This window comes from Perca fluviatilis, chromosome 7 (assembly GCF_010015445.1).
Source record: "Perca fluviatilis chromosome 7, GENO_Pfluv_1.0, whole genome shotgun sequence".
NCBI lineage: Eukaryota > Metazoa > Chordata > Actinopteri > Perciformes > Percidae > Perca > Perca fluviatilis.
Window position 1 is genome coordinate 37,483,925 of NC_053118.1, and position 144,179 is coordinate 37,628,103.

Genomic DNA, 144,179 nt, shown 5'->3' on the forward strand with positions numbered 1-144,179 from the left:
CGAGAAATAAATACTTTTAAATCCAAAAACATTGTTCTTGTGACTTGACAATACCTCTGAAGTGACTTGTAAGATGTCTTGCAGATACTAGGCTATACTGAGTACAGTATATATATCTATGGCTTCTGGATACAGAAGCGTCACCGTGTCAAACGTTCAAAGAAAGAAATCGATCTAACTTTAGTTCCGCAAAGTTGAGAGAAAATGGAGGAAAAACTTATTTTAGTGGTGTCTCTCGGCACCCGATCTGTGCTGCCTGCATGATCCGTAGTGCGCATGCTCAGATGATAATCCTGTTTTACGAGGATTTACGGCACTGCACAATCTGTTCCTCGCTTCCGGTTGTAGTTGTAGCGGTCTGCCGTTAGCCTCCACTGGGAAGCTAACGTTAGTTTAGCTAACAGCTATTTCGGCTAACCGCTAGCTGACAGCTTGATTCATTTTCAGGTTTTATTTTGAGGGTCTTTTAAAGTTATTATATGCTGTCTCTGCTAGCGGTTAGCCAAATTAGCTGTTAGCTAAACTAACGTTAGTTTCCAGGTGGAAGCTAACGACAAAGCCGCTACAACTATGACCGGATGCGTGGAACAGATTGTGCAGTGTTGTAAATCCTTGTAAAACAGGATTATCATCTTCACATGCTCGAACATCTTGCGCATGCACATGAAGGTTTGTGCAGGCAGCACAGATCGGGTACCGACAGTGTCCACATTCCCGGTGCTTGACTATCTAACCTTAGATTCGTACGGAGAAATTTCTGTTTACCTTTGCCAAGCAACCAGGAGTAGGCTAGGCACGCCCAGGAATGCCCATCAAGGGAGTGCATGTTGCGGACTTTTGTATCTAATGTGACTGTAGGGTTAGCTTTTAAAACAAAACGTAGCAGTGTAGATGTACCCTTACTATCATTCTCCTTTTCGGCCATGAGTAGGAGGCAGTTGGCCAACACAACCACTAAGCTTTATGCTAATGATACACAATTACGTCTAGAAATCTAGCGACTCTCAGCAACTTTTGGAGCTAGTGCTAGCTACTTTCATTGGAAAAGAGTTGGCAACACTGAACAGAAGAGCTCATTTATCTTGGTTCATCATGGCTGTAGTTGCATCGTGACAGTTGGCTCGGGGGAGGCTGTAGGTTTCTCCTCCAGCTGCCACAAAGTCCGACACTCTCTTTTCCCCGTTAAAATCTCTAGATTGTCCCGTTGCCTGAGAGAAAACACAAAGAGAGGAGGATTAAGAACACATTGAGTCTGTCCCATGTTGTTTATATGTACAGAAAACAATTTGTTAATTGTCTTTGTTTTTGAAACACTGGACAGATGGTCATCTATTGCAGAACAAAAGACTGTCCTGCCCCGAAAAACGCCCCTATAGGTTGTTTGTTCCAGAATCAATTCTGACCTATATTAGGTTTCTAGTGGCAGCGCTCTCTAGTGGCCGTAGTAGTTCTGACGGGAGAAAAGCAGTAAGTAAGGTGACGAAGTATAGGAGCGCCAAATGTTCTGGTAAAACGTGGGGTATACTCGCCGCAGCCGACCTGTCGAGCGCCAGTGTGATGTCATGGGAGCGCCGTAACTATTTATACTCACGCGTGGTGGTCGCAACACTAGTTGCAGTCTTTTTCTGAACAGAGGTGGCGCAACTGAGGAAAGGCTACCGACTTTGCTATTTCTACGGACTAGAAGAAGAAGAAAAAGGAGAACTACGAACTCAGACAACGCAGAACTGGCAGCAGCATTGACGTCAATGCTTCAATTTGATTGGATGACCTACTTGGTGGGACAAGCCGTTCATTCACCATAAAAGAACTCATCTTAACCCAGTAAGTTTACTAAAGAGACTAACAGTCACTCTGAGAGTCCTGGCATCACGTTGTGGTGCATGCCCTCTGGTGGCGCACTCAAAATTCTAGTGCGGCAGCGAGATCTACGTCATTTTGATGTCACATTGGCGCGCGACAGCTCAAAGGAGGCAGGTTGGAGGGGGGGGGGGGGACTTTCACCCAGGAGACCGGGGTTCACGTCCCATTTGAAAAGAAAAGTAAACAGAGTTTGTTTTTAACTTTAGGGAACAAACGGAGCAATGTCATGTCCTGTGTCACGTGGTAACCTTCAGGAAGTGAAGCCACGTCTGATTTGAACCCAAACCTCCATCTTTTTATCAACTTAACTCAGTAGTTTTGGTGTCTAAAACCTAACCAAACTGGGACTGTTTCACAACGTTAACGACACGGCCGTTACCTTCTCTGGTTTAGATTTGAGGATGGAAAACACTCCTGTGAGGGGACTGATTGATTGCACGCGTCTAAAACTAAAAGGCTATCAATCGGCAACCATGGTGGCCTTTCCTTTGATAGGCAAAGAGGTCACTACAATACAAATCTCACATTTGTCAGAACTTTTGGAGGCATCGGCACAGACCTGTAAAGCCCAGTTCAGAACAAAGATTCGCGACGAGACGAGTTGAAATTTGCAACTTCCTGCGACGCGTCGGTCTGCAGCGTTCTGAAAGCTGCCAGTTCACATCAACGACAAGAGACGGTGTATAAACTCCATAGCAACGACTCTTTCTGTCCTAACTTCCGACTTCCAGGCTTTTTGTAGCTAAATATATCATTTGTTGTGTCTAAATATGAATGCGGATAATGTTGGTGATAGTGAGGTGCTTGCCACAGTTACATTTCTAGCGATGAATCAGCGAAAACAGGTTTTATTTCTCTGATTCACGGATTTGTCCAAGGCGCTCCATCTCTTCAGTCACTCTCTAGCTCACTCCACCGTGCGTGCTCGCGGGCGCACGTTGAGCCTCCGTTAACACTTTGTAACAGAAATAAAATGGATTATGGATCATTTTATTGTAGCTGACTTTACAAGCTGACTTCTCTATTGGCTGTTGAAACAGGAGACATCTCTTACGTTCTAAAACCAGCCTCTGGAGACTCAACCAGCTGAGTCACAGCGACACCATCAGCTGGTTGGAGTCGAGCTGAGACGGGTCGGTTCAGACCACTGAAACTTTTCTCTGCAACGTTCTAAAACAGTTTTGCCTCGTTGCGAATCTTTGGTCTGAACTGGGCTTAAAACAACTAGAACTGATTTCTGTCTCACCCTCCACTTTGGGCTCATGTTGTCAGCGCTGGTCACCACCGTCTGAGAGGAGATGCCATGGTTTCGTCCTTTATGGATGAGGTACTGACTGGACTCAGCGTCATCGAGCGTCAGTCTGAGAAACAAACAGCAGTTTGAAGATGCTTAAAATGTTTTATCTTAATTTTTTATATTGCACTGTAAAAACACCTGTAAAAAAACCCTAATATTCTGAAAGCTAGGGCGCCTGATAATACTGTAAACCAGGGGTCTTCAACGTTTTTTAAGCCAAGGACCCCTTAACTGATAGAGAAACGGATCAGGGACCCCCTACTACATATATTGTATAATATGGAAGTTGCATATTAATCTGGTCCTACAATAACTTTTAGGACAGCATTTATAGATACCTTTTTTTTTGCATTGAATACTAAGCTATATAAATAGCCTAATAATTGTTGGCATGATTTTATAAATCATGTTTTAATGTTAAACACACATGTGGAACAGTCAATCCTTTGGGATGAACTGTATCTATGGATGGCTATCTTAGTGACTACATTACCTATAGGCCAGTAAGCCTATCATCAGTGGGGATTTATATATGCTAATTATATGTTAGAATCATGTTAAGACTTTTTAATTTTTGAAAAAACTTTCAAAAATTAACAATAATTTGGAGGCCCCCTTGCAGTGATTCTGAAGACCCCATGTTGAAGATCCCTGCTGTAAACAATAATTTTCTTGGTCATATTTCAATATTAAAATATTTTTTAGCTTTAAGTTTACATGAAATTTTCATTTTCTTCATTCACAAATTTAAGAAATGTATTTAAAGTTTAATTTCATATTAGTAGCTTATAATATTGACGTGGAAATGTGTCATGTCAGCTCCGTCTGTCTGTCTCTGTCTGTCTGTCTGTGTGTGTGTGTGTGTTTTGTGTGTGTTTTGTGTGTTTTGTGTGTGTTTTTGTGTGTGTGTGTGTTGACCTGACTCCAGAGTGGCTGATTGGTCCTAATGTGAAAAGTGACAGTGGCCAGACCCCCAGTGGACGTTTCACGACCTCAGCTCTCTGAACCGGAGAGTTGAAGAGGTTCCTCAGGGACGAGCCCGACAGGTTGTCAGGGTAGTTGAAGTTGGTAGAGCCGCCTGTCACAGCAGATCACACTAATGTCAAAGAAAGCTGAAACAGTTTTATACTAGGGCTGCAATTAACGATTATTTTCATTTTCGAATAATCTGTGGATTATTTTCTCGGTTAATCTAGTCATTCAAAAATAGAGAAAAATGTCCATCCCAGTGTCTCAAAGTCCAAGGTGATGTCTTTAAAGGTCTTGTATTGACCAAAACCCCAAAGATATTCAGTTTGATATGGTATAAAACAGAAATAAATTCAATTTTTGAGTCTGAAACGAATACTCGAATATAAAAATAGTTTGTGATTATTTTCCTATCGTTGCAGCTCTAATTCAAACTATATTTTAGGTTACTAAGGAAGCCCCGATAAGAAGCAGTGCTCAGTTTTTATGCTCCACATATCTGGAACAAACTACCAGAAAACTGCAGGTCTGCTGCAACAAATACTTCATATAAATCAATACTGAACACTTCTCTGTTTGATGCTGCCTTTCTTTAAACCTACATTGTGTAATTTTCTTACACAGCACTGTAACTTTTATACTTATTTCATACCTGGCTTCTGTTTAGGCTGTTTTTATGCTCACCTTGATTGTTTGAACTGCTCTTTAACATTTTACGTTAAGCACTTTGAGTTGCCTTGTTGCTGAAAATGTAGAGCTGCAACGATTAGTCGACTATCGATTGAAAACTAATCGGCAACTATTTTGATAATCAAGCAATTGTTAAATTAATTTTTCATGCAAAAACAAATCCTGCGGAAATGCTGTTTTCAGCCTCTTAACTTGGAGGTTTCCTGCTCTTCTCTGTTTTATATCATGTCAACCTTCTGACGTCTAAGGGCATCTTCACACATCTTATATGTTACCTTATATTTACCTTTTTAAGGTATTTGCATATAACTGATCCCCGTGTGTTTCATATCAAAATGTTCACAACAAACTCAGCTTTCCAAATGTTCTCCAGATATGTAAAGAGATAATTTGGCGCTCAAGCAGAAACGTTGATGTGGCATTTTGAAAGTCCTCAAATCTCTTTAAGAAAAGAAAGTGATGTCTGTTTGTGTCTATGAGAGTGTGTGTGTGTGTGTGTGTTGTGTACGACTTTTACGGTGATTGAACTGAGATTGAAGACGTCACCTTGCACTTGCTCACTGAGAAACTGGGATGGACATTTTGCACCATTTTCTGGCCATTTTATAGAGAAAACTATTGATCGGCAGATTAAACAATAATGAAAATAATCTTTGGTTGAAGCCCTACTGACACTCAAAAATGGAGGTACAATTTTGTACTTACAGGTACACTTTTTTAACATGTTCCCTTTAGGGTACAGTAGTGTTTTTTTAAGAGGCCAGAACTGGACCTTATGACTAATTTGAGGGTGCAAAATAAAAGAGAAGGATACACAATTGTCTTTCAAAAGGGTTCCTCTCCTGTGACAAGCATTTGTACCCTTATAGTAGAGCTGGGCAATATATCAATATTATATCGATATCGTGATATGAGACTAGGTATTGTCTTAGATTTTGGATATCGTAATATGACATAAGTGTCTTTTCCTGGTTTTAAAGGCTGCATTACAGTAAAGTGATGTCATTTTCTGAACTTACCAGACTGTTCTAACTGTTCTATTATTTGCCTTTTCCCACTTCGTCATTATATCCACATTACTGATGATTATTTATCAAAAATCTCATTGTGTAAATATTTTGCGAAAGCACCGATAGTCAACCCTACAATATCGTTGCGGTATTAATATCGAGGTATTTGGTCAAAAATATCGTGATATTTGATTTTCTCCATATCGCCCAGCCCTACCTTTTAGATACACAACGTTACTTCTATTTTTGAGTGTTTACTTTTTTGTGCTATGTACACATTATGCTGCCTTAGCTAAACCAAAAGTACTTAAACCATAAAAAGGCGTTTTTCCATGACATGGTACCTGCTCAACTCACCTCGACTCGACTTTTTTGGTTTTCCATTATGAAAAAAGTCCCTGCTACCTGCCAACAGGTACTTTATTTAGTATCACCTCCTTTGAGGTTCCAAGCGAGATAGGGTTAGGGTTAGGCATCAGATTTACCACCACATTTTACAGCAAAATCCCCCCGAAAACCCAAAGTCCTTACCACTAATAGACCCGGACTGCACAGTAACAACCAGCAGAGTCAGAGTCAGAGCGAAGAGGAGCATTTTGAAGGAAAACATGTTGGATTTCGTCTTTGTTTCAGTCACAGTGAGACATTCAGGTGGGTTTAAAGAGTCCTGACGCACCTCCCTGTCTGGATACAGTTGGTCTGTTCCAGTAAAAATCTGTTTGCCACCTGGCAGGATGGTTGTTATTTCAAAACAGCCAGACAGTAAACACACCAGATTTCACCACATCAGCAGAAGGAAGCTCAAAGGTTCATTATCATAGGACTCTTCTGAGTACATTGCATAACATTGGTATTTTTTTGTGATTTGGCACCCCTAAAGTGAGTTTTTCACTTTTATACCACTGTTGAGTCATTGTCATTTTCTTGACATTTCATTGACAGGTGTATTCAAAACCATTAATGATGGCTGCATTCCACTTAGGAGAGGCCCTGGTATTAAACCATTACTGATGGCTGCATTCCACTTAGGAGAGACCCTGGTATTAAACCATTCATTATGGCTGCATTCCACTTAGGAGAGGTCCTGGTATTAAACCATTACTGATGGCTGCATTCCACTTAGGAGAGGCCCTGGTATTGTGCATGCTGACTCACTGAAATATCTTACTGGGACACTTGATGGAATTGAGCCATCGTTAAGGTTATCAGTTTCAGCTGTGCTTTTCCTACTATGACATGTCAATATGTCTGCTGTGAAAAAGGTCCATAGAAAACATACTTATTTACTCCTCTTCGTCCCCTATGAGACATAAGGCTTCAATGAGCACTCTCCATTGCATTGGGTCCCTGGAAGCATGTTGGGCCTCTCCCCATGACAGGTTCATCTGTTCCAGCTCTTGTGTCACAGTTCTGCGCCAGGTGGTTTTGGGCCTCCCAGGTGTTCTTTTGGCAGGTGGTGTCCATCTTCATGTGACTTTTGTGATGTGGTCCTGCTCCATCCTCAACACGTCTCCTAGCCATCTCAGGCGTCTGTGCGTAATCTCCTTGGGTATGCTCCGGCTTCCCGTTTTCTTGTACAGTTCATTGTGCAGCAGAACAGACTTTACTTTGCAGTTATATAGGAGCATCTTCGTTTTAAGGCTGTATTGTTTTGATCTCAGATGGGAGAAGGCACCCTGAGCTTTTCCCAGCCTTGCTTTAATGTCTTTAGATGCCCCCCTGTCATTACTGACAAGACTGCCCAGATCTTCCACAAACTCAAGTGGTTCCTCATTAACAAGGATGGGTGCTGTCGGGATGGAGTTGACACACATCACTTGTGTTTTGGAGGTGTTGATACTGAGCCCAACTTGTCTGGCAAAGTTGTTCAGCCTATCAGTTTTAGCCTGCATTTTGTACCGGTTGGTTGATAGGAGAACAAGATCATCAGCGAAGTCAAGATCTTCCAGCTGGGAGAACAGAGTCCCCTGGATGCCTCTGGGTCTGTCTGCTGTGGTGTTGGTTGTGGTCCAGTCTATGACGACCAGGAGGAGGATAGGGGAGATGATGCGCCCCTGTCTCACTGCACAGAAAACCACTCAGAGAGGTCATTTCCCATGATGACACTACACTCAAAATGTTCACAGAATGTGTTTTATGATTAGAATAGAACAGAAACCATAGACTGTTAATAGTATTCCTTGGACCTGGAAAACATTTAAATGCTGATGGAAAAACTTGGAAAAAGAAGGAAGAAAGGCAAGAATAGGTTGAAAATAGTCATAAAAACTTTGGGAAAAAACACAGTAGAAAGAAGGAAGGCAACACTAGGGCGACAAAAGCATAGACTGTAAATATTAATGGACAGAGCATGTGTGACGTTACCCATTGGTTGGTGGAGATCTGTTATGAGTCGTCGAGTTTGCCGTTACGGGCGCAGCCATCCTGGTTGCGAATGTGAGGATTTTAAACGAGAGTGAGGAGTGAGGGAGGAGCCACGTTAGGTTACACACTTTCACTGTCAATCACATCATTCTGTGTTGCAGAAGACTTAAAACTAGCGATTGAGACCATAAACACATTATGGAAATGTTTACTGAGGTAATAAATCAAGTGAGAAGTGGGTCACTTTCTCATAGACTTCTACAGAAACCAACCTCCTTTTGCAACCGCATGCGTCGCCCCCTGCAGGAATTAAGATATAAAGCAGGTTTAAGGAGTCTCCCCCTGCAGGAATTCAGATATAATGCAGGTTTAAGGAGTCTCCCCCTGCAGGAATTCAGATATAATGCAGGTTTAAGGAGTCTCCCCCTGCAGGAATTCAGATATAATGCAGGTTTAAGGAGTCTCCCCCTGCTGGAATTCATGGAAGTGTGTATAAATGTCAACACAATAAAAATGGACTTACATAACGAAGTTGGTTCACTGCTGGCTACAAGTTAGCAATCAAACACAACAAAGGCTGTCACTTGAATCGCGATTTGGTTTTGAGCTAACGTTAGCAATCAAAACAATCAAAGATAGCTGAAACGTTTTTGAAATGATTTCCATTTTCTGTTATTGTTTGTAATGAGAAACGTTTATTATTGTATGGATTTCACAATGCAGCCAGATCCGGATCCCTTGGCGTTATGCCGTAAACCGTTTAAATCTGAGCATGCGCAACTCACATCTGCACTCGACTCACATCGGGTAGTGACAGAAGCCATACAACATTTCTTTGGACCTGGTGAAATGACAATAAAGAGCATACTGTATGTCTTCATCCTAGAATATTTTAGGTCTTCTTCATTTGCGTGTCACCACAGAAACTGTAGGGGTTAGTTTAATGATTCCCATTTCAAAGAAGTGGAACTGGTTGATGTCAAACTCTTTGTCTCTTTGTTTGTTGACAGAGTTGAACTGAAGCCTGAAGCAGCTCAAAGCTCATGTTTACACGGGATTTCGTAATCCTAAAAATTAACACTTTTATCTCCGTTCATTGTTCAGTATTTGTTGCTCTTGTGAGCCCACAGAAAAACATTTTAGGATATAGAACATTTTAATGGCAAACAAAATGATTTAAAGAGCAACTTAAGAATTTTTCAAGCTGTCTAAGTGACTGATGGGAACAACAAATTTTAACTTGGTCCAGTATTAAGATGAACCGGGCTGTATTGTAACCCTACAGAACCAATGTTCAGCGTCAGTCAGCGTCCACTAGCGACTCAGATTATTATTCTAAGTGTCTGACAACATTATGGAAAATAAGTCTGTTGATCATAATAGTATGCTCAATGGAGTCAAAGGCAGATGAACCGTGTGTGCCCCAGACTCAGCTGACATCATAATGTCACTAGAGGTTGTCCAGGTTTTGTTTTTGTTGTTGTTGGCTCACTTTTACTCACGACATGCTAACGGCAACATAGGATTCCATTCACTATGCTAAGCTAAGCTAGCGGCGGCGCTGCCAGACTAAGACAATGCATGCACTGAGACAAAAATGCGTTTGCCCACCTATATAAATATAGAGGAGATGGTGATAACTCTATTTTAACAATCGTGGCGTATTCCTTTAAGCCTTTATTTATAGAGGACAGCTGAAGACATGAAAAGGGAGAGAGAGGGGGAATGACATGCAGCAAAGGGCCGCAGGTCATTGTCGAACCAGAGGCCACTGCGTTGAGGAGTAAACCTCTATACATGGGTGCCTGCTCTACCAACTGAGCTAACCAGGCACCCAACCTGACTGAAATTTGTCAAAAATGCCATGGTTCTCAAGGAAAGTGATAAGTTGCTCTGCTACAACCTTTTCTAAAAATGTTGACATAGGATCTTACTCTTTAACTAAAAGGTCTATCTCTGTAGGGATCCTTTCATAATGTTGTCAGACACTTAGAATAATAATCTGAGTCTGTCAGCAGCGAAAACTTTTAGTGGACGCTGACTGACTCTGAACATTTGTCCTGTAGGATTACATTACAGCCCGGTTCACAGCTGCCAGTTACAGCGTTCTCGCTCAATACTGGACCAATTTCAAAGATTGTTGTTCCCATTAGTCACTTAGACACAAACACAAAGGGAAATGAGGGGTCCACGTAGAAAAAAACCTGTGAAGTTACCCTTTAAAGTCTGTCTTCTTTTCATATCTAATAACATTTATGAAATTACAGGACCAGAATCCTCTGGCTCAGAACAGTCCCAGGTGAAGGTCACCGCTGCCGGCCGATTGGTTCAGCAGCAACGTGGGTCAGGTTAACAGGAAGTTGTCATCGCTGTGAGCAAAGGCGTCCCGGCCAGCGAACAGACTGGAGCTGCTGGCGCTGATGCCGCCCACGGCCGGCAGGTAGGCATGATGAAGGATTGGCAGCTGCATGGACACACGGCGCCGCACGCTGAGAGACAACACACCAAGGAAATCAAAATACAAACACTACAAATGAAATATATACAAACAGTACCTAGTTTATACAGTATATTAAAGACTGGGACTGCCTTAAAGTAATTAAGTAAAGGGTTGAGGCTAGCTGGGATACAGCTACAGCGACAACGACAACAGTTAAAGTCCCAGTATGTAACGTGTTTAGTTGTTCATTATCAAAATTGGTGTTGCCCGTTCACCAACTTGTCCTTTTTCATGAATATTGACCTCAACCATCAATTCCCAGTATTCCTATTCGCTTGGAATTTTACATTTGCTCCATATTCATGCTACATCTAGAAATACGTTAGCTGGTAAGGGACATACAGGACATACTGCTCTGCCTTTCGTGGTTTCTCTGTCACATGATAAACTCACAGGTGCTGCTAATGCTGCTAATGGTATCGTAGCTTTCCTGCCCCTAACCGCTAATTAGCTTATAACGCTAGTCGTCAGGGCAGAGGGTAAAGTAAAAAGAAATCTCTATTTCTACACCACTAACAAGGCTCAAAATATCACCACACTTCCATGGTAGCAAATGAAGCATTGAGAACTTTTTAAGTGTACAGACAGTTTATTAAAAACATAGTTTAGAAAGACAGTATCGTTCACGTATACAGGCAGGCGGAATCTTGGGAAAACAGTCACGACCAGTCGAACGACAAATAAAATTAATATAATAGTTGACAACTTGCAGCTCTACACTTACGTATGTTTTTAAGTAAGTATGTAAGGAGGGAAGAACAGAAGAAAGGAAGTACATAGGGAAGGAGGTAGGTAAGGAAAGAAGAAGAGGGGGTAAGGAAAGAAGGATGGACTAAAAGGGAGGACAAATGGAAGGAAAGTAAAGGAAGAATAAATAAATGTATCGAAATAGGAAGGAAGGAAAGAAGATGGAAGAAATGATGTATGCAAGGAAGGAGGAAGAGAAGGAAAGAAATGCAGAGAAGGAAGCTGCTGGCTAATGGAGTAAAAATCCGTTTCTCACCGTTCAGGAGAGTTGATGCTGTCTGGACTTGAAGGGTTGGTCCCTGAGTTTCTGTCAGAACAGACCTGAGCTGCATGAGTCCACCTCACAGATCTGACTCCACCTGCCGGGGGGCGGGGGGGGGAGGTTGGTTGGAATGAAAGAGAGACGCTGTGTTCACACACTCCAACATGTCCTCCATCACTGGAACACGCTGGAAAAATCCTGTTTTGCACGGCTGCATGTAAACAGATATTTTTTGTGGAATATTCTCTTTCATTAGCCGCGTAAACAGCTTAGAGGAATATTGTCTTTTTCAGAATAATGCTGCGTTCCAGACACCATTTTTAACCATGTCACAGAAGGGGGGGTGGTGGTTCCAATCAGGAGTTTATGCTGCGTTCCAGACAAAATTTTTCACACGTAAGTTAAAACTTTAAGTCACGACTCACGACTTTGTAGTGTTTCAGGGTTAGGCTACCTAACGCTGATGTTAGCTAGCGCTAGCTGATACTAGTGATTTCTAGTTGGCAACATACTTTGGGCTTCATTTAATAAACATAACCTGTAGTAGTACACAATTGTATGTGTATTGTTTTGAATTACAATTATTATACAATTATATATATATATATTTATATATATATATATATATATATATATATATTTATATATATATATATATATATATATAATATATTATTATTACTTTACGTTGCCTATTTATTTCTATTTCTCACCGTTAATCACAAGCGTCTGTACAGCATCAACAGGGGCCATTGTTGTTTATGTGTGTGTGACGTCAAAAACTGTAACTGGGAGTACAACCATCTGGTACCAGTTCACGGGGAGTAACTTACTGGTTTGACTGGTGTTCCAGGGCACTTTCACGGGCAGAAGGTGGTGAAAACACAGGTTACGGGTTGCCTGGAACGCAGCATACGTTTCCATCATAAAGAGAAGGGAAAGGTTGTTCTCTGTTTACAGCTCAGTAGATATTTGCACATTACTAGAAGGTGACATTTTTATGGTAAATATCATTGATTCAATTTAAATTCCTCTCCTGAATGCTCTGTTGACTGAGAAAGCTGCAGTTCCTCGCTGCAAAATCTGTTGTTCTTCCTGTATCCAGCACTGCCGTTTGACGTGACAAAGTTCAGACAAGAGCTGAAGATCTTTGCCCGAACCCGACGGGACCAGATGGGTTCGGTCTTAATTTCTATCATTTTACACAGGCTCGGGCTTGCGCTCCGGGTTGCGCAGCAAATTAGCACTGAGGAGGTGAAACGGAGGCTGGCCTCTGGAGGACTTATTTTATTTCTTTGTTCCTACTTTCAAGTGGCCTATAGCCTACATTAGTCATGAATAATAAAAAAATTATATTAAAGGTCCCATGGCATGAAAATGTTTGTGGCAGTTTGTGGCCTATATAAAGAGACTTCAGATACAGTATTAGGGGACCACTAAGGTCTATATAAAAGAGACTTCAGATACAGTATTAGGGGACCACTAAGGTCTATATAAAAGAGACTTCAGATACAGTATTAAGGGACCACTAAGGCCTATATAAAAGAGACTTCAGATACAGTATTAGGGGACCACTAAGGTCTATATAAAAGAGACTTCAGATACAGTATTAAGGGACCACTAAGGTCTATATAAAAGAGACTTCAGATACAGTATTAAGGGACCACTAAGGTCTATATAAAAGAGACTTCAGATACAGTATTAGGGGACCACTAAGGTCTATATAAAAGAGACTTCAGATACAGTATTAGGGGACCACTAAGGTCTATATAAAAGAGACTTCAGATACAGTATTAAGGGACCACTAAGGTCTATATAAAAGATACTTCAGATACAGTATTAGGGGACCACTAAGGTCTATATAAAAGAGACTTCAGAGACAGTATTAGGGGACCACTAAGGTCTATATAAAAGAGACTTCAGAGACAGTATTAGGGGACCACTAAGGCCTATATAAAAGAGACTTCAGATACAGTATTAGGGGACCACTAAGGTCTATATAAAAGAGACTTCAGAGACAGTATTAGGGGACCACTAAAGTCTATATAAAAGAGACTTCAGATACAGTATTAAGGGACCACTAAGGCCTATATAAAAGAGACTTCAGATACAGTATTAGGGGACCACTAAGGTCTATATAAAAGAGACTTCAGATACAGTATTAGGGGACCACTAAGGTCTATATAAAAGAGACTTCAGATACAGTATTAGGGGACCACTAAGGCCTATATAAAAGAGACTTCAGATACAGTATTAGGGGACCACTAAGGTCTATATAAAAGAGACTTCAGATACAGTATTAGGGGACCACTAAGGCCTATATAAAAGAGACTTCAGATACAGTATTAGGGGACCACTAAGGTCTATATAAAAGAGACTTCAGATACAGTATTAGGGGACCACTAAGGTCTATATAAAAGAGACTTCAGATACAGTATTAGGGGACCACTAAGGTCTATATAAAAGAGACTTCAGATACAGTATTAGGGGACCTCTAAGGTCTATATAAAATGTAGGCCTGTTTATATGAATAAACATGTATAAATGACTCATTCTTGACAAAAGGCAAAGAACTTTGTGCGTGCACATAATGAATAAATGTCGGGCTGTAAACGGGTTTGGGCTTTTAAAAAGCTGTCAATCAAAATGTACTTGTCAGGCTCAGGCCGAATTCTGTCGGGCTCGGGCCTTGTGGAGCCGAACTTTTAAGGCTCGATTACAGCTCTAGTTCAGACCAAAGATTCTGGACCAGACAAGTTGAAACTTGCAGATACTTGCAAACCCTCGCTGGTTTACTGAACAGTATGACTTGATGTTTTGGTTTTACCGTTGTTACTTCCTCTCGTCCTGTGAGGCTTCGGCTCCGGAGCAGCTGGATCAGACGCGTCACGGAGCTGCATGGTGATGGTTTCTATTTCTACATCCAGCTGTGGAGAACACAACAAATGGCATTGCGGTATGAATTCACTCAGACAGACAGACTAAAATAAAGTGATGCGTTCTATGTGCTCACCTGAGCAGTTCGACTCTTCAGCTGCTGGTTTAACCGTCTCAGCCGCTCCCTCTTTTCCTCTTCTCCGTCTGCAACTTCATCCTGCAGCTCGCTGCCGTTCGCACACACATACAAGAGCTGCAACCAAATACAAGCACAGCTAACATGTCTGAGAATGCTCCCAGAGAAGGTAGACTTTAGAGAGTCTCGAACATTACGGTCCAAAGAATCCACTAAGAGACTAAGGGCCCTATTTTAACGATCTAAGCACAGGTGTGCAGGTGTAGGTGTGTTTAGGGCGTGTCCAAAACACGGGCGCCTGGTTCAAAACGTTTGTACTTAGTGTCTTCATTAATCAGAGGTGTGTTTTGGGCGTAACATGCAATCAACCAATCAGAGATCATCTCCCATTCCCTTTAAAAGCCAGGCGCATTTGGACCTTGGAGCATTGCTGTTATGATGGAGGATTTGTACCGTAATATTTTTATTTGTAGTCTTCTGCATGTGTGTGTGCTGCTGTGCGTCCCTGTGTGTGTAACAAGCATAGTGTGCACGCGCTGTGCACGAGCCTAGGAGCATTTTACTAATGCTTTGTTAAAATAACAATGAAATGCTGAGTTATTGACTTCATACCAGGTTTTGGTTGGTCAATGGAGCGATCACTTCCCGCTGCCTCAAGATAGCAATACTCCCAGAATGCACCTGAACACACCTCCCTGTAAGACCAGCACGCCCAAAATGCACCTGAAATAAACCTCCCTGTAAGACCAGCACGCCCAGAATGCACCTGAACACACCTCCCTGTAAGACCAGCACGCCCAGAATGCACCTGAACCCACCTCCCTGTAAGACCAGCACGCCCAAAATGCACCTGAACCCACCTCCCTGTAAGACCAGCACGCCCAGAATGCACCTGAACCCACCTCCCTGTAAAACCAGCACGCCCATGGGCGCACAGATGGGCGCAGGTGCATTTGCTATTTAAACGACGCGGGCGCTGGACGGGAAACTGACAACTGCGTCGGGCTTTGCGCTAGCGTCAGCTGGTAGCTTAAAGGAATGACTGCTGATTTTAAACCAGCTCTCTGTTCTGCCGTACATGTAGATCAAAGGTGGCCGTACCAGGAGTTCCTTATTTACTCGCCGGTAAATCTTCGCTGGATGACTCGCTTCAGAAGGGTTGAAATCGGCGCCCAGTAAGTCTTTCGACAAACCCAGGGCAAACACTGAAAGCCTAAAAGAATTAGGAAAGGGCGAGCGGACTGACCTTCGGTCCGAACAGGCTGCCCAGGGTGAAGACGTCACAGCAGAGGATGAGCACGCTGGTCAGACAGAACTGAAGAGGAGGATTGTGGGACGTCAGCAGCGACGCCGCTGCTCCCGACACACTGAACGCCGTCACAGCGAACACACTCAGCGCCAGGTGTTTACCGCTGACGGCAGGATGACCCACCGGCACAGTCCGGGCGCTCCACGCCACGAAACACCCCAGGCCCTGAAATAAAAAATCATTCAATTTTTGTGTTGTTTTTACATAAAGCACAAAAAAAAACTGTGATTTAAAAGGGTTAAAAGTCTGAAGACAAATGCATATTTGGTAGTTATGATCAGGACTGAAGTTGGGTGAAATATTGAACTCACTGAAAGTGGAAAATATTAATAACCAGGGTTCATTAAACAGGGTTGCCCGGGGCAAGTTAAACGCCACTTTGGGCGAGTAAATATAAAACCCAGCGGCCCGTTCGGGAGAAATGAGTTAGTGCTCGATGCTTTTGACATTTGTTTACAATTTTGACGCTTTGACGTATTTTTTGATGCGTTGTGTCTGTGTGTATGCGGTTTGTGCATTGTGTGTGTGTGTCTGTGTGTCTGTCTTATGTGTGTTTTGTGTCTGTGTGTGTGTTTTGTGTGTGTTTGTCAGAGTGTGTGTAGACTGTGTGTATGCACACGTGTGTGTCTGTCTGTCTGTGTTGTGTGTTTTGTGTGTGTTGTGTGTGTTTTGTGTGTATCTGTGAGTTTGAGTGTGTGTGTGTGCTGTCCGGGGCAAGTTAAACGCCACCTTGGGTTTGTTTTACGTGTTTTTTTATGTGTTGTTGTGCTATGGAATATGAAAAGAAGATGTGTGGAAATGATTATCCCTATGGGACAATATTATAATATTATAATTATTTGATTTGAATGTGCTGTTGGACAATGACAATGAGATGACATGCTTTTACACTTTTGGTGCTTTCAACGTTTGACTTTTATTCTTTTTGTTTACATTTCTTTCTGTGTGTATGCTGTTTGTGCGTTGTGTGTTGCATGTGTGTGTGTTTTGTGTGTATATGTGTGTGTGTGTTTGTGAGTGTGTACTGTGTGTGCGCACGCGTGTATGTGTGTGTCTGTGCGTGTGTTGTGTATGTTTTGTGTATGTGCTGTGTGTTTGTGAGTGTGTGTGTGTGTGGGTTGTGTGTGTTTTGTGTGTTTGCGAGTGTGTGTACTGTGTGTGCGCACGCGTGTATGGGTGTGTCTGTGTGTGTGTGCGTGTGTTGTGTGTGTTTTGTGTGTGTGTGTGTGTGTCTATCTGTGTGTGTGTGTGCGTGTGTGCTGTGTGTGTGTGTTGTGAGTGTTTTGTGTGTGTGTTGTGTGTGTGTGTGTGCACGGGTGTGTGTCTGTCTGTGTGTGTCTGTCTGTGTGTGCGTGTGTGTGTTTTGTATGTGTTTGTGTATGTGTGTGTGTGTGTGTGTGTGTTCTGACCAGTAGAGCAGCTCTGTATCCGTAGACGGCGGTGAGCCACAGCTCCATGTTGGTGCAGCTGCAGAGCTCAGAGTACGGCCGGATGACGACGTCCTGATCAGCTGACTCACTCTGAGACAAACACAGGATGTTGTTAATAAACCAGCTGAGAAACAACTCGGGCTGGCTAGCTACAAAGTTTAGGCCCTGACCAAATTGCCTTCTTTGTATCGAGTATCGAAAAAAGTCTTGTATTCAATACCTTCGAAGTAAATCTCATCAGCGTCTGTGAGCCAATGAGCACGCAGCATGCTTCTATCAAGATCTAATAATGTCTGTGATTGGCTGTCTACATGTCATAGAAAGTCTATATTACGCAGAGACGTGTGTGTGTTGTTGTCAACAAGTCTTCCAAACCACACGAGGATATCTGTCGTTTGTTCCCCCCCCTCTAATCTGACCCACAGCAGAGTTCCCCGTCCTCATATCTAAACCAGAGAAGGTAACGGTCGCAGTTTTAATCCTTGTGTTGTCTTCCCGTTGACCGTTCACCTTTTTGTTTTTCTGGGTCAAAATGTAAACTTTTTTTTCAGTGTTTTGGTTGTCTTTTGGAAAACTTTTGTTTATAGCTACGTCTCATTCAGCGTCTCGTGCGTTACCAAAGTGACGTAACTTCTGATTTTAACCAGCCCCCAGGAAGTGCTCCGGGCATTGAAGCCAATTTGACATTGTGGCCCAAACATCAGCAGGTACATTCAGTGGCGGTTCTAGGATCAGAATGGAGCTCAGCACCTGAAGAGTGTCATTACAGTGCCGCAGAAGTGTATCACCCTATGTGCTAAATCTGTAATTGTTATTCACTGCCAAACCACATAACAAAATGTACAGACCGGCCAAATAGTTTGGACACACCTTCTCATTCAATGCGTTTTCTTTATTTTCATGACTATTTACATTGTAGATTCTCACGGAATGCATCAAAACTATGAATGAACACATATGGAATTATGTACTTAACAAAAAGTGAAATAACTGAAAACATGTCTTATATTCTAGTTTCTTCAAAGTAGCCACCCTTTGCTGTGATTACTGCTTTGCACACTCTTGGCATTCTCTTGATGAGCTTCAAGAGGTAGTCACCTGAAATGGTTTTCCAACAGTCTTGAAGGAGTTCCCAGAGATGCTTAGCACTTGTTGGCCCTTTTGCCTTCACTCTGCGGTCCAGCTAACCCCAAACCATCTCGATTGGGTTCAGGTCTGGTGACTGTGGAGGCCAGGTCGTCTGGCGCAGCACTCCATCACTCTCCTTCTTGGTCAAATAGCCCTTACACAGCCTGGAGGTGTGTTTGGGGTCATTGTCCTGTTGAAAAATAAATGATGGTCCAACTAAACCGGATGGGATGGCATGTCGTTGCAGGATGCTGTGGTAGCCATGCTGGTTCAGTGTGCCTTCAATTTTGAATAAATCCCCAACAGTGTCACCAGCAAAGCCCCATCACACCTCCTCCTCCATGCTTCACGGTGGGAACCAGGCATGTAGAATCCATCCGTTCACCTTTTCTGCATTGCACAAAGACACGGCGGTTGGAACCAAAGATCTCAAATTTGGACTCATCAGACCAAAGCACAGATTTCCACTGGTCTAATGTCCGTTCCTTGTGTTTCTTGGCCCAAACAAATCTCTTCTGCTTGTTGCCTCTCCTTAGCAGTGGTTTCCTAGCATCTATTTGACCATGAAGGCCTGATTCGCGCAGTCTCCTCTTAACAGTTGTTCTAGAGATGTGTCTGCTGCTAGAACTCTGTGTGGCATTCATCTGGTCTCTAATCTGACTCGGATGAACTTATCCTCAGCAGCAGAGGTGACTCTTGGTCTTCCTTTCCCGGGGTGTTCCTCATGTGAGCCAGTTTCGTTGTAGCGCTTTATGGTTTTTGGGACTGCACTTGGGGACACATTCAAAGTTTTCGCAATTTTCCGGACTGACTGACCTTCATTTGTTAAAGTAATGATGGCCACTCGTTTCTCTTTACTTAGCTGATTGGTTCTTGCCATAATATGAATTCTAACAGTTGTCCAATAGGGCTGTCGGCTGTGTATCAACCTGACTTCTACACAATACAACTGATGGTCCCAACCCCATTAATAAGGGAAAAAAATTCCACTAATTAACCCTGACAAGACACACCTGTGAAGGTAAAACCATTTCAGGTGACTACCTCATGAAGCTCATTGAGAGAACACCAAGGGTTTGCAGCGCTATCAAAAAAGCAAAGGGTGGCTACTTTGAAGAATCTAAAATATAAGACATGTTTTCAGTTATTTCACACTTTTTTGTTAAGTACATAATTCCATATGTGTTCATTCATAGTTTTGATGCCTTAAGTGAGAATCTACAATGTAAATAGTCATGAAAATAAAGGAAACGCATTGAATGAGAAGATGTGTCCAAACTTTTGGCCTGTACTGTATGTATTTATTATTATAACTGAGGATACATGCAAAATATTGAACGTAGGAAAAAAACAACCAAAGTCCCTTTATGGACTACCATAATCAAAAGTTGACATTAAAGGCAGCACTTAATAAAGAATGACAGTTACATTTTAAAGTGCAGTTTTCTGCTGATATTATCTCTCAACTAACAAAAGATCTCAGAGTGTTTCTCGCCATATCTCGCAGCCTTTCGCAATTTGTTATATCGCGATGACCATAAAAAAAACAAAAACAATATATTGTGCAGCCCTATGAGGTATTGTAGTTTTTCTGCTTCATGCACCACTGAGCAACTCTTACAGGAATGAACAGGACTCCATCCATCCGTACTATCAACACACACAGACATCATCCTGGGATTTTTACCTGTAAGCCGTGCTGCAGCACCACCCGTCTGAGAGGGTCCAGGATCTGCCAGGTAGTCAAAACAAACACATCCAACAGGAAGATCCAGAGCACCACACAGCCGGCTCTCTGCTTCTGGAGACAGAGCGCTATCCGTCAGTCACAGTTACATTTCACTGTTAGAGAACTAATTCAGAGAAAAATGTGATTTACCTGAGTCTGTTAGTGTCTGCGGAGTGAATAAAGGCTCTGACACACCAACCCGACGGCCGACCGTCGGCAGAAAAGGCAGTCGGACTGATCAGTCGGCTCCTCGAGGTCGAAAAAGCACCTCAGAACTTGAGCGTGTAATAAGTCTCCATAACAGCAGGCTCCTCGGGGCTCCAAAAAATTCACGTGGGTCTGGCTGCTCCCAGATTTTTCAACCGACCATAATGGTGGCTCGTTCAGAATATGATCTCATGAAAACATTTTAAGAGAGAAATTGTCAGCAGTTGCCGAATCTGTCTTCATTTCAGATCAAGAAAGGTCAGTTAAAAAATAAATCGTCAGATTTTGAGTGGCGTTTGTCACGCTCATCCCACATGGCATTTCAGGTAATTGGTCATTGAGTCCGACTGCCCACTGGCCAATTCAACATGTCAAATCGGCCCAAATTTAAAGCCGATGGCTCCTCCGGCTGACGACGGCACTGAACAGACTCGAGTCACCGACCTCGCCAGACTGTCGGGCGGCCGATAATTGGGTTGGTGCGTCAGCGCCTTAACACCTCTATGTTTATTTACCTGAGTCTGTTTGATTCTGCGGAGTGAATAAAGCCTCCATGTTTTGGTGAAGAGCACAGCGAAGCCCACAGTGTGTCCCACAGAGAGAGTCCACAGACGAACCTGCAGGAACAAACAAATCCAACGTGAACTTGAGTTCAAATTGAAATACTTAGACAGACGGTTGGGGATTGTTGAAACGCTTTGAAAGATGTGAAAGTAGCATCTCCTCGGGGCTCCGACCCACACGCACAAAGCTTCAGTCTCTTTTCTTTGTCATTTTAGCAGGGCGGGCGGTTGGATGTAGCCACAGCAGTGGTAACTTTAGAGAGTAGTATGTAGAGAGACAACGGTAGAGAGTAGTATGTAGAGAGACAACAGTAGAGAGTAGTATGTAGAGAGACAACAGTAGAGAGTTGTATGTAGAGAGACAACAGTAGAGAGTAGTATGTAGAGAGACAACAGTAGAGAGTAGTATGTAGAGAGACAACAGTAGAGAGTTGTATGTAGAGAGACAACAGTAGAGTAGTATGTAGAGAGACAACAGTAGAGAGTAGTATGTAGAGAGACAACAGTAGAGAGTAGTATGAAAGAGACAACAGTAGAGAGTAGTATGTAGAGAGACAACAGTAGAGAGTAGTATGTAGAGAGACAACAGTAGAGAGTAGTATGTAGAGAGACAGCAGTAGAGAGTAGTATGTAGAGAGACAATATTATTATTACTTGAGTATTTCCATGTTCTGCTCCTTTCTACTTGTACTCCAGTACATCTCAGAGGTAAATATTGTACTTTTTACTACATTTGTCTGTACAGCCGTGTGGACTCACTGAGCAGAGGACTTCAAAAGTGCGGTCGGACTGCGAGGCTCCGTCCAGACCGGCGATCAGGACCGAGGAGGAGGACAGCAGGACGGCCAGCAGCAGCAGGACGTCCCAGGATGCACCGCTCGCCCTCAGCAGCCTGCAGAGACACACACACAGAGGGGACAGAAACACCGGCAGGAGTTTACTTTATTATAGTCTCTTATAGCCAGACCTTCCTCCACAGCGCAGCAAAGGAGGGTCTGGCTAGTCCACACAGCATTCCTGGATGGGAGAACAACGTGCTCTGGTTTATTGGCATTTCTTTAAACCAATCACAATTGTCTTGGGCGGCGTGAAGCGCCGGACGGAGCCACGGTGGGTACACGATCTGTGCTGCCTTTACGATCCGACATGCGCAAAGTGTTCGCGCTTTTTTTTTTTGTAAAATGGACTCACCCATGAGCCGCCCTTTGTGACAAATCTCCGTCAAGTGAAACACAGATAACAACTGTTAGACCTGGAAATTAAATGATTTTTCCTTCAAAATAAGAAAAAAAAGAAAATTGTCATATGAAGAACATATAGATAATTCTAAGTTAACACAATAACATGTAAGTACAGAATCAAAAATATTCACCGGATTATACATAGGAACAAATGAAAACAGCTATCAAATTATTATGTTACGTTGTGTTGCATGGTAGACTAGTAGCCTAGCTAACAGTTCATTCAATGTCAGGTAGTCTTCTCTAGGCTATAATTTCGATGTAACGCACAACTAAGTCTCTTTGTTAGCCTTCATAATTTTCTAAATAGCCAATGTTTTGTGTAGTCTATTTAAAAGACCAGCAAATTACATTTTGTATGCTACAGTATATGCTATAGTAGCCTACTTTATTGATACGTGCAGAGAAAATTACATTTTGGGGCAAAAAACACAACAGAATGTAGGATATTCATTCAACACAGACCCCTTCCTAAATATACCGTTTCCTTTATTGTCTCTTTGTAAGTTAAACAAGTTGGAGGTGTATTTTGAAAACCTTTCAGGGAAGTGTAACTGTTAACTATGGCTGACCTTACTCTGCTGTGTCAGTCACCATGGTGGCATACAACGGAGCACAGCGGCCGCGTAAAACTGGATTATCATCTGCGCATGGAACATCTTGCGCATGCGCACCTCGGATCGTGCAGGCAGCACAGATCGCGTACCCACAGCAACGGTGCCTCTGCTAAATAGTCTCAGGAAGGAACTTGTTTTGGTGGAACGTGTACGTTCAAAAGTAGTTTTAGTCGTGCGAGAGAAAACTCAGATTGGACAGATAGTCTAGCTATCTGTCTGGATTTACCCTGCAGAGATCTGAGGAGCAGTTAACCATAGTCCTCACAAATCCACCGGAGGTTAGAACGCCAACACAGAGACAGAGGAAGGGGACGGACATCCGGCCGAAAATACCAGCGGTAACGGAGCAATCCCGGAAGTGAAACTTGGTCGATATAGACTAAGTTCAACAGCTGACTCTGAGGCAAGGTTTTTATTTTATTTTAGTTTTGACTTTTGGATTTCATTCTAGTTTAGTTTGAGTGAGTTTTCACAATGTGTTTGTTAGTTTTAGTCTAGTTTGAGTGTGTGTGAGCAATTCTATTATGTTTACATTCTTGTCTTTTCATAGTCATAGTTAATATTTAATAATAAGCTATTGCACTGTTCACTTTTGCACTACCAACATTGCACACACTCTACCATAGCACCTGTATGTGAGATATATGTGTGTTTGTTGTGTTATGGTTGTCTAAGCTACTGGATGCCTAAAATCTCCCTATCCATCCATCCATCCATCCATCCATCTAACTCTATCTATCTATCTATCTATCTATCTATCTATGTTATTGTATCTATCTATCTATCTATCTATCTATCTATCTATCTATCTATCTGTTCAGTTTAGTTTTTTGAAGGTTATAGTTTTTATTTAGATTCAGTTTACCAAAAATATTTTGGTAAATATTCTGCTTATTTGAGTTTTAGTTGACTATATAATAGCCCTGCTGTGAGGTGGAGCTGCGGGAGCCGTACCAGTGTTTCCGGTAGATGGCGGTGAAGAATAGGACGGTCAGAGTGATGAAGATGGTCACAGCTGCAGCGTAGGACACAACGGCGTGCAGGAGGAGGTCGACACGCTGCCGCTGGGGGAGCACCACGGCGCGGTCTCTGGCTGGTCCGGGACCTGCAGCAGCAAACAGTCAACATCCAGCGGAATAATAAAAGGGCAAAAACTGGAATATTAGTGTGCATGTAAATGTACGCAGTGTTATTATGGTCTGTAATCACCTTTAAACATCAGCAGCTGGTTCATCAGACGGAGCTGCTGGGTGGAGGTACTGAAGTCTCCCACCAACACAGCATTGCTGCCTGAGGACACAGACACACACACACACACACACACACACACACACACACACACACACACACACACACACACACACACTTTTCATTGTCGATTAATGTGTGGAGTTCCTGGATTAATGGATTAGTTGATTGGTCTCTAAAATGTCAGACAATTTACTTTTCTTTCATAAAAAATTACTCAATACCGATTATCAAAAATAGTTTGCGATTGATTTAATAACTGACAAGTAATCAATTCATCTTTGCAGCTCTATGAAACACACCGACTTCAGTATTCACCTTGGAACTGGATCAGCTCGATGGACGTCATCCTCTCCCCGTTTCGAAAGAAAACTGGACCCTAAACAGACAAAACTGATTTTAAACAAATACACAAAAACATATACAAATACACATACATACACCAGTGTTTCCGGTGTGTTTCCGGTAGAGGGTGACACAGGAATCAATTGTTGCTCCCATCCCATCCCAAGCCCATGAAAATACTCGCGTCATATCCCGATCACGTGACTGCCCCCCCATTTTTCGGGACTCCCGCGGGTCACGGTATTCCCAATCAACAAACGTATTCTGAGTTGTAAGTGGTTCTCTCTAAAACGAAATGCCTCGCAATCTTTGGGCGAACTCACCGCATTGCATCCCTATCACGTTACCAACAGTGAAATTGACTCCTGTACCACGGGAAAAATGTTCACCCTCTAGTTTCAGGTGTGTTTTTATGTGTGTTTTAGGTGTGTTTTCAGTTGTGTTTTAGGTGTGTTTTCAGCTGTGTTTTAGGTGTGTTTTAGGTGTGTTTTCAGCTGTGTTTTAGGTGTTTTTATGTGTTTTAGGTGTGTTTTTATGTTTTAAGTGTGTTTTCAGCTGTGTTTTAGGTGTGTTTTCAGCTGTGTTTTAGGTGTGCTTTTAGTGTTTTATGTGTGTTTTAGGTGTGTTTTCATCTGTGTTTTAGGTGTGTTTTCAGCTGTGTTTTAGGTGTGTTTTCCGCTGTGTTTTAGGTGTGCTTTTATGTGTTTTAAGTGTGTTTTTATGCGTGTTTTAAGTGTGCTTTTATGTGTTTTAGGTGTGTTTTCAGCTGTGTTTTAGGTGTGTTTTCAGCTGTGTTTTAGGTGTGCTTTTATGTGTTTTAGGTGTGTTTTCAGCTGTGTTTTAGGTGTGTTTTCAGCTGTTTTAGGTGTGTTTTCAGCTGTGTTTTAGGTGTGCTTTTATGTGTTTTTTGTGTGTTTTCAGCTGTGTTTTAGGTGTGCTTTTATGTGTTTTAGGTGTGTTTTCAGCTGTGTTTTAGTTGTGTTTTCAGCTGTTTTAGGTGTGTTTTCAGCTGTGTTTTAGGTGTGCTTTTATGTGTGTTTTTGGTGTGTTTTCAGCTGTGTTTTAGGTGTGTTTTCCGCTGTGTTTTAGGAGTGTTTTCAGCTGTATTTTATGTGTGTTTTTATGTGTGTTTTAGGTGTGTTTTAGGTGTGTTTTTATGCGTGTTTTTATGCGTGTTTTTATGCGTGTTTTTATGCGTGTTTTTATGCGTGTTTTAGGCGTGTTTTCAGCTGTGTTTTAGGTGTGCTTTTATGTGTTTTAGGTGTGTTTTCAGCTGTGTTTTAGGTGTGTTTTCAGCTGTTTTAGGTGTGTTTTCAGCTGTCTTTTAGGTGTGTTTTCAGCTGTGTTTTAGGTGTGCTTTTATGTGTGTTTTTGGTGTGTTTTCAGCTGTGTTTTAGGTGTGTTTTCAGCTGTGTTTTAGGTGTGCTTTTATGTGTGTTTTCAGCTGTGTTTTAGGTGTGTTTTCAGCTGTGTTTTAGGTGTATTTTCAGCTGTGTTTTAGGTGTGTTTTCAGCTGTGTTTTAGGTGTGGTTTTATGTGTGTTGTCAGCTGTGTTTTAGGTGTGTTTTCAGCTGTGTTTTAGGTGTATTTTCAGCTGTGTTTTAGGTGTGTTTTCATGTATGTTTTAGGATTTGTTTCAGGTGTGTTTCTGGTGCGTTTTAGGATTTGTTAAGTGCATTTTATTGTGTGTTTCAGGTGTGTTTTCAGCTGTGTTTTAGGTGTGTTTTCAGCTGTTTTAGGTGTGTTTTCAGCTGTCTTTTAGGTGTGTTTTCAGCTGTGTTTTAGGTGTGCTTTTATGTGTGTTTTTGGTGTGTTTTCAGCTGTGTTTTAGGTGTGTTTTCAGCTGTGTTTTAGGTGTGCTTTTATGTGTGTTTTCGGCTGTGTTTTTAGGTGTGTTTTCAGCTGTGTTTTAGGTGTGTTTTCAGCTGTGTTTTAGGTGTGTTTTCAGCTGTGTTTTAGGTGTGGTTTTATGTGTGTTGTCAGCTGTGTTTTAGGTGTGTTTTCAGCTGTGTTTTAGGTGTATTTTCAGCTGTGTTTTAGGTGTGTTTTCATGTATGTTTTAGGATTTGTTTCAGGTGTGTTTCTGGTGCGTTTTAGGATTTGTTAAGTGCATTTTATTGTGTGTTTCAGGTGTGTTTTCAGCTGTGTTTTCATGTGTGTTTTAGGATTTGTTTCAGGTGTGTTTCTGGTGTGTTTTTGTTGTTTTTTATGTGCTCACTGTGATTCCTTGGAACTGCGTCTGCTTCACGGCGTCCAGCAGCGTCTTATGAACTTCCTCCTCCCCGATGCTGCTGTTTCTCTGGCTGTCGTACTTCTCTCTGTGCTTCACCGCCTCCAGCACTTGACTCAGAGCTCTCGCGGCGACCCATACGGCATCGTAGGCGAAGCTATGGAGGGAGCTGCTGACCTTTGACCCGTCCTGGGTCAGCTGGCGGAGGTACGAGTCCTCATAGTCCTGAGGAGTCTGCAGAGACACAGCAGCACAGCGCTCAGAGACCTTTCTATTCTTTTATTATTTTGGTGATGGTGGCGCTAGACAAAGGTTGTTGTAAAGATAACCTAATCTTCCATCTTTACGCCGTGACTCCACACAGTCTCTCATTTCCCAAACATAATCAGAAGGTAATAACTAGGGATGCACCGAAATCCAGGATTCGACTTCAGATTCGGCTGAATATTGGGCTTTTTGATGGGGTTGGGTTTCTGCAGAACCTTAGAATTTTTTCCCAGGGAACCGAACCCTCTGCTTGCACTACGCACGCTACGCTGGTCGCTGTAATGATGGCGACGTTGATTACAGGAAGGTGTTTACGTAGGTGGAGCGTTCAATGCAGCAGGCTGTGAGAAAGTGGAAATGGAACTGGTGAGCAGAACAAGTTGTTGTTTGGCAGTACTTTCAGTCAAAAGAAGGCCATTGAAGTCCAGCTACATGTTCAATCTGTTCAATGTTGATTTGTCTGGTGGTGGCGAGGACCCTAAACTATACACAACATGGCCGCTGTTACAACATCTGGTATGAAACATCCAAAAGAATACGAGTTGTGCATGAAGGAATCTCCAGACAGCAGCCAGAATGCAGCAACTTCAGGTACGGCAAAGGAAGGACAGTCACTGCTAAAAACTGGTGTTAACCAGTGGCACAGTGGATATGACACATGCCTTTGGTGTGGGAGATCTGGGTTTGATTCCCACTGCGATGCGTCAACCAATGTGTCCCTGTGCAAGACAATTAACCCATAGTTGCTCCTCTGTAGTAGTAGTAGTAGTAGTGTAACCTCTAACATATACAGCAATTGTAAGTCGCTTTGGATAAAAGCGTCAGCTAAATGACATGTAATGTAATGTAACCAGACAGTGCCTCTCCCGGGCTGTCAGCAGTTCTCTCTGCAAATGAGTTTCCTTACGGCCAGCTGCTGCTTGTTAGCTTTCTAATTTCATCCAACATGCCTTCATCATACACTGGTTAGCCAAAATTGTCACTCATCTGGCGATAGCAAAGTGCTTTCCTACAATGTGAAAAGAGCGTGTGAATTCAACATTAAGTTGTTACATTTAACTATTTTAGAGGCTGTGGACGTTGTTTACTTATTTAATGTTTTTACTGTGTTAACGGACTGAGAGGATGGGAGGAGGATTCGGTATTCGGATTCGGGAGAATCATAACCAGTGGATTCGGTATTGGGCCAAACCCCAAAAATCTGGATTTGGTGCAACCCTAGTAATAACACACAGGAAGTGTTTCCTGACCCGTCCAGAGACTCCCGGTGTGTTGGTGTTGCTGAGCCGTCTCGTCTGCAGCCGGATGGATCCGTCTGCCGCCGTTTGCACACTGTCGGCCGTGCAGCCGGGAACCTGCCGCCCCAGACTCCATCCAGCTGCTCCTCCGTCCACAACCATCCACTGGTACCGCGTTCCAAACATGTTCAGTCTGTAGGCCTGAAACACACAGACATTAAAGGGACAGCTCAGATGTTTTGAAATGCTACTTCTCCACAGTCAGTGGGCCCTATCCTGCACGCAGCGTCTCTTTGCTAGTTTAAGACCGACGCAGTTGTCAATTCCCCGTCCGGCACCCACGTCATTTAAATAGCAAATGCACCTGCACCCAGCTCATCGGTGTGCTGGTCTTACAGGGAGGTGTGTTCAGGTGCATTCTGGGCGTGCTGGTCTTACAGGGAGGTGTGTTCAGGCGCATTCTGGGCGTGCTGGTCTTACAGGGAGGTGTGTTCAGGTGCATTCTGGGCGTGCTGGTCTTACAGGGAGGTGTGTTCAGGTGCATTATGGGTGTATTGCTATCTTGAGGCAGCGGGAGTGATCGCGCCACTGACCAACAAAAACCTGGTCTAAAGTCAATAACGCAGCATTTCATTGTTATTTTAACAGAGCATTAGTAAAATGCTCCTAGGCTCGTGCACAGCACGCACACACTATGCTTGTTACACACACAGGGACACACAGCAGCACACACACATGCAGAAGATTACAAATAAAAATATTAGGGTGCAAATCCTCCATCATAACAGCAATGCTCCAAGGTCCAAACGCGCCTGGCTTTTAAAGGGAATGGGAGATGATCTCTGATTGGTTGATTGCATGTTACGCCCAAAACACACCTCTGATTAATGAAGACACTAAGTACAACCCTTTAGAACCAGGCGCCTGGCGCACGGACCCTTTTTTCCTCCAGTCAAACTAGCTACAGTGGATTTGGACACGCCCTAAACACACCTGCGCCAGGCGCTTCACACCATGCACTCAGATCGTTAAAATAGGGCCCTGAGTCTCAAGTCAAGTCTGAAGTCACTCTGTATGCGACTTAAGTGAGACTCGAGTCCAAGTCTCAAACTTGAGTTCCCATCTCTGCTTTTTGGCAATAAACCGGGAAATGGGGTGTCCACCTACTTTTGGCACTTTAGTGTACTTACACAGCAGAAAACCTCAGAGGCAGAATCCTCTTCAAACTGCACCACGATGATCCGAACGTCACTTTCCTGTCAAACAAAACAAGTAAATAATTTCATTATGACATTAACGTGAGTTCGGTTTTGGATTAAAGAGATTAGGTCTGCACAATATTTGTTATTTTAATCGTCATCGCAATAACCACATCGCGAAAGATGATGAAAGAGATTTACCTTCAGCCTCCTCAGGCTGCTGCAGACGTCTCCAGAGAGACTCTGTGTGGACATGACGTCAATGTCCGCCTTCAGCAGCTGTCTCAGCAGGTCTTTCTTCATCTACACACAGACACACACACACACACACACACACACACACACACACACACACACACACACACACATACACACACACGCACACACACACACACAGAAACATACATACATACATACAGACACACACACACACACCCACACACACACATACATACATACATACGCACACACACGCACACACACACATACATACATACAGACACACACACACACACAGACACACACACGCACGCACGCACACACACACAGACACACACACACGTGGCAACACACACACACACACACAATCACACGTGGCAACACACACACACACACACAACACACACAGACACACACACAATCACACGTGACAACACACACACAATCACACGTGGCAACAACACACATACACACAATCACACGTGGCAACACACACACACACACACAGACACACATACAATCACACGTGGCAACACACACACACACACACACACACACACTCACACACACACACACACACACACACACACACACACACACACACACACACACACACACACACACACACACACACACACACACACACAGAAAATAGAGAGCTCATCATCATTAGCATCATGAATAATGTTCAGCCAGAGCTGCAAAGATGAATCGATTAGTTGTCAACTATTAAACTAACTGCACCTATTGTTAACCTATTAATCAGTTTAGTCACGTTTTATGATAAAACAGGTAAACTTGTGTGATTCCAGCTTGTTAAATGTGAATATTGTTCTAGTTTCTTCTCTCCTCTCGGACAGGACACTGAAGATCTTTGAGTTGGGGACAAAACAAGACATTTGAGGACATCCTCTTGGGGCTTGTTGGGAAACACTGATAAACATTTTTCACCATTTTCTGACATTTTAGAGACCAAAACAAACCCATTGATCCAGAACATAATCCACACATTAATGGATAGTGTGAGCATCACCTCTGAGAGGCGGTGTCCGTCCTGCGTGAGGACACCGACTCTGGTCCACTTGTAGCGCTGCAGCAGCTTCACCGCGGCCTGGTTCAGGGCTCGGTCCGACGGCAGCGTGCTGAACAGGTTCCCGTACCACTTTCTGTTGGACAGGCTCGGGGAAGAGGCCGCAAAAGACACCTGAGACAGCAGAGAGGACACGGAGCAGCGGAGAGTTACCTGTCATAATCAGCGCTGGAACAAGTTTTCAGATCCTTTATTACGTACAAAAGTGACAAATGTTGGAAAAAGCTCATAAAAAAAAGTTACATAAAAATCATCAAAAACATCGCCAAAGGTGACAATTTTTTTTTTTAAAAGTGACAAAAAAGTGAGGAAAACAAAAGTGTTAAAAATTGACAAAAACGCCAAAAAAGTAACAAACAAATTGGAATGAAATCGACAAAAACGTAGAGAAAAGTGTAGAAAAAGAACAACAAAATGTTGAAATTTCGACCCAGAAAAACACAGAGTTGCACGTTGAACCGTAAACTTTTTGTTTTTCTGGGTCAAATTTTTAAATTGAAAATACCTTTTTGTTGGTTTTTTTCAACATTCTTTTATCAATTTTATTTTTCAAATGCTATAACATTTTATAAAACACCCAAATTCAATGAAAGTAGTGAACCAATCATTTGTTTTACTTTTGACAGTTTGATTGAAAGAAAACCCAAATTTCTGATGTAGAAACTTTGTGAAAAGTCAAATCTGACCCGAGGACATCAGGAGAGTTAAAGGTATAGTGCTAAAGGAATTCTAAGTAATGACAACTAAACTGTCCACATGATACAAGGCTTGTATCCCCCCCCCTCCTCCACGCTAGTAGCCAAGGAGGACACAGATGATTAAAAAAACATGATGGACTCTTCAGAAGAGCTCATTATCTTCACGCCACAATCTTCTGAACATAATCATACTGAGAGACCCAGAGAGAGTTGTGTGGAGACTTAATTAGCTTTGTAGCAGCTAATTTGGCAACGGCTCGAATGTAACAGACGTTCATTAATATCAAAATGTAACGCACTAAATCTTTAAGTGTATAACACCACACTGTAAAGAATACTCTGTTGTAGTAAAAGTCCTGCATTGAAAATGTTACTTTAAAAGGTGCTGTAGGTAGGACTGGGAAGATCCAGAACTTAGCCAAAGAATTTGAACATCGACAACTTCTCAGTCCCTCTCCCTCCTTTCTACTAAAGCCCAAAACGGTCTCCTAAGCCCCTCCCCCCACAAGGGAGAATGAATGTGTGTGCATGAGCAGTGATTGACACGGAGTTAGACACCTCCCCCTGGCCCTGATTGGTGCATCTGAACAGTTAGACACTTAGGCTTACCTACTGCACCTTTAAGTAAAAGTCTGTAAGTATACTAGGTAAGTAAGTACTAATGTGTGTGAGATGTGTACCTGCAGCAGGTTGAGAGCCGGCAGAGAGCGAGCAATGAGCGCCGTCACCGACTGACACACGCCTCCAAACAGCAGCAGGTACTTTGGCCCCGCCCACATGGCGTCGAACAGCGCTCTGAGGGACTCGGCAGGGTCGCACTGGGAGACACGATGAACACATGAAATACTGTGAGATATAATGAACATATGAAATACTGCGAGACATGATGAACATATGAAATACTGGGAGACACGATGAACATATGAAATACTGGGAGACACGATGAACACATGAAATACTGGGAGACACGATGAACACATGAAATACTGTGAGACATGATGAACACATGAAATACTGTGAGACATGATGAACACATGAAATACTGGGAGACATGATGAACACATGAAATACTGGGAGACATGATGAACATATGAAATACTGTGAGACACGATGAACACATGAAATACTGTGAGACATGATGAACACATGAAATACTGTGAGACATGATGAACATATGAAATACTGTGAGATATGATGAACATATGAAATACTGTGAGACATGATGAACACATGAAATACTGACATCTTACGGATGGGACGATATGCTTTTTGTCCCGATTTGGTTCTTTTACCGATACATGGGTGCCGATCGGATTTGAGTTGTGATTTTAATTAATTGATTGTTTGGACTATAAAATGTCCCAGTTTCTCAAAGTCAAAGGGGATGTCTTTAAAGGCGCTGACACACCAACCCGATAATCAGCTGTCGGTATGTTGCGTCGGAAGGCGGGCAGTCTGACTCCATGACCAATCTGATTGGTGGAGAGCTAACCCGGAAATGACGAGCGGGATGAGCGTGACTAGAGTCTCTCAAAATCTGACGAAAATCTTTTAAACTGACCTTTGTTGATCTGAAATGAAGATAGATTCAGCAACTGCACGGCCTATTTCTCTCTTAAAATGTTTTCAGAAACACGTTTTGGTGAACTATTTTGGTACGATATGAGATCGTATTCTGAAAGAGCCGCCATTATGCTCCGTTGAAAAATCCCATAGACAGTATATAAACTGGACCACCAGATCCCGTGTCTCTGCACGGAGACCAGTGAAGGATATCAGAAGTCTCTTTCCCGGTGCTGGCTGAGCGTTACTGAGCAGCCTCCAACTGAGCTTGAAGACGTAGATGTGACGTGAGCAACCTGTCTGAAAGTGTGAAGTCTTCTGGTAGCTGTGCCGAGAGAAATCTCAATCATTCCCAATCTTACAGAGACGGAGAGCGTAGGTATATGTAAGGAGATAACATAGGCACAGGCTAATTACTGATCACTAACATGCTAGTTAACATTAGTCATTAAACCTAAACAGCTCATGTAAGTCCAAACTGCCTGTGAGCTTCTCCTGTACTATACGGTAATTCCTCTACTATGCGACAGAAAGTCGCGTGGTTCTGACACAATCGTTAGCCTATTGTTATAAAAGCGTCTGCTACGGAGCCATAACGTGAGGTACAAGGTAATGGAGCCTTTTATACATTGTCGTGTTTCTTTAGAAATAAACAACGGACAAATAGAGTCTTTAAATGCTTCAGATGGAAAGTTATTCGCCGTCAAAGTGGCACCAAAATGAATGGGAGTCAATGGGACGCTAAGGTCGGGTGATCGTTTGGTAGCATCAAAATGGCGCCATAGGACCTACGGGTTGTTGACAGAGCAGCCAGACCCATGTGACTTGTTCGTCCAATCAGCTGCCGGTTTTCATTTTTTGGGCGACAATACAGATTAGCGCCGCCTGCTGTTATGGAGACACATTATGCTCAATTCGGCGTCGCTTCGGTGTGTTCGGAGACACTTTTTGGACCTCGGGGAGACTGATCAGTCCGACTGGCTTTTCTGCCAACGGGTTGGTGCGTAAGGGGCTTAAGGGGAGACACCCCAGGCACAATCATTTCATCACGCAATAAAGGGAGATTTCACAGTTGTTTTTTTTCAAAATGTAGACCATTAGACCAGGTCTAGATCCAGAATAGAGCTTTCACAAGTTTCACAAGTTTGTCATTTGACAAGTCTAGGTATAGTGGTTTTGGATCTGGACCTGGTCCAATGTGGTCTACATATGAAAATAAACAGTAAAATCTCCCTTTATTGCGTTCCCATAAAGACAATAAAGCTTTCTCAAATCTAAAAGCGTGTTTTAGACATAATTAATAATGTACCTTAACGACTAACACTCTTAGTTAGTCACTTAGCTGCTACTCTCCACTGCACTTTAATACTCTGTGCCCAAGCTCCTCCTATATGTCTGTATGCTGTATTTGATGTGTTTTTTATCCTATTTATTTACTTGTTTTATACTGACACTAGCTGGGGGAACCATATTATAATTGTAGAGAAGTACACATGACAATGACAATGAAGTAAATCTTGATCTTGATCACTTGATCTTAGTCTAGGTACATTTTCCCCCCAGCTGTGACAGTGTGAGACCGACCTGCGAGTCCAGCAGCTGGAGCTGGATCTCATAGTCCCCCAGCGGTGGCGCTTGTCTCTTCAGGTCCTGCAGAGCGAGCCGGACAGCCGGGGCCACGCCGGCGCTCTGGTTCCTGGTCATCATCCACAGCACCGGCACAGGGTGGCGGAGCTGAGCCAGCACCGGCACCGGCCCGACAACCAGCCAGCAGACCAGCAGCAGCCGGAAGGACTCTGCCCGGCCACACTGCTGCATCCTGAACCCCTTCCCACCCCCACCTCCCAGGCCCGGCCTGGGACGGAGGCAGTATGGGCAAAGGCTAAGGACGCCGGCGGTCCAAATGAGTAAAGAAAAGTACAGATAATTAGAAAATAAACAACAAAAATGTGGAAAAAAAATGCAAAAACTTTGCAAAAAATTTAAAAACACAACAAAAAAAGTGACAAAACGATGGAAAATGGTGTCCTCGATGACAGAAAATGCGACTACTGAGATGAAGAAAGCACTAAAGCGATGCAAAGGCGTGAAAATAGACAAAAGAGTGTAAAAAACTTCGGAAAAAAGCTTTAAAACCAACGTAAGTGTCAAAAAACGACAAATATAGAGCCAGAAACGGCTCAACAAGCACCAAAAAAAACTAAGAAAGAGAGAGGAAAATGTGTCGGAAAAGCGCCAAAATTTCGGGGGGGAAACCCCGACAAACCGAGCTGATATCTTGCCTATAGGGCACCACATGGGTTAGGACTACACCACACCTCCGCCCGACCACGCTGCTCTAACTGCGGGGACTTTTCCTCTCCGACTCCTGCAGGGAAACTGTGACAGTAATCATCTCTATACTACACCAAACCGTCTGTGACTGTAATCCTCGGTAAGCAGCTGAGGAGATAACAGGATCAACGTGGACACAAGATGTCACCGGGATCCTCTGCACACTCTCCCAAAACTTCAAGCCGTGTGCAGGTTGGACTTATTGTAAGTTAAGCCTCCTGTTGTCCTCGGGTCAAATTTGGCCCATTTTCAAAAGGTTTCTGTATCACAAATTTGGGTTTTCTTTCAACCAAATATTCAAATAAAAAGATAACGTGGACGATTCCGCACAACCGTTACTCTTCACAAGTAACATAAATGATCAGTTCACTACTTTCTTTGAATTTGGGTGTTTTATTTCATTTTATAGCATTTAAAAATAAAAAATAAAAAAAATAAAAATCATAAAATAACGTCGACAAAAATGTCAAAAAAAGACGCCCAAATTTTGACCCAGAAAAACAAAAAGTTGCTCGGTCGACGAGAAGACACCACGAGGGTTAAATGCATCGGGAGCAAAAAGAAAATTAGGAAAATGCTTCAAAAACGTGGAGAAAACGTCAAAAGGCGCAGAAGAAAAAAACAACAAAAAAACAACAAAAACATCGTAAAAAGTGACAAGAAAAACTTGACAAATGTTGAAAAAAAAAAAGTTTAAATTTTGACCAAGAAATTCAAAAAGTTGCTTGGTCGACGGGAAGACAACACTGGAGAGAATTCATTAAATAAGAGATATTCAACAGGGGGTCCGTGACCCCTAGGGGGTCCTCAGAGTTAGTGCACATTTTGAACATTGAACATTTTAATAGCAAAGATAAATTGGCCTATTTGTGAAAAAAACAAACATTTAATGTACACATTGCACATACGCTTAGGTAGCCATACAGTTAAAGGAGAGCTCCAGGCAATTTTTTACATTAATCTTGATCGCTATACCTATGTGAGTTGTAAGTTTATTTGATTAGGACATTAATGCACATTAATCAACATTTCTGTAAATGCACCAGTGTTAGCCAGTAGGCTAATTCTCAACTGTAGTCCTAGTTGCCTAGCATGCATGTCTTTATGGTGGGAAGAAACCAGAGCACCCAGAGGAAACCCACGCAAACATGGAGAGAACATGCAAACTCCACACAGAAAGGCCCGGGACGACCTGGATTTGAACCCAAAACCTTCTTGCTGTACTGACGATAGCAACAAAACAAAAAAACGAGCCGAATTGATGCTAGCAACACAGAGCTGCTGCAGCTAATGCCGAGAGTTCCCGCTCAGCTAAAATGGCAGTTACAATCCAACGAGCGCCCGCTGGTCTGGTGGAGGTCCTCCAGAAGACCGTTCATTAGCTCGGCATTAGCTGCAGCAGCTCCGTGTTGCTAGCACCGATTCGGCTCGCTGTTTTTCTATTGACAGTACTCACATAGGCATAGCGATCAAGATTAATGTAAAAATTGCCCGGAGTTCCTTGTGTGGTCCTTTGTGTCACCGGGACCCGAAGGACCACACAAGGATGATGTACTTCCGTTTATTTTGTTGAGAATTGCTCTCTAAACCCTGTCTCTTGTAAAGTAAGTAAGTAAAGTTTGATTCCTAGCACATTTAAACACCGTTTAAGCTGACCAAAATGCTGTACAAACGAGCACCAAGGTGCTGCATTAACCTTTGTTTTGTCCTTCGGGTCACCGGGACCGAAGGACCACACAAGGGTTATGCTTAAAGGGATATGCCACCGTTTTTTGAAATAGGGCTTATCACGGTCTCCCCTAGCTGTAGATAGGTGGGCCATGCATTTTTTGTGCATGCAGCTAAGCCGCCGCTAGTTAGCTTAGCGTAGTGAATGGAATCCTATGTTGCCGGTTAGCATGTTGTGGGTAAAAGTGAGCCAACAAAAGACAAAAAAAAACAACCTAATTACTTGCACTGACACAAAAAATGTGTTGGCCCACCTATCTACAGCCAGGGTAGACCGTGATGAGAACTATTTCAACAAACGGTGGCGTATCCCTTTAAGGATTCACAGCCATTCATTTTTATCAATCCAGCCCAGTTTAATGAGTGTGTCTGTTTGTCTGTCTGTGTGTTGTTGTTTTTTTACAATAGGCAAAATGTATTTGGGGGTCCCTTCTCTGTCTCTCTTTCAGCTAAGGGGTCCTTGGCCTAAAAACGTTGAAGACTTCAGCACTAAATGAAATGACGGAAACTATAAAGACAGCAGCCCCACTGAGCGCCCTGCAGGACGCACTCTATCACACAAAACTCATCTGTTTACAACATAAAGCTATATACAAGTGTAGAATGCAAATATACAAGGTTGTACTATAAGTACAGTCCATTCTTTTCATTCCTCTAAGTATATTTTTTGAGTAGGTGTTCTGGTATTTATATCTCATCTTATTTTATTATTTCTAGTATATATTTTTTGTATTATCTGTATGTGTGTATGTTCTTGTAACTTGATGCTTTACACAGTAATTTCTCAGTTTGGGATTAATAAAGTTCATCCTATCTACTCTATCCATCTATCTATCTATCTATCTCCACCATGCCTGTAAAAGAAAAGAAAGGTTCAGTATCATGTCATGTGAAAAGTTTATTGTAATAAGTTTTTCAAGTTATAACTTGAAAAACTTATTTTTTATCACATTATAACATGAAAAGTTCCACATTATAAAAAGGGATAAATAGTATATGACAAGTCTGAATGTTGTAAGAACGTGAAAATATCTTATTAAAATGTGCAAAATGAGTTCTGGACTGCATAAACATTACAGAGCTCATTACAGAGCTTTTTTTGGCTTTTTCCCTTTCCTTTATTGTGTTATATATCTTTTTGTGCATGTTATAGGTTTACAAAGTGAAAAAGCCCAAAGTCCCCCCCTCCAAAGGGACTTACCATCTCCAACAGAAAACACTGTTCACTAACTGCTCCAAACAGCTCTATTGTAGTCCAGCCTTTACTTCAGAGACCAACGTGGGTCACATTGGCCCAATCCCAAAGTGAGCCCTGAGGACTAAGGACTAAGGACTCACAGACTTAATTGATCTCAGGTACTAAGTGAGTGAGTGCGTGAGGCCACATGGGCTCAGGCTTTCCACACGGCCGAGGCCCAGGAGACGGCTACCTGATTCCAAACTCTTGTTTTACCAGCTGGACACCAGGTCGGTCCGTTCCGTGGTCGTGTGTCGTGCAGTTGTTTACCTTCGTAATTTCCGGATTTCCCTACGGTCTCCGCGGTAAACGTCACAACGCTTTGAACTGTGGGTAATTCCCTTTGGTGAAGTCTGCATCGATGCAAACTCACGGAAAGGGCTCGGTAAGTGTGTACTCAAACCCTCACGCCCTTTGAAATTCCACATTGGGACAACCCTGAGCCCTTACGAATTTCGCGAGAACGCAACACCAAAGTCCGTGAGTCTGTGAGTCCGGACTTTGGGATTGGGCCTTTGTAACACACGTTATAATGCTCGCCTAGCTGCTAGCGTGGCATGCCCTCATACTCTGCTTCTGACTGGCTAGTAGTCCTTACCTAGGTACTGTCGGGGAACGCCCTCATACTCTGCTTCTGACTGGCTAGTAGTCCTTACCTAGGTACTGTCAGAGCACGCCCTCATACTCTGCTTCTGACTGGCTAGTAGTCCTTACCTAGGTACTGCACATGTGCGACTCCCAACAAAGATGTTACATCAGTGAGATGCCTCACTCTGTAGCTAAAACAGAGAGCTCAACACACAGGGTGAAAAGAGGAGCTGCAGCAATGTGTGGTACAACAAATGTATGGCGTTTTGAAAATTAAACCATGTAAACCTGTTCTTATATAACCTCTAAATACAATTATGAACCTGAAAATGAGCAGAATATGAGCACTTTAAGAGATAAAGCACTGCAGGGCGGAGGTCTGCCCTTGTCAAATGATCTCGGCTCATTCCTCCAGAGGGACAACATCAGGGAAACAAACATTTTTAGTTTTTTACTCAATTGAAAAACACATGTTCATAACGTCAGACTTCAGGCACATAAAGCCCCTATTTATACTGTAGACCAGCAGATAGAAAACCAAAATTAGGACTCAAAATAAAAACACTTTAAACAATTAAGATAAAAAAACACAACTGTACTTTGATGGAAAATAGATGAAATTAATTAACTTGAAATTTGTTCATTGAACCCCTTTTAGCAAATTACAGAAGTCGTTTCTAATTCACAGCCAAGATTTTGGACTCGTTAACACCTTAAAACGTATCTTATAAATCAGCAGCGGTCGCTTAAACAAGCCCCTGCAGCCAATGCTCGTTAGTGCATCAACTAATTTCCATAAAGTTATTTTTAACAGGGATGCACGGAATTTTAAACATATTGCAATATTCTGCGATATATTGGAATGTATTACCTTTTTTCCAACTTCAAATTTTTCCCAATTTCAAATGATCTCCCCAAAAGGAAAATGTTGTCAACATCTGTTTTATCGAAAAAGATACATTTCTCGTTTTTTCTGCAAAATGGGATTGTCAAGCAGACAGACTGACCAACACATAAATCATAAAAGATCGATACTTGGCGTCTGTGTATCGATACAGTATTGCCACAAAAAATATCGCGATACTATACTGTATTGATTTTTTCCCCCCACCCCTAGGGAACTGACCCCTACGCTTGTGCTACGCTGGTCGCCGTAATGACGGCGCCGTTGATTACGGGAAGGTGTTTACGTAGGTGGAGCGTTCAATGCAGCAGGCTGTGAGAAAGCAGTACTTTCAGTCAAAAGAAGGCCATTCAAGTCCAGCTACATGATCGGGGGGGGACACCAGAGCAGGGGGGAATGAGAGGGGGAAACGTAGCAGAAGATATTCGTTTTTAACCAAAACGTAGCGATGTAAATGAAGCCGTAGTCAGAATATTGGTTTTTCAGAATAAGAGCAAACATGTTATTACGTTTCTGTGCATGTAAACCTAATCAGTGATGCATCATTTCAAAAACAATCCGCACGTGTGGAAATAATTCAAACCACGGCTCATCTGAGTGTCCTCGTCATGCTCCATGCAGTGTGTAAAGAGCTAAATCAAGTCTGTCCTTTAGGGGGCTCTCTGGGCCGCCCAGTCTGACGGCCGGGGCCGGGTCCCCTCCCTCTGCCTCCTCCTCCTCCTCCCCCCCCCCCTCCCCTCCCCGCCTCCTCCTCCTCCTCCTCCTCCCTTCTTCCTCTTGTGTCCCAGTCTCTGTCGGCTGAGCCCCGCTGCTGCCTCCTCCCTGCTGGCTGCCTGAGCCCACAGGGCGTCGTAGCAGCCCGGCGCCTGGTACCCGGGCTGGCTGGCGTCCAGCGGCTCCCTGCAGAGCAGGATCCAGATGGCGGGCACGTTCCTGCTGACCGTGAGGCTGTCGAGGCCCGCGGCGGGCTCCAGCGGCTCCCACACCTCGTCCACGCGGCTGAACAGCAGCCGCGTGAGCTGGTGCAGCCCCTTCACGCGCCGCTTCACGATCTCCACGCACGTGACCGCCTTGGACACGCCTTTCCCGGTCGCCGTGAAGACGACGTGTTTGCAGAGCGGCCGGCCCGCTGCCGCCGCTGCTGCTGCTGCTGCTGCTGCTGCTTCCGGTTGTCCCTCGGCAGCCACGGTCCCGGCCTCGGGCGTGGGCGCGGGCCGCGGTTTGGCCTCCACGCGGCTCAGAGCGTAACGCAGCAGGTTGCGGATCTTGCTGCCGTCTCTGACGCGGACCTCCGGCGTGTCGGGGGGGAGGCCGGGGAACGGACAGACGCAGGGCTGCTCCACCGTCCGAGCTTTACTGTAGTTCTCCATCTGCAGACAGACAGACAGACAGGCAGGCAGACAGGCAGACAGAGGATTTATGACAGTAGTCTGGGGTTTTTCCTGACTCCAACGTGACATCATGACTTTGCGTAAACATACAAACATACACGTCCAGTTTCTTAACCCTTGGTGTTGACTTCGGGTCACATTGACCCGTTTTCAATTTTTGTTTTAGGCCTATATCAGAAAATATGGGACGCAGAAATAAGCGCTGAAAAAGGTGTAGAAGAAACATTTGTTGTGTTGAAAAAAGCTAAAAAAATAAGTAACATTGGCTGATTCCAATTACCGATTTTCTTTGAGTTAGGCCGGCCGATACCGATTTTAGCCGATTCTGATTTCATTTTTTCTAACCACTTTACAGCACACACAAATATGTATTTTCTATCTTTTCTTTAATAGAACATGTGTTGAACAGATAAAGGATCACTATAAAATAGAACTATATAAATGACTCCTGGTGTGGGACATTCACACACATCTAAAGAGCAATGTTAGAACCATTTCCTTCTTCTCACATCCTATATCACACCAAAGAAATGTGATTTTTGGTTTTTGGTGTTGTCCCTCCACGCCACGTCTCTAGGGGTGGGAATCACCAGAGGCCTCACGATACGATATCATCACGATACAATATTATTGCGATTTTAAACATATTGCAATATTCTGCGATATATTGCAATTTATTACCTTTTTTCCAACTTTAAATTTTTCCCAGTTTCAAATGATGTCCCCAAAGGACAATTTTGTCAACATTTGTTTTATCTAAAAAGATAAATTTCTCTGTTTGTTCATCTCACTTCAATTGTATTGCTGCAAAATGGGGATTGTCAGCAGACAGACTGACCAACACATATATCATAAAAGATCGATACTTGGCGTCTGTGTATCGATACAGTATTGCCACGAAAAATATCGCGATACTACGCTGTATCGATTTTTTCCCCCACCCCTAACTGTCTCCTTGCAGGTGTTGCATATTGCAAACTTATCTTCTGCACACACGCTGAAGAATGTCCAAACAGCTGACATGTTGCAGGTTAATTCACCAGGTTCCTCCATGTGGGAGAATAGCGCCGACACTCTTCACACCGCGAGCGGGTACGCACCACACACGGCGGAGAAGTTGAGAGGAGGAAGAGAAAGAGACCGCGCTCTGGCGTCCGTGTGCGCGTGCGTCCTTGAGAACTGTAACTCTATAACTTATGTCGTCAGTTAATTGTAGCGTTGACCGGCATGAAATCGCCATATGTCAGACTGACCTGCCGGTCGCAGGTCATGGACGAGCACGTGAAAACCGGCCAGTTCCGGTCACCGGCCGCTCTATCGGTGCATCTCTAGTTTTTTTTTCAAGGTTGACGAAAGGACAACACAAGGGTTAAGCCAAGCGGCGTGTTATCTGTACGCATTTTGAACTATCCGCGTGTATGTCTACGCTGTATACAGCGGACGCAAACATACACGCCACGTGGCGTGTTATCGCGAGAAGAAAGCTACGGTTGGGTTTAGGAAACACGATCCCCGGTCTCCTGAGTGAAGGTCCTGTGTTGTTTGACCCATCATCCTCCCCGACCAACCTCTATGTGGATTTTTGCCCTTTCATACTACTCGCTACGGCATCAATTCACACGCAATCGCAAGGTAATGTAAGACAACGGAGGCCAAACGGCGTTGACATACACTCTAAAAAGCGAGTATGCGTCTTCATAACGCGCCAATAATGGCATACGCATTGGCGTGTCATACATACGCCACTTCATGAGATCAGTCTGCTGAGCCTTTTGGGGTTTTGCATACAGTAAAGGCAAATTTCAGTTCCTCATTTTGGTTCCACTTAATGTGTCGACTGAAATATTTTCCCTCTGTCGCTGCGAATCGGATGTAAAAATATCACACTTTCTCTGTAGTCTACCGTTACCTGGCTACTCTCTCTGTAGTCTACCGTTACCTAGCTGCTCTCTCTGTAGTCTACCGTTACCTAGCTGCTCTCTCTGTAGTCTACCGTTAGCTAGCTACTTTCTCTGTAGTCTACCGTTAGCTAGCTACTCTCTCTGTAGTCTACCGTTACCTAGCTGCTCTCTCTGTAGTCTACCGTTAGCTAGCTACTTTCTCTGTAGTCTACCGTTAGCTAGCTACTCTCTCTGTAGTCTACAGTTACCTAGCTACTCTCTCTGTAGTCTACAGTTACCTAGCTACTCTCTCTGTAGTCTACCGTTAGCTAGCTACTCTCTCTGTAGTCTACCGTCAGCTAGCTACTCTCTCTGTAGTCTACCGTTACCTAGCTACTCTCTCTGTAGTCTACCGTTAGCTAGCTACTCTCTCTGTAGTCTACCGTTAACTGGCTACTCTCTCTGTAGTCTACCGTTAGCCAGCTGCTCTCTCTGTAGTCTACCGTTACCTAGCTGCTCTCTCTGTAGTCTACCGTTACCTAGCTACTCTCTCTGTAGTCTACCGTTACCTAGCTACTCTCTCTGTAGTCTACCGTTAGCTAGCTACTCTCTCTGTAGTCTACCGTTACCTAGCTACTCTCTCTGTAGTCTACAGTTACCTAGCTACTCTCTCTGTAGTCTACAGTTACCTAGCTACTCTCTCTGTAGTCTACCGTTAGCTAGCTACTCTCTCTGTAGTCTACCTTTAGCTAGCTACTCTCTCTGTAGTCTACCGTTACCTAGCTACTCTCTCTGTAGTCTACCGTTAGCTAGCTACTCTCTCTGTAGTCTACCGTTAGCTAGCTTCCGTAAATGTAGAGCTACTTTTAAAATGCGATATCTCCCCTCTGGGCTCACCAAAACGGACGTAAAAGCATTTTAACCATTCACTGCACGTGGTCGCTAGTAAACATATTACATCTTTAATGTCACTTTTCAGTTTTTTTTGCCAAATATTTTAAATGAAGTCTGTTACTAAGGGCAATATAGAAAGTGCTGTACATGTGTGTTTCTATAGTGGACCAATGCAGCTTAAATTATTTTAGTTGATTCATGTTTTTTGTATTCTTTAACAATAAAGGATTCAATAAACTGGCATTCTTAGCACACCATGTGTGTTGTCCAGTAAAATGGGACTATAATTTGGGAGGATTGTACAATTTTAAGAACATATCCTCATTCTACAATCCTGCCAAATTACAGTCTTAGTTGACTGAACCTGTCGTGAGGGTCGCGTTTCTGACATCAACTGTGATGCGTGTGGTGGTTAACACTGCTATTAGTCTATATAATGAAATTAAATCAAAACAGACAGTTTTTGGTGTACTGGATTAATGCCGAATTAATTAAGACGTCAACGTTATTCAACAACTTGTGTAAAAAACGTTGTGCCCTGAGTTTAGGTTCACCGGTGACAAAGTAAACGTTAAATCTACAGTATTTATAATGGAGTTCGGCGCGGGGACTTCTCTGAACGTTCCAGGCGCTTCGAAGTTTGACTTACGCCAGAGTCAGACTGACAAGTTTTGGTTAAGACAGCAGTTAGCTAGTCTGTACAATTAAACTAAAACAGACAGTTTTGGGTGTATTAGATGCACGCCGAATTAATAAGTACTTTGCAATAATTAAAAAACGTGTGTAAAAAAAATCGGTGCCATGAGTTTAGGTTCACCGGTGACAAAGTACAGGTTAAATCTACAGTATCTGTCATGGAGTTCGGCGCGGGGACTTCTCTGAACGTTACAGGCGCTTTGAGGCTCGACAAACGTCAGACTCGCAAAGGAAAGGTTAAACTAAACTGAACTAATCCAACAGACACACAGGTAGTAGAAGAAACTGATAGAAAACAACTGAACCGACTTCGTTATCAGCTGTGTTAACATGTGCGGCTAAGCTACATGCTAATTAGCTTAGCTTGTGTTGACGGAAATGTGCTGAATGCAAAAACACCAGAGCCCTGATAAAAGTGGGACTTATTTGTTATAATATCGATTCAAGTACATTCGTTGTAAGTTCATAATCTTACCAGGTGTTTTTGTTATTTGGCTACTGAACTCTCCACATGTTTACTTCTGCTGCGACACTTTACGTTACCGTAACACGATGAGAACTGTCGTGAAGGCCGGCAGCTTCTTCACTCCTGTGTGGAGGAAGTATTCAGATCCTTTACTGCAGTAAAAGTACTAATACCAAACACTAAAAATACTCTGTTGCAGTAAAAAAAATACTCTACTGAAAATGTGACATGAGTCAAAGTACGTACGTACGTAACATTACAGCCAGAACTGCTCCTTTTGGACACATAGGCGTAATTTGTTACACACTGTGTGTGTGTGTGTGTGTGTGTGTGAGTATGTGTGAGTGTGTGTGTCTGTGTGTTGTGTAACCCTCCCCAAATACCCCATTTTAATTTCCTTTACATAAATAAAAGACATTTGCACCACTTTTGGCGCTTTATTCAGTTTGTTAGTTTTCTCCCCCCACGTTTTTGAATCTTTTTCTGACATTTTTTCAACGTTCTTTTATTTATTTTTTCAAATGATATGAAGTTGAATAAAAAACCCAAATTCAATGAAAGTAGTGAACTGATCATTTAATTTACCTGTGAAGAGCGTTCCATGTTATTTATTTTTTTCGACAATTTGGTTCGAAAGAAAAGAAATGGGTCAGATTTGACTCGAGGACAACAGGAGAGGTAATATTTTTAAGCGCTATTGACTTATTTATCTTCTCTAGCTTTTCTAACGTTTCAGACACAGACACGGAAACAGTAAAGGTCCAAAAATAAGGTGAAGTTGCATATTTCTTTTATTGAAAAACGTCACATTTTTCTCCAGAACGCCTGCCAAATATGTACGTATGTGACATTGTGGGATAGTTAATACTGAAGCATTAATGTTCCTACTTTTGCTACAATCAAAAGAAACTATCAGAATTAAACTCCTCCCATCCTGTCAGGCAGCGAGTGTCCACATCCGTAGTGACGTCACTGGTTACCCGGCAACTTGTAGTCCACACATGATTGGCTGCTGAGAAGTCAAAAAGGTCCAGAGAGAGTAGGAGGGCTGAGAATCGCCAGAGGGCCCCGCGACATGATATTTCTGCGATATAGCAATTTATTACCCTTTTTTCTTTTTTGGTCAAATTCTAAATTATATCATCTGAGGAAAACTTCGTCAACATCCGTTTTATCTGAAAGCATAAATTTCTCTGTAAGTCATTCATTTCATTATTTTTGGTACCAAAAAGGTGAATTCTCACGTGCAGTTTAGAGCTCCAACTAACGATTATTTTCATTGTCAATCCTGTGGAACATTTTCTCTATTAATGGAGGAGTCGTTGGGTCTCTAAAGTTAAAAAAGCCCCAAGACAACGTCCTTAAATGTCTCGTTTGTCCACAACTCAGAGATCTTCAGTGTCCTGTCCCAGAGGACAGAAGACACTAGAACAATATTCACATTTAACACGCTGACAGCAGAGAAGATTTACTGTTTTATCATAAAAAAATCAGACTCAAACTGACTCAAACTGATCCGTTTATTAATGCTGAACATTATTCATCGTGAACTCATCTGTTATTCTATTTGATTCTTTGTGTTGTCGTGTGATTATTGTTGTTGTTTTCTTGGTGTGTTGTCATGTGTGATTGTGTGTGTGTGTGTGTTGGCGTGTGTGTTGTGTGTGTTATTGTGTGTGTGTGTGTGTGTGTGTGTGTTGTCATTTGTGATTGTGTGTGTGTGTTGTCATGTGTGATTGTGTGTGTGTGTTGTCATGTGTGATTGTGTGTGTGTGTTGTCATGTGTGATTGTTGTCATGTGTGATTGTGTGTGTGTGTTGTCATGTGTGATTGTTTGTCGTGTTATTGATTGTGTGTGTGTGTTGTGTGTTGTATGTGATTGTGTGTGTTTGTCATGTGTGATTGTGTGTGTGTTGTCATTGTGATTATTGTCTGTGTTGTCATGTGTGATTGTGTGTGTGTTGTCATGTGTGATTGTGTGGTGATGTTGTCATGTGTGATTGTTGTGTGATTGTTGTCATGTGTGATTGTTGTTTTGTTTTGTGTGTGTTGTCATGTGTGATTATGTGTGTGATTGTTGTCATGTGATGTTGTTGTGTGTTGTCGTGTGTGATGTTGTTGTTGTTGTCATGTGTGATTGTTTTGTGTTTTTGTTGTTTTGTTGTCATGTGTGATTGTGTGTGATTGTTATGTGTGATTGTTGTGTGTGTGTGTGTTGTCATGTGTGTGATTGTTGTTGTTGTCATGTGTGATGTGTGTGTGTGGTGGTGTTGTCATGTGTGATTATTGTTGTCATGTGTTATTGTGTGTGTTGTCATGTGTGATTTTGTGTATTATTGTGTGTTGTCATGTGTGATTGTTTGTGTGTTGTCAGTGTGATTATTGTTGTTGTTGTCATGTGTGATTGTGTGTGTGTGTGTGTTGTCATGTTTTTTGTATTGTGTGTGTGATTGTTGTCATGTGTGATTGTGTGTGTGTGTGTGTGTTGTCATGTGTGATTGTGTCTGTGTTGTCATGTGTGATTGTGTGTGTGTGTGTTGTCATGTGTGATTGTGTGTGTGTTGTCATGTGTGATTGTGTGTGTGTTGTCATGTGTGATTGTGTGTGTTGTCATGTGTGATTGTGTGTGATTGTTGTTGTGTGTGATTGTGTGTGTGTGTGTTGTCATGTGTGATTGTGTGTGATTGTTGTCATGTGTGATTGTGTGTGTGTGTGTTGTCATGTGTGATTGTGTGTGATTGTTGTCATGTGTGATTGTGTGTGTCTGTGTTGTCATGTGTGATTGTGTGTGTGTGTGTGTTGTCATGTGTGATTGTGTGTCTGTGTTGTCATGTGTGATTGTGTGTGTGTGTGTTGTCATGTGTGATTGTGTGTGTGTGATTGTGTGTGTGTGTGTGTTGTCATGTGTGATTGTGTGTGTGTGTGTTGTCATGTGTGATTGTGTGTCTGTGTTGTCATGTGTGATTGTGTGTGTGTGTTGTCTGTGTGATTGTGTGTGTGTGTGTTATCACGTGTGTGATTGTTGTCATGTGTGATTTGTGTGTGTGTTGTCATGTGTGATTGTGTGTGTTGTCATGTGTGATTGTGTGTGTGATTGTTGTCATGTGTGATTGTGTGTGTGTGTGTGTGTGTGTGTTGTCATGTGTGATTGTGTCTGTGTTGTCATGTGTGATTGTGTGTGTGTTGTCATGTGTGATTGTGTGTGTGTTGTCGTGTGTGTGTGTGTGTGTGTGTCTGTGTTGTCTCGTGTGTGTGTGCGTGTGATTGTGTGTCTGTGTGTTGTCAAGTGTGATTGTGTGTGTATATTTGTGCGTGTCTGTGTGTGTGTGTGTGTGTGTGTGTGTGTGTGTGTGTGTCTGTGTGTGTTGTGTTTTCATGAAAAAGGACCCAGACCGATAATCGAATGTCTTAAACAGAGATTAATTTAGTTTAATGATCTCGGCGTCTGCCGGCGCCGCTGGCGGCGTGGCCGATGCGTCCGTCGCCTCGTGTAGCTTCATGTGGTTGCGGAAGGTCCTGGGTTTGCTCAGGTTCTTCTTGCAGATGTTGCAGAAGTACGGCCGGGCGTTCGAGTGCCTGCTGTCCATGTGGTAGGTGAGCTCCAGGGTGCGGCTGAAGCTCTTGCCGCACAGCGGACACGGGAACCGGACGCCCGAGTGCGTCAGCTGGTGGCACTTGAGCACGCTCTGCTGCTTGAAGGTCTTCTGGCAGATGGTGCACTGGTACGGCCGGGCGTCGGCGTGCAGCCGCTGGTGGCGCCGCAGCGCGCTGGAGAAGGCGAAGCTCCGGTTGCACTGGGCGCAGGTGTAGGGCTTCTCGCCCGTGTGGGTCCTCTGGTGCTCCCTCATGTGCGCCTGCTGGATGAAGCTCTTCCGGCAGATGGGGCACTGGAACGGGCGCTCGCCCGAGTGGATCCTCAGGTGTTTCTGCAGCGCCGACGCCTTGAAGCAGTCGCGGCCGCACACGGGACAGCAGTGCTTACTTTTCCCGCCCGCCCGCCTCCGCCGACGCCTCCGTCGGCCTGGATCTCAGAGCGCCCGTCCTGTTCTGTCGGGACGGAGACACAAAGGGGAACGATTAACAGGTGGAGATTCAGGCTCCACGCAGAGAGCTGTGTGTGTTTTCACGTGTGACTTTGTCTGTCTGTCTGTCTGTCTGTCTGTCTGTCTGTCATGGCATTTGTGTGTGTGTGTGTGTGTGTGTGTGTGTGTGTGTGTGTGTGTGTGTGTGTGTGTCACGGTGTGTGTGTGTGTGTGTGTCATGGCATTTGTGTATGTGTGTGTGTGTCACGGTGTGTGTGTGTGTGTGGTTGTGTGTGTGTCATGGTGTGTATGTGTGTGTGTAGCAGGAGAAGTTAACCCTCTCCTTGAGTTCATGTTGTTGATGGAGAAGGAGAACCAGGACATGAGTTGGGGATTAATGCAACGCTACCGAGCCACGGCCGAGCGGACCAATCACAGTCGTTGCGGTCTGCGTCGCCACGACGTGTAGTTACATCTCTGGAGAGGTGTACGTCAGGCTCCACCTACCTCGTACGTAGCCACGGTGTAGATTTAACCCAGGAGCAGGACTTTGGCTGCCGTCATCGGTTTTTGTCAACATTGATTACCGTATTTTCCGCACTATAAGGCGCACCGGATTATAAGGCGCACCTTCAATGAACGGCCTATTTTAGAACTGTTTTCATATATAGGGCGCAGCGGATTATAAGGCTCATAGAATAGAAGATACTGCAGTTAAACGTCTGACTGGGGTTGCGTTATGCATCCACTAGATGGAGCTGTGCTAAAGGGAATGTCAACAAAACAGATAAAGTCAAACTTTATGAAGCCTTCTGACAACTCCGTTCACTCCCTCCTTATAGCTAGGGCTGTGACGATAACCGCATCACCGCAATACCGGCGGTGACGTGCCCCTACCGCGGTCATGACGTCATCACCGCATTTTTTTTCCTTTTAGCTCGCGTAACTTACAGGAGAACAGATATTGTGTGATATGACACACAGTGCCCTCTACAATTATTGGCACCCCTGTTTAAGATGGGGTCATGGACTTTTAAAAATTCTCCTTTTTTTAAACAACATAGAACTCAAATGCAAAAAAAGAGAAAAATCCAACCTTTTATTTAAGTACATTACTTTGGTGGTAAAAAAGAAAAGAAAATCGCATTTAGAAAAAGAAAACTTGAAATCATGTGTCCCACAATTATTGGCACCCCTAACAATTCCGCTGAAAAATTTAATAGATTTTTTTTTTAAATATATTTTTCTGTAGTTGCTAAAGTTGGTCAGGGTATCTAGGAACTTTTAAATAGTAATTCATGACTTCCTGTTTCCCTGGGGTATAAATATGACGTGACACAGAGTCCTAATTCTCTTACCCATTTGTCAACATGGCAAAGACAAGATAACACACAATTTAAGTAAGACAGATGTGTGTCGACCTTCGTAAGTCAGGCAATGGCTACAAGAAAATAGCCACTCGCCTTAACTTGCCCGTATCTACAGTCAGAGGAATCATTAAGAAGTTTAAAACAACTGGAACAGTGACAAACAAGGCTGGAAGAGGTCCCAAGTTTATCTTGCCACAACGCACAGTGAGGAGGATGGTAAGAGAAGTAAAAAAAAGTCCTAAGCTCACTGTCACAGAGTTGCATCAAAGAGTGGCATCTTGGGGTCACGAAGTCTCAAAACAAACATCAGACGCTCTCCACATGCCAACAAGCTGTTTGGGAGGCATGCAAGGAAAAAGCCTTTTCTCACTAACACTCACAAACGTAAACGTCTGGAGTTTGCTAAGCGGCACTGGGACTTCAACTGGGATCGTGTGCTTTGGTCAGATGAGACTAAGATTGAGCTTTTTGGCAACAAACACTCTAAGTGGGTCTGGCGTAAAACAAAAGATGAGTATGCCGAAAAGCACCTTCACCACCGTGAAGTATGGTGGAGGATCTGTGATGCTTTGGGGCTGTTTCTCTTCCAAAGGCCCTGGGAACCTTGTTAGGGTGCATGGCATTATGAATGCTTTGAACTACCAGGACATTTTAAATAAAAACCTGATGGCCTCTGCCAGAAAGCTGAAGATGGGTCGTCACTGGGTCTTTCAGCAGGATAATGATCCTAAACATGTGGCAAAATCTACACAAAAATGGTTCAGCAGTCACAAACTCAAAGGTCGTTCCCATGGCCATCTCAGTCCCCAGACCTCAACCCAATGGAAAACCTGTGGGGTGAGCTAAAGAGGAGAGTGCATGAGAGAGGACCCAGGACTCTGGATGATCTAGAAAGATTGTGCAAAGAAGAATGGTCAAAGATCCCTCTCTCTGTGTTCTCCAATCTTGTGAAATGTTATAGAAGGAGATTAAGTGCTGTCTTGTTGGCAAAAGGGGGTTGTACAAAGTATTAACATCAGGTTGTTTTTTTTCTAAATGTGTGATTTTTTTTTTACCACCAAAGTAATGTACTTAAATAAAAGGTTGGATTTTTCTCTTTTTTTGCATTTGGGTTCTATGTTGTTTTAAAAAAAAGGAGAATTTTTAGAAGTCCATGACCCCATCTTAAACAGGGGTGCCAATAATTGTGGAGGGCACTGTATAATGAAAGCAATAATCATTGTGTAGTTACCCTCATCGACTGTCTTCTATCCTACATTCAAGAGTTTATGGAGAGAGAAAAAAACGTAATTTGCCCGTCACTTCAGCTTTGCACACGAGGATGGACAGTCCATTGAGCTGAGGTGGACGTGGACACATTAACGTTAACGCTGCAGTGTTTACCATTGCACATTAGCCTAGCAGCTAGCGGAGTTTCTTTCTGCTTATAGCTTAATCCTGACAAAACTGAACGGTTGAATCTCAGCCTGCATGCACGTTTTGTAGCCTAAACAGAGCAGCTTATATTGGTTATCTTAGACAGAGCACTCTGTCTGCTCAGCTGCTGAGACCGCTGTGCTGCGGAGCGTCTTTCCTCGGCATTGTCGGCAAACCTTTTTTTTTCTTTTTACTTTATTGACAATAGAGCTTTCTGAACTGTCTGTGGAATAGATCAACGGAGATGAGAGAAAGCAGAGTGGCCATAAATGATAGCAAAACACAGTAAAGACTCACATTGAGCTGAAATGGAAACACCCGGTGGGCTGGTGGATGTCCTGCATAGGACAGATCATGCCTTCGCAGCGAAAGGTTTAGATTATTTCCCCCTCAAAATAGGTAATTGAGCACTGTAGTGGTTATGACCATATCAGTGACTATGTAACTACTTGGAAACGGGATAAACGATGTCTGTGGCTTGCACAGTAATAGCGTTACTGAAGCTTAGCTGTTGCATCGCGCTGTCTCCTGGGAATTCAGTTGAAGCAGAAAAAGGTAAACAGTAGTGTGCAGATTGGAGCGTAGTGTGTGAAGAGTGAAAAGCGGAGTTGTTTATAAGGGAAGAAGCTTGGAGTATGAAGAATATAGCAGATATACAACACACGGAAGAGCCTTTTGAGTTTGATGGTCGTCCTTATTTATTCGAACCCGAGTATACAGACGAAGAACTAGCCTCAAGAGTTGGAAAGAACGAGACTGACAGACAGAGGGGCAACAGGCAGATGAACTTGCTGCTCCAAGCACAAGCTAAAGCTAGCCTTCAGTAACTGGGGGACATAGCCAGCCCACCGGGCACTCCGTGGATTTTTATTGGGATGATTATCACAGATGCCTGGCTGAATACACTCACCGGACGGCAGCTAGCAGCTAACGGCTAACAGCTATCTGGCTGTACACACTCACCGGAGGGCAGCTAGCAGCTAACAGCTACTACCGCACTACTGTTTTTTTTAGGGGGGAATACACTTCAAGACATGACATGACCTGTCCTCTGGAGGACATAGCCACACCATCGCCGCTCCGTGGATTGTTATTGGGATGATTATCACAGAAGCCTGTCTGAATACACTCACCGGACGGCAGCTAGCAGCTAACGGCTAGCAGGGCAAGCTAGCTACCGGCAGGATCGAGACAGGGACCAGGGTAGGTGAATTTAAACCATGTCTGAGTTGAAAACGCATCTTGTTGACACGTAAGGGCCCTGTTCATGTGGCACAGACATATTAATTGCATTTTGTGTCTGTTAAGAGGCACAGAGGCACTCTAAAACTTGCCCCGAGCACTGCCGTTTTAGCTCAGGGGACGCTTGTAGCACGTAGCTGCAGCTTCTCCGTGTTACCTGCACTGATTCGGGTCGGGGGTTTTTCTATCGAAAGTACTCGCGTAGCTATAGCGATCAAGATTAACGTAAAAATTGGCCGGAATTCTCCTTTAAGCCGATGTTTATCGGGGGTAACGGCCATTCACTTTACCGGCGCTATTGACAACAGATAAAGCCACTGTGTCTTGAGAAGCTCAAGCTTGTTGTTTTATTGTTTACTTTACATCATCTTTGCCATCTCTTTTTCCTCTCGCTTTTCCTCACAGCAGCACTCATACGCTGCTCTCCGTTACCGCTCGCTCTCCACACGGGCACTGACGTCCATCACTTAAGGCCCCCTGCCATTCTCGCTCTAATTTAACGGTTAACCGCCATACCGCGGTGATATGTTGCTTCGTCACCGCGATAAGAAAAATACTATACCGTCACAGCCCTACTTATAGCATTTAAATCTAAGTGGTCCGAGAAAATGACGATGTTGTCATCGGCTTGTCCGCTTCCATTGGCCATATCAGAGGCAAACCTGAACGGATTGGCTAATATGAGCTACCAATCGAAAGCTTAGAAGCGAGGAATGCGATGACCCCACATCGATCATGTAGCAAGCTGGGCAGAGAAGCTAGCGGAGATCACAAGTGCGGAAATGGAAAACTGTTTCGCGTTTTTCCGTTGCGATTCGGCCAGAAACTTCAACATTGTGAGGCGAACAGATCGTTTTGGAATATAAAGCTCGGATATTACATTTCCTTGGACTCTTGTGGATTTATGAAAATCAGGTTTTGGCCAAAATACCACTTTGTTGCTGAAAGGACAACGAAAACAGGTATGGATGCACTCTCGACACCTGCGCAGATTACGGCTGAATTGTTTTATTTTCTGTTACTTTGTAACAGTTGTGTAACTGCTATAAATCATCGTATGCTTTGTATGTGGGCTTACACTAATCATTACAGGCTAAGCTTTCAATTGGTGTGTCGCATGGCTGTATATTTTGAATATTTAATGCTTTAAAGTTATAAAAATGCGAATGAGTGGAAGTTTTATCGAGGTTACAGCGCCGCAGTGTCCCGTCAACGTGACAGTGATCCTTGAGAGGTTGATCCATATATATATATATATGGCGCTCCGGATTATAAGGCACACTGTCGTTTTTTGAGAAAATTAAAGGCTTTTAAGTGTGCTTTATAGTGCGGAAAATACGGTACCTTTGTCGGTTTTTTGAAGGTTTTGTCGTTTGTTTTGACCTCTTCTTGCCTTTCTTCCTTACTTTTCTCTACTGTCTTTTTTTCCTTCAAAGTTTTTGTTGCGTTTTTCGAACTTTGTCGCTTATTAGAATTTTTTGTCCCTTTTGTCGCCCCTAGTGTTGCCTTCCTTCCTTCCTTCTTTCTCCCGTCTTTTTCCAAGTTTTTATCTCCTTTTTTTTCATCAGCATCTTCTTGTATCTTCTTTTCCAGGTCCAAGGCTGGTGTTTAGTAAATCTATCGCTGACATCGCTGCATTCTTCCTCTTTATACACACTTGTTTTTCCCACCAAAGATTATTTGTGCTGGTTAGCGGCTACATAAAAACATTGTTCAAAAGGGGAACACTGTTGAAAAAAGCCTGAGAACCACTGGACTGGAGAACAGTTTAACCTGTGACGTACCGATCAGCGCCGGTCTCCAGTCTTCTTCCTCTCCGTCAGAGTTTATCAAACCGCCCACGTCTTCGTCCTCGTCCTCCTTCAACAGCGGCGTGCCCTGGTCGCCGCGGCCACCAGCTAGCGGTCCTGACGTAGCGAAGGCAGAAAGGTCTTCGGAGTCCTGCAGACATCATTTAGAGAGATGACCAAAAACATTCTCAGCTCCAGGGTTATTTAGTAGCTCTTCTGGAGCTTTCCGTCATCTCACATGGAGAAGATTAAAAGGACTTTAAAAGGATTTTTTTAAAAAGGATTTTAAATTGAAAATCGACTGAATTCAGGATTTTGATTTCAATTATTAAAATCAAAAGTAGGATCGGCGACTCCCCCAGTATTATTTTTTTCCTCACTCCTTCCTCCTACTTGCACAGACACATACAGACAGAGACACACACACACATACAGACAGAGACACACACATACAGACAGAGACAGAGACACACACATACAGACAGACACACACACACACACACACACACACACAGAGACACACACACAGAGACACAAACAAACACACACACACAGACACACACAAACACAGACAGAGACACACACAAACACAGACAGAGACACACACAAACACAGACAGAGACACACACACACACACACATAGAGACACACATACACACACACAGAGACAGACACACACAGAGACAGACACACAAAGAGACAGACACACAAAGAGACAGACACACACACACACACACACACACACAGAGACAGACACACACACACAGAGACGCACACAGAGACACAAACAAACACACACAAACATAGACACACACAGAGACACACACACAGATACAGAGACAGACACACACACACACACAGAGACGCACACAGAGACACAAACACACAGAGACAGACACACACAAACACACACACACACACAAACAGACACACACACAGGCAGACACACACACACACAGACACACACACATACACAAACACAGAGACAGACACACACACACACACACACACACACACACAGAGACAGACACACACACACAGGCAGACACACACACACACACACAAACACAGAGACACACAGAGACACACACACACAGACACACACACACACAGGCAGACACACACACACACACACACACACACACAAAGACAGACAGACAGTGTAGAGTCAACATCGCTGGTTAGCGGTTAAACGTTGCGTAATTATCCGAGCCACACAGAATCTGAAATCCTGCAGAATTTCTCGCAGATTTTAGTAAACTACAAAACTAAACCTAAACCTCAGGATGTTAACACAGCTCCTCCCCATGCAAAGAAATGGTTAATGCTCAATTCAGAAGACAATTCATTTTGGATCACTGCTGGAAAAAATAAATAAATAAAAAAAATCTACAGATTCGGTTTGGTTGATTATCAACATCGCTAGACTGACTCCATCTAAACAATACGAGCCGAACAGCTGACTTTCTTACCTGCTCACTCAGGCCTTCCTCCCGTTCTTCCTCCTCCTCATCCTCCTCCTCTTCTTCTTCAGTCTTCATGTTGAACCACAACTCCTGAAACAAACCACAACCCCCCCTTCTCAGATTCAAATTCATCTACTTTCACATTATTATTTTAGGGAGTTTTTTTTACACCTAAAGCTCGTTTGCTTTGGTCCGAATCAGTTCATCAAACTTGGAGCGACTTCCCCCTTCGGTTCGGTTTCGTTTCACACAGAGAAAAATCCAAGGGAACCAAAATGCGTCATTACAAATCAGGCAAGAACATTCCCTCCTCTTATTGGTTGGATGTGTACCTTCATTTTGGCCGATTTGACATGTATAAATCGGCGGGGCGGGCACTGCCGGCAGTCGGACTCAAGTGATCAATCTGATTGGTGGAGAGCTAACCAGGAAACTGACTAGAGTCTCTCAAAATCTGAGGAAAATCTTTTAAACTGACCTTTGTTGATCTGAAATGAAGACAAGCAACTGCACACACACACGCACACACACGCGCACACACACACACACACACACACACACACACACACACACACACACACACACACACACACACACACACACACACCCTATTTCTTTCTTCAAATGTTTTCAGAGACTATTTTTGTACAACATGAGATCGTATTCTGAACGAGCCGCCATGACAGTCTGCCTTTGAATTTCCGGAGAAACCAGACCCATGTGACGCTGTTCGTCCAATCAGCTGCCGGTTTTCATTTTTGGCCAACAATATAGATTAGCGCCGCCTGCTGTTATGGAGACGTATAACGTCTCGTCTCTTCGGTGTGTTCTGAGGAACTTTTTGACCAATTTAGGGAGACTGATCAGTCCGACTGGCTTTTCTGCTTGGCTGTCGGCTCTGTGTGTGTGTGTCTGGGCCTTTGCGTGTCCAGAGAGGACACTGGTCTCACCTTGTCCGCGGGGTCTGCGACAAGTCCGTCCCGGATGTGGACCCTCATGTGTCTGCGGAGCTGGCTGGGCCACAGGAAGCTCCGGGGGCAGATGCTGCAGGGGTGAGGCTTGTTGGCCAGGTGCGTCTTCTCGTGAGCCTTCAGGTTGGTGGTGGTGGAGAAGGACTTCCCGCACACCGAGCAGCGCTGCAGCTCCTCCGCCGTGTGCATCTTCATGTGTTCCTTAAGCCTGTACGGCCTCGATAGGCTCTTCCCACAGACGGAGCAGATGTAGAGCTTCTTCACTCCGCCGGGACCACCGTCTGAAAATAATAACACGGTGAATAAAGTTCAGGAGAAAACGTGAATATGAATTCTTGTTATGTCAGGTTTAACAGGTTTTTAAAATGTGCTGGGAAATAAATTTTGGTGTCTAAGTGACTAATGTGAACACAAATCTTTGGTCCAGTATTGAATGAACTGGCAGCTGTGAACCAGGCTGTAATGTAACCCTACAGGACAGATGTTCAGCATCAGTCAGCGTCCACTAAAAGTTCTGTTGTTGTCGCTGACAGACTCAGATTATTATTCTAAGTGTCTGACAACCTTATGGAAAGGATCCCTACAGAGATAGACCTTTTAGTTAAAGAGTAAGATCCTTTTAGTTTAACATGAAACAGCCCCAAAATCACCATCACCAAACTCCACCAGACTCCATGTAAATAATCAGGACTTTTAGCGTGTATAGAGCCAGCATATCTCCACCAGACTCCATGTAAATAATCAGGACTTTTAGCGTGTATAGAGCCAGCATATCTCCACCAGACTCCATGTAAATAATCAGGACTTTTAGCGTGTATAGAGCCAGCATATCTCCACCAGACTCCATGTAAATAATCAGGACTTTTAGCGTGTATAGAGCCAGCATATCTCCACCAGACTCCATGTAAATAATCAGGACTTTTAAAATTAAATACTGGACCAATTTCAAAGATTTTTGTTCCCATTAGTCACTAAAACATGGGAACATAGAGTTAAAAAATACTGAAGTTACACTTTACAAAGTAAATATGAGTCAGAAAAAGCGCTCTTCTGTGTATTCTTGTGCACTTGCACTTACATATAACGTCATTCTTTCCGACTATAATGTCTTTAGATCCGCGTTTGATGTTCTCACCGGTCAGTGAATGCACCGCTTCCTCTTCATCGTTCCGGTTCTCGACCTGCAGCCCGTTCGGACTGCCAACTTTGACCGGCTCATCTGCTTTCTGCAACAAAAGCAGAATATATATATAACCAAAGGTTTCGTCTTCAAATGTTTTTGACATGCTCGGATATACTAGCGGTCTCTGTAGACGGCCCAGGCTCCACAAACGGCAACAAAAACAAACCGCGCCAACCTGCACCACCAAACATAAACGGTGTTCCAGGATTTGGTTGAGCCATCCCCGCAGCAGTAGGGCTGGGCACCGAACGGCAATACTTTTATGGCACCGAAAAAAATCTTTCGGTGCCAAAAGCGTCTGAACGCGTAAGCACAAGCTTATCTGTCCTCTCTGCATACTGGCAGAGAGCAGAGCTCCGACACACACACACACACACAAGTCTGTATTACTATCTTTGTGGGGACATATCATTGACATAATGCATTCCCTAGCCCCTTACCCTAACCTTAACCATCCCAACTAAATGTCTAACCTTAACCCTTACCCTAACCTTAACCATCACAACTAAATGCCTAACCTTAACCCTTACCCTAACCTTAACCATCCCAACTAAATGTCTAACCTTAACCCTTACCCTAACCTTAACCATCACAACTAAATGCCTAACCTTAACCCTTACCCTAACCTTAACCATCACAACTAAATGTCTAACCTTAACCCTTACCATAACCTTAACCATCACAACTAAATGTCTAACCTTAACACTTACCCTCACCTTAACCATCCCAACTAAATGCCTAACCTTAACCATCACCACTAAATGTCTAACCTTAACCCTTACCCTAACCTTAACCATCCCAACTAAATGCCTAACCTTAACCCTTACCCTAACCTTAACCATCCCAACTAAATGTCTAACCTTAACACTTACCCTCACCTTAACCATCCCAACTAAATGTCTAACCTTAACACTTACCCTCACCTTAACCATCACCACTAAATGTCTAACCTTAACCCTTAACCTAACCTTAACCATCACAACTAAATGCCTAACCTTAACCCTTACTCTCACCCTTACATTTTAAGAATTTTATTGGATTTTTTGTCTGTCTCTAATATATAATCTATATTTATTTATTATTATTATTTTTTTACGAATTGAATTACTTTCCTCAAGATTTTAGCATAACTATACACATGCCATTGGTTTTATGCATTTTTTACTAACAGTTTGGTTTTATTTATATGATGTATTTTAAATTGTTATTTATTGTGTGGCACTTTTTTATTTACTTATTTTTTTACTTCTTAAAGCACTTTTAACATAGCACTTATTATTAACCCTGAATGGTATGTGTATGGATATTTTTAACCTCAAGAGCAAGTAACGCAGACAGTATTTAATTTTTCAATTTAAATAACATGGTTTTAAGATTATAATATTTTATATTTTATATGGGGACACCAGGCTTTTTTATAATTTTATTTATCACACGACTGTGTTTTTTTTATATATATTTATTTAAAATATTTTAAATTTAAATGTTTATAATCTTCTGGGAGAGACAACGGAGTTGTTGTGGAGTTGACCTTTTATTCAAAGTTTTAAATTCCCGCTGTCCTTCCTTTGCAGTGGTTCTTTTAACCTCCTTTTAATATCAAAACACCCCCTCCTTTAACAGCCCGGTCATTTTTTTTAACCGAACCTGTTTTTTTTAAGGAGTTTCTTAAAGTGGTTTTATTCACACCAGTGGTCCCCCTGTGCCCGTGCCCTCGCAGCACCCATCCTGGGTGTTGCGTTTTAACCCAAACCTAACCTTAACCTAATTCTAACCCTAGTCCTAAAACCAAGTCTTAACCCTCAAACAGCCCTTTAAACTCTTGGGGTCCAGCATTTTGGTCCCCACGAGGCTGTGCAGACCCCACAAGTATACTGTAGTCCCCGGTTTTTGGACCCCACGAATATAGTAAAACACGCGCACGCGCACACACACGCGCACACACACACACACACACACACACACACACACACACACACACACACACACACACACACACACACACACACACACACACACACACACACACACACACACACACACACACACAGGTGCGGACGGAGTAAATTACGTCCGTCGGCTCTGTTGTTAAGTTACTGTGAGTCACAGCCGATGCCGATAAAGTGGCTTCAAGTGTGGTTACAGTTTTTCGAAACTTGACGCAGACAGTGTATGCTGCGATATGATATTAATCTATGGATATTAATGGCGAGCTGAAAGCGGTGGCGGTGCTGTTGACGTTACACTTCCTCTTAGACAAGCAGGCAGAACCGTGGTTTCTCTGCCCTGATTACTGACTGACAGGCTGAGCTTGTAAAGCAAGGCAATTATATTAATATTAATGTTACTCTGAGTGAGCAGTGTTACCAGATTTTTTTAATTTTGATAACTGTTTTGATTCACAATTAAGGTGGAAAATAAAAGTTTTGTGTTTAATGTATTTTTGTTGATGTTGAAATGGATTTTAAAACACATGGTATCGAAAAAAGTATCGTTAGGAACCGGCATCGAAACTGAGGTATCGAAATTTGACAATACTTCAAACGTCAACAAGAAGTGACGTCACCCAACATCACTTAGAGCACCTTTAGTTTCGGAAGTTTTATTAACCCTTGTGTTGTCTTCCCGTCCACCATGAACTTGTTGTCATGCAAAAATGAAAATTAACTTTTTCTGACGTTTCATTCGCTTTTTCCGACACTTTGTTTTGTTCATGTTCAATAAACCTAATTTAAATGACATTATAACTAATTTTTTAGTTAAAAAAAGCAGAAATTATTAACTATTTTGACTAATATTTCAGATCAGATGATGTTGAGTGAATCACAAACTGGTTTATGTCAAAGTTTAGTCAGGATACTGTTTTAAAACCTTTTTTTTCTTCCAAATGCTATAAAATTGAATAAAAACACAAAAAATTCAATGAAAGTAATCATTAATTTTACCTGTGAAGAATGTTGTATGGGTTCTTACAACGTGCATGCATGCATCCAAGTTATTTTGGGGCAATTTGGTTGAAAGAAACCTGACATATTTCTGAAATAGAAAACTTTGAAAACGGGTCAAATTTGACAGCACAGGACAACACAAGGGTTAAATCAACTAATCGTTTCAGCGCTCACACTAAACACACACACACACACACACACACACACACACACACACACACACGCACATACACACACACACACACACACACAAACACACAACGCGCATACAGCACACACACAGACACACACACACAAAGCGCATAAAAAGACACACACACAGACACACACGCACAGACACAGCACGATATTGACACACACAAACATGTACCGAACCGACACACAGACACACACGCACAGACACACGCACATACACACGCACACACATTGACACACAAACATGTGCACACAGACACACGCACATACAGACACACACGCACATAGACACACGCACACGAGCGCATACACAGACACACACATAGACACACACGCACAGACACACGCACATACACACGCACATACATTGACACACAAACATGTGCACACAGACACACACAGACACACACGCACAGACACACGCACATACACACGCACACACATTGACACACAAACATGTGCACACAGACACACACACACACGCACATAGACACACACACAGACACGCGCAGACACACGTGCATAGACACACAAACATGCGCACACAGACACACACACAGACACACGTGCACATAGACACACAAACACGCGCACACGCACACAGACACACACACACACACGCGCACATAGACACACGCACGTGCACATAGACACACACACACATACAGACACACGTGCACATAGACACACAAACATGCGCACACAGACACACGTGCACATAGACACACAAACACGCACACAGACACACACACACACACACAGACACCGCGCGAACCACACAAACGCACACATAGACACACGGACGTGCACAGTCACACACACATATAGACACGCACATAGACACACACATGTGCACATAGACACACACACACACACGCACACAGAGACGTGCACATAGTCACACACACATATACACACGCACATAGACACACATGTGCACATAGACACACACACACGCGACACAGAGACGTGCACACGCACACACATGCACATAGACACACACACGCACACATAGACACGCGCACGCGCACACACACAGACACACACACGCTCTTCAGTGGTGAGCGTGTGAGCCTCACCTTGTTGTCTGCGTCCGACAGCGTGGCGCCCGTTGGAGAGCCAGCAGCAGCGGCGGTGGCGGCGAGAGAACTGGCGGGGGCAGCAGCGTCAGCAGCAGAGGCGGCGGCGCCGGAGACATTGCGTCCCTCCCTGCTGTGGATCTCCAGGTGCCTCGTTAACACCCTCTGCCTGGAGAACTGTTTCTTGCAGACGTCGCACTGGAACGGCTTCTCGCCGGTGTGCGTGCGGACGTGCTCCCTCAGCCGGGACGCTTTGCTGAAACTGCGGTCGCACACGTCGCACACAAACGGCAGCCCCCTCTCGTGGAGCTGCAGGTGCTGCTGCAGCTTCTCGGCAGAGGAGAAATCCTGGCGGCACAGGAAGCAGCGGTGAGGCGCTTCCTCCTGGTGAAGGACCAATGCAAGTAGTTGTTTTTTGTTAAAAAGTTCAGTTCAGTTCAATTTTATTTATAGAGCACGTTTAAAAAACAACCATAGTTGACCAAAGTGCTTAACAAGGTCCAAAATCAAAGAGATAATATACACAAACAATACACAATACAAAATATCCAAAAGTAGAAAAAGGTCAAGATATCAAAGCTTTGACGAATTGTTTTCAACATCTGTCACCTTTCCCAGCCTTTTGGTCATGTTTTTGTAGTTTTTTTTCCCAGCGCTTTATTGAGGTTTTCAGCGATGTTTTTCGCTGCGTTTCTGAAGCTTTTTCCGGAATTTTTGACACTTTTTTCAACGTTCTTGTCATTTTTTTCCCCCTCCAAATTCTATACAATTTTATAAAAACACCCAAATTCAATGAAAGTAGTGAACTGATCATTTATTTTACTTGTGAAGAGCGTCGTATGGAACCATCCACGTTACTTTCTTTGACAATTTGGTTGAGAGAAACACAAATTTCTGATGTAGAAACTTTTTAGAAAATGGGTCAAATCTGACCCGAGGACGAAGGGAGTTAAAACCCAAAATGCTCACCTTTCCAGCTGCAGCGTCAGCTTGCTCCGCTGCATGTTTCTGCAGGTGTTTCTTCAGCAGGCCCGGTCGGTTGAAGCTCTTGAAGCACAGCGAGCAGCGGTGCGGCTTCTGTCCGGTGTGGAGCCTCACGTGGTCCCTGAGGGACGCCGGCGTGGAGAAGTTCTTCTCGCAGACCGGGCAGGAGTGCGGGCTCGTCTCAGCGTGGCTCTTCTGGTGTTCGGTAAGGCCCGAACTCGAGGCGAAGCGCTTGGGGCACAGCGAGCAGCCGAACGGCCTCTCTCCGGTGTGCGTCCGTTCGTGCTGCACGAGATGCCGCCGCTGGATGAAGCCGCGGCCGCACACCGAGCAACGGTGGGGTTTCTCCGCGGCGTGGCCGAGCTTGTGGCGCCGCAGGCAGCTCCGCTGAGCAAAGCTGGCGCCGCAGACCGTGCAGGAGTGCGGCTTCTCACCGGTGTGAACTCGCTGGTGCACCGTCAAGGTTTTCTTCTCGGCGAAGCGCTTCCCGCACACGGCGCAGCTGTGCGGCTTGTCGCCAGAGTGCGTGCACATGTGGGCCGCCAGCCGGTACGGACGAGTGAACGCGCGGCTGCATACCGGACAGATGTGGCAGCGCCGTCTTGACCGAGTCCTGCTTTGTTTTGCCGACGGTTCTTCTTCTTCTGTCTGGACGTCTCCTGCAGGGAAATGAAACGGACTTTAATATCTCAAAGAAGTTTAAAAAGTCCCAGTGTGTAACATTTTTAGTTGTCCATGAAAAACTCGATACAGCATAGTATCGCGATATTTCTCGTGGCAATACTGTATCGATACACAGACGCCAAGTATCGATCTTTTATGACATATGTGTTGGTCAGTCTGTCTGCTGGACAATCACATTTTGCAGCAATAAAATTGAAGTGAGATGAACAGACAGAGAAATGTGTCTTTTTAGATAAAACAGATGTTGACAAAATTTTCCTTTGGGGACATCATTTGAAAGTGGGAAAAATTTGAAGTTGGAAAAAAGGTAATACATTGCAATATATCATATATATATATGTTTAAAATCGCAATAATATTGTATCGTGACATAAGTATCGTGATGATATCGTATCGTGAGGCCTCTGGTGATTCCCACCCCTATTGTCCATTATCAAAATCTGTGTTGCCTGTTCACCAACTTGTCCTTTTTCATGAATATTTACCTCCACCATCAATTCCAAGTATTCCTATCGGCTTGAAATTTAACATTTGCGTTTGCATGAACTGGGGTAGACGCTCCATATTCATGCTCCATCTAGAATTACGTTAGCAGGTAAGGGACATACAGGACATACTGCTCCTCCTTTGTGTCTGTCTGTCTGTGTGTGTAAGGGACATACAGGACATACTGCTCCTCCTTTGTGTCTGTCTGTCTGTCTGTGTGTGTAAGGGACATACAGGACATACTGCTCCTCCTTTGTGTCTGTCTGTCTGTCTGTCTGTCTGTGTGTGTAAGGGACATACAGGACATACTGCTCTACCTTTGTGTCTGTCTGTCTGTCTGTCTGTGTGTGTAAGGGACATACAGGACATACTGCTCCTCCTTTGTGTCTGTCTGTCTGTCTGTGTGTGTAAGGGACATACAGGACATACTGCTCCTCCTTTGTGTCTGTCTGTCTGTCTGTCTGTCTGTGTGTGTAAGGGACATACAGGACATACTGCTCTACCTTTCCTGTTTTCTCTGTTGCATGATCAACTCCCAGCTGCTGCTAATGTTGCTAATGCTGCTAATGGGTATCGTAGCTTCCCAGCCCCGGTGGCAAGTTTGAAGAAGGAAACATGGAGGACCACACGTCCAAATTTCAGGAACAGGAGTCTTCTTCTTCTTCGCCCAGAAAAAGAAAAAAGGAGATTGAAAAGAGCGAGAGACCGGCTTTTTGAAGCGTGAAGGCTACAGTAGCTGTAGTACCTGTGAACTGCGTGGTGAGAGAGAGTTGATTGATGTATGATCTCAACGCTAGACAGGAGACATTCCCACACATTGGTCTTCAAATATTTTAAGAATATAAACTGTGTCTCAGGGGTGGGAAGTAACTCAAGTACTGAGCTTGAAATTTGAGGTACTTGTTACTTTATACTTTATATAGGGAAATATTGATTCTTGACATTTGTCAGCAGAAAATGTAAATACTCATGTGCCGTACCTCAGAAAGGTACTTAATATAAGTTATATAAATATAAGTTAGTTCTGCACTTATTAGGGATGTAACGATGCATCGTGAACCAGTGAAAAATGGATTTAAATTTTGGTTGAGATCAAACATCTGTTCGGTGTGTTCCGTGCCGTGGTCAGTCCGAGGGGCCGTCTGCCTTCATTCAGTTCATCACTGCCGGCACTCGGACTCAAATGAGCCATCCGATTGGTGGAGAGCTAAACCTAAACCGGAAACGGGGAGCTGGTGATCGTGACTAGAGTCTCTCAAAATCTGACAAAAATCTCTTAAACTGACCTTTGTTGATCTGAAATGAAGACAGATTCAGCAACTGCACGACCTATTTCTCTCTTAAAATGTTCTCCGGTGAACTATTTTAGTCCAATATGAGATCGTGTTCTGAACGAGCCGCCATGACAGTCTGGCTTTGACTTTCCGGAGAAAACAAACCCACGTGACGCGTTCGTCCAATCAGCTGCCGGTTTTTATATTCGGGGCGACAATACAGATTAGCTTCGCCTTCTGTTATGGAGACATTTTACGTCTCGTCTCTTTGGTGTGTTTTTTACAAATTTGGGGAGGCTGATCAGCCCAACTGTCTTTTCTGCAGACGTTTGACTGTCGGTCTGTGTGTGTGTGTGTGTGTGTGTGTGTGTGTGTGTGTGTCTGTGTGTGTGTGTGTGTGTTTGTGTGTGTGTGTGTGTGTTTGATTATCTTCAGAGTGAGTAGTGACTCTAGTCATAGTGAGAGAAACAAAGTGTCTCCCCTGTTCTTTCTGACCACATTGGGAAGTCTGTAATTTCACATTGTTTATGCATTTCTCCAAAAGTTGAGGTTAGTCTCAACTTTTCGCCGCAGGCCCACTGCGTTTTTTTCCTTGTCCCCCCTGCGGCAAACCCCCGCCGCACCTTAAAGGTATTGTGGAGGATTTTCTTTTTCCGGGTGGATCATCAAGACTATTGGTCCTCCTAGTTGTCAATCATTCTGGCGCTATGTTTACGTCAGGCCGTGGTACGTGCTCGTCCCTAGGGTAGTTTTCGCTTTCTGCGCATGAATACTTTCAGGTGTATATGTGTGGTGAGCTACGAGTGTCTACGAAAGGTATGACAAGAAGAGAAAGGCCTCTGAAGAAAGAAACAAGACCGGAGTGTTTTTGGGAGAATGTTTCACACGCTGGCGTGCGCTAAAAGCACAGGTTGGGCTCTCCACTGATGCCTCAGTCGCGAAGTTTCTACTCCACAGGTACAGTTTGGCGTGCTATTTGGAGAAATCCATTTAAAATCACTGCTAGTGAAAGTTGATGTAAGCTCTGATTAGCGATGCTAGCCCTGGCACAAGTCACGCACCGCGCACACACGGTAAACATCTCCATTTGTGAAAACGTGCAAATCTTCTTTCTGAAAGTAGGCTTGTATGAACCATGCCGACAGCAACTTGTAAACAGTGCACTCTCGTGCACACGTTTAATAGGCGTTCCCTCTCGGGAGCAGGTAGAGTGTTGCGCATGTGCATTTTTTCAAAAAGTGGAGAGGGCGGATCTTTTCTAAAATTCTGGAAAATCCTCCACTATACCTTTAAACACACTGCCCCCGTTGAAAATAAATGGAAAGACCTGCGTTTTTGCCGCACTCTCTGACAGCCGCCGCAGGCAGTCTGAACGCGACCTTTGGCCTGTGGACGAAAAGGTGATTTTGAACCCTGTAAAACAGTCTCAGCGAGAACGTAACGTTAGTAGTGGCAGAAATGATGGCTGACCCTGAGCAGGAAGCTTCTGACTGTCCTCTCCTCGTTGTTCTGCTTCCTCTATCACTCCATTCATCTCGTCATGCTCTAACCCTCTGGAGGGGGACGCGTCTCCTCCGGGACTCTGAGACAAACGCAGAGGGACACGATCATTAGAAATCAGTCCAGGGGTTTTCATCGCCATTATAAGGTTTAGGTGCAGGACTCCAGTATCGGTCGATCCCTAAAAGACACACAGCTATTGAGACTAAACAATACAAATAGAAGTGAAATAAAAGGAAAAACTACGTTACAAATTTACTCAAGTACTGTACATAAAAGTTAGCACCACTGTTGGTGTACAGATTGGAGGGTTTTAAAGGATTTGAGTCAAACTGACAGTCCATGGTTGCCAAGCAACTAGAGATGCACCGATAGAGCGGCCGGTGACCGGAATTGGCCAGTTTTCACGTGCTCGGCCATGACCGGCAGGTCAGTCCGACATATGCCGATTTCATGCCGGTCAACGCTACAATTAACTGACGACAGAAGTTCTACGAGTTACAGTTCTCAAGGACGCACGCACACACGGACGCCACGGCACACGGTCTCTTTTTCCTTTCTCTCAACTTCTCCACCGTCTGTGGCGCGTACCCGCTCGCGGTGTGAAGAGTGTCGGCGCTATTCTCGCACATGAAGGGAACCTGGTGAATTAACCTGCAACATGTCAGCTGTTTGGACATTCTTCAGCGTGTGTGCAGAAGATAACAAGTTCGCAACATGCAACACCTGCAAGGAGACAGTAGGGCGTGGAGCACATGTGTCTCAAGGCAGATTTTGATCCGGCCCGCAAATCAATTTAGGTTCATAATAGATTTTGGCCCAACTACCTTTTGTGGCTTTATCTGTAGTTTTTTTAATCACTTTTGCCAACACTTTTGGCGCTTTTTTCAGCATTTTTGATGTTTTTGTCACATTTTTCTTTGATGGCTAAGTTACATTTTTTGTGGCTTTATGTCGACCAAGCTGTAAGTGAGAAAACTATATGAGACATGCAATAATACAATAAAAGATGCTTGACTTTTTTCGTTTAAATAAAGCATGTCAATAAAATGTGCATGTCTGGCCCTTGATGGGATTCTTTTTTTTCCAGTGTGGCCCTCTGGGAAGTTGAGTTTGACACCCCTGGTGTGGAGGGACCACACCAAAAACCCAAATCACAAATGTCCCACACCAGGAGTAATTTATATAGTTCTATTTTATAGTGATCCTTTAACTGTTCAAAACATGTTCTATTAAAGAAAAGATAAATATTTGCGTGTGCTGTAAAGTGGTTAGAAAAGATGAAATCGGAATCGGCTAAAATAGGTATCGGCTGGCCTAACTCAATGAAAATCGAAAATCGGAATCGGCCTAGAAAGTTGTAATCGGTGCATCTCTACAAGCAACATAGGAGCTTCGATACATTATGACACAACATGAGGGATAACGGTTAAATATTGTGTTAACGTTAGCACAGTGAGGGTTAGCGGTTAACTTATCATGGACATTAGTCTGTCTCCTACTAAGTAATTATCAATTCAACAGTTTATCATCACATAATGTTAAATGTTATTAGCTGTGTAACGTTACGTCCAATTAAACGATGCGTTATATACAGCCAATCAGAGATGAGAAAGAGCCGTTACATTAGCTAATAAACACCAAGCAGTTGTTTAGCTCTGAAGCTAAAAGTTAAGCTAGCTTATTAATAACAACCTAACACGTTATAACACATAACGTTAACGCTTCCGTAGTGTTCAGTAGACGGAAGGCGAGTAAAGCCGTTAAAAAGGTCAAAAAAATATAGAGAAATGTATGAAAATCCACCCAGGAGCAGACGACTGCTTTTGACTTTGGGTATAGCTAACTGTGCTAGCTAGCATTGAGGCAGGCCAGGCGTAATACAACGTAACATAACGGCTACACCGGCGTAACACTCATTTCTGTCTTGCAACGATGACTACGTTGTTTTTTAGAATCACTTTTAAACATATTAACCCACCGGAGGAAGGAGGAACTTCTCAACAGCCTGTCAGGAGAATACAGGCTGAAGTAAAGGATCCAAAACCCAACTTTTCTGCGGTAAAAGCGCAGGTGAATGAATTTCAGGAAAAATTAACCACTGCGCATGCGCATACGTCTTCCACGTCGTTGAGCTGCTGCTCAACTTTACGCTCAGTGCTGCCGCTGCTGGCCGGAGGACAGACTGCAACAACACAGGAGTATCTGCCATATTATAGGTGATAAAACAAGGGGTTTGATAAGTTTCTATGTATGTTATCAATATCATCAACCTGTTTTAGGTTACCACTACCAGTTATATTATTTAAGTTTCAAGAGATGTTATATTTCCGTTTGCACAGGTACAGGACAGATGATAGCTAGATAGATACCTAGATAGATAGATGATGAAATAACAAATCCACATGAATAATATGGACAATAAAAGAAAAAATACTAAATAAAAAATCCACATAAATGTACTAAGGGATGTATAAGCATGAGACGCTTGCAGTGACAATCGCGCGCGAGGTGCTCTATGGTAAGGTGCTCTATGAGTGTTGTCATGGTGGTAGTGCAAATACGTCCAATAGTGCAAGGATAAAGTCTAGAGACCATGTGCATATGGGCTAATATAGCCAGTAAACAGTGTAGACAGTACAGGTACATAGGAGTATTTGTGCCTATCTCTCAGAGTCAAGCTTTGTAAACGAAAGGCAAAGAAAGGCAATTCTTATTACTTAAATTCGCCATACAAAACACACTGTAATTATATACATATACACACTAATTAACTGAGTTATTTCACTTTGAATTATTGCACAAACCAATGGACTGGGAAACAGACAGAGATAAAGGTAGACACATTATTATTATTATGACAGTAACGTTCAACCGGTTTACATTTTGTCTGTGTACATTTGGTTATTTCCCCTTATTGATCTATATTTTTATAAATCTGTCTGTCTGTGTGTGTGTGTGTGTGTGTGTGTGTGTGTGTGTGTGTGTGTGTGTGTGTGTGTGTGTGTGTGTGTCTGTGTGTGTGTGTGTGTGTGTGTGTTGTGTGTGTGTGTGTGTGTGTGTATGTTTGTGTGTGTGTGTGTGTGTGTGTGTGTCTGTGTGTGTGTGTGTGTGTGTGTGTGTGTGTGTGTCTGTGTGTCTGTGTGTGTTTTTTACAGTAGGCAACATGTAGTTGGGGGTCCCTACTCAGTCTCTCTTTCAGCTAAGGGGTCCTTGTCCTAAAAACGTTGAAGACTTCTGCTTCAACGAATCTCGACGTTGAAATATTTTCACGACACAACTTCAAACCAATTTTCTTCTCTCAAGATGAAACATTAGAACTCTCACAGATGTGAATTTGGGTCCAATTTGGAAGTTTGAATCATTTCATTCTAAAACTACTTCAAATGTAAATAAAACATTTGTTATTTTGGGGGTTCTGTTCAGATAGTTATTATTAAAAGGAGAGAGGAAGAACATCAATTTAACAAATGATTCCTAACATTTTAACAGCTTAAACTCAAATCTTACACATGCATTTATACAATCACGCTCATATTTATTGATTCACGGCTTATTCTTTGTTACTTCTGGCTGTTTTTTTTTTCCCTCTACATGCAAACACACACATCTGCAACTCAGCACACTGTCTTCATTCCTCATGGTGTTTAGTTCCTGTTGCTATTCCTGTTGTTGTTGTTGTTGTCTCAGTTAAATTGTGTAAATGTTAGTTTGCATGCTCAGATTAGTATTTTTTTGGATCTTTTCTTGTATGAATGACATGAAAGACAAACAAAGAAGTGGTAAACAGTATGTAATAGGGACAACATCTTTATTAAATAGTGTGGCATGAAACTGAACCGGACAACCGTGTAAAATGAAGCTCCGCCCCTCACATGACTCACCGGAGATAAAACAGGGAAGCAGCGCACACACACACACACAATAGTTGTGTGTGAGTTTTAACTTCAGATAAAAAACACTACTTCTACTGAGAGAGAACATCTACAAGAAGGAGTTCTGGGAATACTGGAATACTACACTTCAACCAGCTGCTGAAACCACAAACTGAATGTGAGTTTTATAAGAACAAAGACTCAAAGTGAAAGTAACTTTCAGGGAAAAGTTGAAGTGGCTGAGCTATCTGTCTGCTGTGTTTCTGGCTTCACTCAGAGACTAAATGGCTTCCAGATCAGAGGAGGATCTCTGCTGTCCGGCCTGTCAAGATGTCTTTAGAGATCCTGTTGTTCAGACAAACTTCAGATAAAAAACACTACTTCTACTGAGAGAGAACATCTACAGGAAGTAGTTCTGGGAATACAGGAATACTACACTTCAACCAGCTGCTGAATCCACAAACTGAACGTGAGTTTTATAAGAACAAAGACTCAAAGTGAAAGTAACTTTCAGGGAAAAGTTGAAGTGGCTGAGCTATCTGTCTGCTGTGTTTCCGTCTTCCTTCAGAGACTAAATGGCTTCCAGATCAGAGGAGGATCTCTGCTGTCCGGTCTGTCAAGACGTCTTTAGAGATCCTGTTGTTCTGTCGTGTAGCCACAGCTTCTGTAAGGACTGTCTGGAGAGATGTTGGAGAGAGAAACCAACACAGGAGTGTCCAGTTTGTAGGAAAAGATCCTTGTCTAACCCACATGATAGCCTGGTGTTGAAGAACCTGTGTGAGGCCTTCATACAGGAGAGAGATCAGAGATCTTCAGAGGCTCTCTGCTGTCTGCACTCTGAGAAACTCAAACTCTTCTGTCTGGACCATCAGCAGCCAGTGTGTCTTGTCTGCAGAGATTCAGAAAAACACTCCAACCACAGATTCAGACCCACCGATGAAGCTGCACGACAACACAAGAAGGACCTTCAGGAAACTCTGGAGCCCTTAAAGGAGAATTAGTAAAGGGTTTTGAGCAAGTTAAAGTGAAGTGTGATCAAACAGCAGAACACATAAAGGTCCAGGCCCGACGCGGAAGGATGCAGATTAGGAAGCAATTTAAGAAGCTTCACCAGTTTCTAGAAGAGGAAGAGGAGGCCAGGGATGGCTGCACTGTGGGAGGAACAGAAGCAGAAGAGTCAGAGGATGAAGGAGAAGATGGAGTCTCTGAGTAGACAGATAGCAGCTCTTTCAGACACAGTCAGAGCCACAGAGGAGCAGCTGAGAGCTGAAGACGTCTCATTCCTGATCAACTACAAGGCTGGCAGTGGAAAGAGTCCAGCAGCACCCCCCGGCTGGGTGATCCACAGCTGCTCCCAGGAGCTCTGATAGACGAGGCCAAACACCTGGGCAACCTGAGCTTCAACATCTGGAACAAGATGAAGGACTTAGTTTCCTACACACCTCTAATTCTGGACCTAAACACTGCTTATCCAAAAAACATCCTGTCTTGAAGATCTGACCAGTGTGAGACGAGGAGAACAGCAGCTCCCCGATAATCCAGAGAGATTGGATTACTACTGTGGTGTCCTGGGCTCTGAGGGCTTTAACTCAGGGACTCACAGCTGGGATGCCGATGTTGGAAACAATACACTCTGGGAACTGGGTGTGTTAGCAGAGTCTATCCAGAGGAAGGGAAAAATACGGTCTGGAATATGGAGCATAGTGTTCATTAAAGGTAAATACTTAGCACGGTCACAACCAGATCCAGACACTGTTCTCGTGTGGGAAGAATCCCCAGAGGGTCCAGTGACTCTGGACTGGAACAGAGGAAAGCTGTCGTTCTATGATCTTGGTACTAACACACTCATACACACCTTCACACACACTTTCACTGAGAGGCTGTTTCCATTGTTTGACACTAGGGGAAGTGAAGGTTTTACCACTGAAGGTCTGTGTGACTGTAGAACAGAAATAGATGATGGTGATGAACATGAATCAAGAATCAGTTTAATTCTGGGATAAAAAACAACAACTTTTTATATTAAGAGTCAAATATTTTATTAACAGCAAATATTATAAACTGTCAAAAATCAGTCTGTTTATTTGTTTGTCTGTCATCAGAATAACAGAATAAATATTGCCCCGATTTTCATCATGTAACTTGGTGGAAGAGTGTAGCATGGGCTGATATAAAAACCCATTACATTTTGATCTGAATCCGGGGCAGATACACAAATTATTTATTCATTAACATTGCGAGCTACAGCGTTTGTGTTGCATTCAAGTGGTGTAGGAATTATTGGAAAAAATAGTTCCTGACTGGGAAAAATGACACTGCATTAACATTATGAGATAAAGCATTCCTTGGGGAAGGTCTGTGCTCTCCGAGTGCTCTTCTAGCTAAACTTATTAACCATCCTGTTGTCCTCGGGTCAAATTTGACCCATTTTCAAAAAGTTTCTATATCAGAAATGTGGTTTACTTTCAACCAAATTTTAAAACAAAATAACGTGGATGGTTCCATCACCGCTCTTCTCAAGTTAAATAAATGTTCAGTTCACAACTTTTATTGACTTTGGGCGTTTTATTCAATTTTATTAGCCTGACAAGCCAGACTGTTGTGTTTTCTGTGGAGTTGTTATGTTAGAAAAGTTATTTATTGTTATGCCTAATTAATTACATCGATCAATCAAATTGTTTACCTTAAACCAGAGCTAGTGACATTTATAGAAGAACGTTTGCGGTGTAGCAGCCAAATAGAGTAGTGCCTCTTTAAGAGGAGTGTGCTGTGAGTACTAGGCTACAGGTGACCGGTGATTACTCCGTGAAAAGGAAGCACGAGATTCATGCAGTCTGTGATGACTGTCAACCCGGTGTGCAGCCACTTGGTAAGCTCTCTCTTAATTACAAGTGTTTCTTGTCTGTGTTTATGATGTGCGCTTCATCTGTTGCCATGCTATGTTGTTGCGCTGTGTTTACGTTTGTTGCACGTTAAAGACAACGCTATGCTTCGGTAGGCTAAGCAGGTTGATTAACTGATGTAGATGACGCTACACTCAGAGTTGTAAGTTAACGAGGTGGTGGGGTTGTGAGATGAAGCTGCCGTTTAGACTTGTGATATTGCTGCTGCACCATACGTGCCTGTTCGTGTTTACTTTCTTTAGCTGTATGAATGTCAGTATGAAGCGCGGACCGGCGTTTAACGTAAGTGACGGTTACTTCCTGGTTTACCGCGGGGCATTTTGGGAGCTGTAGTTTCCAGCTGTTATGCATCTTGCATAGGCTTTGCATAGGCTTTGGTAGGTTTGTTTGACATGTGAAGTGTGTACATAACAATTATGAAATTACGAAATGAGTATTATTGTTATTGTTGGATGATGATGATGATAATAATGATAATAATAACGATGATGATAATAATGTTTTAATAATATATATAATATACTTGTATTTGATTAATGTTGATTTTGTATGTAATCAATTTATATTTGATTAATTTGTATTTAATGTTATTCCGTTAATGCTGCTTATTGTCATTGGGGCTAAGAACTGGGGAGCTGTCTTTGTAATATGCACGGGGGGGTTTTTTTTTTTTTTTTTTTTTTTGCAGGTTTATTACCTGGTTTCCCTTTGTGAATACAAGAAATTAAACAAACAAATGTGGAATACCGAGGTAGTATCCTTTTGTGCACTGGGTTGCCCTTGCCGTGGGAGAACGAACACAGACCCACATCCAGATGTTGGGTCTGGGAACTCACCATTGATGGGGCTTTCGATCAAAGGGCGGGATAAACGGTTGTCTTTCAAATTCCCTCTGCACGCAATAGGATAGCCGCTACAACCAGGCAGAGCAACGAAGAAGGTAGCGAAGCTAGTTGATAGATTAAACTTTTACCGTATCCGGTCGGCAAAACTCCGAACACATCTTCCTTTTTTAAGAATGACTTCAGTGCCGTTCTTTGTTCTTTTCTCAAAGAAAAGCTGAACTCCAAGTCTTCCAGAAGACTGCTGTTCTCCAGCAGCAGCCATAAGCCCCAACCACCAACTCTATACCGATGTGATTGGCCTGACCAAAATTAGTTTTTTTCCAGCTCGCAAGCCAATGGAGAGTGCCTAGACCTCCTGGCTGCAAAATGAATTTGCTGCCACTAGGGTGCGTCTAGATTTCTAGGCTACAATTTTATAGCATGTAAAGGAATATGTATAAAAGATCGTTGAAAAACGTAGAATTATTTTTTCAAAAATATCAGAAAAACGTGACAAAAACTTAGAAAAAGTGACAAAAACATGGGAAAAGCTTAAAAAACGCCAAAGCGCAGGAAAAATATTGACAGAAACTTTGAAAACAAAGTGACAAACGTGTCAAAAAAGACGACCAAAACGTTGTTTTTTACATTTTGACCCAGAAAAATAAAAACTTGCTTGTTGGTCGACAGGGAAGACAACACAATGGTTAATAAGTACTTAGTGTCGATTGTAAGTTATTCATCTGCGCAACATGATGTGTGGAGTTCCCCAAAGCTCAAGGATCGGCCCTCTTATTTTACATTTACATTCTTCCATTAGGCCAAATTATACAAATCAATCAATCAACTATGCAGACGACAAATTTGGCTTTTTAGAGAGGCCGCTCTCTCTTCTAGTTTATTTAAGGTTGTTTTCATTAATTTGAAAGTTTATTCTTTTGAACAGACCTATCAGTACATTCATTGTGTTTAGAAAATGTGCTTGCTCTTGGGGGAATTATTGGAATTGTTGGGTAAATTATAGAGTGTGGCCTAGACCTACTATATCTGTAAAGTGAGAGATAACTGTTGTTATGATTTAATACTATTGAAGGTGCAGTAGGTAAGAGTTATAAAACTTACTTTGTCATATTTGCTGAATCTGAACCTATGTTCCAGTAGAACTACATGAACCACCTACAGCCTGTAGTGCAATTTGCAAAAATCCAGCTCCCTGTTCAGATGCACCAATCAGGGCCAGGGGGATGTCTAACATGTCAATCACTGCTCATGCATGCGCATTCATTCTCCCTTGTGGGGAAGGGGCTAAGGAGACAGTTTTGGGCTTTAGCAGAAAGGAGGGAGGGACTGAGAAGTTGTTGATGTTCAAATTGTTTAAGTCCTGGATGTTCACAATCCTACCTACAGCACCTTTTAATACAATTGAATTGAAAATACAGATATATTCAGTTTGACTTGACTTTGCGTCGAAAGGAGCCAGTTGAGGTGGTTCGGGCATCTGGTGAGGATGCCCCTGCGCCTCCCTAGGGAGGTGTTCCAGGCACGCGCCAGCTGGGAGGAGGCCTCGGGAAGACCCAGGACTAGGTGGAGGGATTATATCTCCAACCTGGCCTGGGAACGCCTCGGGATCCCCCAGTCGAAGCTGGTTAATGTTGCTTCGGGAAAGGGAAGTTTGGGGTCCCCTGCTGGAGCTGCTCCCCGCGACCCGACAAACGGATAAGCGGACGAAGATGGATGGATGGAAGATGGATGGATATATTCAGTTGTACAATTATATTCTCTTGGTTTTTATTTTCTTAATCTCTTGGCCCTTTAATGACCTGTTGTGTGTGTTGTACTTTGTCTAGAAGGTTGACCGATTCGTCGGTTTTGCCGATTAATCGGCACCGATAGTTGATTGGTGGAACTATCGTTATCGGCAAAAATCCATACCAATAGTTTTTCCTGGTTGCATCCGTTGCTGTCATTACACAGTACACGAGAGCTGAGAAGGGTCTGCTGGCATCATGCATTACAATAGCGGCCTCTAGAGGCGAAATAAAAACTATCACTGATGCCTCGTGTTGTTTATTTTCGACCCGTGTTACTGCGCGCTGCCGGAGAGCACATGCTGTCGCGGAGAAGGCTGATATCAGATGCGCGTTTAAAGCATCGACAGCAAAAAGGTATGTATACAGAACATTTTGTCATATCATTATAAAGTTATTAATTTGTTGAATAGATGCTGCATTAGTAGAGAAAGAACAGCTTTCCGAGCTGAGATGACGCTAAACCTAAGTAGTAGGCTAACTTACCTCAAGCGGTTAAACACTGACAAAAATAAACGCAAGTCTGACCCAAATGCGTCCACGATCCGTCTAGTGGCTGCTGCCGGAGAATTGAGATGTGTAGAGTCTACAGCGCATTCATTTTAAAATCCTCAGCGGAGGAGCATCAACAACTGCCCGAAAAGCACGGTAGCGTTAGCTATATGGTGGAGCGAGATAGAGAGAGACTGAAGAGAGGCGAGCGGCGCTACAACAAAGCCGTGACTCATTGAAATAAAAAAATAAAATTTGCCGATTCATCTCTAGAAATGCGACTGTAGCAAGCATGTCACTATCACTAACGTTATCCACATTCATATTTACACGCAACAAATGATATATCCAGCTTCAAAAAAGTCTAAAAGTTGGAAGTTAGAACGAATGCATTGTGCAAAGAGTGGTTGCTATGGAGACGATACACAGTGTTGAGTTGTCAATGGTTCTGTTGACAGTTGCGTTGAGTTCCGTTGCTCTGATTGGTTGTAGGTCTATCCAATGAATGAGCATTATAATTCATATAAAGGACAAACTATTTACAGTTCTTCAAAAAGGCCCAAATGTATGCCAAATCTCAAAACAGTGACGTCATTCTTCTCTGTAGAAGGACTCACATTCTGACTAGAAACTGAGTAGGACCACGTCAGGCTAGTTCTAAACCGTTCTACAGAGAAGAATGGCGTCACACTTTTTGAGATTTGACACTACATATGAAACTTTTGTAAATATAAAGTTTGACCTTTTTAATTATAATGCTCATTATGTTTATTTTGCACTGGATGACTCCAAATATGTAGGAGAACTGTTTTAGACAACACACATGCTTGTGTAGCATTGCTGTGGGTGTAATATCAATAAATATGACATTATTATTTTGATTATTGGCAAAAGCGACTTTTTTGAAAAAATGTATGTATTTTGTCAACTGTTTTATCCAGTATCAATTCTAAATACTATCTGTCGATTAATCGGTTATCGGCAAATACGGTAAACGCCTACCTTCGTGTATCGGTAAAATCCACTATCGTTCGACCTCTAATAAATAGTTCTATTTTATAGCAGTGTTTCCTCTGTTGATTTGACCATGGCCCCTACGGCAAACATTTCTGCCCTTACAGTATCAGAAATAGGGCGCATTGTTAGAGTGCATGTCGGAGAATGGCACGGACACACAAGGATAACTAACCAGTTGAGATGGTGTGTATCGTACGTCGAGAACTGTAAGTAACTTCTGTTGTCAGTGCATTTAAGCCTGGTCTGCAAATTTAAGTTAACTGGGGATTTTCGTTTGGCGTATTCTTCACCTGCTAGCTAAATTGCACGTAGCTGTTGATTCGATAGCGCATGCTCAACGCCCTCGCTCATGTTTGTATTTTAGGTGCATTATTTACATGCTGAAGTAGTTACACTGCATTAAGATAATGGAATTAATAGTGGGTTTATTGTTATTTGCTACAGAATGCTTAGCCTATATGTCAAGATCAAAGTTGGCCTATATAGTAAACTCAAAAATACAGTTCAATCACAACAGAAAATTAGCCTCATTATGTGTGTGAATAGAGGTGAATAAATATATTAGTTTGTGTTGCGCGAAGTGTCAGTTCCATTTCATGGGGGTGGCGTCCGGACCTGCCCCCACTGCTAAAAAATACTAAAGGAAACACTGTATAGGGATCCATTATCTGTTCAAAAATGTTCCTATGTTCTGTGCATAATGTTCTATTAAAGAAAAGATAGAAAATGAATATGTGTGTGTGTGCTGTAAAGTGGTTAGAAAATCAGAAATCCGGAATCGGCCTAGAAAGTTGTATCGGTGCATCTCTACAAGCAACATAGGAGCTTCAATAAATTATGACACAACATGAGGGATACGGTTAAATATTGTGTTAACGTTAGCACAGTGAGGGTTAGCGGTTAACTTATCATGGACATTAGTCTGTCTCCTACTGCGTAATTATCAATTCAACAGTTTATCATCACATAAAGTTAAATGTATTAGTTGGTGGGGGATGTGTTAATTGATGCGTTATATACAGCCAATCAGAGATGAGAAAGAACAGTTACATTAGCTAATAAACACCAAGCAGTTATTTAGCTCTGGAGCTAAAAGTTAAGCTAGCTTGTTAATAACAACCTAACACGTTATAACACATAACGTTTCCGTAGTGTTCAGTAGGCCGAAGGCGAAGTAAAGCCGTTAAAAATGTCAAACAAATATTGAGAAATGTATGAAAATCCACCCAGGAGCGAGCGACTGCTTTTGACTTTGGCCATTGCTAACTGTGCTAGCTAGCATTGAGGCAGGCCAGGCGTCATACAACGTAACGTAATGGCTAACGGTAGCACTGAACATTTCTTATTCTGTCTTTCAACGATGACTACGTTGTTTTTAGAATCACTTTTAAACATATTAACCCGCCGGAGGAAGGAGGAACTTCTCAACAGCCTGTCAGGAGAATACAGGCTGAAGTAAAGGATCCAAAACCCAACTTTTCTGCGGTAAAAGCGCAGGTGAATGAATTTCAGGAAAAATTAACCACTGCGCATGCGCAACGTCTTCCACGTCGTTGAGCTGCTGCTCCACTTACGCCTCAGTGCTGCCGCTGCTGGCGGAGGACAGACTGCAACAACACAGGAGTATCTGCCATATTATAGGTGATAAAACAAGGGGTTTGATAAGTTTCTATGTATGTTATCAATATCATCAACCTGTTTTAGGTTACCACTACCAGTTATATTATTTAAGTTTCAAGAGATGTTATATTTCCGTTTGCACAGGTACAGGACAGATGATAGCTAGATAGATACCTAGATAGATAGATGATGAAATAACAAATCCACATGAATAATATGGACAATAAAAGAAAAGATACTAAATAAAAAATCCACATAAATGTACTAAGGGATGTATAAGCATGAGACGCTTGCAGTGACAATGCACGTGAGGTGCTCTATGGTAAGGTGCTCTATGAGTGTTGTCATGGTGGTAGTGCAAATACGTCCAATAGTGCAAGGATAAAGTCTAGAGACCATGTGCATATGGGCTAATATAGCCAGTAAACAGTGTAGACAGTACAGGTACATAGGAGTATTTGTGCCTATCTCTCAGAGTCAAGCTTTGTAAACGAAAGGCAAAGAAAGGCAATTCTTATTACTTATAAGTGATACAAAAACACACTGTGAATTATATACATATACACACTGAATTATTATGAGTTATTTCACTTTGAATTATTGCACAAACCAATGGACTGGGAAACAGACAGAGATAAAGGTAGACACATTATTATTATTATGACAGTTAACGTTCACCGGTTTACATTTTGTCTGTGTACATTTGGTTATTTCCCCTTATTGATCTTTATTTTTTATAAATCTGTCTGTCTGTGTGTGTGTGTGTGTGTGTGTGTGTGTGTGTGTGTGTGTGTGTGTGTGTGTGTGTCTGTTGTGTGTGTGTGTGTGTGTGTGTGTGTGTGTGTGTGTGTGTGTGTGTGTGTGTATGTCTGTGTGTGTGTGTGTGTCTGTGTGTGTGTGTGTGTGTGTGTGTGTGTGTGTCTGTGTGTCTGTGTGTGTTTTTTACAGTAGGCAACATGTAGTTGGGGGTCCCTACTCAGTCTCTCTTTCAGCTAAGGGGTCCTTGTCCTAAAAACGTTGAAGACTTCTGCTTCAACGAATCTCGACGTTGAAATATTTTCGGCGCACAACTTCAAACCAATTTTCTTCTCTCAAGATGAAACATTAGAACTCTCACAGATGTGAATTTGGGTCCAATTTGGAAGTTTGAATCATTTCATTCTAAAACTACTTCAAATGTAAATAAAACATTTGTTATTTTGGGGGTTCTGTTCAGATAGTTTTTATTATTAAAAGGAGAGAGGAAGAACATCAATTTAACAAATGATTCCTAACATTTTAACAGCTTAAACTCAAATCTTACACATGCATTTATACAATCACGCTCATATTTATTGATTCACGGCTTATTCTTTGTTACTTCTGGCTGTTTTTTTTTTTTCCCTCTACATGCAAACACACACATCTGCAACTCAGCACACTGTCTTCATTCCTCATGGTGTTTAGTTCCTGTTGCTATTCCTGTTGTTGTTGTTGTTGTCTCAGTTAAATTGTGTAAATGTTAGTTTGCATGCTCAGATTAGTATTTTTTTGGATCTTTTCTTGTATGAATGACATGAAAGACAAACAAAGAAGTGGTAAACAGTATGTAATAGGGACAACATCTTTATTAAATAGTGTGGCATGAAACTGAACCGGACAAACTGTGAAAATGAAGCTCCGCCCCTCACATGACTCACCGGAGATAAAACAGGGAAGCAGGCACACATACACACACACAATAGTTGTGTGTGAGTTTTAACTTCAGATAAAAAACACTACTTCTACTGAGAGAGAACATCTACAAGAAGGAGTTCTGGGAATACTGGAATACTACACTTCAACCAGCTGCTGAAACCACAAACTGAATGTGAGTTTTATAAGAACAAAGACTCAAAGTGAAAGTAACTTTCAGGGAAAAGTTGAAGTGGCTGAGCTGTCTGTCTGCTGTGTTTCCGTCTTCACTCGGAGACTAAATGGCTTCCAGATCAGAGGAGGATCTCTGCTGTCCGGTCTGTCAAGATGTCTTTAGAGATCCTGTTGTTCTGTCATGTAGCCACAGCTTCTGTAAGGACTGTCTGGAGAGATGTTGGAGAGAGAAACCAACACAGGAGTGTCCACTTTGTAGGAAAAGATCCTTGTCTAAACCACATGATAGCCTGGTGTTGAAGAACCTGTGTGAGGCCTTCATACAGGAGAGAGATCAGAGATCTTCAGAGGCTCTCTGCAGTCTGCACTCTGAGAAACTCAAACTCTTCTTTCTGGATCATCAGCAGCCAGTGTGTCTTGTCTGCAGAGATTCAGAAAAACACACCAATCACAGATTCAGACCCATCAGTGAAGCTGCACGACAACACAAGAAGGAACTTCAGGAAACTTTGGAGCCCTTAAAGGAGAAGTTAAAGGGTTTTGAGCAAGTTAAAGTGAAGTGTGATCAAACAGCAGAACACATAAAGGTCCAGGCCCGACGCACAGAGATGCAGATTAGGAAGCAATTTAAGAAGCTTCACCAGTTTCTAGAAGAGGAAGAGGAGGCCAGGATGGCTGCACTGAGGGAGGAACAGAAGCAGAAGAGTCTGAGTATGAAGGAGAAGATGGAGGCTCTGAGCAGAGAGATAGCAGCTCTTTCAGACACAGTCAGAGCCACAGAGGAGCAGCTGAGAGCTGAAGACATCTCATTCCTGATCAACTACAAGGCTGCAGTGGAAAGAGTCCAGCAGCACCCCCTGCTGGATGATCCACAGCTGCTCCCAGGAGCTCTGATAGACGAGGCCAAACACCTGGGCAACCTGAGCTTCAACATCTGGAACAAGATGAAGGACATGGTCTCCTACACTCCTCTGATTCTGGATCCAAACACTGCTTATCTGCAAAACATCCTGTCTGAAGATCTGACCAGTGTGAGACGAGGAGAACAACAGCAGCTCCCTGATAATCCAGAGAGATTGGATTACTACTGTGGTGTCCTGGGCTCTGAGGGCTTTAACTCAGGGACTCACAGCTGGGATGCCGATGTTGGAAACAATACACTCTGGGAACTGGGTGTGTTAGCAGAGTCTGTCCAGAGGAAGGGAAAAATACGGTCTGGAATATGGAGCATAGTGTTCCATAACGGTAACTACTTCGCACTGTCACGACCAGATTCAGACACTGTTCTTGTATTGCAGAAGAAGCCCCAGAGGGTCCGAGTGACTCTGGACTGGAACAGAGGAAAGCTGTCGTTCTATGATCTTGGTACTAACACACACATACACACCTTCACACACACTTTCACTGAGAGGCTGTTTCCATTGATTGACACTAGGGGGGAAGTGAAGGTTTTACCGCTGAAGGTCTGAGTGACTGTAGAACAGAGTTCCCGTGTTCAATTATTGGTTAAAAAACACTTTTAATCAATAAGTATTTTGTGTCGATTGTAAGTTATTCATCTTAGCAACATGATGTTGCTCTTTCATTTTACATTTACATGCTTCCATTAGGCCAAATTATACAAACCAATCAATCAACTATGCAGACGACAAATTTGGCTTTTCAGGGAGGTGCGCTCTCTCTTCTAGTTTAAGGTTGTTTTTGTTAATGTCAAAGTTTATTCTTTTGAACAGATCTATCAGTACATTCATTGAGTTTAGGAAATATGCTAGCTCTTGGGGGAATTACTGGAATTGTTGTTTTTTTGTAAATTGTAGAGTGTGGTCTAGACCTACTATATCTGTAAAGTGAAAGATAACTCTTCTTATGATTTAATATTATTAAAGGTGCAGTAGGTAAGAGTTATAAAACTAACTTTGTCATATTTGCTGAATCTGACCCTATGTTCCAGTAGAACTACATGAACTACCAACAGCCTGTAGTGCAATTTGCAAAACCACCGCTCCCTGTTCAGATGCACCAATCAGGGCCAGGGGGGTTGTCTACCTGCGTGAAAATCACTGCTCATGCACATGCATTGATTCTCCCTTGTGGGGGGAGGGGCTTAGGTTTTGGGCTTTAGCAGAAAGGGTGGGAGGGACTGAGAAGTTGTCGATGTTCAAATTTTTTGGCTAAGTCCTGGATCTTCACAATCCTACCTACAGCACCTTTAAAGGGGTGATAGAATGATTATATAGGGTATTTCACACTGTTCCTTATGGTCTCCCAATGGGGTATGTGACATTAGTTGGGCTGAAAATGGTCTGGTTGATATTTTATTGGCCCTTATGCATCCCTGTGTTTTGGCCCTATTTGTAACAAGAGCTTTTCTTCCAAATATGGTATGGTCATGAATATTTAGATGAGCTGCGCGCTGCTTGGTTGAGCCTTAGCCCCGTACACACACATAGAGACGCGCGCTGATTGGTTGAGCGAATCGCCATACACACACATTAGAAACGCGACAGAATCTCATATTCCAGACATGGTTTCATTACCAAATTCACTTCTGAGACTTTTTATGCGAGAAATCAACTATATAAAGCTAAAATATGGGCCGTTTTATGAAAATGGATGGATAATTGCAAATTTGGTAAAACTGTGTGTTGGAGTTCAGCTGCCTGTGTTGCTGCCTTGCCGCCCGGCCTGCCTTCCTCCACAGATCCCGGCCTGCTGTGAGCTCGATTGAGCTCCGGCACGGCTGCTGCAGCCCACAGCACCTCATACCCGCGCAAAGTCACCGTTTGGGCTAATGGACTAGCTAACGAACGCTGCCGCCTTCGACAGAGCCGCGCCTGCACCTCTTCTCTTCCTGCTAGCTAAATGGCGCCGTGTGGTGTGAGAGTGGGTCAGGCGAGCTTGTTACACCAGCAATCTCTTACCACATGTTACACACATGTCACGCCACTTAGCTATACAACATACCTAAAGGTCTTATAAAGCTAACAACGGTGTCCGATTTCAAGTTAATGAATATTTGTGAGCTGTAAGGGTTTCGTTAGCTGCGACTGTCCCATCAATCCTATGTGTACAGATTGCGGCTAGTTAGCTTCATTTTTGGTCGTAATTCGAGTATATTGATACTATATATTGATACATTGATAAAGCTCCATCCAGCCGCAGGCTCTATCAATGAGACTCACGGACAAGCGGCGTTTATTTCCCCAATCGTTTATTTAAATAACTCAACACATTATAATTACACACATTAAAAGAGTAACTGGAACCTGTGGTAAGAGATTGCTGGCATAACAAGCTCGCTGACCGCGCTCTCACTCACATACACCGGGCATTTAGCTAGCAGGAAGAGGGGAGTTGCAGGCCCTGGAGCTCTGTCAGAGCAGCGGTGTTTCGTAGTTCATTAGCCCAAAACAGTGACTTTGTGGGTATGACGTGCCGTGGGCTGCCAGCTGTAACGGAGCTCACAGCGTGCCGGGGTCTGTGAAGGGAGTCCGGGCGGCGAGGCAGCAACACAGGCAGCACCGGCCTCTGAAGTCCGACCCACAGTCGGACAAAATTTGCAATTAGACATCAATTTTCGTAAAACGGCCCATATTTGACCTCTACATAGTTGATTTCTCACATAAAAAAGTCTCAGAAGTCAATTTAATGGTAAAATAGCAAATGAACAATGTATACAATTTCTGAGATCTGCACGACCTAGATTCAGAAGACTAACTGATCTCAGGTCAGTTGTGTAGCCTATGCAAATGTTGGGGCGTGACAAAGAGAGAGACTAGAGCCAAATCAGGAGGAGCTGCAATAGTTGACGTCAACTATGGGGCTCGTTGAGATTCGGCCGTTTTCAGAGGCAGTTTCAAATAGTGAGATTTGCAGAGAAAAGAGGTGTCAATGGGATTTAGAGGTTCTATGTATGTCCTAGTTACCCACTAAACTGTCATTATTCAACTATGACAAGGTAAAATCAGTTTTGCATTCTATCACCCCTTTAATACAATATATTCAGTTGTACAGTTATATTCTCTTGGTTTTTATTTTCTCAATCTCTTGGCCCTTTAATGACCTGCTGTGTGTGTTGTGTTGTACTTTGTCTCTATACTGTTAATGTTTAATGTAACTTAAAACATAGCATTATAAATGGCCTTGTTGTTGAAATGGGCCTGGCCATGTTCCAGATTTTGGGTTTATTTAGTAACATGTTTCAGATATCTATTATCGATGTAACATAATCAGAATTAATAACTCCTGTTTCTGAATTACAATACCTGTCAATGAAGCTGTGATTGGATCATTGATTATACCTTTAACCCTCTGCAGTGGCGTTTTCTTTATCTTAAAAATTGCTACGTGCCAGTAAAACTACTCTGTATCTCGCTCTGTTAACATGTCAACAAACCGCATGGCTCCAAAAAACAGACAGCGCTGTAACGTGAACATGATGTGTTGTAAGAATTGTTTTGGTGTTTGGTGGAGGGTTAAAGTGATCCTGATTTGTTTATTGATTTAAAATGTTAAATTGATGTTATCATGATTTGTCTGTAATTCCTCATGTGTTTCTGTGCTGCTGAGAATGAGATTAAAGCTTTTAGAGACTAAACTAAAAGAGTCTTATTAAAGATGAATTCAGTTAGTATCAATTCTGAAAATAATTTAGTGCAGAAGAAAAAGACCATTGTAGTTAAGTAGATACACGATTTGACAGAGCTGGAAAGTAACTTTACTTAAGTGTACTTAGAACAAATTTTGAGGTACTTGTAGCCTACTTCACTTAATAATTTACATTTTCTTTCTACTTCTACTATTATGGTCTGTCTGTTGCAATTCTTCGTGTGTTTCTGTGCTGCTGAGAATCAGACTAAAGCTTTTAAACTGGAACCTGGAAGAGTCTAATAAAAAGTAATTAGTATTTTAAGTATTATATCTGAAATAATTTAGTGCAGAAGACACATACAGTTGTAGTTAAGTAGATACATGTTTTGTCAGTTCTTGAATGTAACTAAGTAAGTGCAGCATAGCCTCAATTCTAATTAAATCTGTACTGTCAGATGAAGCCTCAGTTTTCTGAAATATTGTATTTTTTTTATACTCAAACAATGCTTTAATACAATGGCTGCTACCATCACAAGACTAATTAGTGTGCTAAATTAATTAACTAAACTGCTACAACATGATCAAATAATCCACCACTATATAAACAAAATAACATGTTTATAATGAGTTTTTCCTCTTAACGAACATGTCATTACTCATTAACATGAGGTAAGTAGTGAGTTTAAAAAAGTGATTCATAAGACTTGAAACATCCCCCCCCACCCCCTCATGTATTTGATTTAGTTCATAAAAAAACAAATTTCAAACACACACACTAACTGACAAAACAAGTATACTGATTGTAAGCGCCATACAGTAATATGAACAGGAATCATTTCAATGTGTGCCTGCAGAATTTGTAGTGCATTACAGAATATTTATTCTAAACTTGAATAAATAAAACCAAAGATGATCGAGACAGTCTGTCTACTGCTGTCAGAGAACATTCTTACTTAGAAAATACTCACATATTGAGATAAAGCTTCAAACAGGTCTGAGGTCAGTGCATTGGAACGGAGCATTGTCAAAGTTCTGGCTGTAAAACTACTACAGCAGTATATAAAGTACAATTGTACCTATGCTTAGTGGCCGCAGTGGTTAAAACAGGGTAACCTAGTAATACTGTGTCCTCCAATTTAGCTAGATAGGTAATTTATTTTATTTCTTATATAACTGCTAGCCTATAACAAATCAGTTGTGTGAGTGTGATATATGCCCATAATCTTCACCTTTAGTACTTCATTCAGTATTATTCATGTTATTGCATTTCTCCCACTAGGTGGAAGTATAGCATCAGGAATGACAGAGCCGTATATTAGAGTCTACACATGAAGTGCCTCTCACCTGGACTTATCTTTATCTGACAGCTGAGTTACATGAGTTAAGTTCGAAACCTTAACCTGAGGGCTAAATAAACTGCCCTGACTTTGAAATGACTGTCTATCAGCAAGTGATTTTTTTTTTTTTGGGGGGGGCATTTTGGGGCATTTTAGGACAGCTGAAGACATGAAAGGGGAGAGAGGGGGGAATGACATGCAGCAAAGGGCCACAAGGCGGAGTCGAACCTGGGCCCGCTGCGTTGAGAAGTAAACTTCTATATATGGGCACCCGCTCTACCAACTGAGCTATCTGGGCACCCAACTTTGTCACATTTCTGAAGATTTTACATGACTTGATGCATATTTTAACGTAGACAGCTTACTTTCAAAGCGCATTGTCCATGTATATATGAGTGGACCAAACTGTAAACTCAAGTTGGCATAGTGAAGCAGATAGTGGTGTTTAGGTCGAAGATTTACATATGGGAATACCTCCTGCCTCATTTCCACATACTCCTCGATCAGTACCTTTATGTAAGCAATCTAAGATTCTGAAAGGCTAGGTGCACAGATCAATTCAGTTAGCTCCTTCAGAAGTAGTATCAGCTGCCATACAGCATTGCCAGCATCTTCAATTCTGTCATGCACTAAAATAGGCAAGAACCTCAATAGTCACATGTTCTGGGCTGCATGGCCCCCAAACTTTGCTCCATTGCTGGGAACAGTGTTTGGTTTGTTGGTGCTTTCACCAGGAAATGATCGGAGTCTGTTATTTAGTAACTCGTAACTAAACCACTTTTTTTGTTTTTATTAAGAACTGCAAACACATTGCTAAGTCATAGTCTATAACCCCCTCTAATGGGTCATGTGCTAGACAGGGAGGCAGTCCAGGCTGACACACATGGAAGTGGAACAGTTTGTTGAAAAGACTGTTGCCTTTAATGTCCTGATGCATAGTAACTTCAGCCTGGCTCGGCCCTCCTACGTACTTCCACTCAATTTTCATTTTCTTTCAGTACTCCGTCTGGGTTTGCGGTATATTCTTGGGTTTTCGCCGGCCAATCTTTAGTTTGAGTTGTAGTTCCGTAATGGCGAGAGAAGAAAGATGCAAGCGAAGCCATTCAGTCCGCTGTGGCAACGCTGCCGAATATCCAGAAGTTGAAGCCCGAGCAGGAACAATCTTTGCTGGGTTGTGTTGGTGGCCATGATGTTTTGGCCCTCCTACCCACGGGGTTCGGGAACAGTTAGATTTTCCAGCTCGCTCCGTTAGTGGTGAAGGAGTTGGCTAACGCTAGCAATGCTAAGCCGGCGTCGCTACCAAACGTTAGCGATTGGTTCTGGCAGATCCAATAGTTTTAAACTTTAACAGAGGACCCGCCTTCAAGGAAGTTAACACTTGTCTGGTAGGACCAGGCTAGTGTACCAGAGTCTGGTAGGACCAGGCTAGTGTACCAGAGTCTGGTTACCAGGCTAATGTACCAGAGTCTGGTAGGACCAGGCTAGTGTACCAGAGTCTGGTAGGACCAGGCTAGTGTACCAGAGTCTGGTAGGACCAGGCTAATGTACCAGAGTCTGGTAGGAACAGGCTAGTGTACCAGAGTCTGGTAGAGTCTGGTAGGACCAGGCTAACAGGACAGTACAGGTACAAAGGATTTTTTGTGGTTATGTCTCAAAGTCAAGCTTGGTAAACTAAAGGCAAAGAAAGGCAATTCTTATTACTTATAAGTGATACAAACACACACTGTGAATTATATAAATATACACACTGAATTGTTGTTATGAGTTATTTCACTTTAAATTATTGTACAAACCAATGGACTGGGGAACAGACAGAGAATAAGGTAGATAGTGTTTATGAATTGTTTATTTGCACTTTATCCTACTTTTTACCACACTTGATGCATAACAATTCCCCTTCAGATGAATAAAGTTATTAGTCTTATCTCATTCAAAAGATAGATTTTATGTGGACTCTCACTTTGAAGGAATACTTTAATGCAGAGATATTCAACAGGGGGTCTGTGACCCCTAGGGCTGTGGTTCTCAAAATGGGGTCTGGGGACCCCCAAGGGTCCTTGAAAGGGTTCCAGTTGGTCCCCAACAATTTTCACTATAATTTCATCCATAAGGAACACAATGACAGGTTGTATGACTATTTTGCTCATGGGTTTCATTCACTTTCTGTAATAAAACATATAAAAGTAAAAATCCTGTCAGGTAGGGGACCCATGGGACAAAGTCTTATCAGATCGGGGTCCGTGGTCTAATTAGTGTCAGTTTAGGGGTCCTTGATGTGAATAAGTTTGAGAACCACTGCCCTAGGGGGTCCTCAGAGTTAGTGCAGGGGGGGCACCAATGCATTAAAATAATTCTAACATTTTAACAGCAAAGATAAATTGGCCTATTTGTGAAATTTTTTTAATTTAATTTACGCATTGGAGATATAGTTATAGAGATATTTACAGTTAAGCTAAAGGATTCAAAGCTATTCATTGTCATCCATCCGGCCCAGTTTAATGCAACATGTAGTTGGGGGTCCCTACTATGTCTCTCTTTCAGGGATCTGATGAGTTAAAAAAGTTTAAACAATTCTGATTCTTGTATTTTTATGTTTTTATGTATTCAATGTATGCTGCAGCTGGGTTAGGCAAAATAGGAAGATCTAAATCCATATCCTGTTTCTACTCTCACTCTGTGCAATTTCATTAATGTGCAATATCATTACTTTGCTTCACACTGCATCACACTGTACATAAGACCATATCTACCTTTACATGTTTTAATACTTTTTACATATGTATATAGCGTCTCACAACTGTGTACCTTACCCCCCTTCTTCTTTTGCACTACTTATTCTATTACTAGTGCTGTCAGTTAAACACGTTATTGACGCCGTTAACGCAAACCCATTTTAGCGGCGTCATTTTTTTATCGCGAGATTAACGTTCTTTTTGGCCAAGCAAACTTTCCACATGCTGTTGCAACAACTAATAACGTTAGAAAAACTACAACACCACACCGGATCTAGCTAGACCGGAAACACAACATCAGGCACGCCGCACACACTTGTTTGGGCTCGCGAGCCGGCCAAAGAGTAGCAGGCTAACGTTATGTTTTGAGTGGATGGTGAGCGTGAGACGCCGAAATGGATGCCAATAAGATTCTGAATGGAAACTTTACTTTTAAAAAGTTGCCAAATGGTTCCATTGACAAGACCAAAGTGATCTGTGTGTTTTGTCGTTGTGAACTGAGCTATCATCGCAACACGTCCAGTCTGGAATACCACTTGATAGGCGAGCACACAGCTGATGGCCGAGCACACAGCTGATGCCAATTCTCCCCCCCCCCTCATCAAAGCCAGGCGACAAAAGCACAAAGCAAGCTGATTCACTTTCCCATGTTGATAAGAGCATTAAAATGACAAGAAATAATGGGACAAAAAGAAATCAAGGGACATTTAGAATAGATAAAAATGTGCGATTAATTGAAAGTTAACTATAACATTAATGCGATTAATCGCGATTAAATATTTTAATCGTTTGACAGTACTATTTATTACAAGTTGTTACATTTCTCCTACGCACATGTTGACACTGGAAAAAGAGTAGCTTTAAATGTTGTTGTACATGTGCATAATGACAATAAAAGGCATTCTATTCTACTCTCACTCTCTGTCTTTGCATAGATTAGAAGTCAGACCCTTCTGTCTCCACTCTCTCCCTCTGTCTCTGCATAGATTAGATCAAAAGCTTCTTTCCAACCAAGTAGTTACAGGAACGTAGTTATAGAAACAGTCCACTTCTAAACAGTTCTACTAACTACTCTCCCCCAAAACCGTTTTTTCACATTTGCATTCACACTGGCCAAGTGGCCATAGAAACTGACCTTTTGTTATTATAACACAGCCATCCAACCACCACTATGCAGGAAAGGGAAAGGGGAAAAAGACCCTGCCCTGAAGTAGGAGCTGAAAGAGTTACAGGAACTGTGGCCAGAGGAACTTAATAATCCCCAAATTGGTCCAGTCAGAACCCCAAAAAAAGGGTTTTAGGAACGTTATGTTCTAGGAACTGCAAAAATCCCTCCAGTCGGAAAGCGGCTATTGTCAGACATTTAGCATATTGAAAGAAACCTGTTGTTTCACGGCAGGAAAAGAACTTTTTGGCTCCGGTTTGAGCCAAGGCCCCTGCTGGGGCAGACAAGACTAGAACAAAGGTTGTGTTTTTCTGCAGCACGAAGGGGGAATTAACATACACACGTTAGAACCTATCTTCTTGACTTGGAGTAACCTGAGAATTCAGAGGTACACTTTATCTTGGGAGATGTCTGACCAATAGAGAGAGTTTTCGTTTTGAGAAACCAGCCACAACTCTAAAGGAATATAATTGTAAAACTGAGGTTTTTCAGGACTGTTAACACGTGACCCCAGAAGGGCGGACTCTTTCCGACCAAGTAGTTACAGGAACATAGTTATAGGAACAGTCCACTTCTAAGCAGTTCTACTAACTACTCTCCCCCAAAACCGGTTTTTCCATTTGCATTCGCACTGGCCAAGTGGCCATAGAAACTGACCTTTTGTTATTATAACACAGCCATCTAACCACCACTATGCAGGAAAGGGAAAAGGGAAAAAACCCTGCCCTGGAGTAGGAGCTGAAAGAGTTACAGGTCAACTGTGGTCAGAGTCAAATCCCCAAATTTGTCCAGTCAGAACACAAGAAAAAAAGTTCAAGGAACTTTATGAAAAAAAATTGTTAGAATAATTACATTATCAAGTAATAGACAGGAACCACTGAAGTTATAATAGTTATAAAGTTTTGTTTACTTGCAAGTAGGGTGACTACTTACTAGAAATTACTAGAAAGTGACTCAGAATAAGCTTACTACAACAGCTTTTGTAATACAACGTACAATGTGATAAAACTCTGTAGTCATAATAAAGAGTCGATGTTGTCAGTTATCTCAGTCAAGGAGCGCCTGTTCTTTCCTCAGCATCACACCGTGCTCCAGACAAGGACAAGATACCAGATGGCGTTTTCTTATAATGCAAACAGTTTTAATACTAATCAGACAATAAAATATGTATCATAATTTTTGTAACAACAGTCTATATAAATGCTGAGATGTAGTAAAGAGACACAAAGTGTGGTCTAGATAGAGATGTAGATCAGTAATATCACATGCATTTATACAATCACGCTCATATTTTTGGATTCATGGCTTATTCTTTGTTACTTCTGGCTGTTTTTCTTTTCCCTCTACATGCAAACACACACACCTGCAACTCAGCACACAGTCTTCATTCCTCACCGTGTTTAGTTTCTGTTGCTATTCCTCTTCTACTTCTTGTTGTCTCAGTTAAAATGTGTAAATGTTAGTTTGCATGCTCAGATTATCTAATCTAATTATGTTTTTGGATCTGTTCTTGTATGAATAAACTACACACTCAAGACAAACACAGAAGTGGTAAACAGTATGTAATGGGGACAACACCTTTATTAAATAGTGTGGAATGAAACTCAACCGAACAAGCTGTGAAAATGAAGCTCCGCCCCTCACAAGACTCACCGGAGATAAAACAGGAAGCAGGCACACACACACAACCACTACTTCTACTGAGAGAGAACAGCTACAGGAAGGAGTTCTGGGACTTTAACCAGCTGCTGAAACCACAAACTGAACGTGAGTTTTATAAGAACAAAGACTCAAAGTGAAAGTAACTTTCGGGAAAAGTTGAAGTGGCTGAGCTGTCAGCCTGCTGTGTTTGAGCCTGCTGTGTTTCCCGCTTCCCTCAGAGACTAAATGGCTTCCAGATCAGAGCAGGAGCTCTGCTGTCCGGTCTGTCAAGACATCTTTAGAGATCCTGTTGTTCTGTTGTGTAGCCACAGCTTCTGTAAAGACTGTCTGCAGGGCTGGCGGAGAGAGAAACAGACACAGGAGTGTCCAGTTTGTAGGAAAAGATCCTTGTCTAAACCACATTTTAGCCTGGTGTTGAAGAACCTGTGTGATGCCTTCATACAGGAGAGAGATCAGAGATCTTCAGAGGCTCTCTGCAGTCTGCACTCTGAGAAACTCAAACTCTTCTGTCTGGACCATCAGCAGCCAGTGTGTCTCGTCTGCAGAGATTCAGAAACCCACACCAACCACAGATTCAGACCCATCGATGAAGCTGCACGACAACACAAGAAGGACCTTCAGGAAACTCTGGAGCCCTTAAAGGAGAAGCTAGAGGTTTTTGAACGAGTAAAAAAGGAGTGTGATAAAACAGCAAAAGTCATAAATGTCCAGTTGCGACGCACAGAGATGGAGATTAAGGATCAGTTTACGACGCTTCACCAGTTTCTAAAACATGAAGAGAAGGCCAGGATTGCTGCACTGAGGGAGGAAGAGGAGCAGAAAAGTCAGAGGATGAAGGAGAAGATGGAGGCTCTGAGCAGAGAGATAGCAGCTCTTTCAGACACAGTCAGAGCCACAGAGGAGCAGCTGAGAGCTGAAGACATCTCATTCCTGATCAACTACAAGGCTGCAGTGGAAAGAGTCCAGCAGCGCCCCCTGCTGGATGATCCACAGCTGCTCTCAGGAGCTCTGATAGACGAGGCCAAACACCTGGGCAACCTGAGCTTCAACATCTGGAACAAGATGAAGGACGAGGTCTCCTACACTCCTGTGATTCTGGACCCAAACACTGCTATGTCAGACTTCATCCTGTCTGATGAACTGACCTGTGTGAGAAAACTAAAGAGATGGGGAGGGCAACTGCAACTTCCTGGTAATCCTGAGAGGTTGGATTGTGACTACAAAGGTAATTATTATTCTACACAGAAGGGAAGGAATGTGATTGACCTAAGTGTTTAAGTCTGCCATTTGTACCATGCCTTCAGTTGGGTGCTTTTATACATACACGTAAACTATCCTGGAATGGACTGATTGGCACTATTTGACTCCCTTACGGGCTATATTAGCCATCTGCCCATTTTGCTAGCTTGCTTATATGGCCAATTCTCCACGCTGTCTTTTTGTCTGTATGGACAGTTTTCAACTTTAACGTAAACTTTTCATCAAGTCTTTACTAGTGTCTATGTATATTTAAGAAATGATTATTCTATTTTATATATATTGTTTCCTTTTGTACATGCATAGATATAGAATTTGCACTGACACTACCTTGCATTATGATACCATTGCACCTTTCTGCATTTTTTCCAAACTGCCCATTTTAAACATGCTACAACCAAACTTTACTGTAAGGGCACACTGTTTGTATTGTATTTTTGTAGTATGTGTGCCTGGATGTCATATGTCTGTGTGCATATGTGTATATATTTTGTGTAAAAGCTATTGGACACCTTAATAAAGTATCTCTATCTCTATCTATAGGTGTCCTGGGCTCTGAGGGCTTTGACTCAGGGACTCACAGCTGGGATGTCAAGGTCGGAAACAGTGCATTCTGGGAACTGGGTGTGTTAGCAGAGTCTGTCCAGAGGAAGGGAGACATTCAGTCTGGAATATGGAGCATAGTGTTCAAAGAAGGCGAATACTCAGCACGGTCACCACCAGATCCAGAAACCGATCTCGAGCCGGACACGCCGCCCCGGAGGATCCGAGTGACTCTGGACTGGGACGGAGGAAAGCTGTCGTTCTATGATCTTTGTACTAACACACACATACACACCTTCACACACACTTTCACTGAGAAGCTGTTTCCATTGATTGACACTGAGGAGCACATGTTTGTTTTACCACTGAAGGTCTGTGTGACTGTAGAACAGATTAATGATTATGATGATTATGATGGTCATGGTGGTTATGAGGATTATGATGGTAATGAAGATGGTGATGATGATGATGATTATCATTTAATTATGGGTTAAAAAAAGAGAAGGGTAGAGAGAAGGGGAATGACATGCAACAAAGGGCCGCAGGTCGTAGTCAAACCTGCAGCCGCTGCATCGAGGAGTGAACCTCTATACATGGGCATCCGCTCCACCAGAAGAGCTAACCAGGGGCCCAGACATCAGAAATACAGAATAACAATTGGCCCGATTTTTATATAACTTGGTGGAAGAGTGTAGCATGGACTGAGAAAAACCCATTACATTTTGATCTGAATCACGGGGCGGATACACAAATTATTTCTGCATTAACATTGCGAGCTACAGTGTTTTTGTTGCATTCAAGTGGTGTAGGAATTAATGGAAAAACTAGTTCCTGATACGGACTAAACTTATAAAGAAATACTTAGTGTCGATTGTTGCTAAGTTATTCATCTTGGCAACAAGATATGTGGAGTTCCCCAAGGCTCAAGCCTCGGCCCGCTTATTTTACATTTACATGCTTCCATTAGGCCAAATTATACAAACCAACATCAACTATGCAGACGACAAATTTGGCTCTTTAAGGAGGTCCGCTCTCTCTTCAAGTTTAAGGTTGTTTTTGTTAATGTCAAAGTTTATTCTTTTGAACAGACCTATCAGTACATTCATTGAGTTTAGAAGATATGCTTGCTCTTGGGGGAATTATTGGAATTGTTGGGTCTATGTAAATTATAGAGTGTGGTCTAGACTTATTCTATCTGTAAAGTGAGAGATAACTCCTGTTATGATTTCATACTATTACAATACAATTGAATTGAAAATAAAGATATATTCAGTTGTACAGTTATATTCTCTTGGTATTTATTGTCTTAATTTCTTGGCAGTTTAATGACCTGTTGTGTGTTGTACTTTGTCTCAATATTTTAATGTTTAATGTAACTTAAAACATAGCATTTTAAATGGCCTTGTTGTTGAAATGTGCCTGGCCATGTTCCAAATTTTGTGTTTATTTAGTAACATGTTTCAGATATCTATTACCAATGTAACATAATCAGAATTAATAACTCCTGTTTCTGAATTATAATACCTGTCAATGAAGCTGTGAGCTGTGATTGGTTTACCATTACATCCTTGATTATTCCTATAACCTAGCCTGACGTTATCATACTCTGATTCTAGTCAGAATATGAGTCTGATGCTGCTCCATTGGGCTGTGCTTATGGTATGATAACATCTAATTAAATGTCGATACATCTAGCATTATAGTTTTAAAAATATAAATAACAAAATACAAAAAAGCAACCCAGCTTCCCTGGCCGAAATATACCTATACCTATTATTATAAATAATAACATTAAAAGAAATATATATAAACCATGATAAACTCTTGTGAATAAATGTTGATTAAAACAGCTGTTATTGGGCTAAAAATACCAATATTAAAACTGTCACAGATTTCGAGTTAAGGGGGTCGTGTTTTTTTCTTTCGTCTACATCCAACGGTGAGGATTAACATGAATGTCTATCTGACGGACCCCCCCCCCCCATCGAAATTAACGCAACAGGTACCCTTCTTTTGTTGAAACTTTACGCCAGGGGTCATTGGCCATGCGTCAGACATTTGATGAGTAGAGTGTGTTGTTCTACTAACTACTCTCCCCCAAAACCAGTTTTTCCATTTGCATTTGCACTGGCCAAGTGGCCATAGGGACTGGTAGGAGGGGTAAGGGAGTTCAGACAAAGTTGTCTGAATGCCAGTGTAGACCTTTTGTGGTGATAACACAAACATTTCACAAGAATGTCAACACGTGTGATTAGATGGCTGTGTGAACACAAAAGACCTTTTGTTATAGCACAGCAATCTAACCACCACAATATTTTGTTATGATACCACAGCCATTTAACGTGCTGCTGCTCTTTTTAATCAAGCAGGTAGGCCTACCTTCATGTGTGCATGTACAAATAACTGTAGTAGGTAACCCACTTTTCTATTAAATATGTTATTTATATCAAAGTAAAACACAACACAGCAAACTTTAGAGTGCAAAGATAAACTTAAGACCTGTTTACAAAAGTAGACGGCATGCTAAACAGTGAAGTTAATACAATATTAAAAAGATGTGGAAAAGGGAAAAAGGAAAGACCCTGCCCTGAAGTAGGAGCTGAAAGAGTTACAGGAACTGCGGTCTGAGTAAAAATTCCCAAATTGGTCCAGTCGGAACACGAAAAAAAAGTGTTCTAGGAATGTTATGTTCTATGAACTGCAAAAATCCCTCTGGTCGGAAAGAGTCTTTTGTCAGACATTTAGCATATTGAAAGAAACTTGTTATTTCATGGCAGGAAGAGAACTTTTTGGCTCCGGCTTCAGCCAAGCCCCCTGCTGGGGCAGAAACTAAAACAAATGTTGTGTATTCCTACAGCACTAGGGACAAATTGACATACACACGTTATAACCTGTCATCTTGACCTGGAGTAACCTGAGAATTCAGAGGTGCGCCTTATCTTGGAAGACATCATAAGCGTGCGAGACAACGTACAGTTTCACAATCAATACAATACAGGAATATAGAATACAATAGGCTACATAAAATACAGATTAAGTAGGAATTACAAAGCCGGTGCAAAGTGAGGTGCAAGTAAGATGAAGGAAATGTGAAAGTGATATGGTTATGAGACAATGTACATGAATAGACAGTATGTAGCACTGCTGAGATGTAGTGTAGAGCCAGACAAAAAAAAAAAAACAGTTAGTGCAAATTGTGATCTAGTTAGTGGTGTTGATCAGACGCAATATATATGAATAGACAGTCTATATAAATGCCGAAATGTAGTGAAGAGTCAATATACAGTTGGTGCAAAGTGTGGTCTAGATAGTGATGTAGATCAGTAATATCACATGCATTTATACAATCACGCTTATATTTATGGATTCACGGCTTATTCTTTGTTACTTCTGGCTGCTTTTCTTTTCCCTCTACATGCAAACTCACACATCTGCAACTCAGCACATGGTTTTCATTCCTCACGGTGTTTAGTTTCTGTTGCTATTCCTGTTGTTGTTGTTGATGATCTCAGTGAAATTGTGTAAATGTTAGTTTAAATGCTCAATCTAATTATTTTTTTGGATCTTTTCTTGTATGAACCAACTACACACTCAAGACAAACACAGAAGTAGTAAACAGTATGTAATGGGGACAACACCTTTATTAAATACTGTGGAATGAAACTCAACCGGACAAACTGTGAAAATGAAGCTCTGCCCCTCACATGACTCATCACAGATAAAACAGGAAGCAGGCACACACACACACACACACACACACACACACACACACACACACTGAGAGATGAATAGTTTCAGCTTCAGATAGAAACCACTACTCCTGCTGAGAGAGAACATATAGCCTACTGTATACAGGAAAGAGTTCTGGGAATACTGGAATACTACACTTCAACCAGCTGCTGAATCCACAAACTGAATGTGAGTTTTATAAGAACAAAGACTCCAAGTGAAAGTAACTTTTGGGGAAAAGTTGAAGTGGCTGAGCTGTCTGTCTGCTGTGTTTCCAGCTTCACTCGGAGACTAAATGGCTTCCAGATCAGAGGAGGATCTCTGCTGTCCGGTCTGTCAAGAAGTCTTCAGAGATCCTGTTGTTCTGTCATGTAGCCACAGCTTCTGTAAGGACTGTCTGGAGAGATGTTGGAGAGAGAAACCAACACAGGAGTGTCCACTTTGTAGGAAAAGATCCTTGTCTAACCCACATGTTAGCCTGGTGTTGAAGAACCTGTGTGAGGCCGTCATACAGGAGAGAGATCAGAGATCTTCAGAGGCTCTCTGCTGTCTGCACTCTGAGAAACTCAAACTCTTCTGTCTGGACCATCAGCAGCCGGTGTGTCTCGTCTGCAGAGATTCAGAAAAACACACCAACCACAGATTCAGACCCATCGATGAAGCTGCACGACAACACAAGAAGGACCTTCAGGAAACTCTGGAGCCTGTGAAGAAGAAGTTAAACGTTTTTGAACAAGTTAAAGTGAAGTGTGATCAAACAGCAGAACACATAAAGGTCCAGGCCCGACGCACAGAGACACAGATTATAAACCAATTTAAGAAGCTTCACCAGTTTCTAGAAGAGGAAGAGGTGGCCAGGTTGGCTGCGCTGTGGGAGGAAGAGGAGCAGAAGAGTCAGAGGATGAAGGAGAAGATGGAGGCTCTGAGCAGAGAGATTGGAGCTCTTTCAGACACAGTCAGAGCCACAGAGGAGCAGCTGAGAGCTGTTGACATTTCATTCCTGATCTACTACAAGGCTGCAGTGGAAAGAGTCCAGCAGCACCCCCTGCTGGATGATCCACAGCTGCACTCAGGAGCTCTGATAGACGAGGCCAAACACCTGGGCAACCTGAGCTTCAACATCTGGAACAAGATGAAGGACATGGTCTCCTACACTCCTGTGATTCTGGACCCAAACACTGCTTATCCAGAACTCATCCTGTCTGAAGATCTGACCATTGTGAGATTTGGAGAGAGACAGCAGCTTCCTGATAATCCAGAGAGGTTTGATTATTACTACCTCTCTGTCCTGGGCTCTGAGGGCTTTAACTCAGGGACTCACAGCTGGGATGCTGATGTTGGCAACTGTACAGACTGGGAACTGGGTGTGTTAGCAGAGTCTGTCCAGAGGAAGGAAGTCATTCAGTCTGGAATATGGAGCATAGTGTTCGAACAAGCTAAATACTCAGCACGGTCACGACCAGATCCAGACACTGTTCTCAGAGTGAAGATGAAGCCCCAGAGAGTCCGAGTGACTCTGGACTGGAACAGAGGAAAGCTGTCGTTCTATGATCTTGGTACTAACACACACATACACACCTTCACACACACTTTCACTGAGATACTGTTTCCATTGATTGACATTAGGGGGGAAGTGAAGGTTTTACCGCTGAAGGTCTGTGTGACTGTGGAACAGAAATAGATGATGATGATTATTAACAGCAAATAGTATAAACTGTCAAAAATAAGGCAAGGAGGTAATGTTTTCGATTCGGTCTGTTTGTTTGTTTGTCTGTCATCAGAATTACAGAATAACAATTGGCCCGATTTTTATATAACTTTGTGTAAGAGTGTAGCATGGGCTGATAAAAACCCATTACATTTTGATCTGAATCACAGGGCAGATACACAAATACTTTTTTCATCAACATTGCGAGCTACAGCATTTGTGTTGCATTCAAGTGGTGTAGGAATTATTGAAAAAAATAGTTCCTGACTGGGAAAGATTACACTGCATTAACATTATGAGATAAAGCATTCCTTGGGGAAGGTCTGTACTCTCCGAGTGCTCTTCTAGCTAAACTTATTAATAACTACTTTGTGTTGATTGTAAGTTATTCATCTTAAGGCCCCAACACTCCAACCTGATTATCATCCGTCAGACAGTCTGGCGAGGTCAGCGACGCAAGTCTGTTTGGTGTGTTCTGTGCCGTCATCAGTCGGAGGGGCCGTTCATTTGGGCTGATTTGACTTGTTGAATCGGAGGGCAGGCAGTCGGACTCAATGGCCAATCTGATTGTTGCACTAACCCGAAAATGAGCCTGACTAACGCCTCTCAAAGTGCCGCCTGCTGTTACTTTGTGTCGATTGTGTCGAAGTTATTCATCTTAGCAACATGACATGTGGAGTTCCGCAAGGCTCAATCCTCGGCCCTCTTTTAATTTACATTTACATGCTTCCAATAGGCCAAATTATACAAAACAACATCAACTTTGCAGATGACAAATTTGGCTTTTTACGGAGGTGCACTCTCTCTTTTAGTTTAAAGGTGCAGTAGGTACGCCTTATAAAACTAACTTTCTAACTAACTTTTCTTTCACACGTGCTCTATCGTTGACAGCTCTCCCTTGTGGGGGGAGGGGCTTTGGAGACCTTTTGGGCTTTATCTGAAAGGGGGGTAGGGACTTAGAAGTTGTCAATGTTCAAATGATTGGGCTAAGTCCTGGATATTCACAATCCTACCTACAGCACCTTTAAGGTTGTTTTCATTAATGTCAAAGATTATTCTTTTGAACAGACCTATCAGTACATTCATTGAGTTTAGAAAATATGCTTGCTCTTGGGGGAATTACTGGAATTGTTGTTTTTTTGTAAATTATAGAGTGTGGTCTAGACCTACTATATCTGTAAAGTGAGAGATAACTCTTCTTATGATTTAATATTATTAAAGGTGCAGTAGGTAAGAGTTATAACACTAACTTTTTCATATTTGCTGAATCTGACCCTATGTTCCAGTAGAACTACATGAACCACCAACAGCCTGTAGTGCAATTTGCAAAAATCCACAGCTCCCTGTTCAGATGCACCAATCAGGGCCGGGGGAGGGGTGGGTGTCTACCTGCGTGAAAATCACTGCTCATGCACATGCATTCATTCTCCTTTGTGGGGGGAGGGGCTTAGGAGACAGTTTTGGGCTTTAGCAGAAAGGGTGGGAGGGACTGAGAAGTTGTCGAGTTGTCGACTTTGGCTAAGTCCTGGATCTTCACAATCCTACCTACAGCACCTTTAATACAATTGAATTGACAATACAGATATATTCAGTTGTACAGTTATATTCTCTTGGTTTTTATTTTATCAATCTCTTGGCCCTTTAATGATATGCTGTGTGTGTTGTACTTTGTTTCTATACTGTCAATGTTTAATGTAACATAAAACATAGCATTTTAAATGGCCTTGTTGTTGAAATGGGCCTGGCCATGTTCCAGATTTTGGGTTTATTTATAACATGTTTCAGATATCTATTACCGATATAACATAATCAGAATAAATAACTCCTGTTTCTGAATTACAATACCTGTCAATGAAGCTGTGATTGGTTTACCATTAGATCATTGACTATACCTTTAACACCCTGCAGTGTTATCTTAAAAGTTTCTACATACCAGTAAAACTACTCTGTATCTCACTCTGTTAACATGTCAACAAACCACATGGCTCCACAACACAGACAGCGTTGTAACGTGAACATGATGTGTTGTAAGAATTGTTTTGGTGTTTGGTGGAGGGTTAAAGTGATCCTGATTTGTTTATTGATTTAAAATGTTAAATTGATGTTATCATGATTTGTTTGTAATTCCTCTTGTGTTTCTGTGCTGCTGAGAATGAGATTACATTTTTAAAGACTAAACTAAAAGAGTCTTATTAAAGATAAATTCAGTTAGTATAAATTCTGAAAATAATTTAGTGCAGAAGAAAGAGACAGTTGTAGTTAAGTAGATACATGTTTTGTCAGTTCTTGAATGTAACTAAGTAAGTGCAGCATATATCCTCAATTCTAATTAAATCTGTACTGTTAAATGAAGCCTCAGTTTTCTAATAAATATTGGATTTTGTTTATACTCAAACAGTGCTTTAATACAATGGCTGCTACCATCACAAGACCAATTAGTGTGCTAAATTAATTAACTAAACAGCTACAACATGATCAAATAATCCACCACTATATAAACAAAATAACGTTTATTTATTTTACAAGAGTTTTTCCCTCTTAACAAACATCTCATTACTCATTAACCTGAGATAAATAGTGAGTTTAAAAGATTTATATTTTTATTTGATTTAGTTCATAAACAAAACATTCAAACAAACACACTGACAAAACAAGTATGCTGATTGTAACGCCCTTACAATATGAGCAGGAATCATTTCAATGTGTGCCTGCAGAATTTGTAGTGCATTACAGAATATGTATTCTAAACTTGAATAAATAAAACCAAAGATGATCAAGAGAGCAAACAGTCTGTCTACTGCTGTCAGAGTATTGTCAAAGTTCTGGCCATAAAACTACTACAGCAGTATATAAAGTACAATTGTACCTATGCTTAGTGTCTGTAGTGGTTAAAACAGGGTAACATAGTAATACTGTGTTCTCCAATTTAGCTAGATAGGTAATTTATGTGTGTGATATATGCCCATAATCTTCACCTTCAGTACTTCATTCAGTATTATTCATGTTATTGCATTCCCCCTCCCCCCCACTAGGTGGAAGTATAGGATCAGGAATGATAGAGCCGTATATTAGAGTCTACATATGAAGTGCCTCTCACCTGGACTTATCTTTCTATGTGCTCACTTAAGTCTGGAATGACATTCCACAGCACATCAGAACTTTAACGTTAATAACATCATTTAAATTAACATTTGCTCGCTATTTAATGGAGAGCATTTACGCACCATTAAGTCAGCTTTATGGCTTTGCCCTGTTGCTAATTCTCCTGGTCTGTGTGTTTGTTACTGTTTCTGTCTAGGAGTTTTTGTTGTGTATGTGGTGTTTATGTTCTGCAGAGCAGGAACCTGCTGAAAATCAGTTTTACACTGAGTCAGGCCCGATTGTCTTTAATCTTTTCCTGTTTAATAAATTAAAAATGAAATGAAAATTAAATCTGACAGCTGAGTTACATGAGTTAAGTCTGAAACCTTAACCTGAGGGCTAAATAAACTGCCCTGACTCTGATAAGCCTGAAATAACTGATGTCTATCAGCAAGGTTTTTTGGTGGTCATTTTAGGCCTTTATTTTACAGGACAGCTGAAGACACGAAAGGGAGAGAGAGAGTGGGGAAAGACATGCAGCAAAAGCGCCGCAGGGTTGGAGTCAAACCTGGGCCCGCTGCATCAAGGAGTAAACCTCTGTACATGGGGCGCCCGCTCTACCAACTGAGCTATCTGCGGCGCACTTTGTCACATTTCTGAAGATTTTACATGACCTGATGCATAATTTAAAGTAGCTATGCTTTCTTTCAAAGCACACTGTCCAAGTATGTATGTGTGGACCAAACTGTAAACTCAAGTCGGCATAGTGAAGCAGATAGTGGTGTTTAGGTCGAAGATTTACATATTGGAATACCTCCTGCCTCATTTCCACATACCTCGATCAGTACCTTTATGTAAGCAATCTGAGATTCTGAAAGGCTAGGTGCACAGACAAATTCAGTTAGCTCCCTCAGAAGTAGTATCAGCTGCCATACAGCATTGCCAGCATCTTCAATTCTGTCATGCACTTGTGGTATCTTTATTTAAAATAGGCAAGAACCTCAATTGCCACCTGTTCTGGGATGCATCCCCCAAACTTTGCTCCATTGCTGGGAACAGCATTTGGTTTGTTGGTGCTTTCACCAGGAAATGATCGGAGTCTGTTATTTAGTAATTGTAGTCTAAACCACTGTTTTGTTTTGATTAAGAACTGCAAACAAAATTGCTAAGTCATAGTCTATAACCTCCTCTAATGGGTCATGTGCGGAGGCAGTCCAGGCTGACACACATGGAAGTGGAACAGTTTGTTGAAAAGACTGTTGCCTTTAATGTCCTGATGCATAGTAACTTCAGCCTGGCTCTGCCCTCCTACGCATTCCGGCTCAATTTTCATTTTCCTTCAGTACTCCATTTGGGTTTGCGGTATATTCTTGGTTTTCTCCAGCTAAATCTTTAACCGTCCAATCAGCGAACAGAGGGAGTGGCTGAGAACAATGACGTTGAGGTTGTGCGCTAGTTTGAGTTGTAGTTCGCGTAAGGCGGCAGAGAAAGATGTGAGCGAAGCCATCCGGTCCGTTAGGCAACGTTGCCGATATCGGAAGTTAAAGCCCGAGCAGGAACAATCTTTGCTGAGTTGTGTTGGTGGCCATGATGTTGTGGCCCCCTCCTCCCAACGGGTTCGGAACAGTTTGATTTTTCCAGCTCACTCCTTTAGCGGTGAAGGAGTTGGCTAAGGCTAACTCTAGCGATGCGCGGACGTCACGCCACCCAAACGTTAGCGATTGGTTCTGGCAGATCCAGAGTGGCTCTGGGCAGATCCAATAGATCCAAGGAAGTTAACACTTGTCAATGGAGAGTGGCCAGACTCTCTGAACAAATGACATGGACCAGAGTCTGGTAGGACCAGGCTAATGTACCAGAGTTCGGTAGGACCAGGCTAGTGTACGAGAGTCTGGTAGGACCAAGCTAACAGGACAGTACAGGTACATTTGTACTTATCTCACGAGTCAAGCTTGGTAAATGTAATTTGTAAATAAAAGGCAAAGAAAGGCAATTCTTATTACTTATAAGTGATATAAACACACACTGTGAATTATATAAATATACAAACTGAATTATTATGAGTTATTTCACTTTGAATTTATTGCACAAACCAATGGACTGGGGAACAGACAGAGATAATAAAGGTAGATATATTATTATTATGACACTTAACGTTCACTGGTTTACATTACTGGCATTTTGGTTATTGCATCTTATTGATCTTTATTTTTATGAATTCTTTTTGCACTTTTTCTTGTTTTTACCACACTTGAAGCATAACAATTCTAGCCTTGTGAGGCCGTCCTGATCTCGCGAGGCCCAGTTTTCCACTCGCAGATCAGTCTGGCATCTTGAGGTAGAGAAAAATTTGGAGCCGTTCGCCAAACAACCGACCAATCAGCGCTTGGTTTTGAGGCGGGTTTAGGTGTGACGCAATGAGAAGTCACTGTTCAGTCTAAACAACGTGGCAGCTTCCACGTATGAGATGAGCGTGGCTATCGTGCAAGTTTTATCTGAATTAGAAAGTAGTCCTCCGTTGAAAGAAGAGCAAAAATCGGCACTGGAAGCTTTTCTCGGAGGAAAAGATGTTTTTGCTCTTCTCCCACTGGTTTCGCAAGAAGTTGATCTGATTGGTTGATCGGCCCGGTCTATCACCAACATAGGTGGTGATAGACAGATGGTTTATCCAATCAGCTAACCAGGGTTTCGCCCCTTCCCAAAAGTTCTCCAACCGATATGCCGAGATAATGGAGAGAATTCATCTGGAGGATTCAGGTTTTAACAATTTCCCTCCAGATGAATAAAGTTATTAGTCTTATCTCATTCAAAAGATAGATTTTGTGTGGACTCTCACTTTAAAGGAATACTTTAATGCAGAGATATCCAACTGGGGGTCCGTGACCCCTAGGGCTGTGTTTCTCAAAGTGGGGGTCTGGGGACTTGAAGGGGTCCTTGAAGGGGTTCCAGGGGGTCCCCAACAATTTTCACTATATTTTCATCCATAAGGAACACAATGACAGATTGTATGACTATTTTGCTCAAGGGTTTAATTCAATTTCTGTAATAAAACATATAAAAGCAAAAATCCTATTAGCTAGATGACCCATGGGACAAAGTCTTATCAGATCGGGGTCCGTGGTCTAATTAGTGTCAGTTTAGTGGTCCTTGATGTGAAAAAGTTTGAATTTTTGTGAATTTTTTAAAATTTAAATTACACATTGGAGATAAGCTTGGCAGGTAGCCATACAGTTAAGCTTAAGGATTCACAGCTATTCATTGTCATCCATCCAGCCCAGTTTAATGCAACTTAATTTGTTACAGTGGGCAACATGTAGTTGGGGGTCCCCTACTCTACTAAGTTGCCAAATGGTTCCATTGACAAGACCAAAGTGATGTGTGTGTTTTGTCGTTGTGAACTGAGCTATCATCGCAGCACGTCCACTCTGGAAATACCACTTGATGGCCAAGCACACAGCTGATGGCCGAGCACACAGCTAATGCCAATTCTCTGCCCCTTTGTCAAAGCCATGCGACAAAAGCACAAAGGAAGCCGATCCACTTTTCCATGTTAATAAGAACATTAAAATGAGAAAAATAATGGGACAAAAAGAAATCAAGGGACATTTAGAATAGATGAAAATTCAGTTTGCGATTAATTGCGATTAATTGAAAGTTAACTATGACATTAATGCGATTTATCGTGATAAAATATTTCAATCGTTTGACACCACTATTTATTACAAGTTGTTACAGTTCTCTAACGCACATGTTGACACTGGAAAAAGAGTAGCTTTTAATCTTGTTATACATGTGTATAATGACCATGAAAGGCATTCTATTCTACTCTCACTCTCTGTCTTTGCATACATTAGAAGTCAGACCCTTCTGTCTCCACTCTCTCCCTCTGTCTCTGCATAGATCAGATCAAAAGCCTCTTTCCGACCAAGTAGTTACAGGAATGTAGTTATAAGAACAGTCCACTTCTAAACAGTTCTACTAACTACTATCCCCCAAAACCGGTTTTCCATTTGCATTCACACTGGCCAAGTGGCCATAGAAACTGACCTTTTGTTATTATAACACAGCCATCTAACCTACACTACGCAGGAAATGTAAAAGACCCTGCCCGGAAGTAGGAGCTGAAAGAGCAAAAGGAACTGCAGGCCAGAGGAACTTAATAATCCCCAAATTTGTCCAGTCAGAACACAGGAAAAAAAGGGTTCTAGGAACGTTATGAAAGTGGCTTATAACGCTGCTGAGATGTAGTGAAGGGCCAAACAAAACAAAACAAAAACAGTGTTATGATCTACTTAGTGGTGTTGATAAGTTATAACATAATACATAAGAATAGACAGTCTATATAAATGCTGAAATGTAGTGAAGAGTCAATATACAGTTAGTGCAGGTAGTGGTCTGTTAGTGATATAGGTCAGTGATAACACAGTTAACCGGAATAGACAGTCTATGTAGATGTTGAATGTAGAAAGTCAACATACAGTTAGTACAAATAGTTGACTAGGTAGTAATGTAGACAGGTAATACACGCATACAAATGAGACAGTTGTTAGAATAATTACATTATCAAGTAATAGACAGGAACCACTGAGTTATAATACAGTTGTGTTTACATAACGCATAATGATAAACTCTATATTCCTAATGAAGAGCTTCCATGTTGTCAGTTATCTTAGTCAAGGAGCTCGTTTTTCCCCTCAGCATCACAATCGCGGTCCATCATCATCATTATCCACATAATCCTTATAAGCTTCATAGTCATTCATCTGTTCTACAGTCACACAGACCTTCTGTGGTAAAACAAACCACCACTCCCACTAAATGTCAATCCAATGGAAACAGCTTCTCCAGTGAAAGTGTGTGTGAAGGTGTGTATGTGTGTGTTAGTACAAAAGATCATAGAACCACAGCTTTCCTCCGTCCCAGTCCAGAGTCCACTTTCCGGGATCCTCGGGCCGGCGTGTCGGCTCGGGATCGGTGTCTGGATCTGGTAGTGACCGATGCTGCGTATTCAACTTCTCTGAACACTATGCTCCATATTCCAGACTGCATGTCTCTCTTCCTCTGGACAGACTGTGCTAACACACCCAGTTCCCAGTGTGTTTACTTTCTCCAACCTCACCATCCCAGCTGTGAGTACCAGGGTCAAAGCCCTCCCGGAGCCAGGACACCCTATAGATAGAGAATGCCTAATTTATCCCAGAAGGAAATTAAGGTGTCCAATACGCTTTTACACAACATATATACACATATGCACACAGACATATGACATTTGACATCCAGGCACACATACTACAAAATACAATTCAAACAGTTGTGCCCTTATAGTAAAGTTTGGTTTGTAGCATGTTTAAATGGTGATGGTTGGAAAAATGCAGAAAGGTGCAATAGTATCATAGTGCAAAATAGTGTCATTACAAGTTCCTATATCTATGCAAGTACAAAAGGAAACAATAAATATATATATATATATATATATATATATATATATATATATATATATATATATATATATATATATATATATATATATATATTACAAGCCGAAATTTGGACACACCTTCTCATTCAATGCGTTCCTTTTTATTTTTCATGACTATTTACATTTATTGATTCTCACTGAAGGCATCAAGGCTATGAATGAACACATATGGAATGTATGTACTTAACAAAAAGTGTGAAATAACTGAGAGCAGTCTTATATTTTAGATTCTTCAAGTAGCCACCCTTTTTTATTAATAAGGGAAAAACTTCCACTAATGAACCCTGACAAAGACACACCTGTGAAGGTAAAAACCATTTCAGGTGACCATCTTATGAAGCTCATTGAGAGAACACCAAGGGTTTGCAGCACTATCAAAAAGCAAAGGGTGGCTACTTTGAAGAATCTAAATATAAGACATGCTTTTCAGTTATTTCACACTTTTTTGTTAAGTACATAATTCCATGTAATGTTCATTCATAGTTTTGATGCCTTCAGTGATAATCTACAATGTATAGTCAGGAAAATAAAGAAACACATTGAATAAGAAAGTGTGTCCAAACTTTGCGCCTATATATATATATATATATATATATATATAATATAAAATAGAATAATCATTACTTAAATATACATAGACACTAGTAAAGACTTGATGAAAAGTTTACGTTAAAGTTGAAAACTGTCCATACAGACAAAAGAGAGCGTGGAGAATTGGCCATACAGGCAAGCTAGCAAAATGGGCAGATGGCTAATATAGCCAGTAAGGGGAGTCAAACAGTGCCAATCAGTCCATTCCAGGATATTTTACGTGTATGAAGGCACCCAGATGAAGATGAAGGCATGGTACAAAGGGCAGACTTAAACACTTAAGTCAATCCCACTCCCTCCCCTTATATGTAGAATAATAATTACCTATGTAGTCACGATCCAACCTCTCCGGGATTACCAGGAAGTTGTAGTTGCTCTTCCCATCTCTTTTGTTCTCTCACACTGGTCAGTTCATCAGACAGGATGAAGTTTGCATAAGCAGTGTTTGGGTCCAGGATCACAGGTTTGTAGGAGACCTCGTCCTTCATCTTGTTCCAGATGTTGAAGCTCAGGTTGCCCAGGTGTTTGGCCTCGTCTATCAGAAGCTCCTGAGAGCAGCTGTGGATCATCCAGCAGGGGGGCTGCAGGACTCTTTCCACTGCAGCCTTGTAGTTGATCAGGAATGAGACATCTTCAGCTCTCAGCTGCTCCTCTGTGGCTCTGACTGTGTCTGAAAGAGCGCGCTATCTCTCTGCTCAGAGCCTCCATCTTCTCCCTTCATACTCAGACTCTTCTGCTCCTCTTCCTCCGTCAGTGCAGCCATTCTGGCCTCCTCTTCATTTTCTAGAAACTGGTGAAGCTTCTTAAACTGATCCTTAATCTCTGTCTCTGTGCGTCGGGCCTGGGCCTTTATATGTTTTGCTGTTTTATCACACTCCACTTTTACTCGTTCAAAAACCTCTAGCTTCTCCTTTAAGGGCTCCAGAGTTTCCTGAAGTTCCTTCTTGTGTTGTCGTGCAGCTTCTTCGATGGGTCTGAATCTGTGGTTGGTGTGGGTTTCTGAATCTCTGCAGACAACACACACTGGCTGCTGATGATCCAGACAGAAGAGTTTGAGTTTCTCAGAGTGCAGACAGCAGAGAGCCTCTGAAGATCTCTGATCTCTCTCCTGTATGAAGGCCTCACACAGGTTCTTCAACACCAGGTTAACATGTGGTTTAGACAAGGATCTTTTCCTACAAACTGGACACTCCTGTGTCTGTTTCTCTCTCCAGCCGCCATGCAGACAGTCTTCACAAAAGCTGTGGCTACACAACAGAACAACAGGATCTCTGAAGACTTCATGACAGACCGGACAGCAGAGATCCTCCTCTGATCTGGAAGCCATTTAGTCTCTGAGGGAAGCCAGAAACACAGCAGAAAGACAGCTCAGCCACTTCAACTTTTCCCTGAAAGTTAATTTGACTTTGAGTCTTTGTTCGGTAACACTTTACAATAAGGGTACATTAATTAGCATTAGTTAATGCATTAATAAGCATTAATTAACCGTTATTAAGGGTTGAATAAATTGTCTAATAAACATTTAATTAACAATGCTCATGTTAACTAAGGTATTAATTGATGCATTATTTACCATTAGTTGATGCCTTAACTAACTGTTAATCACAGTTAACTAAGGTGTCTATTTTACCATTAGTTAATGCAGTAATAAGCCCTGACTAACTGTTAATAACAGTTAACTAAGGTGTATATTTTAACATTAGGTAATGTGCTAAAAAGCCTGAACTGGAAATAAACTAACTAACAAACTAAAGTTTCTAAGTAAACCTAAAGTGGTTGATAAAGATGTTTGATAGCATGTATGTCTTAAGGTTCACGGCCAAACCATGTCATTATGAGAAAACTTTTTTTTATTGTTTATTTACCGGTTATGGCTGTCCACATACCTTTTTCCACTATATTTGTCCATCCTCCAACATATGACTTACTTTTGGTAGAGGGTGAGATCAGGAAAAAGACTCCCAAATTCTCCATGCAGAGGTTTGCTTCTTCCTTTGTCTTCATGTAGACATTAACTTAAAGCCCAACCTATATAAATTATTGTGCATGCTATATAAGCATTATTCAACCGCAAACGGTCACTTAATTAATGTGTAACAATACTGAATAAGCCTTACTAAACCATCACTTAACAGTTATTAATGCTCTTTGGTAGACTTATTGTAAAGTAGCAAACATATGCATCTTAACTAACACTTAATTAATGTGTAACAATACTGAATAAGGCTAATAATACAGGACTTAAACTGTTATAGCGCTGAGTATTCAGTGGAAAGAAAGATGAGAACTGACTGAGTCAAACTCAGAATCAAATGAAAACCTTGTTTACATTTTGAATGTGTGTGCATAACAGAAGGTTGTCATGAAGATTTGATTTCACATTGACAATGTTTCACTAATGTTTAAAAGCTGTGTTAATGTTTAAGTCAGAGTACTAATAAACTGTGAATCATTGTTTAGTAATGTTTATTCAGCACTGTTATGCATGTATCAAGTGTATGTTAAGGTGCATATGTTCTTAACATTACAATAAGTCTACCAAAGAGCATTAATAACTGTTTACTTATGGTTTAGTAATGGTTATTCAGTATTGTTACACATTAATTATTTGTTAGTAAATGTGCATATGTTCTCTACTTTCCAATAAGTCTACCAAAGAGCATTAACAGCTGTTTAGTTATGGTTTAGAAAGGCTTGTTCAGTATTGTTAAATACTTAATTAAGTGTTAGTTAAGGTGCATATGCTCTCTACTTTCCAATAAGTCTACCAAAGAGCATTAATAACTGTTAAGTGATGGTTTAGTAAGGCTTATTCAGTATTGTTACACATTAATTAAGTGTTAGTTAAGGTGCATATGTTCTCTACTTTCCAATAAGTCTACCAAAGAGCATTAATAACTGTTAAGTGATGGTTTAGTAAGGCTTATTCAGTATTGTTACAATTAATTATGTGTTAGTAAATGTGCATATGTTCTCTACTTTACAATAAGTCTACCAAAGAGCATTAATAACTGTTAAGTGATGGTTTAGTAAGGCTTATTCAGTATTGTTACACATTAATTATGTGTTAGTAAATGTGCATATGTTCTCTACTTTACAATAAGTCTACCAAAGAGCATTAATAACTGTTAAGTGATAGTTTAGTAAGGCTTATTCAGTATTGTTACACATTAATTAAGTGACCATTTAAGATTAAGTAATGCTTATATAGCATGAACAATAATTTATATAGGTTATATTGGCTTTAAGTTAATGTCTTCATGAAGACAAAGGAAGAACCAACCCTCTGCATGGAGGTGGTGGCGCAGTGGATATGTCAAATGCCTTTGGTGTGGGGAGACCAGGGTTCAATTCCACTGAGATACATCAACCAATGTGTCCCTGAGCAAGACACTTAACTCCTAACTAGTTGCTCCAGAGGCGTGCAACATCTGATATATATAGTAATTGTAAGTTGCTTTGGATAAAAGCGCAGCTAAATGACATGTAATGTAATGCATGAAGACTATGGAGTCATTTCCCTGATCTCACCCTCTACCACAGTCAATGTCAACTGGCGGCCCATAACTACATCCGGCCGCCACAAGCTTTTAGTCTGGCCCGCAGGATAATCATGAATTCACAAAATGTAAAGAAGAAAAAATGCGTTCTGTTATTAATCATTCAAGCAAGAGCAAAAACCCAGCCCCCTGTAGTTGCATCTCTATTCACATGCCAGGATGTACAGCGATGCCCGAGCTCCACACACACGGCTGAGCCGAAATGTGTGTGCGTTAAAACACGCAGCACCTGACTGGGAACGATACAGAGAGGATTACCAACGGCCGCTGGGGCAGATGAACTCACGCTAGTCTTTTTTCTGTAAATAGGCTACAATTAAACCTTTGTGAGTAAAAAGTCAATACTTATCAATGCACTCACCTGTGTAGACCGGCATAAACATGTAGAAAGCGATATTTCAGTCTGCTCAGTCCACTCTGTTTTACGCAAACACAACTCTACTCTGCAATTTTTACAAACAAGCTAAAACAAAAGCTGTCGGTTTTAAGTCTAACTGTTTATCTTAGTTTGACGGGAATCTGGAAATTTGGACAAATTCTTGTAAACCTCACTGCTGGCTGAAAAAAAACAAACTCTCCGCTAGAGCGGTAAATCTATGGAGGTAGGCTATTATAAGACCAAAACAGATACATGTGGACAGATACTTAACAGATACTTAATATGCACGTGAATGACACGATCGTTATGTTCGAGTTCTTCATTCTTGATGATGATGGTTGTATTATTTTGCAACAGCATCTTTCATTGTAAATGAGGCATACATGACGAGTACATAGCCTGCTTATCAGTCCATTCACCATTAAAGCTGGGCTTTTACAACTCTGTGACAGTGACATGTTTACCCGACAGCAGCCATTTCTTTCTGCAAGCATTTTCCACCAATCAGGACGCTGCATACTACAATAATGTTTCCATAATCACAGACTTTAACCATCACTCCTCAGTGAACTGCCTCCTAGTCTGAGATCATTTTCTAGTTAAAGAGCCAGTTATCAGTATGTATGAGTTTGCTCACACTAGTACATGTAAAAAAAAATATAGCATTAATTCAGTAAGAAAGTGGAAATTTTGAACAAGAATAGGCGTATTATGTATAAATGAATTTTATTTTCTTTATTTAAAAGTCCGGCCCCCAGAGTGTCTGCTTAGAAAAATTCTGGCCCTTGAAAAAACTGTAGTTGACGACCCCTGCTCTACCAAAAGTAAGTCATATGTTGGAGAATGGACAAATATAGTAGACAAAGGTATGTGGACAACCATAACCGGTAAATAAACAATAAAAAAAGTTTTTTCGTAATGACATGGTTTGGCCGTGAACCTTAAGACATACATGCTATCAAACATCTTTATCAACCACCTAGTAATATTAGGAAATACCTTAATCAACAGCAACTAAGGGTTTACTTAGACACTTTAGTTTGTTAGTTAGTTTATTTCCAGTTCAGGCTTTTTAGCACATTATCTAATGTTAAAATATACACCTTAGTTAACTGTTATTAACAGTTAGTCAGGGCTTATTACTGCATTAACTAATGGTAAAATAGACACCTTAGTTAACTGTTATTAACAGTTAGTCAAGGCTTGTTTCTGCATTGACTAATGGTAAAATAGACACCGTAGTTAACTGTGATTAAAAGTTAGTTGAGGCTTGTTACTGCATTAGCTAATAGTAAAATAGACACTTTAGTTAACGGTTATAAACAGTTAGTCAAGGCTTGTTAAATAGACACATTATTTAGCTGTTATTAACAGTTAGTCAAGTCTTATTATTGCATTTACTAATGATATAATAAACACTTTAATTAACTGTTTTTAATAGTTAGTCAGGGCTTATTACTGCAATAGACACCGTAGTTAACTGTGATTAACAATTAGTTAAGGCATCAACTAATGGTAAATAATGCATCAATTAATACCTTAGTTAACATGAGCATTGTTAAATGTTTATTAGACAATTTATTCAACCCTTAATAACGGTTAATTAATGCTTATTAATGCATTAACTAATGCTTATTAATGTACCCTTATTGTAAAGTGTTACCCTTTGTTCTTATAAAACTCACGTTCAGTTTGTGGTTTCAGCAGCTGGTTGAAGTCCCAGAACTCCTTCCTGTAGCTGTTCTCTCTCAGTAGAAGTAGTGGTTGTGGGTGTGTGTGCCTGCTTCCCTTTTTTATCTCCGGTGTGTCTTTGAGGGGTGGAGCTTCATTTTCACAGTTTGTCCAGTTGAGTTTCATTCCACACTATTTAATAAAGGTGTTGTCCACATTACATACTGTTTACTACTTCTGTGTTTGTCTTGAGTGTGTAGTTCATTCATACAAGAAAAGATTAAAAAAAACAATTAGATTAGATAATCTGAGCATGCAAACTAACATTTACACAATTTAACTGAGACGATGACAACAACAAGAGGAATAGCAACAGAAACTAAACACCGTGAGGAATGAAGACTGTGTGCTGTGTGTGTGTTTGCATGTAGTGGGAAAAGAAAAACAGCCAGAAGTAACAAAGAATAAGCTGTGAATCAATAAATATGAGCGTGATTGTATAAATGCATGTGATATTACTGATCTACTACATCCCTATCTAGACCACACTAGAGACAGTAATGGGTCATTCTGTCACTCAGGAATGTCATTTGATTGATGGCTGACAGGTGAAGAGGTCACGACCCTTCAAAAATGTTATTGATGGTCAACAGATGTTTCTGACGCAACAAAGAAACAAAAAAACAGTGCCTCTGAAGTGTGTGAAATAAAAGTGTGAACTAACCGTCTATTTAAGCTGACAGGCCACGGAAATATTGTCCATAAAATGTCCATAAACAGTAATAGAGAGATGGCAAACGATTGCGTACTTAGTCCAGCAACGCTTATTATCATTATTATATTAAATGGAACAAAAAAGATAGCTTGGGGCAGGAAAACTTAGCTCGAATCAGTAATCAGTAAGTAGTACTACCTTGCATTTTACTCTGGTCTTATGTTATCTGCATTTCCACCTCAGCTCAAAGCTTTGTACTATGGATTTTACTTATTGTTATATACAAACATTAAAAATTTTAAACGTTATGTGATCTGTGATCTATGTGATATTAATATAGCTTTTAAAATCATATTTTATTCTCCTTGAAGTACACAATAGTGGCAAAAATGTAAATTACTGCAATGATTATCTCTCCGATATTGAGTAGTCAGGTCATTCTTTACCTAAAAACCTTTATACTATGTACAACTTGACATTAATGTAACTTTAAATAAAAAAAACATACTACTACTTTATGAGAAATGTCTAAATACTTACTTGTGAGACAAACTGCAGATTCTAGTTTTAGTGATATATAATTCAGACCTGGGTAGCTTAAGTTGCCTGACATTCACTAAAATTACCCACCATTTGTTGATGGAATGCACAATGCAACAGTCGACTTTCCCTTCTGTGACATGCTGCCAGAGTGATATAGAGCCAGCAGATGGGTTGTCTAGCTTTAACTTTCACTGTTTATTTTACACAAGTGTAGACTGTGGTTCGCATTCTTAACAGGCCTGGATTCATAAGTATCAGTTTTTCTGTATGAAACAAACTGCTGTCCTGCCGAGAGGGCGGCCTCTGCCAAATGGGACTACAGATGGAAATTTGCCTTTGGGCTACAATCTGGCACTTTTCCGTGTACTGATGTATATGTTCATTAAATGTGCATTGTCCTGAAATAAATAAATAAATAAAGGTAAGGTAACAGTTGCCATAGCTAAGGTCAATGGTCAGCCTCTGCTCTACATACATACAGCCACACACACACACACACACACACACACACACACACACACACACACACACACACACACACACACACACACACACACACACACACACACACACACACAAACACACAGCAGAATATGAGGTTATACCAGCAATTTGTTCTCCACAGTCAAGAAAAGGACCACAATTTATTAATAACAATTTATGCAAAATGATAAAATCGGTAATGGGATTAAAAGAACTAAAAAACGGCTGATTTTAGTCCAATCTCAAACCATGATTTCAGGTCCTTTGTTTTCAGTCTATTAGTCAATCAAGCCACAGGGAAGGGGGGGGGGGAGAGGTAACACTAATAGGCGTGAATGGTCAAAAGGCACGCACACCTCACCCTACAGTATGTTCAGTTAAACATCTGTTACACAGCATCTCCAGTTGTCAATGCTGAGGGCCCAAGGTCACAGATCGCAGTCTGCAGAGCACCGACACAGTCACACAGATACAGACGCAAGTATTCTGTTTTTCCTCCAACTTTTACCCTCATCTCCATGTATCGTTTTTCAAAAACAAATGCGTCTCTCAATCAAGTATCGATGAGAGCGGTCATTTCTTCATTTGAATACCTGTTAGCACATCTTTTAAATGTTTTTGTTACTCCACTAGTAGAAATTACATGTAATTAGTTGCTTTGGGGTGCAGGATTTAGTGTTTCTCAACAGCTATGAGATTTAACTATTTCTGATGATAACTGAAATTACAAGTGTAGAAGAAAAAAGTGCAATGAGGTAACTAAATGATTAATGGTTCTGGGTTTATTGAATTCAAGTAATGTCAAGAGCTTACCCATGAGCCTGTTCGGGATGCATGTTGTAATAAGCAGTCGGTGTAATTTTCAGTATATTCATTCATTTCATTTTGTTAAAAATGTGCACTGTAGTTCAGTGGTTAATAATAACCACTTAATATAGATGCTTATCAAAAATTTTTAGCATGACTGACTAGCGATTATTCAGCAAAATCATATTTTTAAGAATAACTGGCATCTAGAGGTCAGAAACCTCCAGATTGTAAGTAACTCTTCCTTGTTAACCTGCAGCTACCGAGGTGTATAGCGATCTGAAGGATCAGACGTCACCTCAGCAGCAAACTGCCAGGCTGACAGAGCTCGTCCTCAACAAGGAAAGCGCTGCAGCCGAGGTCTTCCGCAACTGGATCAGAAAAACGACGTACACTTGCTTAGAGATCTCATGGGTACGTCTGTCCCACCACACCACAGATTTTCTGATTGCACTTAAACATTTGATATATTTGGCTACTAAAGGTTCAGTTTGTATTGAGATAAACTTGTAAGTGGTTTACTTTTATTTAGAGTATATTGTTTATTAACCTAAGCCCGAGCTAACTACGTGTTGTCTTTCACATTTTCAGCCCAAATCAAATGAAGCTGCATCACCAAGCCAAGATCTTTCAGGTAAAAAGACACACCCGAGCCTTAGGCAGATTTACTATCACGCCAATTGAATGTTTTTCTGCTTAATTGTTTAAACTGTGAAGCACTTCTATTTTTAGTAATCAATCTAAACTTAATTTCATTCGATTTTAATTTAGAGATTAACTGTAATGTAACCCGTTTGAATACTGTTAGTTATTTGTCACCATCTAAAGATGGACAAAGAAGGCAAGCAAAAGTGTAGACCAACATGATGGAAGATGGAAATAAATGGCAATCTCTTTTTCTTTGGAGGAGCAGCTGCGGTGCCTGCAGGAGGAGCGTACCTACAAGTTTTGTATGGATAAAGAAGTCAACATCGTCTCCATCCCATGCGGACACCGAAAAGATTGAATTAATGATTAAATAAGGTAATGTCTCCAAACTTACCTCAATTATAACTTATCTCCTGCTAGTTATACTACAGCATGTACTTTAAAAAAAAAAAGTCCCTAAGCACGCGTTTTACTGCCGGTAGCAGCAGAGAGCAGAAGCCAGCAGGCAAGTGTTATTTACATAAACTTCTGGTGTACTTACAAACTTTCCAATCCATCGTTTTATGAGAGCATAACCTATTTGTACTAGTGTAGAAGTTTGGTATAATTTCGGGCATTATTAGTGGGGTCATTTACAGATACAAACCTGGATCCATTAGCCCCTGCGCTAAGCTATTAACCTGATAACGCTAACTCGCCCAATGTTCGACCCAGGTGAAAAAAGCTTCTGGTGGGGGTGTTTGGCTCGAGGTCATGGTGCAAAGGACCCTAGGGTGAAATTACTCTGAACCATCACTTTTGGACCTTTCTGCTGCCTTCGACACAGTGAACCACCAGATCCTCATTTCGACACTCCGGAATCTGGGTGTTTGAGGCTCTGCGCTCTCATTGCTCACATCTTACCTGACAGACCGAACCTACCGGGTAACTTGGAGAGGATCTAGCTCAGAACCTTGCCCACTCAAAACTGGGGTTCCCCAGGGATTAGTCCTGGGTCCCCTCCTCTTTTCTCTGTACACCAACTCTCTCGGGTCTGTCATTCACTCGCACGGCTTTTCTTATCACAGCTACGCAGATGACACCCAACTAATTCTCTCCTTTCCTGAGTCTGAAACTCAAGTAGCAGCACGTATCTCGGCCTGTCTGACTGACATCTCATCTTGGATGTCCACACACCAGCTGAAACTCAACCTTGACAAGACTGAGCTCCTTTTCCTTCCAGGGAAGGGCTCTCCTACCCAAGACCTGACTATAACAATTGTCAACTCGTGGTACTTGTGGTAGTCCCCAGCCAGACTGCTAGAAACCTGGGTGTGACACTTGACGACCAACTCTCTTTCACTGCTAACATTGCTGCAACCACCCGATCGTGTAGATACATGCTGCATAACATCAGAAGGATACGTCCCCTTCTAACGCAGAAGGCGGCTCAGGTTCTGGTTCAGGCTCTAGTCATCTCACGTCTAGACTACTGCAACTCCCTCCTGATTGGCCTCCCTGCATGTGCTTTCCAACCCCTGCAGCTCATTCAGAACGCAGCAGCTCGGCTTGTCTTCAACCTCCCCAAGTTCTCTCACACTACACCGCTCCTCCGCTCTCTTCACTGGCTACCAGTTGCTGCCCGCATCCGCTTCAAGACACTAGTACTTACATACAGGGCCACGAACGGATCAGCCCCAGCTTACATCCAGGACACGGTCAAACCATACACCCCAACCCGCCCACTTCGCTCTGCATCAGCCAAACTGCTTGCTGCCCCCTCACAGCGAGGGACAACTCATCACTCAACTAAATCCCGACTGTTCAGTGTCCTGGCTCCTAAATGGTGGAACGAGCTCCCCATCGACATCAGGATGGCTGAAAGCCTACACATCTTCCGCCGAAGGCTAAAAACACATCTCTTCCGACTACACCTCGGATAATAATAAAAAAATAAAAAATTCTTGAACCTGCACTTTCATTTGTCTCTTTGTAGTTTGAACCTTCACAGTTGAAAGCACTTAATTGTAAGTCGCTTTGGATAAAAGCGTCAGCTAAATGACATGTAATGTAATGTAATGAAAGAAGGGTACCTGTTGCGTTATTTTTCGGGCCTGTCAGATAGACATTCATGTTAATCCCTCACCGTTGGATATAGACGAAAGAAAAAACACGACCCCCTTAACTCAAAATATGTGACAGTTTTATTATTGGTATTTTTAGCCCAATAACAGCTGTTTTAATCAACATTTATTCACAAGATCTTATCACGGTTTACATGTATTCTTTTAATGTTATTATTTCGGTCTATTTCGGCCAGGGAAGCTGGGTTGCTTTTTTGTATTTTGCTATTTATATTTTTAAAACTATAGTGCTAGATCTATCAACATTTATTTAGATGTTGTCATACCATAATCACAGCCCAATGGAGCAGCATCAGACTCATATTCTGATTAGAATCTGAGTATGACCACGTCAGGCTGGGTTAAAGGTATAATCAGTGATCTAATGGTAAACCAATCACAGCTCACAGCTTCATTGACAGGTATTGTAATTCAGAAACAGGAGTTATTAATTCTGATTATGTTACATTGGTAATAGATATCTGAAACATGTTACTAAATAAACCCAAAATCTGGAACATGGCCAGGCACATTTAAACAACAAGGCCATTTAAAATGCTATGTTTTATGTTACATTAAACATTAAAAGTATTGAGACAAAGTACAACACAACACACACAGCAGGTCATCAAAGGGCCAAGAGATTAAGAAAATAAAAACCAAGAGAATATAACTGTACAACTGAATATATCTTTATTTTCAATTCAATTGTATTGTAATAGTATGAAATCATAACAGGAGTTATCTCTCACTTTACAGATAGAATAAGTCTAGACCACACTCTATAATTTACAAAGACCCAACAATTCCAATAATTCCCCCAAGAGCAAGCATATTTTCTAAACTCAATGAATGTACTGATAGGTCTGTTCAAAAGAATAAACTTTGTCATTAACAAAAACAACCTTAAAATAGAAGAGAGAGCGCACCTCCTTAAAGAGCCAAATTTGTCATCTGCATAGTTGATGTTGTTTTCCCCAAGGCTTGAGCCTTGGGGAACTCCACACATCATGTTGCTAAGATGAATAACTTACAATTGACAAAGTACATATTAATAAGTTTAGCTAGAATAGCACTCGGTGAGCGCAGACCTTGCCCAAGGAATGCTTTATCTCATAATGTTATTGCAGTGTCAATTTTCCCAGTCAGGAACTCATTTTCCCAATAATTCCTACACCACTTGAATGCAACACAAACACTGTAGCTCTCAATGTTAATGCAAAAATAATTTGTATATCCGTCCCGTGATTCAGATCAAAATGTAATGGGCTTTTATCAGCCCATGCTACACTGTTCCACCAAGTTATATGAAAATCGGGCCAATTGTTATTCTGTAATTCTGATGACATACAAACCAACAAACAAACAGACCGATTCGAAAACATGACCTCTTTGGCTTATTTTTAACTGTTTATAATATTTAGTTAATAAAATCTTTGACTCTAACTATAAAAAAGTTGTTTTTGGGCCCCTCGTTAGCTCTTCTGGTGGAGCGGGCGCCCATGTATAGAGGTTTACTCCTCAGCGCAGCGGCAGCGGCTGCAGGGTCGACTCCGACGTGTGGCCCTTTGCTGCATGTCATTCCCCCTCTCTCTTCCCTTTCATGTCTTCAGCTGTCCTTTCAAATAAAGACCGAAAAATGCCCCAAAAAATAATCTTAAAAAAAGTTTCTTTATCCCATAATGAAATGATAATCATCTTAATCATCATCATCATCATCATCATCATCACCATCCCTCATTACCATCATAATCCTCATAACCTTCATAACCACCATCATCATCATTATCCACATAATCCTCATAAGCTTCATAGTCATTCATCTGTTCTACAGTCACACAGACCTTCAGTGGTAAAACAAACACAATCTCTTCAGTGTAAATAAATGGAAACAGCTTCTCAGTGAAAGTGTGTGTGAAGGTGTGTATGTGTGTGTTAGTACAAAGATCATAGAACGACAGCTTTCCTCCGTCCCAGTCCAGAGTCACTCGGATCCTCCGGGGCGGCGTGTCCGGCTCGAGATCGGTTTCTGGATCTGGTGGTGACCATGTTGAGTACTCACCTTCTTTGAACTCTATGCTCCACATTCCAGACTGAGGGCTAGATATATCAAGCCGTTTGCGCCTGTTTCCAGGCGCTAATTGGTCGCAAAGACGGACGTAACCGATGCGGCATATTTACAAACAGGGCGCACTTGGGTTGAATCGCAGATTGTCTGCCACATGAGCAAGAAGAGACAAGTTGCGCTTTCAATATGCGTTCGTGGGAGGATCGTGGGGAAAGTGGGAGTTCCACCCAAAAAGGTGGGAGAATAAGCGCAAAGTACACCTAATTATATATTCCGTGGTATTTACAAAGACTGTCAGTAAGAGCGCGCCTCTATTCTGCGGGGGAAATTCTCCGCCTCTTAAAAGCAGGTCTAAACCAGCCGCAGTCCAGTTTCCTCGTAGAGCTTTATGCCGCTGGTGAAATGGCAACAGTAATTTGAGCAAGACGAAGACATAGGCGAGGCTGAAAATATTTTTAACAGAAGAATCACACTTTGTCAGTGAACACAACATCATTTAGCGTTACAGATCAAGCAGCAATGCAATATTAGAGTTACTGGAAGAAATCAAAGATGAAATTGAATCTCCCACTCAGCGTTCACATCCCATTCCAGCAGTTGTTAAACTCCTCGCTACATTACAAATATCGGCATCAGGATCATTTCAAACAGTCATAGCATCAGCAGTGGGAATATCACAGTCTGCACTCAGCCATATCATAGCACAAGTACCGCTTTGCTACAGCGCAATTTACGGTATAGTGGGCGGAGAAAGACGCTGATTGCCTGATGGGTGTCAGGGTTGATAAATACTACGCAAACTGTGGAAGCATAGCGTGCGCTATTACCGAACGCGCATAAACAGACGCAGCGCAAACTGCGCTAATGTTAGTAAATCAGGCCCTGAATGTCTTCCTTCCTCTGGACAGACTCTGCTAACACACCCAGGTCCCAGAATTTACTGGTTCCAACCTTGACATCCCAGCTGTGAGTCCCTGAGTCAAAGCCCTCAGAGCCCAGGACACCTATAGATAGAGATAGAGATACTTTATTTATCCCGAAGGAAATTAAGGTGTCCAATAGCTTTTACACAACATATATACACATATGCACACAGACATGTAACATCTGACATCCAGGCACACATACTTTATACCTTACAGTAAAGTTTGGTTGTAGCATGTTTAAAAGGGGTGGTGTGGAAAAAATGCAGAAAGGTGCAATGGTATCATAGTGCAAGGTAGTGTCAGTGCAAATTCTATATCTATGCAAGTACAAAAGGAAACAATATAAAATAGAATAATCATTACTTAAATATACATAGACACTAGTAAAGACTTGATGAAAAGTTTATGTTAAAGTTGAAAACTGTCCATACAGACAAACTCATAAGCTAGCAAAATGGGCAGATGGCTAAGATAGCCAGTAAGGGAGTCAAACAGTGCCAATCAGTCCATTCCAGGATAGTTTACGTGTATGTATAAAGGCACCCAGATGAAGATGAAGGCATGGTACAAAGGGCAGACATAAACACTTAAGTCAATCCCACTCCTCCCCTTATATGTAGAATAATAATTACCTATGTAGTCACGATCCAACCTCTCGGGATTACCAGGAAGTTGTAGTTGCTCTTCCCATCTCTTTTGTTCTCTCACACTGGTCAGTTCATCAGACAGGATGAAGTTTGCATAAGCAGTGTTTGGGTCCAGGATCACAGGCTTGTAGGAGACCTCGTCCTTCATCTTGTTCCAGATGTTGAAGCTCAGGTTGCCCAGGTGTTTGGCCTCGTCTATCAGAGCTCCTGAGAGCAGCTGTGGATCATCCAGCAGGGGGCGCTGCTGGACTCTTTCCACTGCAGCCTTGTAGTTGATCAGGAATGAGACATCTTTGTGCTCAGAGACTCAATCTTCTCCTTCATACTCAGACTTTTCTGCTCCTCTTCCTCCCTCAGTGCAGCCATTCTGGCCTCCTCTTCATTTTCTAGAAACTGGTGAAGCTTCTTAAACTGATCCTTAATCTCCGTCTCTGTGTGTCGGGCCTGGACTTTTATGTGTTTTGCTGTTTTATCACACTCCTCTTTTACTCGTTCAAAAACCTCTAGCTTCTCCTTTAAGGGCTCCAGAGTTTCCTGAAGGTCCTTCTTGTGTTGTTGTGCAGCTTCTTCGATGGGTCTGAATCTGTGGTTGGTGTGTGTTTCTGAATCTCTGCAGACGAGACACACCGGCTGCTGATGGTCCAGACAGAAGAGTTTGAGTTTCCCAGAGTGCAGACTGCAGAGAGCCTCTGAAGATCTCTGATCTCTCTCCTGTATGAAGGCCTCACACAGGTTCTTCAACACCAGGCTAACATGTGGTTTAGACAAGGATCTTTTCCTACAAACTGGACACTGGACACCAATTTGGGGATTTGACTCTGAAAACAGTTGACCTGTAACTCTACTTCAGGGCAAGGTCTTTTCCCTTTTCCCTTTCCTGCATAATGGTGGTAAGATGGCTGTGTTATAATAACAAAAGGTCAGTCCCTATGGCCACTTGGCCAGTGCGAATGCAAATGACAAAACCGGTTTTGGGGGAGAGTAGTTAGTAGAACTGTTTAGAAGTGGACTGTTCCTATAACTATGTTCCTGTAACTACTTGGTCGGAAAGAGTCCGCCCTTCTGTGGTCATGTGTTAACAGTCCTGAAAAACCTCAGTTTTACAATTATATTCCTGTAGAGTTGTGGCTGGTTTCTCAAAATGATAACTCTCTCTATTGGTCAGACGTCTCCCAAGATAAGGTGTACCTCTGAATTCTCAGGTTACTCCAGGTCAAGAAGATAGGTTCTAACGTGTGTATGTTAATTCCCCCTTCGTGCTGCAGGAAAACACAACCTTTGTTCTAGTCTCGTCCAGGCCCGGATTGGCTAATCGGGAGCACCGGGAGAATTCCCGGTGGGCCGGTCAAGTCGAGGGCCGGTGTTCAGGTATGGCACTGGGTTGAAATCATAGTTGAATATAATGGATGCTGTCCCTATGCTGCCTGCACTTGCAGCGCACTTTTTGTATTTACAGTATTTATTTTTTCTTGCAGCCCACCGTTCTCTTCATTCATGCAGCCCACTCGCAGTGCAGCCTGGTTAATGATGACCTATTTATGTTCGGAGTCCTCCGACGGCAGCACCTTGCTAAAACATAAAAATACGTCAGTGTACACAAGTCACTGGTGCTTGTTGGAGGATGCCACCGTGAGCAAAAAGAAGCTGTTTTAAACGGGTAGTAGAAAGCGCAAAACGGCACTGAAAAAGCGTCAATTTAAAAAAGGAGAGCTCTAGAAAGTGACGCGGCCAGATGGACTTTTTCTATTTTTAGCAAAACGCCAAATGAAGACGTTGAGACGGGTAAGCTAAGTTAGTAAGGAGAAGTGACTGCAAACCAGCGTTTATGTTTATGAATCAAACTTGTTCTTGTAACTCCGCAGCAGCAGCTACTAGTCCAGTTTGCTGCTAACAGTGACAATGAAGAGCCAGTAAGGTTACCAAGCAGCAGCTATATGAGCCCAGAACTCCAGTTTGGGCAGGTAGGGTTGATCATTGACTGAGTATTATAAGAATTAATAAGAGTGTGGTGTTGACCTGCTCTATAGGAAAAATGCCCTGGGATAATTAATGATGCCAGATGATTCGGCACTACCATAATGACACTGACTTGACTTGATCAGAAAGCTTTGTAAAAAGGAGAGATTTGTGCTGAGAATTATGACAATTTATAAAATGTGATTTAGTGTCAGAAGCAGAGCCAGTAGTGTGCATTAGGGATAGCTGCTGTCAGTGTGGATGGCACATCTACTGTAAGCTGTTGTATCACAGTGTGTGAACAAGCAAACATGATCAGATTAGCTACAATATAATCACTTTTTATGCCCACATATTACTTGTGACCCATTATGAAAGTTGTATGAAATATTCAAAGGAAAAAATAGATGTCATTAGAAAGTGCCATACAATGTATATTGTTCTTTATTTAATCTGTGATTACTTATTTGCAAAGAAACAGATTCTGATATTGTTCAACATCATTGGGTTGTTGTTAAGATGTTAACTTTTCTAATAAATCTACATTGTGAAGCACCACTTGGAAATAGTGATATTTTACAAAATACACCGAATTACAAGGATGTAGAGGACAGGGCGCTATTGCAGACTTATATACTAAGGTTTTGATTACATTTTTTTAATATAGTCATTCGTGAAGTAAAGTGGGCCGGTCTAAGGCATGAAAATCCAGGGCTGAAAATGAGTCACAATCCGGCCCTGGTCTCGTCTGCCCCAGCAGGGGGCTTGGCTGAAGCCGGAGCCAATAAGTTCTCTTCCTGCCGTGAAACAACAGATTTCTTTCAATATGCTAAATGTCTGACAATAGCCGCTTTCTGACTGGAGGGATTTTAGCAGTGCCTAGAACATAACGTTCCTAGAACCCTTTTTGTTTTCGTGTTCTGACTGGACCAATTTGGGGATTATTAAGCTCCTCTTTCAGCTCCTACTTCAGGGCAGGGTCTTTTCCCCTTTCCCTTTCCTGCATAGTGGTGGTTAGATGGCTGTGTTATAATAACAAAAGGTCAGTCCCTATGGCCACTTGGCCATAGGGACTGACCTTTTGGGGAGAGTAGTTAGTAGAACTGCTTAGAAGTGGATTGTTTCTATAACTACATTCCTGTAACTACTTGGTCGGAAAGAGGCTTTTGATCTGATCTATGCAGAGACAGAGGGAGAGAGTGGAGACAGAAGGGTCTGACTTCTAATGTATGCAAAGACAGAGAGTGAGAGTAGAATAGAATGCCTTTTATGGTCATTATACACATGTACAACAAGATTTAAAGCTACTCTTTTTCCAGTGTCAACATGTGCGTAGGAGAAATGTAACAACTTGTAATAAATAGTACTGTCAAACGATTAAAATATTTAATCGTGAGTAATCGCATTAATGTCATAGTTAACTTTCAATTAATCACAATCGCATATTTTTATCTATTCTAAATGTCGGCTGTGTGCTCGGCCATCAAGCCAACTGGACTTGCTGCGATGATAGCTCAGTTCACAACGACAAAACACACACGTCACTTTGGTCTTGTCAATGGAACCATTTGGCAACTTTTTAAAAGTAAACATTCCATTCAGAATCTTATTGGCGTCCATTTCGGCGTCTCGCGCTAAAACTATTGGATCTGCCCAGAGCCACTCTGGATCTGCCAGAACCAATCGCTACACCAAAGATTTGGCCGGAGACAACCCAAGAGTATACCGCAAACCCAGACGTAGTACTGAAGGAAAATGAAAATCGAGCGGAAGTAGGTAGGAGGGCGGAGCCAGGCTGAAGTTACTATGCATCAGGGCATTAAAGGCAACAGTCTTTTCAACAAACTGTTTCACTTCCATGTGTGTCAGCCTGGACTGCCTCCCTGTCTAGCACATGACCCATTAGAGGAGGTTATAGACTATGACTTAGCAATGTGTTTGCAGTTCTTAAACAAAACAAAAAAGTGGTTTAGTTACAAGTTACTAAATAATAGACTCTGATCATTTCCTGGTGAAAGCACCAACAAACCAAACACTGTTCCCAGCAATGGAGCAAAGTTTGGGGGGCCATGCAGCCCAGGACATGTGACTATTGAGGTTCTTGTCTATTTTAGTGCATGACATAATTGAAGATGGTGGCAATGCTGTATGGCAGCTGATACTACTTCTGAGGGAGCTAACTGAAGTTGTCTGTGCACCTAGCCTTTCAGAATCTCAGATTGCTTACATAAAGGTACTGATCGAGGAGTATGTGGAAATGAGGCAGGAGTTATTCCCACATGTCAATCTTTGACCTAAACTCCGCTATATGCTTCACTATGCTGACTTGAGTTTACAGTTTGGTCCACACATACATACTTGGACAATGCGCTTTGAAAGTAAGCTGTCTACGTTAAAATATGCATCAGGTCATGTAAAATCTTCAGAAATGTGACAAAGTCGGGCACCCAGATAGCTCAGTTGGTAGAGCGGGCGAACATATATAGAAGTTTACTTCTCAATGCAGTGGGCCCAGGGTCGACTCCGCCCTGTGGCCCTTTGCTGCATGTCATTCCCCCCTCTCTCCCCTTTCATGTCTTCAGCTGTCCTGTCAAATAAAGGCCTAAAATGCCCCAAAAAGGAAAATCTTCAAAAAAACAAATCACTTTCTGATAGAGATCAGTTATTTCAGGCTTATCAGAGTCAGGGCAGTTTATTTAGCCCTCAGGTTAAGGTTTCGGACTTAACTCATGTAACTCAGCTCAGATAAAGATAAATCCAGGTGAGAGGCACTTCATATGTAGACTCTAATATATGGCTCTGTCATTCCTGATCCTATACTGCCACCTAGTGTGTGTGTGTGTGGGGGGAATGCAATAACATGAATAATACTGAATGAAGTACTGAAGGGGAAGATTATGGACATACATTACACTCACATAACTAATTTGGTATAGGCTAACAGTTATATAAGAAATAAAATAATGAAATTACCTATCTAGCTAAATTGGAGGACACAGTTTTACTAGGTTACCCTGTTTTAACCACTGCGGCCACTAAGCATAGGTACAATTGTATGAACAGGTATCTGTATGGTATTGAATATAAGAAGTTAGTATTAACATAATATACCATGAAAAAACTCCATGAAGTAAACAACTGTTTGTTTATTACTATTACGGTTTTGTTTTAATTGCAAATTGTAGGTATACACTGCTGCTCATGAGTATAGGAACCCCTGCTAAAGTTGACTAAAAAGAGGAATAAAAAAAAATCTTTTGGAAGATCATAGATAGAGGCAGGCAGATTTTTGGCATTGGCATGGGGTACTTTCCATAAAATCATCACTCAATGCAAATTAAACCAGCTATTAGGCTAACTGAAATAAAACCATACCAATCTCTAGGTACGGTGTGTAGTGAAAGTTTACTTTTGCAGCAGGGGAGAAGAGTTTAGAGTTTTAGTAAATCGAAACAAATAAGACAGACTGAGACTAAAACCAAGTTGGGTTTTTTTATTGGGTATTTTATTAAAAGATATATTTGCAAATAGGAAGAACATGATTTCACAAAAGGCCGCAGCCCAGTGTGGAGTCAGTTTCTCAAATGAGTGAACAAGAACACCAGGCTTATATGCATCTTCAGAGTGACAGCACACAGGCACTTGGCTTGGTATGACGCTACAATTTTGACAGGCAATCTGATACACATGAAGACAATCAGAGAAATACAAGAGACATCTCGGAGCCATTTCACCTCCTCCTCCCTGTACGACTTTCACCCCCCAGTTACATCTTAACTGGCATGAGAAAACTAGAGATAGTTTCAGGGCGACCTTGTAGCCCCTATCTGTTCAGACAAACAGTGCTTACATAATGTTCCAGACTGGATGCCTCACAAAGTTAGAATCAAAATCTACATGTGGGAATGAGATATAAACTCTTTCAGCATTTGTGAGAGAATTAAAGTACAAATAAAACATAAAAATATAAGGAATTATGCTTAAATGTAATTTTCCCATTACATTCCACCCTTTTGATTACAACCTAATCACAATACACTTTAATGATTACATATATTTTTGCAAATAGCGTCTTCCATGGTCTTCTATTGTCAGAGGTTACTAGCACTTGACAAATCGTTGGAAACAATCTTTACCATTGTTTCGTGTGTGTGTGTGTGTGTGTGTGTGTGTGTCTGTGTGTCTGTCTGTGTGTGTGTGTGTGTGTGTGTGTGTGTGTGTGTGTGTGTGTGTGTGTGTGTGTGTGTGTGTGTGTGTGCGTGCGTGTGAAGTCCCCTTCTCGGCTGTTCTGAACCTCTGTAAGAACGGAGCATTTAAACACACTGCTTTTCAAAGTTTGATCTATGTCATCATTGATTAAAAAATATTGCTGCATTGGGGTTAGTCAATTAAACAAGGTTCATACAGATAGTTATAGTAAACATTTTCTGTTACCACCAATATTCCATTAAAAATATGTACTTAAGGTACAAAAAACAGCAATATAGAAAAGTCCGCACATTTTTTGAAACTGGAAACGATCAAAGCAGTTTTTCTGTCAATCAATTAATTGATTTAAGCAACTAATCATTTCAGCTGGACTTGTAGGCCTATATATTTGTCGGGCAGTTTGATGACAATAAAACATTCTATTTCATAAACATATGTTTTGTGTACAAAAATCATAATTCTTTTTAACCCAAATATGTCAGATTACAAATAGCATTTGTAAGTATTTGACAAAATTCTGATACTAACTTTGATGTCTCTGAAATCCAAATTAGTTATTCCTAAAAATGACATAATTTGTCTTTGAAATCAAAAAAACCCAACTGTTTGTTTATCACCTATATGACATAAGAAAGATTTTATTTAGCTCCCACTGGGGAAATTCCCTCCGATAAAAGCAAGAAGTAGATCAAATATAATTTACTTCTGATCGAAAGTAACTGTTAAATTTAACTCCTACACAATCCATCAATAGGAAACCTATTATCCTAATTCAAAAGTAATTTTAGCTCTCTGGTACCAGCAGGAACTGGCCTGAAAGTCAACTTGTTGTTTTTTCTAAACTTTTAGGCATTTGAGTCAATTCAAGTTTTTATGTTGGTGTGCTGAAAGCTCAGAGACACAAGGTCTTGTGGCAGACTCCTCCTCGCTGGACACGCCTGCTGTAACCTGAGCCAGTCTCTCATAGACAGTCATCCAGTGCACTTCTCTCTAAAGCTCTTGTTTCCTCTAAGCTTTTCCTGACTGAATTGTTATCCCTTCTATTTTAAAGTATACTAGTATATTATATATTATTATCTTCATAGTGTAAAAGTATTATCTTTTACTTGTTTATAAGTTTTACCTTTAACTTATAGTATATCTTACTTTTTGTGTAAACATATAAATATGAGAGTAAATATTAAATGAATATGCATACCATTGTCTCAGTACATTACTCATAATCATTAAGCAGTCACATCAACATTAAACATTTTCATTTAGATATTTAGTCTTAATCATATCTCCAAGTTGTTGATACATTTAATCATCATGGTTTCAAACCATCTCAGCACTAAAACCTTACACAACTTACACAGGTCTCAGGAAAGATGCAGCAACTGCAAAAGACTAGAAAAATACAAATTAAGGTATTCCCCTTTTCAAACTAGGTTTCTAGGAAGTCTTTGAATGTATCATTTATGCCTGTATTTACCCAAAAATAGTTTACGGATGTTTATGTCAGACTTTACCTAAAGCCAAAGTTATTTTTATCAACTTTTCATCAATCCAATTCAAATTCAAACAGTGAAATGTATTTTAAACATTTCCTGACACACCAACTGAATACTTATCTTAAACGTAAAATAAGTACTTCAAATTTCTTCTCCTACTAACTGTGTATTTTCAGAATGTGAGTCTGTGTGCTACTTAACCTCACAATGCGTCAGAGCACAACGGTCTCTCGCTCCCCCCCCCCCTCTCTCAGTCCGTCTGCTGGTCCGTACCTCCAGACAGTTTTTACCGGTCCTGCAGCTGGAGGGGGAGACTGACACGAATGAGGCGCCGTGTGGCACAAAACAGAACTCCAAAAAGCATTATTTGTTCTTTTATCAATATTATCACTTGAAAAAACTTCCACTTATTTTAGTGAATATCAAATATTATAAAACCCTATTTCTTTCCCTCATGCTGGTTAAACTCTTTAAAATCCATACAAATTGTGCTGAAAAGGAAACACTGCTTTTGTAACTGTTCTCTTTTAGATTACTTTAAGGGTTGTGTTTCTGCAAATAGTGAAAGTCAATCAAAACAAAACTAAATTTTCTTTAGAATAGTTTTTAAATTTAAAAAAAAATTACGTGAACACCTTATTTATTAAACACCTTATTCATTAAACACCTTGTTTATTATTGCTACTATATCCCTTCTATTTAAGGCATGACAAGCTCATGACTCAAAAACGCAGCACATATAAATAATCTTTTTAGTGGGTTAGCCATTAACACTGTCCTGTGTTGCACAGCAAAACCTGTATAAAAGCGACACAAAATTCAATAAATCATTTCTTTTAAAATAAAATCAATCACCAAAGTAGAGTGTTTTCAACGTCAACATCAATTAATTTAGTTTTAACCTATTTGTGATATAGCAAATCAAAATACAAACAAAGTCTTTAGTGCAGCTTTACTGAAAAAAACTCACTAGAGTACAATATTAAATTAACTGTGTTCAGGCTGAAATCTCATATCAACCTGTATTGGTTTCAATATAACCAATTAACTAAGACGTAACAAACAAAAATATGTTGTCCATTTCCCTTCCATCTCTAGTCTGCAACCCAAAGCTACACCAATCGCTGTCTGGTAACTCCAAAAATCACTATAAATCAAAATTTCCTCCTTCTAGGCCCATAGAGCAAACCCAAGCACTTCCAACTTGACATCCACCCATCCAACTTGTTACCTGATATGGGAAACATATCACATTCTATAATCCATGACAAAAACCATATAAAAAATCATTGAAACATTAACTGTACATGCACAACTCCTGTTTTTCTCTTATCTCTGAGTGTGTGTGTTTCTATGGCCTTGCTGCTCTGTAAGCTTACTGTACGTATACACCGCTGCCGACTTGAGCTTTAATCGTGATTAAAAAACGATTACGTGATTAAACACGATTCTACAGTGAGGGGTTACCAATCACCTCACTGAGTATCTCTGCTGCTCTCATTGTGGTTGTTAGCATGTCATCAGGAATTTGTGCCTTTTGCAGTGAGACACAATACGTTACCAGTTGGTGTGTTACAATGGTGTGTCTAGTGGGTGCATCTCACCCAAGTCCAATGTGTGGAGGTGCTGTAAACAAAATCTCAAAAGGGTGACAGGTTAAGTCGCCTGCGCGTGCACATCCTATACCTCAGTACAATAAGCAGAGCTCTTGTCAAATGTAGGCATGTTGCATTTTAAATGCAAACCACTATCCTAAAAAAAAAAATCATTTGTGAACCAATGTTGTTTCACCATTGTGAAAGAATTGTTTTTCCCTCAATTGTATTTCCATCATACTAATTATCCCCCGTTTTACAACTTCGGGTGCGCTGCCACATGGGTGGCAGTGAAGGTCAGGGGCCTTGACGGACCAGACCCGGGCAGCAGACGCTGGCTCTGGGGACGTGGAACGTCACCTCTCTGGGGGGGAAGGAGCCGGAACTGGTGCGGGAGGTGGAGCGCTACCGGTTAGATCTGGTGGGGCTTACCTCTACGCACAGTCTCGGTTCTGGAACCATACTCCTGGATAGGGGTTGGGCTCTTTTCTTCTCCGGAGTTGCTCAGGGTGTGAGGCGCCGGGCGGGTGTGGGGATACTAACAAGCCCCCGGCGTGCGCCGCGTACGTTGGAGTTTACCCCGTGGACGAGAGGGTCGCCTCCCCACGCCCCCCGGGTTGTGGGGGGGGAAAACTCTGACTGTTGTTTGTGCATATGCACCAAACAGGAGTTCGGAGTATTCGGCCTTCTTGGAGACCTTGAGTGGAGTCCTGCATGGGGCGCCAGTGGGGGACTCCATTGTTCTGCTGGGGGACTTCAACGCACACGTGGGCAATGATGGAGACACCTGGAGAGGCGTGATTGGGAGGAACGGCCTCCCTGATCTAAACCAGAGTGGTTGTTTGTTGTTGGTCTTCTGTGTTTGTCATGGATTGTCTATAACAAACACCATGTTCGAACATAGGGATGCTCATAAGTGTACCTGGTACCAGAGCACGCTAGGCCGAAGGTCAATGATCGATTTTATAATCGTTTCATCTGATCTGAGGCCATATGTTTTGGACACTCGGGTGAAGAGAGGGGCAGAGCTGTCAACCGATCACCATCTGGTGGTGAGTTGGGTCAGGGGGTGGGGGAAGACTCTGGACAGACCTGGTAAGACCAAACGTGTAGTGCGGGTAAATTGGGAACGTCTGGAGGAGGCCCCTGTCCAACAGACTTTCAACTCGCACCTCCGGCGGAGCTTTTCGTGCATCCCTGTGGAGGCTGGGGGCATTGAACCCGAGTGGACAATGTTCAAAGTTTCCATTGCTGAAGCCGCGGCAAGGAGCTGTGGTCTTAGGGTCTTAGGTGCTTCAAGGGGCGGTAACCCACGAACACCGTGGTGGACACCGGTGGTCAGGGAAGCCGTCCGACTGAAGAAGGAGTCTTTCCGGGATATGTTATCCCAGAGGACTCCGGAGGCAGTTTCAGGGTACCGAAGGGCTGCAGCCTCTGCCGTGAAAGAGGCAAAGCAGCGGGTGTGGGAGAAGTTTGGAGAAGACATGGAGAAGGACTTTTGGTCGGCACCAAAGTGCTTCTGGAAAACTGTTCGCCACCTCAGGAGGGGGAAGCGGGGAACCATCCAAGCTGTGTACAGTAAGGATGGGACACTGTTGACCTCAACTGAGGAGGTAATAGGGTGGTGGAAGGAGCACTTTGAGGAACTCCTGAATCCGACTAATACGCCCTCTATGTTAGAGGCAGAGCTGGAGGATGATGGGGGATTGGCGTCGATTTCCCAGGCGGAAGTCACTGATGTAGTCAAACAACTCCACAGTGGCAAAGCCCCGGGGATTGATGAGATCCGTCCAGAAATGCTCAAGGCTCTGGGTGTGGAGGGGCTGTCCTGGTTGACACGTCTCTTCAACATTGCGTGGAAGTCTGGGACAGTGCCAAAGGAGTGGCAGACTGGGGTGGTGGTTCCCCTTTTTAAAAAGGGGGACCAGAGGGTGTGTGCCAATTACAGGGGTATCACACTTCTCAGCCTCCCTGGTAAAGTCTACTCCAAGGTGCTGGAAAGGAGGGTTCGGCCGATAGTCAAACCTCAGGTTGAGGAGGAACAATGCGGATTCCGTCCTGGTCGTGGAACAACGGACCAGCTCTTCACTCTCGCAAGGATCCTGGAGGGAGCCTGGGAGTATGCCCAACCGGTCTACATGCGTTTTGTGGATTTGGAGAAGGCGTATGACCGGGTCCCCCGGGAGATACTGTGGGAGGTGCTGCGGGGGTCTCTACTCAGGGCCATCCAATCTCTGTACGACCAAAGTGAGAGCTGTGTCCGGGTTCTCGGCAGTAAGTCGGACTCGTTTCAGGTGAGGGTTGGCCTCCGCCAGGGCTGCGCTTTGTCACCAATCTTGTTTGTAATATTTATGGACAGGATATCAAGGCGTAGTCGGGGTGGGGAGGGGTTGCGGTTCGGTGGGCTGGGGATCTCATCGCTGCTCTTTGCAGATGATGTGGTCCTGATGGCATCATCGGCCTGCGACCTTCAGCACTCACTGGATCGGTTCGCAGCTGAGTGTGAAGCGGTTGGGATGAGGATCAGCACCTCTAAATCGGAGGCCATGGTTCTCAGCAGGAAACCGATGAAATGCCTTCTCCAGGTAGGGAATGAGTCCTTACCCCAAGTGAAGGAGTTCAAGTACCTTGGAGTTTTGTTCGCGAGTGAGGGGACAATGGAGCGGGAGATTGGTCGGAGAATCGGGCGCAGCGGGTGCGGGTATTACATTCCATCTATCGCACCGTTGTGACGAAAAGAGAGCTGAGCCAGAAGGCAAAGCTCTCGATCTACCGGTCAGTTTTCGTTCCTACCCTCACCTATGGTCATGAAGGCTGGATCATGACCGAAAGAACGAGATTCAGGGTACAAGCGGGCGAAATGGGTTTCCTCAGGAGGGTGGCTGGCGTCTCCCTTAGAGATAGGGTGAGAAGCTCAGTCATCCGTGAGGAGCTCGGAGTAGAGCCGCTGCTCCTTTGCGCCGAAGGGAGGTGGCGCCTCCCTAGGGAGGTGTTCCAGGCACGTCCAGCTGGGAGGAGGCCTCGGGGAAGACCCAGGACTAGGTGGAGGGATTATATTTCCAACCTGGCCTGGGAACGCCTCGGGATCCCCCAGTCGGAGCTGGTTAATGTTGCTCGGGAAAGGGAAGTTTGGGGTCCCCTGCTGGAGCTGCTCCCCCCGCGACCCGACACCGGATAAGCGGACGAAGATGGATGGATGGATGGTGTCAACTTTGCAAAATTAGGAAAGAAAAAAAAACTGCATATCCTTCTGTTTAGGAAAAATGAGCTCTACTGCTTGTATTGAGAGATGAGATGGCAGAGGTCCAAAACAGATAGCATCAGAATCAGGTACAACAGAGAAGCCCACCCGGTTCAGGCCAGTGCTAGAATCTCTGGAAGAAGAACTGTTAACCTAAAAAAAAATGAAATTAGTGAGAGGTGTGTCAGAGAGGTCAGGTCATGGTATTCAGACCACCTGTAGCTCTGCAACACCATTGTTTCTCTTTGTCAACTGGTGTGGTGTGGAGAATAAAATCAGGGTGCATCTTTTAGAGTGACATTTTGCAATATAACAGAGTAGTAATATCTAAGGTACCTGGCCAGTTTTTTTCCCACAAAATGTGTGACACAGAATGTGGAACAGGACGTATTTAATGCTTCGAGCGGCAGAATCAAGTTTTGCAGAGAAATTTGCAACCGGACGGAGTTTATCGCCGTGGTGTTGCAGCAACACAGAGTCACGCAGCTCTTGTGCCTATCAACGGTCTGCATGAACTGTTTTTAGGGATCTGGCAGTCCCAGCGTCGGGGAAGACTGCAGAGCCAGTTTCATATTTACGAACGCTTCATTAGCTCCGGCAGCAAAAAGTCTTACAGTGACCTCAGGAACGTGTACAGACATTTTAGGTGACAGGCTCAAGTAAAAAATCCTAATCGTTAATAGTTTAACACTAAACTAAAAAAGCTGCTATTCTGTTCATTTTACATGAAAACAGCACTGTACCAAAAAAAACTATTTCTCGAGGAAGAAAAAAAGCAGATGCAGCCTTGAGATATGTAGAAAAAACACAAGCTGGGCACTTAAAAAAAACAATATTAGTTGTCAGTCAAGCATGCAGCTACAACACAGTCAGTATCAGTCCAAATCAGATGTGATGTTGTCAAACTGTCATTTTATGTCTCTGAAGAACCGTTTTGAGCATTCTTCATCAGGCCCTGTAGTAACATGAGCTGTGTAGTGCAGGTTGTCAGGTTTCATGCATTCAGAGGCAGGGCTGATTACAGACGCTGCCTCAGTGAGGTCATTTTAGCCACACTGTAATTAACAAATGTGTTTATGTCAGATGCATCATTACAAGAAATTCTCAATCCATCGGGTGTTGAGGTTAAAGCAATGTTAAAAGTGCACATTAAATCACTACCTAAGCAAATTAAGTGGACATAAATCAGACCTCAAAAAAAATGTTCCCATGTACATGAGAAAGGAACACAGAATTGTTCTTTTACTGTTTGACCTGTATTTCCAATTGACCAAATAGAATGACCACTGCACTTCAGTGTCAAATCTTTAGCTCTAATAATCAAGTTATGTGAGTGGAACCATTTTAACTTTACCCTCAGTAGTAGGCATTTTCTTCTAGGTTTCAGAAGATAACATACTATAATGGTTTAACTTTTTAGATTCTTTTTCAGAACTTTCTAACCTATCAATTGTCCCTAATAGCAAAAACAAAAAACAGTGTATCAGTGCAAAGCATTTCTTCATTGCATGAAGCGAGTGTGTGTGTGTGTTTGTGTGTGTGTGTGTGTGTGTTAGCAGTACCTTCCTCATCAGCTTTTGGACTCAGTCAAACAGAGGGACAAGTGTTGTTCTCTGTCTGAGGTGTTTTTTGCTTTTTCTTCGGGCAGTTACATACCCAATGTCCAAAGTCCTTGCAGTACAAACACTGGTCTGGTTCGTTGGGCTCATCATTTTGCCCACGGTACCCGCCTCGGCACCCTCTGCCATGTCTGGGGCCTCTCTGGCTCGACCACGTCCTTCGTGGGAGCGTCCTTCTTCGGGTCCGCACTCCATATGTTGCCCACCAGCCTGTTGTAACATGCAGACAAACGCTTCAAACATGATTTTCTCACGTACTCGTTGGTCTTTCCACCCAATGCAGGTGAGACAGATGCTGTCGGTCCTGTCCGAGAGTTGAGTCTGTGTCCTCTTCGTCCCTCCGTTTTTCCAGCTTGTCTTCCTGGTTTTTAGAGAAAGCTCAGAACATGGGCTTTGGTTATGTTGTAGAGCTGATGAGGATTGGTGTATGTGTGTTTTTGCATTCTTTCCCTGCTTTCTGCTTCTTTCATCCACATGTTAAAACCCGCCGTATTTTATCCAATTGTTTTAAATCTCCCGTCTTAATTTTGTCTTTTTGCATCAGTTTTTTTTTTTTTTTCTTGTTCCTCTAATTCCTGTGAGGATTGGTGTTTAAAGGAAACGCCAAAAAAAATTTCCCACCAATACGGCAGACAATCCAAACTTTTGAGCCGTATTTTCGCACCATGTCATCCACCACGGTTCCCGTAGGAGTGTGTGACCCGGATCTACTCGATCCGTTACCCATTTTACTGGGAAGAAGTACTTCTATCCTACTTACAATCGTCACTGTAAGGCAGGTTTCTATCTTATTTCGGAAAAACTTTCTGAAAAAAACTGTTTATTAGATTTACCTTTAAAAATCTAATTAGATTTGTCCCCCGAAAATCTAAAAAACAAAGTCACACCCGTGTCCTGTGGATCGATCTTTGCTGCCGAAAATATTGCTAGAACGATCACAATTATGTATTTACACAAACATAAAAGACTATCCAAAATTAATACAAACAACCCCAAAGTGGTTATCCTATCCCAGGGTCCAACATCAGTATTTGTTTCTGGAAGTTTACTGCAGCCAATTCAAATTACTCTTAATTCAATTTAAATTTGAGTTTGATCTTACCCTGCTGCTTGAAATTGCTTCCGTCTTAATAGATCAGTGTTTGGCCAGTAGAGTCCTCCGGGGTTTCTGATCCTCTCTCTCTGAATGCTTTTTGGGCGAGGTAGAGGCGAAGATCGTTGGATCTCGGATCGCGAGTCCTCAGTCAACCACGGAGTCTCTTTTATCTGACCCCACATGATCCAACTTCTGACACCAGGTTTGTAGTGGAAGTTTCCTTTTGCAGCAGGGGAAGAGTTTTCAGAGTTTTAGTAAATCGAAACAAATAAGACAGACTGAGACTAAAACCAAGTTGGGTTTTTGTATTTTATTAAAAGATATATTTGCAAATAGGAAGAACATGATTTCACAAAAGGCCGCAGCCCAGCGTGGAGTCAGTTTCTCAAATGAGTGAAGAAGAACACCAGGCTTATATGCATCTTCAGAGTGACAGCACACACGCACTTGGCTTGGTATGACGCTACAATTTTGACAGGCAATCTGATACACATGAAGACAATCAGAGAAATACACAAGAGACATCTCGGAGCCATTTCACCTCCTCCTCCCTGTACGACTTTCACCCCCCAGTTACATCTTAACTGGCATGAGAAAACTAGAGATAGTTTCAGGGCGACCTTGTAGCCCCTATCTGTTCAGACAAACAGTGCTCACATCATGTTCCAGACTGCATGCCTCACAAAGTTAGAATCAAAATCTACATGTGGGAATGAGATATAAACTCTTTCAGCATTTGTGAGAGAATTAAAGTACAAATAAAACATAAAAATATATGGAATTATGCTTAAATGTAATTTTCCCAATACAGGTGAAGGGTATGTGATGATGTGGGGGGTATGGTGAAGGTATGTGATGATGGGGGGGGTAATGGGGGTATGGTGAAGGGTATGTGATGATGGGGGTATGGTGAAGGGTATGTGATGATGGGGGTATGGTGAAGGGTATGTGATGATGTGGGGTATGGTGAAGGGTATGTGATGATGGGGGGTATGGTGAAGGGTATGTGATGATGGGGGGTATGAAGGTATGGATGATGGGGGTATGGTGAAGGTATGTATGATGGGTAGAAGGGTAGGAAGGTAGGAAGGTAGTGGGGGAGGGGGGGGGTGTGGAGGGGGTAGGTGGGGGTGGGGGGGGGGGGGGGGGATGGGGGAGGGAGGAGTGATGAGGGGGAGAAGGGAGGGATGTAGAAGGGGGGTGAAGGTGTGATGATGGGGTGGGGGGGGGGGGGGGGGGGGGGGGAGGGAGGGGGGGGGGGGGGGGGGGGGGGGGGGGGGGGGGGGGGGGGGGGGGGGGGGGGGGGGGGGGGGGGGGGGGGGGGGGGGGGGGGGAGGGGGAAGGGGGGGGGGGGGGGGGGGGGGGGGGGGGGTAGTGGGGGTATAGGGGGGGGGGGGGAGGGTGGATGTGGGGTATGGTGAAGGGTTGTGTGATGTGGGGGTATGGTGAAGGGTAGTGATGTGTGGGGTATGGTGTGTGGGGGGGAGGTGAGGTATGGGGGGTAGTGAGGGGGAGGGAGAAGGGTAGAGAGGGGGTAGGTGAGGGTATGTGATGATGGGGGGTATGGTGAAGGGTATGTGATGATGTGGGGGTATGGTGAAGGGTATGTGATGATGTGGGGGTATGGTGAAGGGTATGTGATGATGTGGGGGTATGGTGAAGGGTATGTGATGATGTGGGGGTATGGTGAAGGCTATGTGATGATGTGGGGGGGTATTTTAATTCCTAAGACCAAGGGAACTTTATCAGGATGCATAGTATCCTGGATCCATGAAATAACTGGCCTTTAAAAATAAACATCTGCCTGCCTCTATGGGAATTTAACATAGGGGTGGACTGACTTATGCCCCCTGTATTTTAACGAAGAAAATGTATTTCTTTACAATACATTATTCATTCACAAAGAAAATTAGTGTCCTTAAAGGTTGATTCTTCCTATTTTTTTTTTAATTCAACCAAAAGATGATTTTGTTATTCCTCATTTTAGTCAACTTTAGCAGGGGTTCAGGGGACAGACAGGGAAGAACAGGCTATAGACTACTTTGCCCGTCCCAATCCTGCTATCATGAAAACATTTTTAAATTATCATCCATTACATTACATGTCATTTAGCTGACGCATTTATCCAAAGCGACTTACAGTTAAGTGCTTTCAACTTTGAAGGTTCAAACTTCAGACAAGTAGTAAGTGCAAGTACATTAGCTTTAAATAAGCAAAGCTATAAAGAGACATAAGAAAGGGCAGCTTTAAGAATATACAGTATATATTTATACATTATTCAAGGTGCTATCGGAAGCAGCGCTGTATAGTAACAAAGTAGAACTACTTCACTACTCTACTAAGTACTAAAAGGCTGAATCTGCACTCTACTTAAGTATAATTTTTTTCTCCTACTTCCACTTTTACTTGAGTACATATTTTTGATGAATGAAATACTTTTACTCCGATACATTTTTTATGTGCTGCATCGTTACTGTTGTGAATTCGTCACGCTACGGAGGTTACAGTGTGTGTAGTCACGTAAGTTACGTAAGAAATCCCGAGATCGCGTTGTGTTTCTTTTCATTACGGTCGCCCGTTCAGAAGTCAGAGAGGATGTAATTTTGTACTCATACTATTTAGCTATTGTTGCAGCAGAGTAAGCTATTCCTGAGTTGTTTCAGCCAGCAATGAGTCCTGAATGTTAACAGTTTGACCCTGTGATGTGAAGCTGCTAGTTTATCTGTATTTTGCTAGCTTGCTAACTTTCCACTAGGCCTACATCACACATTTTATTTTTCAGTATTTGTTTGTAAGTGATTAATTACCCACTGTTGTATCAGATAATAGTAGTTATAACAGCATTAATGTACCTTTTTGGGTTTATTTCAGAAACTTCCTTCATATCCAGCAATGTACAGCTTGTGACTGCCTGTAATGCACCGTCTTAATACCAAGTAAAAAGTTGAACTCCAACAATATGATATTCAAAATTTGACTGCTTTCTTTAATAACTACATAACACAATACTTTTAGTACGTGAGTAGTACATTTTAAAATAAACTACTTGCAATACTTTTGTACTTCTACTTAAGTGGGGTGCTTAAAGAGCACTTCAACTTCTACTCAAGTCACTTTTTTTAGATAGAGCACTTGTACTTTTACTCAAGTATGGGTCTCTAGTACTTAATACATCTCTGGTCGGAAGAGATGTGTTTTTAGCTTTCGGCAGAAGACGTGTAGGCTTTCGGCCATCCTGATGTCGATAGGGAGCTCGTTCCACCATTTGGAGGCCAGGACAGTGAACAGTCGGGATTTCAGTGAGTGATTAGTTGTCCCTCGCTGTGAGGGGGCAGCAAGCAGGTTGGCTGATGCAGAGCGGGTTGGGGTGTAGGGGTTGACCGTGCCCTGGATGTAAGCTGGGGCTGATCCGTTCGTGGCCCTGTATGTAAGTACTAGTGTCTTGAAGCGGATGCGGGCAGCAACTGGTAACCAGTGAAGGGAGCGGAGGAGCGGTGTAGTGTGAGAGAACTTGGGGAGGTAGAAGACAAGTCGAGCTGCTGCGTTCTGAATGAGCTGCAGGGGCCAGATGGCACATGCAGGCAGGCCAATCAGGAGGGGGCAGAGCAAGTAAGCAACAAAGAATAAGCCGTGAATCCATAAATATGAGCGATTGTATAAATGCATGTGATATTACTGATGTACATCACTATCTAGACCACACCTTGCACCAACTGTATATTGACTCTTCACTACATTTCAGCATTTATATAGACTGTGCGCGACACACAGGAGGATGAATAGACTGTAACAAAACTCTGTATCTGGTGCTTTGTACAGTAAGATTAGTTGATGAGTTTATGTCGGGGCAGAAATCAAGTTTGAAGCCAGCTGCATAGCGGGCATGCCTGGACATGTCTGTAGTTTGGAATGCTAACGGACAGTGTGAAGAAAGCTGCCGCTGAGGAAAAAAGGGATTGTTTGTGTGTGTGTGTGTGTGTGTGTGTGTGTGTGTGTGTGTGGCTGGCGGGGGGGCGGGGACATGGGCACAGAGGGGAACGTGTGTGTGTGTGTGTGTGTGTGTGTGTGTGTGTGTGTGTGTGTGTGTGTGTGTGTGTGTGTGTGTGTGTGTGTGTGTAGCTCATCTAAATACTCATGAGCAGACCATATAAGGCAGAAAAGCTCTCGTTTCAGTCCAGTCCCATTTAACAGGGTAGCATTATGGCCAAAAAAACAGCAAAAGAGACATTTTCAGCCCAACCAATGTTACATACTCTATTAGGAGACCTTAAGGAACAGTGTGATATACCCTATATAACCATTCTTTCACCCCTTTAAGTAAATGTACTTTTTTACATTGAAGAACTGACAAAACATGTATCTACTTAACTACAACTGTCTGCTCATATCTCATATC

The 144,179-nt window shown here is 42.2% G+C and overlaps 8 protein-coding genes and 1 long non-coding RNA gene across 13 annotated transcripts; 5 read left to right on the forward strand and 4 right to left on the reverse strand.

Moving 5' to 3' along the window:
• Positions 1-8,875: 8,875 nt before the first annotated feature.
• LOC120561551 (gamma-aminobutyric acid type B receptor subunit 2-like) lies at positions 8,876-35,470 on the reverse strand. Of its 3 annotated transcripts, none has more exons than XM_039804681.1 (19): positions 34,621-35,465; positions 32,154-32,291; positions 30,719-30,889; positions 29,668-29,769; positions 29,458-29,523; positions 28,280-28,468; positions 26,751-26,996; positions 24,506-24,566; positions 24,149-24,229; positions 23,894-24,044; positions 21,841-21,973; positions 21,034-21,135; positions 20,270-20,380; positions 17,434-17,544; positions 15,962-16,189; positions 14,716-14,832; positions 14,530-14,629; positions 11,697-11,799; positions 8,876-10,682 (listed from the first exon to the last, which is right to left on the reverse strand). In XM_039804681.1, exons 1-19 carry the CDS (start codon positions 35,332-35,334, stop codon positions 10,538-10,540), a joined length of 3,069 nt encoding a protein of 1,022 aa, XP_039660615.1. In that variant the 5' UTR covers positions 35,335-35,465; the 3' UTR covers positions 8,876-10,537. The 3 variants fall into 3 exon arrangements, 2 of the variants coding, with proteins under 2 accessions (XP_039660615.1, XP_039660614.1); XM_039804680.1 differs by having other exon boundaries at positions 20,270-20,383; XR_005639615.1 differs by lacking the exon at positions 8,876-10,682 and adding an exon at positions 12,536-12,602 and having other exon boundaries at positions 11,738-11,799; positions 20,270-20,383; positions 34,621-35,470.
• Positions 35,471-40,576: 5,106 nt separating this feature from the next.
• rpp25l (ribonuclease P/MRP 25 subunit-like) lies at positions 40,577-45,293 on the reverse strand (the record flags this gene model as incomplete). The annotated part of the gene is made up of 2 exons (XM_039806178.1): positions 45,164-45,293; positions 40,577-41,197 (listed from the first exon to the last, which is right to left on the reverse strand). A coding segment is annotated over exon 2 (621 nt), but the record flags the coding sequence as incomplete, so codon positions are not given.
• A 3,747-nt stretch (positions 45,294-49,040) lies between these two features.
• Positions 49,041-69,865, reverse strand: LOC120562909 (endothelial zinc finger protein induced by tumor necrosis factor alpha-like). 3 transcript variants are annotated; one of them, XM_039806854.1, is made up of 9 exons: positions 69,746-69,865; positions 67,735-67,846; positions 63,806-64,479; positions 62,837-63,220; positions 58,510-58,657; positions 57,411-57,712; positions 56,467-56,550; positions 54,989-55,145; positions 49,041-49,201 (listed from the first exon to the last, which is right to left on the reverse strand). In XM_039806854.1, the coding sequence occupies exons 2-9, from the start codon at positions 67,796-67,798 to the stop codon at positions 49,071-49,073; spliced, it is 1,944 nt and encodes a 647-aa protein (XP_039662788.1). In that variant the 5' UTR covers positions 67,799-67,846; positions 69,746-69,865; the 3' UTR covers positions 49,041-49,070. The 3 variants fall into 3 exon arrangements, with proteins under 3 accessions (XP_039662788.1, XP_039662787.1, XP_039662786.1); XM_039806853.1 differs by having other exon boundaries at positions 58,567-58,657; positions 67,735-67,945; XM_039806852.1 differs by having other exon boundaries at positions 67,735-67,945.
• Positions 69,866-72,750: 2,885 nt separating this feature from the next.
• LOC120562911 lies at positions 72,751-76,862 on the forward strand. The gene is made up of 3 exons (XR_005639871.1): positions 72,751-74,508; positions 75,231-75,296; positions 76,840-76,862. It is a non-coding gene; the product is annotated as an uncharacterized LOC120562911 (long non-coding RNA).
• A 4,969-nt stretch (positions 76,863-81,831) lies between these two features.
• Positions 81,832-84,105, forward strand: LOC120561682 (zinc-binding protein A33-like). Its single transcript, XM_039804868.1, has one exon. It carries the CDS (start codon positions 82,259-82,261, stop codon positions 83,618-83,620), a length of 1,362 nt encoding a protein of 453 aa, XP_039660802.1. The 5' UTR covers positions 81,832-82,258; the 3' UTR covers positions 83,621-84,105.
• A 9,449-nt stretch (positions 84,106-93,554) lies between these two features.
• On the forward strand, positions 93,555-94,507 carry LOC120562860 (E3 ubiquitin-protein ligase TRIM17-like; the record flags this gene model as incomplete). The annotated part of the gene is made up of 1 exon (XM_039806782.1): positions 93,555-94,507. A coding segment is annotated over exon 1 (645 nt), but the record flags the coding sequence as incomplete, so codon positions are not given.
• A 165-nt stretch (positions 94,508-94,672) lies between these two features.
• Positions 94,673-95,931, forward strand: LOC120562465 (nuclear factor 7, ovary-like). The gene is made up of 2 exons (XM_039806179.1): positions 94,673-94,862; positions 95,438-95,931. Exons 1-2 carry the CDS (start codon positions 94,700-94,702, stop codon positions 95,929-95,931), a joined length of 657 nt encoding a protein of 218 aa, XP_039662113.1. The 5' UTR covers positions 94,673-94,699.
• A 3,267-nt stretch (positions 95,932-99,198) lies between these two features.
• LOC120561715 (nuclear factor 7, brain-like) lies at positions 99,199-102,214 on the forward strand. Its single transcript, XM_039804927.1, has 2 exons — positions 99,199-99,355; positions 99,445-102,214. The coding sequence occupies exon 2, from the start codon at positions 99,462-99,464 to the stop codon at positions 100,845-100,847; it is 1,386 nt and encodes a 461-aa protein (XP_039660861.1). The 5' UTR covers positions 99,199-99,355; positions 99,445-99,461; the 3' UTR covers positions 100,848-102,214.
• Positions 102,215-108,835: 6,621 nt separating this feature from the next.
• LOC120562466 (tripartite motif-containing protein 35-like) lies at positions 108,836-115,723 on the reverse strand. The gene is made up of 3 exons (XM_039806180.1): positions 115,650-115,723; positions 110,749-111,359; positions 108,836-108,939 (listed from the first exon to the last, which is right to left on the reverse strand). The coding sequence occupies exons 2-3, from the start codon at positions 111,350-111,352 to the stop codon at positions 108,836-108,838; spliced, it is 708 nt and encodes a 235-aa protein (XP_039662114.1). The 5' UTR covers positions 111,353-111,359; positions 115,650-115,723.
• Positions 115,724-144,179: the final 28,456 nt, after the last annotated feature.

Coding starts and splice junctions, on each gene's coding strand:
- LOC120562909 (XM_039806852.1), bottom strand. CDS start 67,906: ATGGCGATGAAAACCCCTGGACTGATTTCTAATGATCGTGTCCCTCTG. Junction 55,146..56,466: donor AGGAAGGCCTGAGTGAGCAG/GTAAGAAAGTCA, acceptor TGATGTCTGCAG/GACTCCGAAGACCTTTCTGC. Junction 49,202..54,988: donor CTGGAGACCGGCGCTGATCG/GTACGTCACAGG, acceptor CCGTCCCGACAG/AACAGGACGGGCGCTCTGAG.
- LOC120561682 (XM_039804868.1), top strand. CDS start 82,259: ATGGCTTCCAGATCAGAGGAGGATCTCTGCTGTCCGGTCTGTCAAGAT.
- LOC120561551 (XM_039804680.1), bottom strand. CDS start 35,334: ATGTGGTGCCCTATAGGCAAGATATCAGCTCGGTTTGTCGGGGTTTCC. Junction 24,230..24,505: donor CGAGCTGATCCAGTTCCAAG/GTGAATACTGAA, acceptor CTGTGTCCTCAG/GCAGCAATGCTGTGTTGGTG. Junction 11,800..14,529: donor GACGAGAGGAAGTAACAACG/GTAAAACCAAAA, acceptor GCCCCCCGGCAG/GTGGAGTCAGATCTGTGAGG.
- LOC120562465 (XM_039806179.1), top strand. CDS start 94,700: ATGAAGGACGAGGTCTCCTACACTCCTGTGATTCTGGACCCAAACACT. Junction 94,863..95,437: donor GTTGGATTGTGACTACAAAG/GTAATTATTATT, acceptor CTCTATCTATAG/GTGTCCTGGGCTCTGAGGGC.
- LOC120562466 (XM_039806180.1), bottom strand. CDS start 111,352: ATGGCTTCCAGATCAGAGGAGGATCTCTGCTGTCCGGTCTGTCATGAA. Junction 108,940..110,748: donor AGAGGAGCAGAAGAGTCTGA/GTATGAAGGGAG, acceptor GGTCACTACCAG/ATCCAGACACCGATCCCGAG.
- LOC120561715 (XM_039804927.1), top strand. CDS start 99,462: ATGGCTTCCAGATCAGAGGAGGATCTCTGCTGTCCGGTCTGTCAAGAA.